This window comes from Lepidochelys olivacea, assembly GCF_965140295.1.
Source record: "Lepidochelys olivacea isolate rLepOli2 genome assembly, chromosome: 1".
NCBI lineage: Eukaryota > Metazoa > Chordata > Testudines > Cheloniidae > Lepidochelys > Lepidochelys olivacea.
This window is the reverse complement of record NC_140411.1, coordinates 60,029,907-60,174,085: the sequence shown is the minus strand read 5'-3', so window position 1 is coordinate 60,174,085 and position 144,179 is coordinate 60,029,907. Positions and strand designations below refer to the sequence as shown.

At 43.0% G+C, this 144,179-nt stretch overlaps 3 protein-coding genes and 1 long non-coding RNA gene across 4 annotated transcripts; 2 read left to right on the top strand and 2 right to left on the bottom strand.

The window, feature by feature from the left end:
- Positions 1–14,918: 14,918 nt before the first annotated feature.
- Positions 14,919–19,749, top strand: LOC311514317. The gene is made up of 2 exons (XR_014709869.1): positions 14,919–15,788; positions 18,269–19,749. It is a non-coding gene; the product is annotated as an uncharacterized lncRNA (long non-coding RNA).
- A 27,379-nt stretch (positions 19,750–47,128) lies between these two features.
- Positions 47,129–88,269, bottom strand: SUCLA2 (succinate-CoA ligase ADP-forming subunit beta). Its single transcript, XM_084617463.1, has 11 exons — positions 88,051–88,269; positions 84,455–84,638; positions 73,832–73,931; positions 73,447–73,609; positions 68,848–68,976; positions 68,227–68,365; positions 57,188–57,349; positions 56,957–57,099; positions 50,269–50,389; positions 49,730–49,818; positions 47,129–47,940 (listed from the first exon to the last, which is right to left on the bottom strand). Exons 1-11 carry the CDS (start codon positions 88,132–88,134, stop codon positions 47,866–47,868), a joined length of 1,389 nt encoding a protein of 462 aa, XP_084473589.1. The 5' UTR covers positions 88,135–88,269; the 3' UTR covers positions 47,129–47,865.
- A 15,517-nt stretch (positions 88,270–103,786) lies between these two features.
- Positions 103,787–105,773, top strand: NUDT15 (nudix hydrolase 15). The gene is made up of 3 exons (XM_084624075.1): positions 103,787–104,193; positions 104,309–104,505; positions 105,396–105,773. The coding sequence occupies exons 1-3, from the start codon at positions 103,802–103,804 to the stop codon at positions 105,533–105,535; spliced, it is 729 nt and encodes a 242-aa protein (XP_084480201.1). The 5' UTR covers positions 103,787–103,801; the 3' UTR covers positions 105,536–105,773.
- Positions 105,774–111,239: 5,466 nt separating this feature from the next.
- Positions 111,240–129,788, bottom strand: MED4 (mediator complex subunit 4). The gene is made up of 7 exons (XM_084624062.1): positions 129,637–129,788; positions 120,717–120,783; positions 117,624–117,794; positions 116,809–116,866; positions 114,578–114,664; positions 113,418–113,549; positions 111,240–111,935 (listed from the first exon to the last, which is right to left on the bottom strand). Exons 1-7 carry the CDS (start codon positions 129,711–129,713, stop codon positions 111,763–111,765), a joined length of 765 nt encoding a protein of 254 aa, XP_084480188.1. The 5' UTR covers positions 129,714–129,788; the 3' UTR covers positions 111,240–111,762.
- Positions 129,789–144,179: the final 14,391 nt, after the last annotated feature.

The window sequence follows — 144,179 nt, the reverse complement described above, 5'->3', positions numbered from 1 at the left end:
TTTTTAAAATTAATTGTTGACTAAATAACTTGCATTTGCTTTAAATTGTATATAATGGTCAGTGGGTCAGAGAAGTGCCCCATGCAGAGAGAGTACCCCGGAGTGGGGACACCCTAGCCCCTGTCCTAGGTGACCACAGCAGGGTTGGGGGTCAAGCCCCCCAGGAATCCTGGGCCCAGCCTTATTGGGGTTACGAGGACTCTGCCAGACAGGAGAGTGGAAGGGGAGTCCTCAAGGGCAGGGAGGCCACTGGATAAAGGAAGTGGGAGCGAGGACTCAGATCCTTTTGCTAGCCCACTTCATCGGGGTAGTACAGAAACCAGGAAAGTTCCCCACAATAGCGGGACTATTCCTCCGTTTACATTTGGTTCCTGGGGGAATTCATTTCACAATCTCAGACTGGCCCCCAGGTAAGCTCTGTCTCCTTTACATTATCAGTCCTGTCCCATTTCAGTTAAATATGAACCAAGAGTAAGAGGGATCATAGCAAGATCATTCTTAATACTCACAGGACAAATGCATGGGACATAAAGGAAATGCAAGGATAAAAAAGAAAAGCAGAGAGAAGATGGAAGTACGAGGGAGAAAAGACAGCCCATGAATTGATTGGAAGAAATGCTTTCAGTCTAGCTTCCTGTATTTAGTGTTGATGTGCTTTCTCAAATGTCCCTCCAATCATCTTGGTTACTTGATTAGAGAACTGAAAACTCTCCTGTCCATAAAATACTTTGACATCTGAGTGAGGCTGGTCTAAAATGTAAATGCAAACCAAAAATGTTGCCCAGAAAAAGATGGTTGTATCTACCTAATGAAACTCTAGAATATTCCCAAACCTCTGAGCTGCCCAGTTTTAGAGAAAAGTAAATATTGTGGAGCAATAGGTTGCCTGTGCAACCTTAAATTTGGCCCCTTGATCATATGTATTATGATAGTCTTAAATTACAGGATTACATACTATTTTTTCCATAGGACCCTATCATCATATTTTTGTGTATAATATTTCTTTCATAACCAAAAGCATGACATTTTCTTTCTCTATTTCTTCATATCTTAACTGGCAACCCCATCAAGTACAAACCCAGGAGGTTACCTCTCTAGCTCCCTTGCTGATTGTAACTACAATAGTATGTGGGGGGGAGGGTAGGCAGCAACCTCTGAAATAACTAGGTTTCAGATGGCCTGCTACTGTCACCCTAACTCACCTAGATTACTATCTTACTTCTCAGGTAGGTCACTTGATTTCAATGGAATTATTCAAGAAATAAGCTCCTACTCAGCTTGAGTAAGGCCCAGACCATTTAGGCTTTCTAAATTAAAACCAACACCTTGAAATCCACCCAGTGCCTTACTTCAAACAGTGTGCTTGACTTCAGGGATCTCTGCGAAGGAACATGAACTGGTGCTTCCTTGTCATTCTGGCAAGGAATGTATTGATGCCACAGCACTCCCAGCCCAAGAAGCAAGAGACTTGTCCAATGACTTAAGCCTTGGCTTCCCTTTAACAATGGCGAGCACAACCATCAGACCAGCCCTCACTGGTAAACACAAACAATACATTAGAGTAAGTATCATGGATTTACCTTCACTTGTGGTCAGTATGTGGGTCACTTATTTGTTCACCATTTTACATGAATAATACATGAGCAAAATGCACTCTAAGTTCTGGGTGCCAGAATGAAAGCCCAGCCATTACAACCCACTGATTGGTTTTTCAGTTTTCAGAGTAACAGCCGTGTTAGTCTGTATTCGCAAAAAGAAAAGGAGTACTTGTGGCACCTTAGAGACTAACCAATTTATTTGAGCATAAGCTTTCGTGAGCTACAGCTCACTTCATCGATGAGCTGTAGCTCACGAAAGCTTATGCTCAAATAAATTGGTTAGTCTCTAAGGTGCCACAAGTACTCCTTTTGGTTTTTCAGTGTCATTCTAGCAGCCCAAACATTATAAAAAATGCTTACAACTTGGAACACCTCTCCTGCTGGTTTCTCAGAAACATTGCTGATATTTATTATTATCATAGTACATCTCTCTGAAAGCCCTTGTCCAGAGCCAGTCTGTAGTCACTTGAATGCTTGTTGTGACCTTTTATGATTCACACAATTCATTAGTAAACAGCATCCTCAGATATAATTGTCCAAACTTTGCCTTTAAAAGCATCTATTTATCCAGCCCACTCGAGTATGGGGCATGTGCTCCACTTTCTGTGCTTGCAATAAAAAAAAGTTACCTGAGAGCTGCTATGAACTGTCAGCCTTGGATTTTCATGCCTTTGAAAAGGCTGCAGTAGAGCTACTGATGTGAAAGGGAAATTGTATTATTCATGGCCAGGAGCTGTTTCTACTTAAAATTCTCTCCAGGGGACATAAGTTATACAATGCTGCCAACTGTAATACTATGATTATTGCAACAGCCACGTCTTATCTTGAGGCTGTACTGGCCAGGTGCTGAGCACCCACACTTTCCACTGAAGTAATGTTTAATAAAGAGTTTGTTTGAAATTGAGAGCACTCTGCTCTTTGCAGGAGACAATCAGCACTTCCCCCGCCAGGCCCTTTGGTTGGATATGTAGTTATTACCAGAAGATAAGCATTTACTTTCAATCTGTACAATTTCTCAGCCTCTTTCTGCTGCACCACACCATCACAATTAGTTATACTTGTAAGCAAGATTGGTAGCAGAGGATGTATGCTGGAAACAGGCTATATTCTACATCCTGGTATTCAAAATACCATCATCCTTAAGTGAGGGTGAGACCCACTGTGATGTTCCCCTGGTGTTATCTGGACCGGTGATCTGCTGGTCACTCCAATTCTTGACTCTGGGAGCCAGCCTTATCCTGCTCTGCTGCGAGAACCCCCACTCTCGGGCTGTTCACGCACAGCCTCTAGCATGTAAGCTGCTCCCAGCTATGTGAGTGAGCACTTTTGGCCAGCTGCTGCTTGGATTGTGCAACCAAATGACACTAGCCAATATCTCCGGTCCCAGACACAACCCTAGGAACCTCCATCTTGCAATGTCCAGTTATGCCCTCTGGATGCTGCAAGCTTATATGAGTTCATCAATTTATCAAAGAAATTGATATGTACCAGGCTTGTTATCCCAAGGGGAGTCTCTGACATACTTCAAACCAAATGCAATGCTTCAGGTAGTATAAACAAACAGATTTATTAACTACAAAAGATAGATTTTAAGTGATTATAAGTCAAAGCACAAGAAGTCAAATGACATAAAAGCAAAATACATTCTGAGTTGATCTTAACACTTTCTGTGCCCTTACAAACTTGATGCGTCTCACCACAGGATGGCTGGTTGCCCTTCAGCCAGGCTCTCCCCTCTGATTAGCGCTTCAGTCGCTTGGTGGTGGTGCATGCTCATGGAGGTGGAAGAGAGAGAGCATGGCAAACTTCTCTTCCTTTTATCATGTTCTTTCTTCCCTCTTGGCTTTGATAATGCCCCTTCAGAATCAGGTGAGCATTACCTCATCATAGTCCCAAACTGACCAAGGGAAGGGGGGTGACTCACTCAAGAGTCCAACAGATCCTTGGTTGCTGCCTAGGCCAGTGTCCTTTGTTCCTGTGAGGCTGGGCTGGGTTTGTCCTATGCATGCCCTGATGAGGTGTGAACTGCCCCTCTGCTCCTGGAGAGTTTTGCCTGGGCTTGTTTTAAGGCATGAGGACACATTTTCAGCCTCATAACTACATACACGAAATTACAACCTATAACATTACTATAACAACAATGCTCGGTGCATCATGAGCCTTCCGAAGACACCCGACATGACAAACTTTGCATTGGATACCACACAATCATATTATAAGGATGAACATGGGGGAGTAGGGTGTTCCCCTGAGGCACAGAGTGTCACATCCACACATCAGGACAGTAATCTAGACCCTACATCACAGTTCAAAATGAAGAAGATCATTTGGTAAAGATCAGATGCTTTCAAATAAAGGCTGCTTAGAAGCCCTTGATTCCAGATCTCTATTCTGTTTCCGAGGCCCATATTACTTTTCACAGCAAATTCCCTGTCTTGTTAAGTATGCAGTACTATAATCCCAGGACTAAATGCTTATGAGACAGGTTTTAGTAGCTACATTATTAGCAGCCAGAAATAGGAGCTGTTTGGACATTTGGGAGAAAAAATATTCATATGGAAAGATAAAATGAGCCAGATTCTGTTCTCATTTACACTGGTGTAATCAGGAGTAACTCTAGTGAAGTGAATAGAGTTACACCAGGCAATATCAAGGTCAGATCTCAATCTGTTTGTTCACAGTTAAGGTTGCCAAACACTTCCCAGTATAAGACCCTTTTTTCAGTTGTTTATAACATTACCCAGGTTTAACCGTTTGGGCTGTCATTTTCCAAACTGGGTGTCTGCCTGAGGTTAAAACATTTTTTGAAACTTTCAGCAAAAATGGTTCCACTTTTTCCAGAAATGAAATGAGGAGGAAATACATTATTTTGCGCATGTTAAAAATATTCTTTCAGACATTTCATTGACAAGCTCTAATGCCTCCTTGCTTTGGAGCAAGGACTTAGTGTTGGCTGAGGGTGTTGCCCTGTAGTCAGCATTTTGCTGTTTCCGTGAAAAAACACCCACATTTTGCTAAGTTCTAAACCTTTGAAAAACTGCAGTTTGCACATGCTCAGTAGAGACTTGTTAGAGTTTGGCAGCTAAATTCTCTGAAGCTTCCATCGGTACTGAGCATAGTCCAGCCCAGGGCTGCAGAGGCTGAGCAGGACCTTCCTTGCAATTGTTCCTCGTGGCTGTCAGGGACCACTGTGGTGCCAGGAATGGGAACTGAGAGCAGGGAGACACTCTCTCCTGTTCTCTCAATGCTCCCTCTTCTGGTACCCAGGCAGTGTGCCGGAGGAGGAAGCTGCCTGACTTGAATGCAGAGAGGAGAAGAGCCAGACTGGGAGATGGAAGACATAGGTTCGGGAAAGGAGCCAAGTTGGGGGAGATTGGCATGGCTGGGCAAGGAGCCTGGGGGAAGGAGCCTGAAGCATTGGCAGCGAGTTATATGGGGCTGTGGTACCCATGCTCCATCAATATTTATGAAGGTGGGCCCAGCTCCACCAGTGTTTGGGCCCCAGGCCCCATGGTTTGGGGGGCCCTGCACCATGGGTGGGCAATGTGGGGCACTCTCACCTCGAGAGCAGCTCCCCTGCCTCCCGACAAGCAGCTCTCCCTGTCCCCGGAGTCGCTGTGTGCTGCGGAGAGTCCCAAGCACTGACCCCGGCTCACAGCCCATTGGCCAGAGCTGCCTGGCCACATCTCCACAGCAGGGATGGGGAGGGAGCCAAGGACAGAGAGCCCCAGGAGTCTGTTGCTGTCAGAGACACACAGACACAGCCAGGAGGTTTTGGGGACAGACAGATAGAGCCGTGGGCGGGGGAAAGGAGCAGCAATGGGCACCCCAGGGCTGGCATAAAATACACAGTACAGAGCAGGCTTCCTGAGGAGGCTATAGCAAACCCCCCAGAGAAGACCCAGGCTGTGACTGGCTCTGTCCATCACTACCCCCCACCCCACAGAGACCCATACAATCCTCTGCCCTCCCCCAAAAGACTCCCAATGGTCCCTGTGCCCCTGTCACCCCTCTCCAGAGAGCCCCCCTTTGTGCCAGACAACTCCCCTCCCCCAGTGCCTCCTCTGCTCCCTACAGTCTCCCCCTTTGCCTCCCCCCCGCCCCAAGCTCATTGGCCAGGAGGCTCCCAGTCTATTGGCCAGTACAGCCAATGGGAGCTACACCTGAGGCAGGGTGCCTGCTTGCACATGCAGACCTGCCTGGCCATGCCTCCACAGCACAGAGAGGGCGAGCCACAGATGAGCAAGCCCCGGTCATCATCATCACAGGCACAGCAATTCTCTGGATATTTAATTTCACTGAGGCAAGTAATTCAATCTACTCTTCCTTTCCAGACAGTATGTGGCTTTTGCTGTAAGAAAACTTACAATTTCTTTACAAAGAAGTCCATTTATAGTTTTTTCAGCTGAGAAGTATATTTTCTGGTTGTTCATAAGCTCATTTATTTTGTTAACTCGGTTTCATAGGCAATTTTAAAAGTCACTTGAATTGTACATGTTTTTTTCCATTGGTCCAAAAACACATGGAAGAGGTGCAGATTTTTATTTCTGTGGGCCAAACCACCCTGGTAGAAATGTAAATGTCGGAGCTAGAAAAGCTCTGCAAGGGTAAGGGTCCCTTCAGGAAATTGTCCTCAAGTCGTTCATTCTTCTGGGCATTCCATTCTATTGTTCCCTCCTATAGTGATAGTGATCAGTGTTTCCACCCACAGGGGAGAGGCAGAAGACTGGGTCAACCCTGCAGTGACTCTGCCTCTACCCTTGTTCTCGGTCTGCTTCCTCTACCAGCCCCTTTGGTCTCCCTAAGATTGCCCCTACCATTACTCCCTCTGGGTCTTCTTTCTCTGGAGCTTCTCATGAAGTAAAGTCTGTCATTACAGGTTCTCATCTCTGTAATGTTTTTAATTTTGATATATTTATTAAGTGTTAATTAAGTTTTGATAATTTATTAAGTGTACTATGGGAGTCCCCTTCAGCCCTCTGTATAAATTGATCCTCTTCTTTCCATATGTTTTGCCCATAGGGTTTTCTGCAGCCCTAGGGCAGCCAGCAATAACCCCTGTGCCTTTGCAGTGGGGTGAGGGAAGGGGACCACGGGTTCCCTATTTATGTGATTTGCAAGAAGTGTTATCATTACTTAAGGTACCAAATGTGTTTAAATAAGTGCTTTGTAAAATCCCAAAGCAAGCTCATTTTCATTTCTCATATAATCTCATATACAGATACACACATTTTTCATTAATTATGAGTTGAATTTATTATTATTGTTATTAGCTAGGTTACTGGGGGGGGTTCAGTGTGGCAAAAATGTGTGCTATTTTATGGGTTGAATGATTGAATGACAGAATAGCCCCCTGCCCCCAATGTCCATCACTAACTCCAGTAATTTTGTCAAGTGTTCGTCGCACAACATGGTGGTGCCTACCTCTGCCTTGTGCTTCAGGGGGTCACAGGGTCCAGGGCGGCCTGGGGAGTTAGTGGGGGGCCTGGGCTCTGGCAGCAGCAAGTGACTTGACCCCAGCCCACTCCGCTTCACCTTGCCAGCTCCTGGCATTGCTCAGGGGCTGGGGCTTCAGGGAAGAGGTGGAGTGGGGGTGGGGTGGGAAGAGGTGGGGCGGAGCAGGGTTGCTTGTTGCTGTCGGCGCCAGGCACCCTGCTAATCCCCTAGGCCACCCTGGACCCCGCGTCCCCCTGAAGCACAGGGCCCCCCAAAGCGTGGGGCCCAGGTGGTTGCCCTGGTCCGTCCTATGGATGGGACGGATCCACTTGGACGCCACCAAAAATTTTACAAACCTGCCACCCATGTCCTTAAGGAGAAACTTGGATGAGGTACTCAGGGAGGAAGAGCAAGAGACAGCGTGGAGAAAGACTGAGACTTGTATGGAGAGGCCCCCTTGTTCATATGATAGTCTGTAGTTACATGGTCATCATATACTATGTTTTCTCTGGGGTGGACCATGCTCTGGGGATAAACCAGGGTTGTGTAGTGGTGGACTATTGTCTGTAGGGTTCCCTCTTTCTTTCTTTTTTTGTTTTTTGTTCTTTTGTTTTTTGCAGAAGTTGGAAGGTGTGTAGTGAGTGGGGCAGGGGAATTACAGGAAGTGAATAAATGGACTAATGGTTAAGGCAGTTCAGTGCTGCCCTGCAGAACTGGATTTATCCCTGCCTCTGCAACAGAGTTCTTATGTGATGCTAGGCAAGTTGCTTGAAGCAGACATTTCCCAGGAGGTCTCTAATCAGGTGTTCCTCATTTTCTGTGTCCCCAGCTTGAGACACTACAGCCTGATTTGCAGAAGTGCTGAGCACTCACAGAGGCAACCAAAGACAAGGGGAGCTGTGCTTTGGACTGTACAACTGTACAAGTGCTGTACAACGCTAAGTACTCAGAAAAAAATCAGATCCCAGGAGTTTCAAATTGAACACCCAAAATTAGTGGATACTTTTGACCCTAATCTCTCTGTGCTTCAGTTCCCTATGTGTACAATGGGGATAATAATAGCCCCTCACCTCACAGGAGTGCTATGAAAATAAATCAGTATTTGGGAAGCTCTCAACTACTCTAGTGATAAGCACCATAGAATAGCCCATGAGGAAATCAATAATTCTATCTTCAGAGCAGGGTTTGAATAACATGCAATAAATATGCCTAGGGCCACACACTGAACAATGAGGAAAAATCAAAATGTTGAATAGCTTCTCATTAAATGAGCACCTTCCATTCTGTGCACTGTAAGGCAGAGGTCAGGTGGAAAAAATAGTACGTGATCATGTAATTAAAGGCTGTATCATAACGCATACACAAAGGGGGCACAGGCAGCCTTAATTCTGACATTTCTTAACTTTTGTAACCTTAACATTCCTTTAACATTGTTTTTAGTATGTAATATTATTACAGAGTCTCAAAACAATTGGTAAATGGATTCTGCGATCTCATTTGGTCTCCTGAAAAACATTAATTGACAACCTTTACATGCACCGTTTAAGTCTGTGGAGGTTTTGCAATTGATTTCAGTGGGAGTAGGAGTGGTGCCATAGTCCCACTGAAATCAATGACACTACCCACATGAATAACAGCTACTCTCAAGAATAAGGATTACAAACTGAGTCCCTACCCTACAAAGTTGATAAATTTGGGAGTCAATAGAAACCTAATCAGATACTTTGGGTATTTTTCCTTACACATATTTTATAAATATTAAGGCCTGGTAGAAGAAGGCACATAAAATTTATGAAATCTAAATTTTCTTTTTTAATTCAGATACTTTACATTTTAAAAATCTGTTAAATTAATTGATGGTTTCACTCTAGTTCCTATGGGGCAAATATTTTTATCACAAAAACCACCACTACAACTGGCACCCTTATTATCAGTCTCAGAGAAGGCTGAGGACTGAATGAACACGGAAAGTGAATCACACTCTCACCCCTAAAGACCCCTGTGGTGTAGATTTGAGGCAGAGGGAGGTAGGGGATAGAGGATGTCAGTGTCCAGGATTGTCAATCCAGATCTTTAAGAAATGCTGAAGTCTCTCAAAATTAAGAGAGAGAACTCCTGAAAGAAAATAAGCAGCCCGGGGCGGGCTCCCCAAAGATAACTGCTGGGTGAATAGGTTCCTACAGTGCAAACACATACATTTCAGCTTTCAGAGTAGCAGCTGTGCTAGTCTGTATTCGCAAAAAGAACAGGAGGACTTGTGGCACCTTAGAGACTAACAAATTTATTTGAGCATAAGCTTTTGTGAGCTACAGGTGAAATGAAGTGAGTTGTAGCTCACAAAAGCTTATGCTCAAATAAATTTGTTAGTCTCTAAGGTGCCACAAGTCCTCCTTTTCTTTTTACATACATTTCAGGCACTTGTTCCCAGCTGTCAGGAAAATCTCATCAATGCAAAGACTTTGCCCTTTAATGCTCCTCAAAATCTCTGAGCTTAAAAAAAGGCAAAGAAGATACCTGAATGTATGGCCTTTCTGTCTGTGGCACAAAAGCAGCACCCCTATTCAGGAGAGCTCTACACAGATGCAAAGTACAAGGGATGGGCTCTAACTGTGCCAAAGGTGAATTTTGGTATAATCGCACCAATAAGTCTCTTCATTGCCCAATTTATTTTAAGTGTATCTGATAACATGTGTGAACCCCTTGTGCTTAACAATATGTCCCACCTTGTATTTAGCTTGGCCACACTGGTTACCTTCTCCAGATCTGAACAAGAGCTCTGTGAAGCTCAAAAGTTTGTCCCCACCACCAACAGAAGTTGATCCAATAAAAGATACTACCGCACGCATGTTAGGATATAGATATTCAGGCCTGTCTGTAAAGGCCTATACTCTAAGAATTTAGGTGTATTCTTATCACTTGGCTAGTTACAGAGGTATAAAAGAAAGAACCAAAATCACTGTCTGCCATGTAAGGTCCTTCTCTTACTGTGACAGTCTGAGGCCCTGTTCTTAGGCTAAGGCCTTTGGCTAAGCAACAGAGGCAGCCATAAGCTGGGAAGCCAACGGTCACATCCTCACATTCCATACTAGTCACAATGAAATAAGGAGCTATTGGGCTGTAAGGAATACACTCCTGTCCTGATAATGCCGATCACCTCCAGAGAAAGGAAAGTGCCTAGAAGATGTAAAAGGAAACTTAGTTTGATAGCATCCTGTCTGGCAAGAACTCACTTATCAATACCTGGGATGTGAAATCCTCATTTCTTTGTTGTTCTATCACTGTAGTCCCCATTTCCCTATTTTTTGTCTGTATAATCACTGTCTGGTTCTGTGATTGTTTCTGTCTGCTGTATAATTAATTTTTCTGGGTGTAAGCTAATTAAGATGGTGGGATATAATTGGTTACATAGTCATGTTACAATATGTTAGGATTGGTTAGTGAAATTTCAGGAAAATGATTGGTTAAAGTATAGCTAAGCAAAACTCAAATTTTACTATATAGTCTGCAGTCAATCAGGAAGTATGGGGGTGGGGAAATTGGAACCGTGTTTGGCTAAGGGCCAAGGGCTAAGGGAGAGTGGGTTTGTGTGGGGGGGAGAAAACCTGGATTTGTGCTGGAAATGGCCCACCTTGATTATCATTCACATTGTACGGAGAGTGATCACTTTAGATAAGCTATTACCAGCAGAAGAGTGGGGTGGGGGGAGAGCAAACCTTTTGTAGTGATAAACACCCATTTTTCATAATTTGTGTGTATAAAAACATCTTCTGTATTTTCCACAGTATGCATCCGATGAAGTGAGCTGTAGCTCATGAAAGCTTATGCTCAAATAAATTGGTTAGTCTCTAATGTGCCACAAGTCCTCTTTTTCTTTTTGGCCAAGGGCAGGAATTGGAACAGGGACACAGGTGTAAGGCTCTGTGGTGTCAGAGCTGGGAAGGGGGACACTAAGGAAGGAAACTGGAATCATGCTTGCTGGAAGTTCACCCCAATAAACATTGAATTGTTTGCACCTTTGGACTTCGGGTATTGTTGCTCTCTGTTCATGCGAGAAGAACCAGAGAAGTAAGTGGGTAAAGGAATAAGCCCCCTAACAACCCACCTTATCAATAAGTCAGTCAGATTCCTCAATCCTAGACTCCAACTTCTTTGGGCTACTCGACAGACACAAAAAGGCCCTAAAACTGGTGGTCTTGGCCCCCAGAGGACCTCTCCAATGTAGAGGGAAGCTCAATTAGATTAAAGTCACTGTAGTGGTTCCTGTGCTATATCTAAATCAAGCAGCCAAGGTCAGACATAGGGCTGGGGCTCCCCAGTGATCGGTGATCCTTGTGATGTTCATGGCATACACACAGAGAAGTTAGATAAGAAACATGAAATGCTCTTACTGAAAGCTTGCGGCATAACACTACTTTATTTCTTAGAATGATAACACATCAGAGCCCAAAACCAGAGAGAGACAAAGCTGGCTGCTCCCTAAAACATAGAGGCATAACTCAACTCAGCTTACTCTAGGCAGGCTGGCTGGCTGCAGAATGGACAGACACTAGAAACCATAACCCACTCCCATCACCCAGGCCCCTAGCCTGAAAACAGGACCAGGAGAAACCCGAGAACTGAAAATGATAGCTTACAATTTTCACACCGTTTTCAACATACCACAATCCTCAGCTGTCATAACAGCCCCTTGAGCCTGTTGGCTGCTGATGTAATTTAAAGAAGTGTTTTGCCTGCTCTAAACTGCCCTAGGGAACTGATTTGGTGGAGAGTAACCCCATGATCAGGGATTGCAACAGGCAACCTCCTCCTTGGCTGCACCAATTGCTCCTTAGCCAGAGTTAAGGATATGGCCCAGAACTGATGCCTCCATGTCATTCTCTAGTAGGTTTTATTACCTGTACAGGGAATCACAAAATTAGTCTTAAAAGATTTGACATGTAGTGTCATTTAAAACTGCTTTTATTTTAATTTTAATATTAAACCTGTTCAACATTCATAAATTATCTGGAAAAAGAGGTAAACCGTGAGGTTATAAAATTTGCAGATGATAAAAAACTACTCAAGATAGTTAAGTTCAAACCAGGCTGCAAAGACTTAGAAAGGGATCTCACAAAACTGAGTGGCTGGACAAAAAAATGGCAGATGAAATTCAATGTTGATAAATGCACAAGGGAAAATATAATCCCCACTATACATATAAAATGATGGGGTTTAAATTAGCTGTTATCACTCAAGAAAGAGATCTTGGATTCACTGTGGATAGTTCTCTGAAAACATCCACACAATTTGCAGCGGTAGTAAAAAAAAAAGCTAACAATGTTGGGACTCATCAGGAAAGGGATAGATAATAAGACAGAAAATATCATATTGCCTCTATATAAAGCCCTGGTATGGCCACATCTTGAATACTGTATGCAGATGTGATCACCCTATCTCAAAAAAGATATATTGGAATTGGAAAAGGTATAGAAAAGGGCAACAAAAATTATTAGGAGTATGGAACAGCTTCCATATGAGGAGAGATTAATAAAACTGGGACTTTTCAGCTTGGAAAAGAGACCAACAAGGGGGGATATGATAGAGGTCTATAAAATCATGAATAGGGTGGAGAAAGTCAATAAGAACATATTATTTACTCCTTCACATAACACAAGAACCAGGGGTCACCCAATGAACTGAATAGGCAGCAGGTTTAAAATGAACAAAAGAAAGTACTTCTTCACACAATGCACACTCAACCTTTGGAACTCTTTGCTAGAGGATGTTGTGAAAGTCAAGACTATAACAGGGTTCAAAAAAGAACTAGATAAATTCATGGAGAATAGGTCCATCAATGGCTATTAGCCAGGATGAGCAGCTTCTGTTTGCCAGAAGCTGGGAATTGGCAACAGGGAATGGATTGCTTCATGATTACCTGTTCTGTTCATTCCCTCCAATCCACTGTTGGAAGACAGGATACTGGGCTAGATGGTCTGACCCAGCAAGGTCTGACCCAGCAAGGTTGTTCTTATTTTCATTTCAATAATCCTAACAACTATTCATTTTATTAATATTATGCTGGTAAAACCTTCGAGATGGTAGCAGCAGTCTGGACCAACCTCATACAAAATGTATGATGGCTCAGAGGCAAGAAACTCTCAGACCCCTTTGGAAAATGTAGCAATTCTGAGTAGCTTTTATTGTTCAAAAAGAAAAGGAGTACTTGTGGCACCTTAGAGACTAACCAATTTATTTGAGCATAAGCTTTCATGAGCTACAGCTGTGAGCTGTAGCTCATGAAAGCTTATGCTCAAATAAATTGGTTAGTCTCTAAGGTGCCACAAGTACTCCTTTTCTTTTTGCGAATACAGACTAACACGGCTGTTACTCTGAAACCTTTCATTGTTCAAACTGTCATCAGTCTGACATCATGGATTCCTCTCCTTCAGAACTCAGAAAGAGAGAGAATATTTTAGTCTGATGGCAGCACTGCAGAAGGCAAAGCAAAGCAGCTAGGGTGAATAACAGTGGAAAACTCAACATTATAATCCACTATTGAGTTTTCTTTGAAATGCTAGCCACCCATGTACCAACAATCAGCTTCAATGAAAATAGCAATTAAAAAATGAAGCTTTTAGCACTTACTATGCTCATTTGATTTCTCTCTCTTTTCAGCATTTTATAGACTTTTTTACAGTAGCTAAAGACTTCCCTACCAAGGTTCCTAATGATCCTTCTTCTGTGTCATGGCTGAAAATTTCACTAATTTTCTTTCCTTCTCCAGTGAAGACCTGATTTTAGCAGACTCATACTGTCTCTTTCTTAAGGTCCAGAAGCTCACACTTAATTGCTGTGCCTAGGATTTCAAACCATATTAGAGGTTTTAGGAATAATCCTTGGACTCAGTGAAATGTAAGACCTGTAGGTCCTTAAACCATCATATTATTCAGCTCTCTTTTGATTTCCTTCAAAGAGACAGTCAGCCTATTTAGGCATTAAAGTTAACATTCCTTAAAGAAAGGTAAATTCCATTCAATATCTTTAGAGGCTAAATATTAATATAAACATTGGTTTGGACTTCAACACAATGTCTTAGGCACTGAGAACTTGTATGGGCAGAACCACATGGCCATATACTAGTGGCCACATAGCATTTCATAACATTAATAGTTACTAATAATTGTCTTCTGAAACGTGTGGGTGGCCCATCTGGCCAGGTCTGAGAGGGCTCCACTAAGATCCTCCTACTTACTGTACAGTGGAGGAACTTCACCATCAGGATCTTCAGAAGAACCAGCTCAAGGAGGAGACACACTGTGGTGAGGCCAGGAAGTAAGGGACGGAGAGAAGAATGCTGAAGGTACAGGAGGAATTCTGATGTCTGAGGTGGAACTGGTAAATGGAGAAGTTTAAATCAATGGACTTGTACCAGGGATGAATTTGGACCGTGGTCTTTGCCTCTTTATTCTTTTTCTGAAGTTGCTTTTTTGCTATTGATTGTAACTTAGACAGTAAGAGAACCTCAATGACCACCATAATATACAAGGCCTCATGAATACTGTGGCAAGGAGCCTGGATTCTGTGAAACTCCAGGAGAGAAGATTGGAAATTCCTCAGCAGCATCAGGTACATTAAAAAATTAAGGTTTTATTGAATTAAACATTAACATGAATAATACAATCAATAGAGTATTACCTGTGTTATTAATTTGATATTATTACATTTAATTGATTTCATGCTGTCCAACATTTCTAATGTTCCATGTGCTGCAGAATTTGGTACTGAAAATGCAAAAGTCCACTCAAAAAGTTCTTAAGGAGGAAGCTGGATGTTTTGGCAAATAAGTAGGGAATAATTGGGGCTTTCATGCTTTGGAAGGTGTGGGAGACAGTTTGGGATTGTTGGGAACACTGGGGCATGGCCCCTAGGTAACTCGAGGGGATGGAAGACCACGAGTGTCGATGAAGCCCCCTCGCACTAGGCCCCTGTGTCCTTGCCCCTCCCCCTCCTGCCTGGAGGCACTCGCAGCAGCTCTGCGTACTAGGCCCAAGTGTCCTTGGCCCCCCCGCCTGGAGGCACACACAGCAGTTTTGCTGAGAATCTGCAACAGTATGTTGCAGAGTCAGACTGCCTGAAACTAAGCAAGGCCAAACAGGGGAGATATGAAAGAACAATGCTGAATAAAGCAGCTTTATGTATAGTTTAACAAATGATACAGAGAATCAGGGAACTAGCTGGGAACTGGATTGGCTGGCTATATGGATACTTGGAGCAGCTTGCTATTGGATAAGTATGCTGGGAAAAAGGATGTATAAAAGCCTGTGTAACTTCCTGCTCTGTGGTGCAGGATTTGAGATTTTATTCTCCCTGTACCTTTTTGCAGCTGCAAATAAACTTTTTTGCTTCTCCACCCCGTTGTGATTATTGGGTGTAGCACACCGGGTAACGAACCACTCCAGCTGTTGTTCAGCCTCTCGGCACTGGGTGCCGGCAACAGCTTTTGGCGTCCCTGGGTGGGCGACGAGGCTGCAATTTAGCCTTGCCCGGACCCCTCCTGGAGGTCGAGGATTGCGACGAGAACCGACGCCCAGCGCGCACCGGTGAGTTCATCGGGGGCCTCGGAGGAGACGCGATTTGATCGACCCCAGAGGGCACAACGGTGCAACGCACTCATATAGTGGAGAAGCTGTTGTGGACCACGGTGAAGAATCGGTCCCTTGGACGTGGGGGAGGAGCAGCTGCAGGCCACGGTGAAGAACCGGTTCCTTGGATAAGGTAGGATCCTTTAAAATCCGGATTATATGCTCTGTTGGAACCTGGGGACGCCCAGAGTTACCCTGTAGGTATGGGACAGGGACAGAGCTCAGAGGTTAGGGCACGGTGTACGCCCCTAGAGTGCATTCTAGCAAACTGGAAGGTATTTGGTGCGGATCCGATGACTAAGAGCCAATTAAAATGATTCTGTACAGTTGACTGGCCTCAATATCAACTAGAGGACCAGGAGTGGTGGCCACCAGGAGGGTCAATTAATTACAACACGATCCTCCAATTAGTTTTGTTTTGTCAGTGAATGGGTAAATGGAATGAACATATGTATGCGCATTTGTTTCTGACTTTATGTACTCGACCAGATATTTTACAGCGCTGTAATCTGACTCCGACTGGTTCGGTAGCAGCTAATGTTAGTCCCCAGACCCCAACCCCCACTGTAATGGCAGAGCCGGTGTCCCCTTCGGCCCCCACACCCCGACCGTATAAGGGTAGGATGCCTCGGGTTACAGAGATTGCCCCCTCAGTGGTACTCTATCCTTTGCTTACCGAGACTGTTGTGGCTTGGCCAGGGGCAGACGGACGTCAGGCTACCACTATGCAAGTTTACACCCATGTGCCATTCAATCCAATAGACTTAGCAGCTTTTAAAACACAGGCTGGGGAATTCTCAATGAACGCAAGCAGGTTTATTTCTGTCTTTAAGGGGTGCCTCAGTAGTCACAAGCCGATTGAGACGACTGTAATATCTTCCTGAGAACCTTGTTGTCTGAGGTGGAGAGGGATCAGGTTACAGCTAAGGCAAGGGGAGCGTCAGTTTTCAAGAAAAAGAAAGGAATCTATCAGTCAAGTTCCTCTCCAAATAATTGTAAGCGGCTCAGGGCATTTCTGGGTATGGCAGGCTTTTGCAGGATATGGATCCCAGAGTTTGGACTGTGGGCTAAACCCCTGTACGACTGTGTAAAAGGAGCAGATCATGACCCCTTCTATTGGACCCCAGAGGCTGACAGGGCATTTAAAATCCTGAAAAGAAAATTGATGGAAGCCCCAGCTCTGGGCCTGCCGGATCTCTCTAAGCCGTTTCAGTTGTATGTACATGAACGAAGGGGGGTGGCGCTAGGAGTGCTTACACAGCTGTTAGGAGCATGGAAGTGTCCTGTGGCTTATTTTTCTAAGCAATTGGATCAGGTTGCAAAGGGTTGGCCGGCATGTTTACGGGCGGTCGCAGCTACTGCCCTATTGCTTGAGGAAGCCGAGAAGCTAACATTGGGAGGGGTTATGCAAATCTATACTCCCCATATGGTCCGAGCCTTATTGGATGCAAAGGGAGGGCTTTGGCTCACCCAGGCTCGGATTGCTCGGTACCAGGCTAAGCTGTTAGAGAACTCTGAAGTCACCCTACAGCCTTGCCCCTCCCTTAACCCAGCCACTCTCTTGCCAGAAACAGAGGAACAGAAACATGACTGTTTAGAGATCATAAATGTCCAGTACTCCAGCCGTCCGGATTTAAAGGATGCACCCCTCCCAAATGCAGATTGAGTCGTACACTGATGGTAGCAGTACTGTAATAGATGGGCAAAGGAGGGCGGGTTATGCTGTTGTGACCCTCCATGACACTGTGGAAGCTGAAGGTTTGCCTGCTGGGACCTCTGGCCGAACTAATAGCCCTGACCCGTGCACTTGAACTGTCAAAAGGAAAGCGGGTCAACATTTTTACTGATTCAAAGTATGCTTTTGGTGTGCTGCATACTCATGCTGGCAGGGAAGCACTTATCCAGCTAATGGGAACATACTTTATCACTTCCGGACTCCGACCCCTGGCTGCCCAGGTACAAGCGGACTGCTTAGTCTGCCAAAAGAATAACCCCCGACCGGAACAACCTGTGCCACCAGCTGCCCTAGAACCCACTCCGGGCCCCGGACAAGTGTGGCAAATAGACTTTACTTAGTTTCCCCGGACCCAAGGGTTCAAATATCTCCTTGTTATAGTGGATCAGTTCAGCGGATGGCCAGAAGCCTTCCCCTGCTGTAACTGTACTGCCAGAACAGTGGCCCTCAAGTTTGTTAAGGAGATCATTCCTCGCTTTGGACTCCCCCTGTGGATGGAATCTGACAATGGGACACACTTCACGTCAAAAATCATTCAAAGCATCTCACATGCCTTACAGATCCCCTGGAAACTCCATACGCCCTGGAGACCGCAAGCCAGTGGTGTAGTGGAGCGTACCAATCAGACCCTTAAACGGCATCTCTCAAAAGTGTGCCAAGAAGCCTCACTGCGATGGCCTGATGCTTTGCCCCTCGTCCTACTCCGTATCCGCGTTCTCCCAAAGGGTAGATTAGGGCTCAGTCCCTTTGAAATTATGTTTGGAAGGGCATGGCCCATGAATGGCACCCCGGTTCTGTCAGGGGAATGGAAGTTGGGTAATGTTTTTTTGTCACAGTATATGTGTTCCCTGTCTGCTGTTCTCCTTGTCTCTTCACAGGTATACCAAGGATTCCCAGCCTCTCCCCTTGGACTCTCCCGTTCACTCCTTACAGCCCAGTGACTCTGTGCTTGTTCGCACCTGGAAAGACGAGCCTCTCCAGAAAAAGTGGAAAGGACCCTATACCGTCCTGCTGATCTCCCATACAGCGGCAAAGATCGAGGGACACAAGAACTGGATCCATCACTCTCGTCTGAAGGCAGTACCTGCCCCCTCGTCAGCAGAACAGTGGACCGTCCAACCTGCTGACTCCTCATCTAGTGACGATCTCGGGCTAAAGCTACTGTTTAAAAGACACAAATAGCGGGCACCTTAATGCTAAAATGGGCCCACCCAGGTACTAAAAACCCTGGGTTGGACAAACTCTGGTAATAATTAATTGGGTAACATTGTTATTCTTTGTATTGGTATTTCCAAATTGTGCATATCGGGAGCATAACTCCTTTGTTTTGCTTGCGCACCATGTTGCTACTTTAACAAACCAGACTGATTGCTGGGTGTGTGCTCCAACTCCACTATCCCCCAAAACGGGAATGCCCCTTAATATGCTGCCCTTGACCCTAGCAGAATTAGCCACCACCAAAGAGCAGGAAAGAACGGACTCACCGTTCTGGAACAAGACCTCTTTACAGCAAGCCACCTATCAGGACCAGGAGTATTCAGTTGCAGTACTCACTAAAGGAGTGTTATGTTTTACCCGAAACCAATCAGATCCCTATGGGCATCCTGTGGGAAAGAGCTCCTGTGTTATTACACAGTGGGTTGATGGGTATTGGATAAAGACCAACAGGGGAGGCCAACGGTGTGGGTGTAATGGTTCCTCCCCTTTTAGGGAAACACTTACAAATAATCTTACCACAAAAAAGAGGTTTGGAAATGTAACTTGCCGTCCAGTTAATATCTCCAATGTAGCAAGCCCAAGTGAGAAAACTCAGAGCCAAGGCTGTTGAGTGTTCTCAAAGGGGGGAGTTGTTGGGAACACTGGGGCATGGCCCCTAGGTAACTCGAGGGGATGGAAGACCACGAGTGTCGATGAAGCCCCCTCGCACTAGGCCCCTGTGTCCTTGCCCCTCCCCCTCCTGCCTGGAGGCACTCGCAGCAGCTCTGCGTACTAGGCCCAAGTGTCCTTGGCCCCCCCGCCTGGAGGCACACACAGCAGTTATGCTGAGAATCTGCAACAGTATGTTGCAGAGTCAGACTGCCTGAAACTAAGCAAGGCCAAACAGGGGAGATATGAAAGAACAATGCTGAATAAAGCAGCTTTATGTATAGTTTAACAAATGATACAGAGAATCAGGGAACTAGCTGGGAACTGGATTGGCTGGCTATATGGATACTTGGAGCAGCTTGCTATTGGATAAGTATGCTGGGAAAAAGGATGTATAAAAGCCTGTGTAACTTCCTGCTCTGTGGTGCAGGATTTGAGATTTTATTCTCCCTGTACCTTTTTGCAGCTGCAAATAAACTTTTTTGCTTCTCCACCCCGTTGTGATTATTGGGTGTAGCACACCGGGTAACGAACCACTCCAGCTGTTGTTCAGCCTCTCGGCACTGGGTGCCGGCAACAGGATTGTAGAGTACATACATTAGCTGGCTGTTTCTGCTAAAATGATCAGCAGTGAAACAGCTAACGATGATGACATCAAATTGTCATCATTATTTTTCAAAGCGGACCCCACACACTGAGATGAATGAGGCAGTGCACATCTTTCTGGGAGCACTCACTTCAGGCATGTTGCAGACTCGGGCAGACATCAATTCATCCAATGGCATTTGGTTCATAGAATTTTTTTTAATGAAATGTTAGACTCTTGAGCACAGTTCTGTTGCAAGAGCTGGACTCTGTACCTAAATCCAGGGCCAAGAAATGAGTGAACACAGAGCCCTGGCTCCATAGCGACCCCATTACAATTGTTGTTGGAGAAGATTTTTGTATTTTTATACGAGAAGAATCTATACAAGAAACCTCTCATCCAGTGCCGAACAAGACAGTGTCCTGCCAGGTGCCGTTAATGTATGCATGTGTGCCTGGAGATTTCCAGAGTTTATAACAATGCAGTGACTTTACTGGAGTTACCTCAAGGATGAATCTGGACCCATATTACTGCACATGGCTTTGGCTACTTCACATACCTATGTCCAGATCATCAAGATCTGCTGTAGGCAGGGGTAAAAGTAAGTTAGAGGACTTACCGGTACGCCGGAGTCCTGAGCAGGGGTGTGGCCTCAACTGGGAGAGGCAGGGCCTTAAATGCCCGAGCCCTTTAAATCTTGATTTAAAGGGCCAGGGCTCCAGCTGCGGTAGTGGCAGCTGGGAGCCCAGGGCCCTTTAAATCACCCCCAAGCTACCAGCTGCAGAGGCAGCTGGGAGCCCCAGGGCTCGAGGGTGATTTAAAGGGCCCAGGGCTCCAGCTGCCGCTACCGCAGCGGAGCCCCAGGCCCTTTAAATCACTGAGGAGCCCTGGGGGCTCCCGGCTGCCACCATTACCCCAGGGGCTCTGGGCTCTGGCTGAGCTTTAAAGGGCCTGGGGCTCCACTGTGGTAACAGCTGCCGGAGCCCCGAGCCCTTTAAAACCCCACCTGAGCCCTGCTGCCCAAGCCCTGGGGTAGCAGTGGCTGGGCTCCATCGGGGATTTAAAGAGCCCCGGGGCTCCAGCCGCCACTACCGCCCTGGCCCTTTAAATGCCCGCCGGAGCCCCACCACTGCTACCCCAGGGTTTCGGCAGCAGGGCTCAGGCCGGGATTTAAAGGGCCCGGGGGGGTAGCAGTGGCTGGAGCTCCAGGGCCCTTTAAATCCCCGCCAGAGCCCCGCCGCCGCTACCCCAGGGCTTTAAATTGCCCTCTTGGAAAGCCAGTTCTGGTACGGCGCACCGGCTCTTACCGGTACACCGTACCGGGGCATGCCAGCTTACTTTCACCTCTGGTTGTAGGTCAGATTTTCCCTGTTTCCCTCAACTTGCTTGTCCAGAGAGATGCACCCCAGGCAGATACAGCTAGGAAATTAATTACTATTTACATATTTTACAGTGCTACGTCTGGCTTACAGAGTGAGTAAAAGAGAAAGGGTGAAATGATGACCCTAATGAAAGCAATGGGAATTTTGCCATTGCTTTCACTGGGGCCACGATTTCACTCAAAGTCAAAGAGTTTTAAGCTAAATGGAGAAGTGACTGAAAGGGTGAGGGTAACAAACAAACTAAAAGGCAGTGGGGTGAGGAAAGACAAGAGTCCCAGTAAAATTTCATTCAGTTAGTCCATTTCGTCACAGGCACATCTTGAAGACCTGTGTCTCTCTATATATAATATATATACTCTACATAGTCCTAATTCTACCCAGTTATTTCACATCATCTATTTTTACTCAGATATTCCAAGATATGTAGGGAAAAAAACGGGGTGGTCTGGTTACAAAACAGACTTGCTTTCTAGCAAACTTTCCACATTCCTGAAAGTTTTCATTGATAAATTAGGTAGTTAGGTTGCTGGCCTGCTGCCAAGCAGCTCCTTTAGTTTGCATCTACAAAATGGCAGCTTTCCAAATATGAGCCATCAAAGACAGCAGAGCAAAAACAGCTCAGAAAACGGTGCAGTTTGTACTTCAGAGAACCATCACACTGGTTCCACTAGAGGGGGCTACAATTCCCCAACCTGGGCAGGACTCTGGCTCTGTGGATTTTGACTGCCAGTGCTCACTCTTTGTCACACACAACAAAACAAAGGCTCTAGTCCCGTTCTGAACTCAGATCACAGAGGGTGGTTCCCACAAGGACTAGCTCCTTCAGAAAATGAAATTCCGCAGTAGGATAGCGACTTTAGACATCTCTGGGCCTCTCACAGAAGCCATTGCACACACTCTCCTGTGCTGTAGTGCTCTTTCTGCTTATTTTCTTCCTGCACCAGAATCAGAGGTACTAACTGGGCTGGAAATGCGAGGGTGAGACAAATTCCTTCCAAAGGGCTTGTCAGTAAAGACAGTGTTCTGAGCAGCCTACATTCATTACCTTGGGTGCTGCTGATTTCACTGGCTCAGCGCCACTAAACAATAAATTAGGAAAAATTGCAGTTGAGTGCTTCTTTTTTTCCCAGTAATAAATTTCCAAAGGAACATAGGGCCTGATGCTGCTCCTAATAGAGTCCCTGAGAGTTTGCTGTTGAGTTCACTGGATGCAGGAGCAGGCCCCCAATGTTTACCAATTATTTCTTTAGTGAATAGATAGTATTTTTTTAAACTGAACCAAGAAGGAACAGAGGGACAGCGTTTAAAGGTGCCTACAGATGCAGATGGGTGCTTTTAAAAATTCCACTAGGCATTTAAGTACCTAACTTCCATTTGAAATCACTGGGAGTTAGGCACCTATGGGATTTTTAAAAGCATCAGGTGCCTAACTCCCACTGATTTCAAATGAAAGTTGGGCATCTCTAGGTGCCTACTGCAAAAAGAAAAGGAGGACTTGTGGCACATTAGAGACTAACAAATTTATTTGAGCATAAGCTTTCGTGAGCTACAGCTCACTTCATTGGATGCATCTTTAGGCACCTAAGTACCTTTAAAAATCTGGGTCAAAGCCACCACCAAATAGTGCTTCCAAATCTACATGGAGCACATTTTAACAGAGCATTACTCAGGCTTTCTCTAACGTTTACTCTTTCCTGTGCAGAGTAAAATTCCCTTACAGCAACTTGTATTTTATGTGCTTCAAAAAGTTCTCTTGTAGCTTTACACCACCACCAGTTTTTCTCTGTTTCTAATTAGCTTTCTTTCTTCATTTGTTTCCTTATTCAGAATGCTGTCCGATATTTCTCCTCCTCCTCCTCTCTGGGAAGGTGAACAGCTCCCTCATGTGCACCATTCAATTGCTTATCTGGCACAGAAGGTTAGCAGACACCACTGTAGAGCAGTGTTTTCAACCTGTGGTCAGTGGACCCTGGAGGTCTGCAGATTATGTCTAAGATTTCCAAAGGGGTTCACACCTCCAGCTGAAAATTTTTAGGGGTCCACAAATGAAAAAACAGGTTGAAAACCATTGCTCTAGAGAATCAATTTATCCACTCTGCAGTTCATTTTGCTCCTCCTGATCCAATCACTGGAGTGTAAATCCAGGGCTGAACCCAGGAGTGCAATTATGATCCAAGCAATTGCCTGTCCATCAAACCAACTCCACTTCAGTGTAACAAAGAGGGGGGAAAATTGCTCACTGCAGCAGTATGAAAGGGTACATGGGGAAAGACCCACTTACTAAGCAGAAACTAAGAATTATGTTTGAAAATAAGAGTTATCAGTAAAAGAGACATTTCTGAGTCTCATTTTGGAAGCCTTCAGGTTGCTGAAAAGTGACAGTTGTGACATCAACAGTACAGGGATCCCATGTTCTAAGCCAGTTCCTGTCTTGCTTTAAAATAAATTTAACACTCACAAGAAGAGCTTTAGAGTCAACATGTTATTGGAATGTTTAAGCAATGATCACCTCCAGCTCATTGGTTGGCAATTAATGATCAGCTGGCCATTGACTGCAAAAGAAATGTCTGATCTGGCGGTCATGATTGCTGTTGTAAACTGGAAAACACTGGCTTGTTTATGACTGAAAGTAGCTCTCACTGCTGTGAAAGGGGAGACCAGAGTACATTTCCAGTTCCAGTCTTTCGCTCCAGCAGGCCTGTAGGCTGGAAAATGGGAGTACCTACAGTTGCTCATCAGTGACTCCACTGGCTGGCTAAGAAACGGTATTACTGACATAGACAGATGAATGAGCTCCATCTATCCAAAACACTTGAGTATGTCTCTGCCCCCAATACCATCTCCCTCTCCACCTAACTTCTTGCTCCGATCCTGCTGTGCTGGAGAAAGAGGGTCTCTGGAGCAGGGCTAGTGAGGTCTGCCTTTGCTGTTCAGCTGCAACAGAACAGGAGGCAGATGTTGCCATTCTCTGTGTAATTGCTGCCTGGTAAATGATGTTCTTTGTACTGGGCAGAAGCAAACAAAATTTGCATTTCAACCAAGTCTGGCTTTAACTTGTCTTCAGCTCAGATAGCCCAGTTCGTTGTGTTTGTCAGGACATCCATAGTGAACTTCTAATTTGTGAAAGTTTACATTGGAGAATGATGGCTGGTCAGTGTGCTGCTTATTCATTTTATATTTACACAATGGCTGCCTTCCACATATGTAAATGCAGCTAAGGGAATGAGTAGATTAAGTGGAAATATTAAGGGTGTAGACTGTGATTGTCAAAGTCTTGCTCTGCCATTTGAATTGCATCGGCTTCAGCTATAGTTTGGATTTATACACATCTTCTGTGAACTTTAATTTCCCAAATTGAACCCAACTAGGAAAAAAGGCAGGAAATTGTTCATTAATGAGCTAAAATATACTTCCCCAGGGAGTTCTATACCCACTCATACGTAGAACATAGGGAGGAAGGGACCCTTTGGAAAAACTCCTGGATTCAATGGACTACTTAATTAGCTGTTGTCCTCAAGTGTTGTACACCCCCTCTTGAAGGGATCAGACGAGTCCTTTACAAATGGGCAAAATACCTTTGAAATAAACAGATATGCACCCATACACGTTAAGAGAAGGAAGTGAACAGATCATGGAGCTGGAGAAAAGGAATAGTGAAGGTAAACAGGTATGTTGTATCTTTGAAATAGAACAGTATTTATGTATTATATGGACTAAAGGTTCAGGTGATTTCAATGTGCTTGAAGGCTTTTTAACATAAAGGCACAGGACTATAAGAGACGAGAGAAGGGACAGAGCTTTACAGGGCGAGGGGAGGATACTCTCCTTTCAGGGAGATATCACAATACTAGCTGTTCACTGTACTAAAACAATGAAGAGAGATTTCAGTAATACATAAAATCTCCAGGTAATGTAACCAAAATGCTCCATAACAAAACTTAGAGGCTCACTAGCTGTGTGTTTCATAGTGCTCTGGTCTGTGTTTATGTTCTGCTTAACATTTGTTTTGCATATTTTTTCTTTAAAAAAGGCTCCAGAGAAGATCCTGGCAATTACAGGCCGGTAAGCCTAACTTCGGTACCAGGCAAACTGGGTGAAACTATAGTAAAGAACAGAATTATCAGACACATAGATGAACGTGATTTGTTAGGGAAGAGTCAACATGGTTTTTGTAAAGGGAAAGCATGCCTCACTAACTACTAGAATTCTTTGAGGGGAGTCAACGAGCATGTGGACAAGGGGAATCCGGTGGATATAGTGTACTTAGATTTCCAGAAAGCCTTTGACAAGGTCCCTCACTAAAGGCTGTGAAGCAAAGTAAGCTGTCATGGGATAAGGAAGGTAGGTCCTCTCATGGATCAGTAACTGGTTAAAAGACAGAAAACAAAGGGTAGGAATAAATGGTCAGTTTTCCAAATGGAGAGAGATAAATAGTGTTGTCCCCCGCTACTGTTCAACATATTTATAAACGATCTGGAAAAGGGGGTAAACAGTGAGGTTTGCAGGTGACAGCAAAATTTGCAGGTGACACAAAACTACTCAAGATAGTTAAGTCCAAAGAGATTGCAAAGAGTTACAAAGGGATCTCACAAAACTGTGGGAGTGGGCAACAAAATGGCAGCTGAAATTCAATGTTCATAAATGCAAAGTAATGCACATTAGAAAACATAATCCCAACTATACACATAAAACGATGGGGTCTAAATTAGTTGTTACCACTCAAGAAAGAAATCTTGGAGTCATTGTGGATACAGCAGACCCTCGCTACAGCACATGTCGCTATAGCATGGATTCGCATATAGCACAGTTGCAGCAATGGATCCCAAATTTAAATATTTAAATTGGGATCCATGGTGTAACAGCGCCCGGTATTACGTGGTCCCCGCGTTAATGCGGTCCCACGCATGAATCCCGAACCCCGCGTTCTAGCGAGGGTCCGGTGTAGTTCTCTGAAAACAGCCACTCAATGTGCAGAGGCAGTCAAAAAACAAACAATGTTGAGAATCATTAGGAAAGGGATAGAAATATCAAATTGTCTCTATATAAATCCATGATACCACCCACATCTTGAATACTGTGTGCAGATGTGGTTATCCCATCTCAAAAAAGATATATTGGAATTGCCAAAAGGTACAGGAAAGGGCAACAAAAATTATTAGGGATGTGGAACAGCTTCCATATGAGGAGAAAGAACAGGAGTACTTGTGGCACATTAGAGACTGACCAATTTATTTGAGCATAAGCTTTCGTGAGCTACAGCTCACTTCATTGGATGCATCAAGACTGGGACTTTTCATCTTGGAAAAGAGAGGACTCAGGAGGGATACGATAGTGGTCTATAAAATCATGACTGGTGTGGAGAAAGTAAATAAGGAAGTGTTATTTACTGCTTCTCATAACACAAGAACTAGGGGTCACCAAATGAAATTAATAGGCAGCAGCTATAAAAACAAACAAAAGGAAGTATTTTTCACACAATGCATGGTCAACCTGTGGAACTCTTTGCCAAAGGATGTTGTGAAGGCCACGACTACAATGTTGACTGGATTTAGAATGGCCGGAGACCAGTCGAGAAATTCATCTCCCTATCTGCCTCTATTATCGGGGTTTAAATTGCCCAAAATAAAAACTAACAAGGAACTATAGGAGCAAAACTCAGGTACATTTAAACTAACAAGAGTTCAACAAGGTAGGTAAACTGGGTATACTATAAAGGACTCCCAACACAGGTAAGTAAAGAAAACAGGTAAAGGTGACATTATAACTATACTGACTGTGACCAAAAGGGTTTACTCCCTCCCCAAGACGAGTCCTAGGGAAGGGGTATGGAGTACGGAGACTTAAAAGGTCTCTACCATTTCTTGCAGCCTGTCTAGAGCCTCCTGACTTCACGGCACGAATTGGGTCCGGAACCTACCAGGTGACTCGGCAGGGTGAGAAGTGGACCTCAGGCGAAAGTAGGTGGTAACTCTGTGTTTTTTCTTCCTTTTTCCCTGTGGCATCGTGGATGCAAGTAAGATCCGGATGAGAGGGAGGCAGCTAGCAGCTCACCTTTACATGCAAGTATGTTAAACCCTCCCACAACCCTAAGGCTTGGTGCTCTGGCATACACACCTGAGTACAGCACTCTGCCACTCAGATGGGTAGCACCCTCCCTCCGACATGCTAGCCCTTGTATGCCCTGCTGTTACTGGGCAGATTGTATGTCACATGGTTGCTCGGTTTCCTGCCTTTTGGCAAAAATGGTGGGAAACTGTCCCTAATGAGGGGGAAGAAAGGCAGCCAAGATGGATTCCTAGTTGTTGTTGTTAGGAATTCAAGATGGCATGTGGGTATTAACAACCAGAACAGAAATACAGAAATTCTCTCCCTACAATAACAGGGTTAAAAAAACAGAACTAGATAAGTTCATAGAGGATAGGTCCATCAATGGCTATTAGCCAGGATGTGCAGGGAGGCAAAACCATTTTCTATTCTATACCAAATGACTTTTCTTCTGTTTAAGGCCATCGTTTTGTTTGTAAAGCCTGTTAGTTTGAGGGCAGTCACTGCTAGGTGCCCTGAAAGGAAGAAACTTATTTCTGTCCTAAGGGAGCCAGAGCAGTAGCAAAGTAATGGGCTTCCGCAGCCAACCACAAGTGAAGAAGTTCTGTGTCCCCTCCCCAAAGTGTGCTGTGAGGGACATGGCTGAGGTTAAGGGCATACAGAGAGCCAAATGACTTGAGCAATGCCAGTCCAGTTACAGAGACTAGAACTAGTCAAAGATTTTTTTTGACAGAACACTTTACATCACCAAATGCAGTTTAGTCAAAATGGGAGGATATCAATTTTGACAAATTTGACACGGAAAAGTCTACATGAATCATTTCAATTTTCTTGTTTCAGTAATATTGAAAATGTTCTGTTCCAGTAAGGTACAGATGGTGTTTTGTCTTTCGTTTACTCTCATTTTGATTTTATATTTATTTTACATACTCTATATTTTTATTCTATTTAATATTTTTTATTATGTTTTGACATCCATTTGTAGAACATTCCATTGATGAAATGCACATCTGGGAAGTGTGTCTGTCAGACATATGCTACAAGGTCAGGGTGAAAGTAACTTAACGGACTTACCGGTACACAGGACGGCCAGGGTCCTGGGAAATGTGGGAGGGGGGCATGGCCTTAAGCAGAAGGGACTAGGGCCAGATTCCCCCAGCCAGCCCTTCAGCGCTGCCTGGCCCGCACCTCACAAGGCTCTGCAGTGATTTAAAGGGCCAGGGACTCCAGCCACTGCTGGGAGCCCCAGGCCCTTTTAAATCACAGGGCCCTGGGGCAGCTGCCCCTTTTGCCCCCTCACTCCCACCCATCAGCAGCCCTGCCGGTACAGTCAGCTTTTCTTACCGGTACGCCATACCGAACCATACCGGCTTACTTTCACTCCTGTACAAGGTGCAAATCCTGGGGATGGATCATTTGATGATTACCTGTTCTGTTCATTCCTTCTGGGGCACCTGGCATTGGCCACTGTTGGAAGACAGGATACTGGGCTAGATGGACCTTTGGTCTGACCCAGTATGGCTGTTCTTATGTTCAAAAGCAGGACATTGTCTATAAAAAAAAAAAAAAACCAAGCTGCTGGCCTCTCATTGCTACTTCTTGTTAATTTTAAACCCTCAGAGAAATTAAGATGTTCATTTGAACTTGAAACTTTCAGCCCACATCTTCAAGACCAACAGGTAGCACTCTCAGTCCTGGGAGCCAGACATTTAAAATCCAATTTTTCTGTTGGTCTGAGTCAGCATTTTGGACATGAGATGGCAGAGAGAGAGAGAAAGAGGAGAGAACTATTGGCTGCAAAAGGTGGAGTTCAGCTGCTGTGTTACAAACACATTTGATTTCAAAGCCCAGACAATTTAAACAGAGCTATATCCTGCTTCAACTGAAATTAACCGAATTGCTAAAAAAAAAAATTGAATAAACTAATAGGAAATAGGCCTTTCGCTGTCAGCCTGAGGGTCACTGCAGGACTTCCAATAACACAATCTAAAGATCAATTAGAAATTTACTTCAAGAAATGGATGGAATCAAATAAATGGGGACATCCATTTCCTAGAAACAGGGATAAAAATAACAGAAGGAATTGAAATTACATACAGTTAAAGGCATACTATTAATTGGATGGCTCAGCCAATTTCTGACTGTAAAACAAAAGAAAAGAAGAAAAATAGTACTAGAACATTTGTAATGATAGGCTTTGATTAAAAGATATCCAGATTCTTGTTTTTATTGTGAGGGCTAGATATGAGAGTCCACTCTCCATCACTACTTCAGGTATTTATACAAGTAATTCTTGCTGGTGGAAGTGGGTGTACTGGACTCAATTCTCTTCTTACACCGGTGTAAATGAGGAGCAGCACTATTGAATTCAATACAGTTACAATGCTGTTAAACCGATGTAGTGAGAAGAGTCTGGCTTGACATTCCAGACACGGTGATGGAAGAATAAACCCCAGGAAGTTCCTCCACTTATACAATAGAAAATTAAAAGTAATACAATAAAATACTTAGCCCTTCCATCCACAGATGTCAGAGTATTATACAAATGTTAATTTAAGAAGAGATTGTGATCTCCTGGCTCCCACTGGTGAGCTGTTACGGACACAAGTGGTCCCATTGACTTCAGAAAGATTGCTAGTGGAGTAGTTACTCATCAATGTGGGGATGGGGATTACCATGCGGACCTAATCCTTAAATCACCATTATGAAGCAAGCAAAATTATCCCTCTCTCACAGCTGGGGAAACTGTAACAGTGATTTTAAGTGAATTGCCCAAGGTCATACAGTAAAAGTTGGGATCAAAATCTCAGTCTTCTGCCTCCTGCCCCTGAGTTCTATTCACCAGACCACACTTCATCCATGGTACATACAGTATACTTCATCTCTCCCAGACAGAATAATATGTACCTCAGAGGTGGCTGTTGATCCTGAAAACATTCACTGTATGTATTTGGAAATGTGCGTGAAGATCTCATATGGGGATAGGAGTTTCCTCCTTGTGGAAATTAATGCAATCTAGTGCAAACCGAAGGTAAAACATTTGCTCTTCAGAAGTGTTTTGTGATACTCCAAGATTAGCCATCTCAGATGGGGGTTGTATAGCAATACCCACAACAGGTTCTGGCAAGCCCCCTCCAGCCGTAACTCACATTAGAAAATATTTGAATTCCAATGACTGCATGTGTGGTTTGTCAGCTATGAGCAGCCAATCTCCAGCTCTCATTAATCTCTCAGAAGCAGACATAGTGGCTGCTCTCATTTTTATTAATATTAATGGTCCATTACAATGTTCAAGAGGAAACCTCTGACACTATGGGAATTAAAAAGAGCTGACATTCAGTCCTAGACAAGTCTACTGGGGAAAAGATCAAAAGAAAGGTGTGATGAGATCTAGGATTTTCTTAAATGTGCGCTAGGCTGTAAGCAGAGGAGAGGAACAAATGCCCATGGAACAAGGGCAAATCAAGGGGGGGAAAAGAGGCAGATAGAGATTTGGGTCATGCTGTTCTAGCTTTCTTCTTCAATAACTTAAGTTTATGCAAGTTAAGCATCATAGGTGTGTACACAGTACTATGTAATTAATAACCTGTGCCAAACAGCTAACAGGATCCCTACACCAGTTTACAATTCAAGGGTCTGTGCCAATACCCACTGAAATAAAAAAAGACCCCCCTCTGGCTTCAGTGGTTAGATCAAGCCCTAGTTTTAGGCACAAGTATGTATAATATGTTATATTATGATGCAACAGAAAGAGAGAGTAGCTTCCGGAGCCAACTAACTGAACTTGGGATGACCCTTGTATTAACAACCTCCAGATCCTGAGCTGACTGGCCTTGTCGAATATGTATGAGTGTGCATACATGGGGCTATGAACTTACAACCATTGGTTCTGAATTAGCTTCACAAATTTCCATTCCCCGTGCCCTCCCCAGCCCCCAAGCCAATAGTCTTAGTTGGACTGAAAAATATTAATTGTGGTTGATATGACTTATGCTCTCCTAAGATGTTATGTACTTCAACTGACTTCCCTCTGAAGATTTATCCACTGTGCTGTGTAGATTTGAAAGGTAGCGGTTGTCTTGTAGTTCAGATTTATCCCATATCTACTCCCTCTTTATACTATACCTCTCCCGAGGTCTTTGAAAAGTATTGTTGAAATGCGTAAGCAAAGTGTGCCAAGTGGAGTTTTACACTGCAACTGCACAATGTCAGCCTGTGATGGGGTTCTGGCAGCCAGTGGCCTTTTCAAATCCTTTATTTTGTGCAAATGTTTTTTTCAACTATAGTTGCACCCAGGTGCTTTTAAAAGTCTTCATACAGTTCAATTCAGTACCAGGCCTTTTTTTAAAAAAGGTGACCAGGTTACGTATTTCATGTTGGCATTGGCCAATTCATCTCAAGTGCAATCCTTTAGTCTGTTTTCTAAACACCAGGGCCCTTTCCCAGGAACTGTACATCCTGTTCTTTGCTTTACAACACCTTGTATGCAAGCAGTGGCAGAAGTTTGAACACACGGCAACAGGACTTTAAATTTTCCAACAAAAAGCTGACATCAGACTTCACTAGGTTCACAGTATGCAGTTTAGTTGTAGCTGTGTTAGTCCCAGGATACTAGAAAGAGAGAAGGTGGGTGAAGTAATATATCTTTTATTGGACCGACTTCCGTTGGTGAAAGAAACAAGCTTTCAAGCTACACAGAGCTCTTCCTTGGTCTGGGAAGTGTACTCCCAGTGTCACAGCAAAATGCAAGGCGAAAAGAAGAGGAGAAAGTCCGGGATATACACCTTAACATAGTCAAACCCGCCTTCACCAAACACAGACACTCCCCCATAGAAACAGATCACATTATGGAACGGGCCAACCAAATACTCTGAGAGAATCTGCTTCAATACAGAAATAAAACCTGCTCTGACTGCACACCCTTAGTTGTAACTTATCACCCCACACTGGAACACATATGGGTCATCAGACAACTACAACCCATTCCCAATGGGGACCCCATCCTGAAAAAAAATCTTTCCTGAACCCCTAGCCTTCAAACAACACCCCAACTCATGAACAGCGGGTGGAGCCCCACTTCAGGGAGGCTAGCCCCCTGCTCCACTCTTTCCACCCAACCCCTCCATAGCCAGAGCCTCGAACCCCCCTGCCTCCCCATCCTATGGCCAGAGGAGTGCTAGGCCAGCCACAGCCCTGAGACACCCCCCCGCACCCAACCTGCTCAGAGAAGCCGCGGGCTTGCCAGAGCCTCCGCAGACCCATCTTTAAAAAAGAGAAGGAGGAGGATCCAAGGAACTACAGGCCAGTCAGCCTCACCTCAGTCCCTGGAAAAATCATGGAGCAGGACCTCAAGGAATCAATTCTGAAGCATTTAGAGGAGAGGAAAGTGATCAGGAACAGTTAACATGGATTCACCAAAGGCAAGTCATGCCTGACTAACTTAATTGCCTTCTATGATGACATAATCTGTGGATGAAGGGAAAGCAGTGGATGTGTTATTCATTGACTTTAGCAAAGCTTTTAATATGGTCTCCCACAGTATTCTTGCCTGCAAGTTAAAGGGTATGTCTACACCATGAAATTAAGTTGATTTTATAGAAGTCGATTTTTAGAAATCGATTTTATACAGTCGATTGCGTATGTCCACACTAAGCGCATTAAGTCAGCGGAGTGCGTCCTCACTACCATGGCTAGCATCGACTTACGGAGCAGTGCACTGTGGGTAGCTATTCCACAGTTCCCGCAGTCTCCATTGGAATTCTGGGTTAAGCTCGCAATGCCTGATGCGACAAAAACATTGTCACAGGTGGTTTTGGCTACATGTCGTCAGTTGCCCCTCCCTCTGTGAAAGCAACATCAGACAATCGTTTCGTGCCTTTTTCCTGTGCAGACGCCATACCACGGCAAGCATGGAGCCTGCTCAGCTCACCGTTGCTGTTGATCCCTGGGTGATGCTGTCAGCAGAAGGTGCAGTAGGACTGCTAACTGTTGTCATAAACTGCTTCCACTGTAATTCTGCTGTCCTGCTCCCCAGCGACGAGCTCAGGGGATTCGTTCTGGTCCTCTTGGGTGCTGTACAACTGCTAACAGTCATCATCCACCACTTCTGCTGCAACCCTGCTCTCCTGTAGATACCATACCACGGCAAGCATGGAGCCTGCTCAGCTCACCATCACCCCTGCTGTTGTGAGCACTGTAAACACCTCGGGCATTATCCTGGAATATATGCAGAACCGGGCTAAGAGACGCCAGCATGAGGAGGATTTTTATGAGGCCATGGACACAGACATTCCTGAAAGCACAGGCTGTGGCAATTGGGACATCATGGCGGCAGTGGGGCTGGTTGATACAGTGGAACGCCGATTCTGGGCCCGGAAAACAAGCATAGACTGGTGGGACCACATAATGTTGCGGGTATGGGATGATTCGCAGTGGCTGCAAAACTTTCACATGTGTAAGGCCACTTTCCTGAAACTCAGAGTTGCTTTCCCCTGCCCTGAAGCACAGGAATACCAAGATGAGAGCTGCCCTGACAGTTGAGAAGCGAGTAGCAATAGCCCTGTGGAAGCTTGCAACGCCTGACTGCTACTGGTCAGTTGGGAATCAATTTGGAGTGGGCAAGTCTACTGTGAGGGCTGCTGTGATCCAAGTAGCCAATGCAATCACTGACGTTCTGTTATCAAGGGTAGCGAAATGTGCAGGTCATACTGGATGGCTTTGCTGCAATGGGGTTCCCTAACTGTGGTGGGGCGATAGATGGAACGCATATCCACATCTTGGCACCGGACCACCTTGCCAACCAGTACATAAACCGCAAGGGGTACTTCTCAATGGTGCTGCAAGCAATGGTGGATCACAAGGGATGTTTCACCGACATCAGCGTGGGATGGCCGGGAAAGGTGCATGACGCTCGCATATTTAGGAACTCCAGGCTGTTCGAGCAGCTGCAAGAAGGGACTTACTTCCCAGACCAAAAAATTACCATTGGGGATGTTGAAATGCCAATAGTTATCCTTGGGGACCCAGCCTACCCCTTGCTCCCATGGCTCATGAAGCCTTACATAGGTAGCCTGGACAGTAGTAAGGAGCAGTTCAACAATAGGCTGAGCAAGTGCAGAATGGTGGTAGAATGTGCCTTTGCATGTTTAAAAGCTCGCTGGCGCTGTTTGCTGACTAGGTCAGACCTCATCATAACCAACATTCCCATTGTTATTGCTGCTTGCTGTGTGCTCTATAATATCTGTGAGAGTAAGGGGGTGGGTGGGCTGGTTGAGGCAAATCGCCTGGCATCCGATTTTGAGCAGCCAGATACCAGGGCGATTAGAAGAGCACAGCAAGGCGCGCTGCGCATCAGAGAGGCTTTGAAAACCAGTTTCATGACTCGCCAGGCTTCAGTGTGACAGCTGTGTGTGTTTCTCCTTGATGCAAACCCGCCCCCTTCGTTGATTTTAATTCCCTGTAAGCCAACCACCCTCCCCCCTTCGAAATAAAGTAACTATTGTTTTGAACCCATCACTCTCACAGATATTGGGAGACAGGCCAGTCCTTGCTTACAGACAGCCCCCCAACCTGAAGCAAATATTCGCCAGCAACCACACAACAGAACCACTAACCCAGGAACCTATCCTTGCAACAAAGCCTGTGGCCAACTGTGTCCACATATCTATTCAGGGGACACCATCATAGGTCCTAATCACATCAGCCACACCATCAGAGGCTCGTTTACCTGCACATCTACCAATGTGATATATGCCATCATGTGCCAGCAGCGCCCCTCTGCCATGTACATTGGTCAAACTGGACAGTCTCTACATCAAAGAATAAATGGACACAAATCAGACGTCAAGAATTATAACATTCAAAATCCAGTTGGAGAACACTTCAATCTCTCTGGTCACTCGATTACAGACCTAAAAGTGGCAATACTTCAACAAAAAAACTTCAAAAACAGACTCCAATGAGAGACTGCTGAATTGGAATTAATTTGCAAACTGGATACAATTAACTTAGGCTTGAATAGAGACTGGGAGTGGATGGGTCATTACACAAAGTAAAACTATTTCCCCATATTTATCCCCCCTCTCCACCCCCCACTGTTCCTCAGACGTTCTGGTCAACTGCTGGAAATGGCCCACCTTGATTATCACTACAAAAGGTCCCCCCCCCCACTCTCCTGCTGGTAATAGCTCACCTTAAGTGATCACTCTGGTTACAGTGTGTATGGTAACACCCATTGTTTCATGTTCTCTATGTATATAAATCTCCCCACTGTATTTTCCACTGCATGCATCCAATGAAGCGAGCTGTAGCTCACGAAAGCTTATGCTCAAATGAATTTGTTAGTCTCTAAGGTGCCACAAGTACTCCCTTTCTTTTTGCGAATACAGACTAACATGGCTGCTACTCTGAAACATATCCTTATGTTCTCAGTGGCAGCCTCCACACTTTAGCTTCTTTCCTTATTAAAAAGCATATTGCGGTAATGGTCCTAAATGCTGCAGGAATAGCTTTGCAAACTGTACTCTTCGGAATTATTAATGGAAATGCTGTACTTTGGGGTTATTTTAATTAGGGTTATCTCTGGGATCACCGAGAAAGTAAATGTTTGACAGAGACATGCCATTTGCCTGTACATTTTAAATGTTATACAGCTACCCGAGGCTAGACAGAGAGAGAAGAGAAAAGTAAGCTGGTGCACTCTGGGAGCAGAGTGCCAATCACAAACGAGGCTGCCAGAAAGCCTGTTGTGGTTTTTTCCCAGGCAGCCCAATTCCTGGCATGATTACAGATGCCACTCCCTGCTCCGTGCTCTCTGGACCTTGTATTACACCGTATGGCCATATTTTCCTGTGAACTAGAACTCATTAGAATGAGTTGTGTCCAGGTCACATATACTACATTGTATGCCACTGATGAATTTCGTATTGCCTGATCCAAATGCTCTAGATCGGGGGTTCTTAACCTTTTTCTTTCCGGGGCCCCCACAACATGCTATAAAAACTCCACGGCCCACCTGTGTCACAATAATGGGTTTTCTGCATATAAAAGTCAGGGTCGGCGTTAGGGGGTAACAAGCAGGGCAATTGCGTGGGGTCCCATGTCACAGGAGTCTCCACAAATCTACATTGCTCAGGCTTCAGCCTTGGCTGGCAGGGCTCAGGGCCCGGGCTCCAACCCCACATGGCAGGGCTTCAGCTTTCTGCCCTGGGCCCCAGTGAGTTTAATGCTGGCCCTGCTTAGCAGCCCCCCTGAAACCTGCTCACGGCCCACCTGGACCACTGGTTGAGAATCACTGCTCTAGATTAGCAGTTCTCAAAAACTTTATTGCCATTCATTGGGCCACGAGCAGGTTTCAGAAGGGCCGCCAAGCAGGGCCCTTAGAAAAGAGTAGTTTTGGCTTCTGCTACATATGGTGGTGGTAGACTATGCCACCCAATACCCAGAGGCTGTCCCCTTGCATTCAACAATGGCAGCCGCCATAGCAAAGGAACTCTTAGAAATGTTTGCTTAAGTCAGGAAATCAAAAGAGATTCTGACAGACCAGGGGTGCCAACTATTCATCCCGACTAACAGGACCTTGAAATCGATGCTCCATAAATTCGTAGATGATGATCCACGGCATTGAGATAAATTGTTACCTGCCTTGCTGTTTGCGATACGGGAGATACCCCAAGCATCCACACAGTTCTCCCTGTTTGAACTGTTGTATGAAAGGCAATCCTGGACCTCCTTCATGAGTCCTGGGAGGAACAAGAGTCCCGGGTTACCAGGTCCATTCCACATATATTACAGCTGCAAGCACGCCTTAAGAGGCTTGGAGGGTTTATCAGCAAGAACTTAACAAAAGCATAACAGACCCAGGAGCGGAAGTACAACCAAGGTGCCCATCTGTGGAACTTTGAACCTGGTGATCATGTCTTGTTGCTACTCCCATCAGCTGAGTCCAAACTGTAAGCCAAATAGCAGGAACTATTTGAAGTAGTCTGAAGAGAGGTCCAGTTGCCCGGATGGCAGCATGAGACCTGGGTATACTATGTCAATTTCCTAAAGGCCTGGAAAGCCCTGGAGGGCATGCTAATTGCCCCTTACCCTTACCTGAAATAGGGCCAGACACCTTGAGCCACCTCGACACAACAATTGACATTGGGCAGGAGCTCAATGAGGAACGACGACAACTGACCCAGTCTATCACCCCACCCCAGGCACACAAAGATGGTGTACCATCACATAGCCACCAGTCCAGGACAGGTGCGGGATCATCACCGATCATTGTCCCGTAAGATGTGGGGGATCATAAAGGAAGAACTTAAAGTGATGCTAGCCTTGGGGGTTGTGGAGAAATTCCGTAGTGAGTGGAGGAGTCCTATCATTCTTGGTCCCAAGCCAGACAGGTCCACGAAGTTCTGCACAAATTTTCTGAAAGCAAAAGCGATCTCCAGGTTTGATGCATACCCTATGCCAAGGGTAGATGAGTTACTGGAACAGTTGGGGAATGCCGAGTTCATATCTACTCTTGATCTCACAAAAGGATATTGTCAAATCCCCCTAACTCAGATATCCCGGGAGAAGACAGCCTTTGTCACCCCATTTGGCATCTTCCAATTTACGACCATGCCATTCGGGCTATATGGGGCTGCTGCAACCTTTCAGAGGCTTATGGACCAGTTACTGCAGCCACATGAGCAATACATGGCCATCTACATCGATGATATAGTGATATACAGTACCAACTGGGAGAACCATCTTAGACACCTCACTGCTGTGCTGCAAGCCCTTGGAGAAGCTGGGTTGAAGGCCAAGTGCTACAAGTGTCACCTAGGGCAAAAGGAGGTAACAGATCTGGGGTACACGGTGGGCCGTGGGCAGCTGCGCCCACTCATGGATAAGGTCCAAGCCCTGAAGGTCTGTCCAACCCCATGACCAAGAGGTAGGTGAGAGTTTCTAGGTCTGGCCGGCTACTACAGATGCTTTGTTCCAGAATTTGCCATATTAGCAGCGCCAACAGACCTGATGAAAAATTCCCAATTCAGAGGGTACAGTGCTCCCAGGACTGCGAGTATGTTTTCCAGGCCTTGGAGGCGTGGTTAAGTCAGGGGCCAGTCATTTTTCACCCAAATTTTGCAAAAAGGTTTATACTCCAGACCAACGCTTCAGAGGTAGTCCTGGGAGCTGTCCTATTGCAAGAGCATGACAAAGAGGAACACCCAGTGTTTTACCTGCGTAGGAAGTCGTTTCCTCGTGAGACCAAGTACTCAACGATTGAGAAAGGCACTGGCTGTGAAATGGGCTGTTGAAGCACTACGATACTACCTGCTTGGGAACCACTTCCAGCTCATCATAGATCTCACAGCCCTCTGATGGCTTCATTCCATGAAAGACACTAATGCCAGGATTACAAGATGGTACCTTGCCCTCCAACCCTATGATTTTGGGGTACTTCACCGCCTAAGCCAAGCCCATGCAAATGAGGTCTTCTTTTCCCAAGTAGGAGGGGAAGGGGATGAGGAAGGACTACCATCTGGTCCAGACTTGAGGGGGAGGGTGTGTGACAGGGTGTACCAGCCCCACACTAGGCCACCAGGGGCGGACCAATTATTGTGGGCCCAGGAGACCATGCCCGCTATTCCCTGCTGCACATGCTCCAAGTGGAGAACACAGATAAAAAGGAGGCAGCCCAGGTCAGTTGGGAAGGAAAGGAGGGGGTACAGGGGGAACAAAGGAGGAAGGGAGTACACTCCTGGCTCCTGCAGAGGTACCTGTAGCACCCCGGGGGTAAAGCCCAGGGACAAGGACTACTTGCTGGCTGCAGAGACCACCGTGGAAGCCAGGCCCCCACTCACTGAGGAAGCTGCCTAAACTACACCCCAGCCCTGAGAGATGTGAGGCCTATAGACTGAACCTCAGAAAAGCCCCCTTTCCCCTAGCAACCTGGATGGTGCTTGAGGACAGGCACCAGCGTAAAGCCCCACAAATTGTTTGTTTGTTTACAAAAGCAGCACCAGGTCAGGGTGGAACGGAGACAAACGGGAAGGCCCCCCCCTTTTTTTTTAAATGCTGGTTGCAATACGCAGTGATTCCTTCCAACCACAACCAGGGCATGCTCAGAAAAGTGTGGTTGTGTGATCCAGAATTCATCAAAACAGGCAGTTTACTAGTTGAATTGCTTGCGGTTTAAGGGCTAGCATTTAAAACATTGCCCGTTTCCCATAGGAGACCGTATGCAATATCACTCTTCTGAGGGTAACAGAGGCGGAAAGGGAGCAGATGCTCCAAGCATCTGCATACAGACCTGGTCCTCATGCTGCAATGCTCTGTGTCGCAATGATGCCAGAAGAGTTAATACTGGAGTGGCACGGGAAAGTGTCCTACCGTGGGGGCCATCCCCATGCACATAAACAGTCTCCAGAATTTTAAAAATTCTGGGCTCCAGAATTTTAAAAAAAGTTCTTAGCTGTCGGGGAGAATGGCTTGCCTGCCTCGCATTCTCTTTCTCCTCCTCCTCCTCAACAAATGCCCTCCTTATTGTTGCTCGAGGTCATTGGGGGCTCCTAGGAGGTATCCACAAAGTATTTTGGGGTAGGGGTGGGGTCGCTGCCAAAAATCACATGCAGCTCTTCATAGAAGCGGCATGTCTGTGGCTCAGAACCAGAGTGACTGTTTGCCTCCTTTTTTCTGGCATGCTTGCCAAAGCTCCTTTATTTTCATGCGGCACTATGTGTCCCTGGTGTACCCTTCTCCCCCATGCCCTGTGTGATCTGGAGTGCGTTTGTGGCCTTAAGCTCTCCACGCTGATCAAACAGGAAATGAAAATTCAAAAGTTCCCAGGGCTTTAACAGGGGAGCGGCTGTTTCCTGTGTACCTGGTTGACATGCAGTGGAGTTGAAAGTGCTCTCCAGAGCAGTCACAGCAGAGCACTGCGGGACACCTCCTGGAGGCTAATTCACTCAAATTACACAAAACAGCGTCTACACTATCCGCATGTTGACCCGTGGATGTCGAATCAAGCACTACGCCTCTCATGGAGGAGGAGTACAGAAGTCAACTTTACAGGCCACTTAGGTTGGTGGAAGGGACTCGGTAGTGTAGACACATACATTATTAACTCAACCTAATGCGGCTTATGTCGACCTAACTTTGTAGTGTAGACCAGGCCTAAATCTTGAGGAAAATAAACCCTTTATCTTTAGTGGCCTCCACCTAACAAGCAATCCTTACCACTGCAGCAACATTCCCTAGTACCGCAAATATCAATCTGCACTGATCATAAATAGAGCAGATGAAAAAATATTCAAACCAATTTGTTAATGAAAAATGTATGATGTACAAACTGGTCTGTTCTCTCTTGCTTTCATAGACTCCTCCAGAGACACTTAATGTTGGGGAAAATGCACCACCCGATTCTAATTTTATATATCGATTTATAAAGTAAAATTAAAGAAATCTATGCAATTAAAGAAAACTATGAAACATTTCAATTGACCCGAAACAAGTTTTTCAGAATTTTGTTTTGCAGAAAACCGATTTTTTATTCCAAATCCGAAAACACAATTTCAAGCTGTCAGACTACTACACACTATTCATCTGCCTGCAGCACTGATCAAAACTCAGAAATTGAGTCAGCCATATTTGCCTGTTAAATAATAATATCACATTGATTCTAACATTTCTGATTAAGTAGTTTTACCTTAAACTACTGGATATCAAAATGTGGCTGCCTCTCCAAATTATGTGAAACAGTAAAGCTTCCCATCAGAGGTAGTCATTGTACAGTCCCTCTCCTGCTGCCCTTCCTCCAGCTCCTTGCTTTGTCATTGTTTGTATTACCTGCCATCCAACTTGCCTTATTGGGGGAGGAAGTGGACCATTTGATTCCCTTTCCACACTCCCCCATTTGCCCAATCAATTCAGGTCTCCTCAGCTTGAAGAGGCTCACATCTTACCCCCTTCCCCTCCCCCAAGATTGAAGAGCAGTTAGGCACAGATCTTTTGCTCCTTTTTCATCAGAAGGTGGGACCCTGCCACACATCTTCACATGTTGGCAGATATGTAGGGTGTACTATCTTAAGCTCTCATGCCCTTTCCTCCAAAAAAGGACATGTAGTAAAGATAGTCTGCCACTCAAGCAGGAGTAGTGGAGGAGGTTGGATTTTCCTCTCATTAGTGGGGCCTGGACGGTTCATATGATCATGTACCCACCCCATCCCCCAAATACTTCTTGGAGAAACATGACCAAGTGTCTTCTTTCTTTTGATCCCTACTTTGATCAGGCAACAGAGTAAAAAATGTTCCAGAATAAAAGGTTTGGGGATGGCTGAACCCCTGCTCTCCCAGTCCTACGTGTACCTTTCTTTACACAGAACAGCTTGCTATTTTGACTGATGGGACTTAAAATTCTCCACTCAGTACCTTGAACTTAACTCCCACTACATACAAGACTGATCTTTCATCTACTAAACTACACTCAAACATCTTGCTAATACACTTCTGAAAGAGGAATTTTTAATCACTCTCTAACTCCAGGGAGCATAGCACCTGCTCCCCAAACAGTGCTTAAAGGAAAGTCTATATAGCATCTCCCCACATAAAAGTAATAAGCCTATTTATAATCTGACATTTAGCAAATGCTTCTGCTCCAGCTTTTTACACAGCTTCCTCAGCATCTCATTTCAGCCGCCTTTTCATGAGCAGTTCCAGGGATTTCCATAACATGAAAACTAGTTTCGCCAAAGATTTAATGATCTGTCTTCATCTGTATTTAAGTAATGCTCTTTGTACGAATTCCTCTTATATAAAAGCACACTGGTCTGGCTGGTACTATTAAAAAAATTAATGTATCCTGTATGAAGACATTTTTGTACTGCTTGTAGGAAGTCAACAGCAGGCTTCTATCAACATAGATACACCAGAGTCAGAACGGAAGGGTAAAACATATTTCAGACAATGCCACTATTGGTATGGTAGATGCCAGATATTTTGGGTGGTCTTCATAAAACATCTGATTTTACTTAAAATCTACAGTGCACAAAATTCACCCTTTTAAGTCATTGGCTTTCCAGTAGTACTACTTGCTAATAATAAATTAGCAGTATACTTAAATAGGAGTTCTTTAGTCAGTGGTAGATGCTTTGTGGGATGTAACACAGCTGAGATGTTTTCATTTGATTAATATTTTTTCTAAGTTCCTAGCGTACAATGCTTACATAGCTCTTACAAAAGCCATTTGCCTTTAAGATGCATTTCGACAGCTGCAAACTCAGCACATTGTGCAGATTTCATGAGAAGACAACCTATGCATTCTAGTATAAGCTTCTTTTACTTCCACATAAGGAGCTTCTAATATGTAATCATGTTTATATGTTTCATATTCCTCTGTACTACATTTATAGATGGGACTACACAAACTCCATCTGAAGTTTTTTGAAGTCAAGGGTTTATTCATCTTTACATTTAAAGTTACAACTCCTTCTTATCCTCTTCTTTACTGCAATATTGACCTCTGCCAGCCTCCCAGACAGACTCACATAGGCTATGTAACCTAGGAAACTGCATATAAAACTACCAATTCCATGTTTAGCATGGAGTAGAGAGGAAATATTTCTCTTACAGCAAAATTTAGACTCTCTGCAAAATAAACTAAAGGATCACAACTCAATACACCAAACTGAAGTATACCATGAAGTCCTAGTACCTTGTTAAATGAACCAAATACCACGTTCCTACGTTTTCCACGTACTTTACATGCCATCGCATGCTGCTGGTGCTATTTGAATAGCAATTAGTATGCATCCAAAAAAATCTAAAAGTTCACAATTTTTTACAATAGTAAATTACGACATATGATTATAAAGCTGCAAGCCTGACAATACTGAAGTGACTTAAAAGAATTGTCTGACATTCTCAGTATATATCACTATTTAAAAAAACAAAAAACCCACCACTGACATGGCTCTCACCTCTGTTTTTCAAATGTGTGGTCAAATATTTGTATGCAGCTCTCCTCTTATAGCTTTGTCACTTCCACATCGCCACTGCAGTTTTCATGCAGATATTCCTGATTCAAGACTTCCACATTCTTTTAATGGTAAAAGGACCTTTATACTCCATCTGAAGTCAATCTACTTGTGAATCAAGATTACCAACTAAAAATGTGTAATAAGTCACCTGGGTTTGCTAATATTTTAATGGTTACATAAATATCTTTTGACAAAGTGCTGACATATATTACTCCCCTCATAGATTTTAACTATGTTTAAATATTTATAATTGCCACGAATAACTGAAATTAAGCTCTGGTTGTCTGGTAGCCAGATTCATGCAGTGTTATAGCCATGTTGGACCCAGGATATTAAAGAGACAAGATGGGTGAGGTCATACCTTTTATCGGCCCAACTTCTGTTAGTCAGAGAGAGAAGCTTTCAAGCTGAAGAGCTCTGTGTAAGCTCAAAAGTTTGTGTCTCTCACCAACAGAAGTCGGTCCAATAAAAAAAAAAAACACATACCTCACCCACCTTGAGACTAAGATCCATGACCGTTGTATTCCAAAGCATTTGCATGGTTTCCCAATTTTAGCATATCACATTTGACCACGTCAAAGTATTTCTGCCCTCCACTTCCACCTCTTCATTTTAAAGTGCAGTTTTACTTTAAAAAACTTACCAAAAAAAGTGACACCTTAAACATGTGGAACAGTTTTATCATGTATTTAGTTGTATCTGATTTTAGTGGCAGATATTTTTGTTGGTTTTTAGTTCTGTTAGCTCTACTAGCTAATAGTGAGCTGGATTCTGTCACTTCTTGTGCATCAACAGAAATGTAATAAAGTCAAACCAGTTAGCTGTGTAAATCCTTTGATGGCAGTTGGGCTACACAGGTTTTACCAAGGATCTAATTTGCCCTGAAGAACCTTTGTTGTTGCAATTTTGAGAAAAAGCACACAAACTAAACCTGAGTGTGCAAGGCTGACCAGAAACACTTATAAATTGAAGACATTCGATATAGAAGTCTATTGAGACCTCCCTAACATATTTTTAATCACTTTTCAAATTATAAGCACACTAATTCAAGTTTAGAGTAGGGCTGTTGGTTAATCACAGTTAACACAAGCGATTAGCTCAATAAAATTAATTGTGATAACAAAATTAATTGTGATTAATTGCAGCTTTAATTGCACTGTTAAACAATAGAATACAAATTGAAATTTTTTGGATGTTTCTCTACATTTTCGAATATATTGATTTCAATTACAACAGAATACAAAATATACAGTGCTCACTTTTTATTACAAATATTTGCACTGTAAAAATAAGAAATAGTATTTTTCAGTTCACCTCAGGCAAGTACTGTAATGCATTCACTACCATAAAAGTGCAACTTACAAATGTAGATTTTTTTTTTTGTTACATAACTGCACTCAAACAAAACAATGTAAAACTTCAGATCCTACAAGTCCACCCAGTCCTGCTTTTTCTTCAGCCAATCACTAAGACAAGTTTGTTTACATTTATGGGATATAATACTGCCCGCTTATTTACAATGTCACCTGAAAATGAGAACAGGTGTTTGCATGACACTTTTGTAGCCAGCATTGCAAGGGATTTACGTGTGACATATGCTCAACATTTGTATACCCCTTCATGATTTGGCCACCATTCAGAGGACATGCTTCCATGCTGATGACACTCGTTAAAAAAAATAATGTATTCATTAAATTTGTGACTCAACTCTTTTGGGGGAGAATTGTATGTCTCCTGCTCTGTTTTACCTGCATTCTGCCATATATTTAATGTTCTATCCCATCATCTTGTATGATGACCCAGCACACGTTGTTCATTTTAAGAACACTTTCACTGCAGATTTGACAAAATGCAAAGATGCCGCCAATGTGAGATTTCTAAAGATAGCTACAACACTCAACCCAAGGTTTAAGAATCTGAAATGTCTTCCAAAATCTGAGAGGGACGAGGTGTGGGGCATGCTTTCAGAAGTCTTAAAAGAGCAACGCTCTGATGCGGAAACTATAGAACCCGAACCACCAAAAAAGAAAATCAACCATCTGCTGGTGGCATCTGACTCAGATAATGAAAATGAACATGCATTGGTCTACACTACTCTGGATCATTATTGATCAGAACCAGTCATCAGCATGGACACGTCCTCTGGAATGGGAGTTGAAACATGAAGGGACATATGAATCTTTAGAGCATTTCACACGTAAATATCTTGTGACGCCCGATATAACAGTGCCATGCGAATGCCTGTTTTGACTTTCAGGTGACATTGTAAACAAGAAGCGAGCATCATTATCTCCTGCAAATGTGAACACACTTGTTCGTCTGAGTGATTGGCTGAACAAGAAGTAGGACTGAGTGGACTTGTAGGCTCTACAGTTTTACACTGTTTTGTTTTTGAATGCCGTTATTTTTGTACATAATTCTACATTTATAAGTTCAACTTTCATAATAAAGAGATTGCACTACAGTACTTGCAATGCGGGAATTGAAAAATAGTATAGTTTTTTACAGTGCAAATATTTGTAATAAAAAATAAATATAAACTGAGCATTGTATACTTTGTATTCTGTATTGGAATTTAAATCAATATATTTGAAAATGTAGAAAGCATCCAAAAATATTTAAATAAAAGGTATTCTCTTATTGTGTAACAGCACAATTAATCACAATTAATTTTTTTAAACTCTGGCTGTCAAGCAATTAAAATCAAATCTTTCACATTTTAATTCAAACCTATTAAAAAACAACCTATTTTAACCACTTTTTCCAGTGGATTTCACTGCAGAGTTTTTAACCCTCAGGTGTTCATTTGACATGTCAAATCCCATCCCTGCCCCCAAAGATACAATTTTCTGTAAATTTTGCTACACCTCATTTACTCCCTTCCCCTTCTGACCTCTCACCCTCCCCCACCAGTTTCTTAGCTCCGAGATTATGGAAGTTCCTTTTGTGAAATCCACTACCACCACCCCCAAGCACACATATGTATCAGGAGCAAAGTTAATGATGTAACATCCAACCCACACCACGCAAATGTAATTCATTTTAAGGGCTTTTTTTTAAGTGTTTATATGCACCATAAAGTGGAGTGTATTTAAAATGCAGTGACATATCTAACAGTAGCACAAGTGAATTTGTGCATCACCGAGCACAAAGGGGACACAATCCCAATGGGGGCTTCTGGACTCTATTGTAATAAAAACTAATAAAAAGCTTCCACACAGACGGTGAACCCAACACCACTGTCAATGTACTAAAGAACCAGCAAGTGAAGGTACCTAGATACTAACTTAACTTGTCATTATACCAGATATGACAAGTTAAAACAAACAAACAAACTGGTTAAAAGTAAATTAGATTTTTTTTAAATGTCAATTTAATGTGTGTTAGCACCAGAGGCAAAAGAATTATTAGATTTGACTGAATTCCTTTAGCTTTTTTAGTCACTTAAAACTGAAAAATGCTGCAAGGTAAGCAAAATGGCATACAAGAAGATATCCCATTGGTTGGTTGGTGTTGCATTTCTCATAACACAGATGCTTTCCAGTGTCTTCCTGTTGTAGTGCCTTTCCTTACAGAGAAGCCAGACTGGAAAGATTTGTATCCTCGCTTTTGGTATAATACAGTACACAAGACAATATGAAAGCATCGTTGTATCACATATCAAGTTCCCATAAATTTATATGCTGCAATGCAATTCATGAAGTGCCAGAACAGACATGCTGTTTTACAGATTTACTTACAAAACCTCTTCACCTGTTGGTTTAAATCCTACCAATTCTTTCATAGGCTCACTTAACTATGCGACTTATTAATCAAAGTGGACAAAGGAAAAATGTAATACTGATCTCTTAGGAAAGATTTTATTAACTTATAATTGACATTCTAGTTCTCTGTATGACAAGTCTGCCACACTTTAGGAAATATGCTTTATTGTTCATATACAAAACTACACGATGCTTTTTAATAAGCACCAGAAACCATGAAGACTTAAGTGCTACAGTATATTTTGTAGTGATTGTTACCTTGTCCCGATATTTAACAGGTCAAATCAGCAAAGCACTTCTAGAAAGTTGCTGGGTTTGTTTAAACGCACTATTTATGCATTATGATTGGTATGCTCAAATCCATTCATTATATTGCAGATTAAAGGTCTCCAATAAAAAAAAGACCATTTCAATACATTCCTCCACATTATCAGTGCTAGAAAGTCTAGTCACCATATTTATCTTTACTGAAGCTAATATGAATATATAACTAAAGTAACTTCAGATTTTATTCAGAAGAATCTATTTTCCAACAAAAAAAACTTTGTTTTTGACAATAATGAATGAGTATATTGCAAGTGACATTCTGCACCAAAAGCTGGAGGGCTGGGACTGCAACTAAAAGTCTACATGTCAGCAATACAGACACTTTTACATGAACTCTGACCATTTTTAATATTAACATTAAAGACCAGGTGCTTTAAAGTTTGTGCGCCTGTCAAGCAATTAAAACCTCCACACAAAAAAAAGAGGAAAAAACCCACAGAACACAGTATTTCAGAGAATATAACACATTAGACACTTCCATGACATCTCAGATCAGATTGGCAACTGAAACTTAACATCCACCTGAGCTTGCTTTGCTAAGGTCACTATTTCTGAAAGTTTCACAACCTGGGAGGGAAAAAGGAAATAAAGTTAAAGATAATTAAAGAAATATTAACAATTTAACAAATGACATTATTAAATTTTAGGAGTTCGACTAGACAGTCTATGTTACGAAGTGATGTCAGAAAGAGCTTGCCATAAGAAAAAAACAGATTCATAGATTTAAAGGCCAGAAGAGACCACTGTGATCATGTAGTATGCATGACACATGCTACAGGACTTACCTGAATTTAATTTCTGCTTCAAGTCCAATACCTTTGGTTGAACTAGAGCATCTCTTTTAGAAAAAAAGAGTTAAGATTCTGGATTTAAGAAGTTTCCAGTGATGGAGAATTCACCACAACTCTTAAGTTGTTCCAATTGTTAATCACCCTCATTGTTAAATATGCACCTTATTTCTAGTTCACATTTGTCTAGCTTAGATGCCAGGTGGCCAGCATGGATTACTAACAGATGTTAATGATGTTGTTTGTTCATAACTTTATAAAACCAGAAAATTGTGCATAAGTAATCTACATAAACATGTGATCCTATTACTGTCATCCTCAGTTTCCCTCTTCCATTTGTTTTTACACCTACTTGCTGCATCATGTCTTAAAACAAAGCTCTACAGGGAGTTAGGACTTGTCTATGAAGAGTTGTACCTGAAAGTTGTATGTGTGGACATTCTTATTCAGGAACAAGCCACTCCCTGTTTAGTTTAAGTCATGTTGAAAGTGGGTTAAACTAAACAGGAACAAGCCACTCCCATTCCAGAACAAGAGTGCTCACACATTGCACTTTAAAATTAATGCCCTACCTGAATCCATGTGAACTTTCAAGTGTAGCCAAACCCTTATTTTTTTATATACATTTATACAGTGCTCAGAACAATAAGCCTCAATCAAACTGGGGCCTCAGGGTATTTTTTTTTTTTTAAACACGAGTAAATATTCTCTGGAGAAATGTATGTTATTTTTAAACTACTAGTACTTTTTAAAGTGATTTTGGTATATAGAATATAATTTTAAATGAACAAAAATTAATTTGGGTCATGTTAACATTGACAGACTTACCTCTTCATTTATAAAACGGTACCAGTAATTTTAGATGGTGGGCACCTTATACAAATGCAATATAGGTCTAAAACCCAAATTCTCTGCTGCAAAAGCATTCTAATGATCAACCAAGGGCTCAATCAGCTTAATAAGATTTTCACTGTGCCCTTAAACTCAGAGTGTTGCAGATCAGGGTGAGCAGGTTCTTTCACTGAACGCAGCTTGTTCTAGAGAGTTCAACCCCAGGAGCAAACACTACAAATGATTCAGATTATACACTGATAGCACCCTTGCTTATTAGGGAGTTCAAATACTTATCTTGGCCTTGAACTACTACAAGTGTTGACCTAAAAGTATACTACCAACAAGGGGTGCACCATTAGAAGTGCAGCCTTTCAGATGAGATTTTAACTTGAGGTCCCTTCTGCCCATCTACAAAGTTAAAGATCTCTTGGCTCTTTTATTAAAAAAAAATAAAATAAAGTAATAATCTAGTCAATATTTCTCTCTAGCAATATAGAGCCGGTTCCTAGTTTGGGGTAAAATAGATTCTGCCTACAAAGTCACCACCCTACCAGTTACTTACAGCTTTGTGAAATACTTTGGATACATAGTGTCAGTCATCTTCAAGGCTTCAAATATTTTATCCTAGACTACAGTTTTAAGTTGACTGGGGGAAGATACAACTTTACTAAGACTTCATGTTAAAGCATAGCATCTGTTATGAAGAGTTATGCAAAAAGTTCTTTCTTGCTCACCATTTTAGCAGCTTCATCCAAGTCATCACAGGCAAGGATTTTGAGGCCACTAGCTGTTATTAAAGCTTTGGCATCATCAACTCGTGTACCTGAAGAAAGAGAAGTAGTGTTAAACAGAATTCAGTACTGAATGAAATAATGACCTACTAACTACCAGCTTCGATCAGAGACAGTGAGAGCTGGTGATGATCAAGTTTTCCACAACAGATCTACCAAGACATCTCAAAATTGAGATAAGTACAGTATACACTAGAAGGCTTTTATAGTAGCAGCAAGTTAAATTTGCTGTTCTAAAATATCAACTAAACAGTTACCAAAAAAAAACAATATGGTAAGAAGTAAATATTGAATAGTGTTATCAAGAAAAACACTGGATTTTAGATGTTAATATATATATTTCTCTTTACAAAATATTCTTGTTTACAAGCAATTTTGCTATACATTAAGTGAACTGCTAAACACGGTGATCGCTATTATTATTATACATAAGTATACATAAATCCAAATACTTGATTTACACAGTAGTGAAGAGTGCTCACCTTGTAACCGTACAACAATAGGTATTTTTAGGTCCAAATCCTTTACTGCCATAATGATTCCTTGTGCAATAACATCACACCTCATAATGCCTCCAAAAATATTCACCAGAATAGCCAGTACCTACATACAGAAAGCAGCATGTAGGGTTATACATTTAATGATAGAACACACATCAAGTCCACCATCCTATTAGATTATGAAGAATTTTAACATGCAGCAAAATAGACCATCACATCAGATAAAGGGATTCATCCAATTCAGATGGGCAACAAATCAGTTCTAAAAATTCAAGCTCTAGAAATTCAATGCTAACCAGATAGTTTAAGAAAGCCTTCATTCATATTCTATATGAATTCAGCAGACAAGTTACTAATCTCTAAAATAAAGTACATCAGAATCCTTTTTATCGGATTTCATTGGGACTGGGTCCAGAACAGATAATAAAAAATTCAGCTAATCTGGAGTATGGGACAGTGTGAGACTGCAGCGCCATCTAGTGGCCAACATAAGAGATTGCCCACTTCTTGACCAGTGCGCACTGTTAAGTTTATACGGTGACTCGGATAAACACGGTTCTACTGTACAGCAAGACAATTATTGCAGGGTATAGAATCCTAGGACTGGAAAGGACCTTGAGAGGTCATATACTCCAGTCCCCCGCACTCATTGCAGGACTAAGTATTATCTAGATCATCCCTGACACGTGTCTGTCTAACCTGTTCTTAAAAGTCTCCATTGATGGAGACTCTACAATCTCCCTGGGCAATTTATTCCAATGCTTAACCACCCAAACAGGCAGATTATCCTAAAGTCCAACCTAAACTGCCCTTGCTGCAATTTAAACCCATTACTTCTTGTCCTGTCCTCAGAGGTTAAGGAGAGCAATTTTTCTCCCTCCTCCTCGTAACCTTTTATGTACTTGAAAACTGTTATGATATCCCCTCTCAGGGTAGGTCTACACTATCTGCCAAATCGGCAGGTAGCGATCGATCCCGAGTGCTCTCCCATCGACTCCGGAACTCCAGCACCGTGAGAGGAGCAAGCGGAGTTGACAGGGGAGCGGCGGCAGTCGACTCACCACCGTGAAGACGCCGTGGTAAGTCAGTCTAGGTACGTCAACTTCAGCTACACTATTCCCGTAGCTGAAATTGCATACCTTACATTGACTCCCCCGCCTAGTGTAGACCAGGGCTAAGTCTTCTCTTTTCCAGACTAAATAAACCCAATTTTTCCAATCTTCCCTCATAAGTCATGGTTTTCCTGACCTTTAATCATTTTTGTTTCTGTCCTCTGGACTTTCTCCAATTTGTCCACATCTTTCCTTAAATGTACCACCCAGAACTGGACACAATACTCCAGCTGAGGCCTAATCAGCATGGAGTAGAGTGGAAGAATTACTTTGTGTCTTGCTTACAACACTCCTGCTAATACATCCCAGAATGATGTTTGCCACTTAAGCTTCAAAAATGTTCCGGGATTTATTTTTGGTTTTGGAAAGGTTTTATATTTGCCATTTAAGACACCAAGACTAGCAGGCACGAATAACCATTCCCTTTATAAAGAAAAAGCATCCTGATTTGTAAGAAGTTAACTGAAATAAGATGGCAACCGAAAAGAAACATTTTGATCTCTAACAAGAATGTAAAAATGACTGCACCATAACTTTTCCTGATAGTCTTGCTCAACCAATTTTCTGGGGAAAGCACATACTTTTATTCAAAGAGATTAAACCTCAGCTACTAAAATTTATGTCATAACTGTTCCATTTGCCAACAGTTTGGCCTTCCAGTTTAAGACAATCCTGCTAGAAGTATTCCCCAAACTAATACTTCGGTGTGTCACCTGTAAGATGAACTCTGTTGAAGGACCTACATTAGAAGAGAGAATGAGCATGCTTTTTTAGACTGAAGGTCATTAGCTTTACCATCATGTCTTTGCAGACTACATTTAATGTTAGAAGTTAAATTATGAGTAAAAGGGGTAGGGCACAGGAAAATGACACATTCTTCTTGAGCTCTATTATACAGTCTGTATGAAGCTACTGCAAATGACCAATACACCAGGACAAAATGCCCACTCAGTAGAAAGAGAGGGTTAAAATAAGTTCTCTAACATAAGCAATAGTCATTTTCAAATACTTCAGCATATTGCAATGTTCATTCTTTTACTTTCCTAGATAAGGGATACAGCAGCTACCATACTGAAGTCTTCAGCACTGGAAAGTATGCTTTAACACAATATACAGGTGGCAGGGAAAGCAACCAAACAGGCAAACAAACTGACTTTAGAACAAAGAGAAGAACTACATTTTAAAAAGTAGTTCTTCAGCATTTTACCTCCCTTTAAACAAAGTCAAGTTTATGGAACCCGTTTTAAATTATTTTAGTCAAAAGGAAAAAGTTATGATCTTCTCCCCTCAAACAAGCCTAGATGGCAAAGAGCCCAAGGCTAAAGGACTGTGAGGTTAAAAAGTACTTTCAGAACTTGACTGCATGTCTCCGAGGAAGACAAGGGGGGTGAGGTAACGTCTGTTATTGGACCAACTTCTGTTAGGGAGAGAGACCAAGAGAAGCTTTTGAGCCACACAGAGCTCTTCTGACGAGATCTTGAAGAAGAGCCCTCTGTGGCTTGAAAGCTTCTCTCTCTAACAGAAGTTTGTCCAAAAACAGATATTACCTGACCCACCTTGTCTCTCTAATATCCTGGGAACAACACAGCTATAACATGTTTGAAGGAGTGATTTGATCATTTCTGTAGCTACCAGGTAGGCCATGACTTTGTGTTGGTACACTGTGGAATAAAAAAAGGATTAAGGAGGGGGGTGGTGAAAAATCAGAAGGTTGAGGTTCTACAGAAGGGTGTAGGAAGTCTGGCTGGAAAGCAAGCAGATAGGAAGCATGGTTGTTTGGTTAGAGCATGCGGGCCGGGATTCAGGACTCCTGGGTTCTATATCTGACTCAGTCTCCACAAAATTTCAGTGTGAATAAAAAGAGATTTTTAAAATCAGATTTTTAATAAAGATTTACTTAAAACTTAAGTTTCCAACCATCTGTCTCAAGGCTTAAACTTACAATAAAACCTACTAATTTAAATATGTTTTAGAAGTCAGGTTATTTTATTGGAATAGACTGAAGTGTTTGCCAAAGCAGCTGAGCTCAGCTGAGATGCTCATGCCAGCTGGGCCTAGATATAAACACACAAACTGGTGACAAGTTGATAGGCACCCTCAACTAGTCCAATAGAGCCAGAATTCAATGGCCTTCAGGCTACGGTACAAGGCCCATCTGCAGAAATTTGATAAGGATGGACAGGGAAGGGATTAACTGGATCACTGTCCTGCTCTCACCGCAGGCAACCAATACTAAGCGATGGGAAAGACCAGAGCATCAACAGTGCTTCACAAGATTTCAACAATTGCTGTGGTAAGACCTTCAGTGCATAAGGTAGCAGGGAAATCAGTGTGAATGCCAATACCTCAAGAACCAAATGAGTCAAGTCAGTACACATGAGAGCATGATGCACAAGGAGTGCTTTGATTGCAATAAGAGCTCTGACATTTCTCAAAGCAAGGTCTGCAGCAAGAATCAAAGGAAATACTATGGTCTTCAAGATTAAAAGGATCAATCTGCATATGTCCTCAAACACGACATGAGTTCAGTCTCCCAGTCTTGAATCTATAGGGAGAGGACACTAGAGGCTTTGAGGTGGAGCAACGTGGAGTTCAGGCTTCAGAACAGCAGAATGCCAGGCAAGCAAATGGCTCTCTGTACTTCCTGCTGATCCTTCTTCTGGAGAGGTAAAATGTCATCCAGTGAGCTGGAGCTCAGTACCACTGATATCAGGCACACTGCCTGCAGTGAAGCCCAAGGCTTTATAGAATGACAATGTCTCAACACTGGGCCCAGAGGGAAGCAGTGTCTTTCTATTCAGTAGCTGAAGGCAACTCAGGCTACTTCCAGAAGCTCTTCTTCACAGCATTTTGGGCTAGCCTTGTGCTGATCTTAAGGAAGTTTTCTACCTACAGAAAAGACTGAAGGCATTCCCCAAATGCTTGAATGAGACAAATGCAACAATCCTTTCACAGATGCTGGATCCCAGGCAAATGACACAGCAAGCATGCTCATCTGTGTACATGATTCATCAGGTCACGTTTTCTGTACTTTTTCTCAATGCATTCAATCATTTTAAGATTTTAAATGCTGCTTTACACTGGACAGTGGTGTTCACTAAGCTCTCATCTCTCCACAGCTAGCTCAGCATCTCCTCCCCTAGTAACTCACAGCCAACTCAAGCAGCACATAGCACTGTATTAGTCGTCTCTCTGTTTCCTACCATCAGCCTCTGCCCCTCTACTTCCTATCCATCTCCTCTATTGCCCAAGGACACATCTCCTACCTTTTTCCCAGCTCCCATGAACCTCCATCCCTCTGGAATCACTCACTTCTCATCACTCACAACCCTCCAGCTGCACAACTGTCACTACCTATCTGATTTCTTCTTCACTCAGCATTCCACAAAAGATAATGGGTTAAATATGGTATTGTCCGTAACTGTACTAATCTCTCCCTTCACCTGCTAAGTACCCCACTGTTCTATAGAACCACAACTTACATCCATTGTATCTGCCAGCCTGCCCTTTTTGCTGCAGACTTAACCATCAATGGAGGTGGAATACAAGCAAGCAGTGATACCATGGATACCAAGTTCTATTTGTCAGCGTGACTGATAAATACAAAGTCAAAGGGGTACACTTCATAGGCAAAACCAGAATTGCACTAGTGACTCACTTCAAGTTCTTCTCCATTCTGCAGGAAGAGATGAAATACTCCAAAAAGATACTGATGAGTACTCATGGGCAATATTGCTTTGTGATGTGCTTTGAAATGGAGTACACTAAGGGAATGATTTAATTCAGGAGGAAAAAACAGGATTGGGGGTTCAGGGAAAGAAGTTTGGGAGGAGAGGGATGGGAAGAGGAAAAAAAAAGTGTGACCTTTTTAAAATCTTCGCTGGATGATTGGGGAGAAAATGTGAGCAGAAGCGGGTGGGTGAAGGCCTCAAACTTAAAGTGAAGCGTTGTTAGTGCAGAGTGCCACATAAACTCAGCTTTCCTTCGTGGTATTACTCCTATCCATCAGCAAATGTATGTCATTAGGGCAGCCCTAGAGTTCTTCCTCCTGTTGCCCAAAATTATACTCAGTTAATTTTTAATGAAATGTTCAAATAAAATGTATATATTATTCCAACACAGGTACAAAGATCCTGGAGCTCTTCAAAATAGTACTGGGACATTCATATCCTTCCAGGCAAGTTATCAAAATAATTTTATCTTACAATGTTACTATGTTACCAAATAGCACCTTAGAATCTTAAAGTTTATGTACAAGTCAGACAATACCTGTTACAATCCAAGTCTGGAATCCTGTAACTGGATCTGCATGCACATACACGTGCACCCGCACGAATCTAGTTGCAGGTTTGGTACCTAAGTCAGGGATGGACAAGAGTCTAACCCCTGATACCAACATTTCAGTTTCAAATTCGTTTTCAAACAAGGAAAGCACATGCTTCGGATATTCTAGGAAACCTCTTATTAGCCTAGCTGGCCACTGATCTAAGTACAAATAAAGCAGAATTTCTTTAGCAATACCAAAATTATCTAGTGTAAAATAAGATAGCCTGGTTTGAAATCACTTAGTTTATTCAGCAAGGACAGTTAAACAGCTTCAAGGATTTTTAAAAGGGTAATAATGGCACCTCTGTACTTGCTTACAGTACTACAGACGTGATTTTTAAAACTGTGGATCAAGTTACTGTGTTGTTCATTTGAGTCTGCTAAGTGTATTAGTGCTTAAAAAAAGTACACCAGAACTGAAGGTGCAAAGATAATTAAAAGGTAAGTTGTTTACTATTTATTCTGAATACATGTAAAAGTGCATCTTCTCTATGTTTATATTGCATCTAAATTACTTTGGTCAGTTCCTCGAGAATAACTGTTTCCATTTAATTTGCTACTATCTTTAACCTAACTTCAAATTACACAGGAAAGTGTTACTTTATTTATTCCCTTTTTTCATACTAATTCTATCAGAAAATTCTAGTTTTATTTTTAAAAGGAGTATTTTTAATTCCAACTAAAAAAGTGACCTGCAAAGAAGGGTGTTTGGTAGCCTCCTCCTTGTAATAAATATAAAAAAATTGAATATTTTCTTCAGAACAGGGTTTGCTTCTTCTGGTTCCTCCCCTCCTCTCAGATACATTACAAGTGCTAGGTATCCTCTACTAATTTTGCCAGTTAACTGCTTAGGAAAAAGTAGAGAACTACTGGGAATTACATCACAACTATGCAATTGACAGACATTTTGAGTATTTGAATCTCCCACAGAGCCTTTTCTCATGCTTGTCCCTTCAACTGAGGGCTGAGAGACTTCCTACTTCAGTTCTCCTTTCCTGAAGGACTGAAGACTGATATCCTGACAAGTAAGAAACATGTAGAAAAAACTTTAACATGTTTTTCAGGCACATCATAAAGTAGCAAAGACAGCACAGTTCTCCCCTCTTCGTAGCTCACCTTTAAAAACCACGTCTACTAGTGAAAATATACAATACATACTATGCCTTGTCATATGATGTTTTGAAGTAATTATTCAACAGTGCAGAACTTTGAAATACTAATCCTTGTTTTACCTTTTTATCTGAAGTAATAAGTTTAAAGGCTTCAGTTACTTGATGTACTGTAGCACCACCTCCAACATCAAGGAAATTTGCTGGAGTGCCTCCGTGAAGTTTAATTATATCCATTGTGGCCATAGCTAAACCAGCACCATTCACTATAAGAAAAATAGTTACATTTAAGAACTCCATTAGCAGTAAGTACATCAAAGGCATCTAAACATCTATTACGTAGAACATACGTACCTAGACAGCCTATGTTTCCATCTAGTCCTATGTAGTTGAGGTCTGCTTTAGCTGCATCCTTGTCTCTCTCATCCTCCTGTGTCCAGTCCTGCATATCAAAGATTTTCTGCTGACGATAGTATGCATTGCTATCAAAGTTTATCTTTGCGTCCATACACATCACTTGGGAAACAAACAAAAAAATTGTTTAATGCCTTTATCTTTGAAAAAGTCAAATACTCATTCTATTGTATATCAGAGCACCAAATAATTTGTTTTGGGCTTACATGCTAACTCATGAAGCCTTCATTCCATAAATTCCAAGGCCAGAAAGGAACATTGTGATCATCTAGTCTGGCCTTCTGTATAATACAGGCCACAAAACTTCCCTAAAATAATTTCTAGAGCACATATTATAGAAAATATCCTATCTGGATTTTAAAATTGCCAGTAGTAGAGAATCCAACATGACCCTTGGTAAATTGATCCAATCATGCCTTACCATTAATAATATGTGCTTCATTTCCAGTCTGAATTTGTCTATTTTCAACTTCCAGCCATTGGATCTTATTACACCTTTGTCTGCTAGACTACAGAGAAGTTTATCATCAAATTTCTGTTCCCCACTTAGTTATTTATAGACTAATCAAGTCACTCCTTAACCTTCTCTTTGTTAAGCTAAACTGACTGAGTGCCTTCAGTCTACTCACTATTAAGGCATATTTTCTAATGCTTTAATCGTTCTCATGGTGCATCTCCGAACCCTCTCCAATTTATCAACATCCTTCTTGAACTGTAGGCACCGGAACTGGACACAGTATTCCAGGAATGGTTGCACCAGTGCCAAATACAGAGGTAAAATTTCTCTCTGCTCCTCCGATATTCCCTTATTTATGCAACCTAGGATCACAGTAGCCCATTAGGCCACAGCATCGCACTGGAAGCTCATGTTCAATTCAATACTCATCACGAGCCCCAAATCTTTTCCAGAGGCCATGCTTCGCAGCACAGAGTCCCCCATCTTGTAAGAGTGGCTTATACTCTTTTCTCCTAGATGTATACATTTATCCATATTAAAATGCATGCTGTTTGCTTTTGCCCAATTTACCAAGTGATCCAGATCACTAGCAGTGACCTGTCCTCTTCTTTATTTATCACTCCAATTTGTGTGTCATCTGCGAACTTTATCAGTGATGGTTTTATGTTTTCGTCCAGATCACTGATTAAAGTGTTAAAAAGCATCAGGCCAAGAATCAATCTCTGCAGGACCTTACTAGAAACACACTTGCTTGATGATGACTCCCCATATACAATTGTATTTTGAGACCGATCAGTTAGTTAGTTTTTAAACTATTAGATGTGACATTAATTTTGTAACATTCTAGTTTTTCAGTCAAAATGTCTTGTGGTATCAAGTCAAATGCCTTACAGAAGAGTTAAGTATATTACATCAATACTATTACCTTTAGCAAACTTAAAATCTCATCCAAAAAATCGTTAAGTTAATTTGACAGGATCTATTTTTCATAAACCTATATTGATTGCTAATCAACCAATTACTTTCCTTCAATTCTTGATCAATCAAGTCCTCTATCAGTTGCTCAATTATCTTGCCAGGATCAATGTTATAGGCTTGTCAGTCTAACTACCCAGGTCATCCTGTTTACCCTTTTAAATATTGGCAGAATACTAGTTTTCTTCCAGTCTTCTGGAATTTCCCAAGTCTTACTGCAAATCAACATTAATGGTTCAGCAAACTCCTCAGCAAGCTATTGAAGAGTGATTTTTACAAAATTTGTTGCATTTCTAGTAGTAACGTGTCTAGAACAGTTAACACAAATTCACCTAAATAAGAAACTGTGCACCAAAATAATCCTTCCACCACGCTCTTTGTATATCTTTAAAAAAGCCACCCACTTAGGCTTCTGCTTTTAAATTAAATCTATGTGTTTCATAAGAAGAGCATATAACAAAGTCAAAAGAAATGCAGAAAAAGTCCCAGAAGAATACCAAAAAAGTTTCTCCCACAGATAGTGGAGGGACATTGGGGAGGGTGATACTAAAAGTCTAAGCAGACTCCTTGCACTGATGAAATACTATGTAAAAGGTTAAGATTTTGTCAGTTATTTTTAGTAAAAGTCACAGACAGCTTGAGGGCAAGAAACAAAAATTCATGGAAGCCCACAGAATTATTGGGTGGGGGGCTGGCTGAGGGGGGACAACTAAAGCCCAGGCCCTGTGGGGGAGAGAAGAGATCCCAAACTCCAGTCCGTGAGGGAGGAGGGGGTGAGGAGTCCAGCTGGAAGCTCCGCCCTCCTTTCCTAGGGCCCCCCCACCTTGCAAAACAGCTGGGAGCTCCCGGTCCCCTTTCTTCCCTCCTGCAGCAGCTGGGACCTCCAGGCACCCTTTACTCTCCCTCCCACAGCAGGGGGGGGAAGCAGAAAATGTCACGGAGGTCTCTGAAAGTCACAGAATCCATTGCTTCTTTGACCTCTGTGACTAAATCTTATCCTTAACCACATACTAAGGAAACTAACACAAAAGAGACCCAACTAAGCTAGGTCTAAGTTCAGAATATCAAGTACAGTTTCACTAAAAAAAGTGACATACAATATAGTCTTTATTCTAACACTCTTGTATAAAAAGTGCACTGAACTGCCTGCACAAAACTAGATGTGCAAATCTGAACAGCAGGGCTCAAGCTGAGACTTAGGCCTGGTCTACAGTACACGGTTATTTCGGAATTAGCCGAGTTACTTCAAAATAAATCTGATTCCGTCCACACGACCAAACCAGTTTTTTCAATTTAAAGGGCTCTTAAATCCGATTGCTGTACTCCACTTCGGCAAGTGAAGCAGCGCTAAAATAGAGATCGCAGTTCTGGGTTACAGGTACTGTGGACGCAATTCAACGTTATTAGCCTCTGGGAGAAATCCCAGAATGCTCCCTTGTGACCGCTCTGGACAACACTCTAAACTCCGATGCACTAGCCAGGAAGGCAGGAAAAAGCCTCTGGAACTTTTGAATTTCCTATTTGGTCACCACCAGCACAGACGACCATCAGCACAGTCCACCAGCACAGGCGACCACGCAGTCCTGGATTCTCAGGAAAGCTCCAACATGGTCCAAACGGGAGGTACTGGATCTCATCACATGTTGGGGAGACGAATCTGTTATGGCAGACCGATGTTCCAAAAAAAGAAATGCAAATACGTATGCTAAAGTCTCCAGGGCCATGACGGAAAGAGGCTACTCCAGGGACCTAGAGCAGTGTCATACAAAAGTCAAGGAGCTCAGGCAAGCGTGTACCAAAAAGCCAGGGAGGCAAACGAGCGCTCTGGGTCACAGCCCCATACATGCCACTTCTACCATGAGCTGCATGCTATTATGGGGGGTGACGCCACCACTACCCCACCACTGTCCGTGGACACCTGCAAGGGGGGAGTAGCACGGAGCGAGGAGGATGAATTTTTGGAGGAGGACGACGACGACAGTGCACAGGCGGCAAGTGGGGAATCCGTTTTCCCCCCTAGCCAGGAACTATTCTTGACACTGGAGCCAATAGCCTCCCCCCACTCCCAAGGCATGCTCCCAGACCATGACCCTGGAGAAGGCACTTCTGGTGAGCGAGAGCTTGATCGGAGCCACGCGGTGGGGGGAAACCCAGCTGCGCTGGGCTGTTCACCTTTAGTTTAAAGGGCTCATCCCTGCTCAGAATCTCATCGGAGCCACGCGGTGGGTGTGGGAAGAGGGTGCTGTGTGAAGCAATCATCCCAGAGAGCCCGCAGGCCCTCCTTTTGCATGGCAAACCCACCAGGCATTGCTTGCTATGGGAAAGGGGGCCTGGCAGTTTGAAAGCATTGAAATGAATGTGGAAGCAGCAGAACCCCACATGCCCCTAGGGCTTACCATAGCTGCCTGCAAGCTGAATTCTGTTGCCTGGCCACATGTGATGGCTTACTCACACCAAAGTGGCAGGCACTTCAGTATAAGAGGCAAAGTGTAACCTTGTACAGAAAGAACATGTGCTGTGTACTATGAATTGCCTGTTTCACTGAGAAAGAGTATCCCCTTTGTTCTCTAAAATGTATCTTTTAAAATACTACCCTCCCTTTTTCTCCTCCCGCAGGTGCAAGTGTTTCAACACGGCCTCTATCTACTCCGTCCCAGAGGCTGGTCCAGATTAGAAGGCAGGAAAAACTAACTCTGGACAACACATTCGTCTAGCTTATGCAGTCCTCCCGCACTGATAGGGCCCAGCTGAATGTGTGGAGGTAAAAAATTGCGGAGTCACGTAAAGCGTTACATGAATACAAAGAGAAGAGAGAAGTGCTCAATGAGAGCAGGCAGGATGCTATGGTCAAGCTCATGAGGGAGCAAACTGACATGCTCCGCTGTATGCTGGATCTAATGCGGGAAAGGCAGCAAGACCACAGACTGCTGCTGCAGCCCCTGTATAACCGCCCTCCTTCCTCCCCAAGTTCCATAGCCTCCTCACCCAGATGCCCAAGAACACGATGGGGGAGGCTATGGGGACCCACACAGTCAACCCCAGAGGATTGTACAAGCAGCAGAAAGCTGGCATATCCAAAATTTTGATTTGGTTTCTGGACTTGTCCTTCCCTTCTCCTCCACCCCCCTCCCCCGTCTAGTTTTTGATTTCTCAACGTTTTGTGCAAGAAATAATAAAGAACAGTTTTTAAACAATTGTGACTTTATTTCCTTTCATATATATAGGGGGCAGGTAACTTTAAGAGAAACAAACAATTGTCACACAGTACCCTGGCCAGTCATGAAACTGGCTTTCAAAGCTTCTCTGATGTGCAGTGCGCCCTGCTGCGCTCTTCTAATCACCCTGTTGTCTGGCTGTGCGAAACTGGCTGCCAGGCGAGTTGCCTCAACCTCCTACCCCACCATAAATGTCTCCCCCTTACTCTCACAGATATTGTGGAGCACACAACAAGCAGCAATTACAATTAGAATATTGCTTGTGGTGAGATCTAACCGAGTCAGTAAACTGCGCCAGTGCACTTTCAAACGTCCAAAAGCACATTCTACCACCATTCTGCACTTGCTCAGCCTATAGTTGAACTGCTCCTTACTACTGTCCAGGGTGCCTGTGTACGGCTTCATGAGCCAGGGCATTAAGGGGTAGGCTGGGTCCCCGAGGATAACTATAGGCATTTCAACATTCCCAACAGTAATTTTCTGGTCTGGGAAGTAAGTCCCTTCCTGCAGCTGTGCAAACAGACCAGAGTTCCTGAAGATGTGAGCATCATGCACCTTTCCTGGCCATCCCACACTGATGTTGGTGAAACGTCCCTTGTGATCCACCAGTGCTTGGAGCACCATGGAAAAGTACCCCTTGCGGTTTATGTACTGGCCGCACTCGGTGTTCCGGGGTCAAGATAGGGATATGCGTTCCATCTATCGCCTCGCCGCAGTTAGGGAACTTCAGTGCATTAAAGCCATCCACAATGGTCTGCACATTTCCCAAAGTCACTACCCTTGATAGCAGCTGGTCAATGATTGCGTTGGCTACTTGCAACACAGCAGCCCCCACAGTAGATTTGCCCACTCCAAACTGATTCCCAACTGACCGGTAGCTGTCGGGCGTTGTAAGCTTCCATAGGGCTATGGCCACTCACTTCTCAACTGTGAGGGCTACTCTCATTTTGGTGTCTTTGTGCTTCAGGGCAAGGGACAGCAAGTCACAAAGTTCCATGGAAGTGGCCCTGTGCATATGAAAGTTTCGCAGCCACTGGGAATCATCCCATACCTGCAACACTATGCGGTCCCACCAGTCTGCGCTTGTTTCCCGGGCCCAGAATTGGCGTTCCACAGCATGAACCTGGCCCAACACCACCATGATCTCCCAATCGCCACATGCCGTGCTTCTAGGAATGTCTGTGTCCATGTCCTCATCAGTATAGTAATCACGCTGTCGTTGCTTCCTTGCCCGGTTTTGCAGGTACTGCACATACTGCTGGATAATGCGCGAGGTATTTACAATGGTCAAAACTGCAGCGGAGATCTGAGTGGGCTCCATGGCTGTGGCGCTTGCATGGGTAATCCTGGAAAAAGGGCGCAAAACATAGGAGAGCAGAGTGGCAGCGGAAGAGGTGCTGTTCAGTTCACGATAGCTGAAAAAAGGCGGGAAATGGTTGTCTTCTGTAGCTTTCATGGAGGCGGAAGCCCAGGACAGACAACATGGAGAAGCTTGGTAGCGCGGCAAGAGTGGTAGAGCAGAGTTGGTGGTGGAAGCTGTGCTGCTCGGTTCACAATGGCCAAGCAGAGTTGGCAGTGGAAGCGTTCGATGAGGAAGAGAAAGAGTAGATACTAGAGATTACATAGGAAGACGAGAGAAAATGCGAGGTGGATTCATAGTAGCAGGAGAGCAGCGGTGCACCATCAGCTGAAAGCGGTATGGCGTCTACACGCCAAAAAGGTGCAAAACGATCGTCTGCCATAGCTTTCGCGAAGGGAGGAGCGACAGACAACACACACCCAGAAACACCCGCGAGAATGTTTTTGCCCGATCATGCACTGGGAGCTTAACCCAGAATTCCAATGGGCAGCAGGAACTGTGGGATAGCTACCCAAAGTGCACCACTCCAACATTCGATGCGAGCCTTGGTGCTATGGACACACTCCGCCGAATTCACTCGCTTTAGTGGGGACATAGGAGACCGAACACATAAAATCGCTTCCGAAAATTCAAATAGAATAAATTTGAAATAATTTCGTACTGTAGATGTACCCTAATACTGAAAATGTTTAAAGGAGGAACAGTAGAGATGTGCCGATACCTACAACATTCCACCAGATTTCAAAAGACAATACTTACTAACAACAAAACAAACCTGTAGTGTCTGAAAGACACTTCAAGTGTGTAGCTGTACTTTCACACCACCATCACAGACACTGGGAAAAGTTAAGACAAATGAGAAACAGAAAGAAGGTGCAAGTACTCAATCTAACTGTAGAACTCTACTGAAAAGACTATAATTAGTTGTTATTTAAACTACGTTTCCAAATTAAGACAGTGTTTTCATTATAACTTAACTACACACCAAGAAACTGCATGAAATGCTGTAAGAAGCTTTGGGTGAAGGAAATATAGCTATAATTTAACCTTTGTTGTATCTGAATTTAGGCTGTCTGAACAAGTCCAAAATGCTAAGACCATCAGTTGCCTTTAAGGCAGCTATTCTTAATCGCTACAAAGTCAAAACTGAAGAAATATCCTCTAAAAAAGCAATACTTTTATACACTGATTTTTGAGATACAGTTTTATTTCAAAGAGGAGAGTTTAAATTAATCTACATCTGATTAAAAACTTCATTTCCTGGGTATCCTGTAGTCATAGGCGTAGCTTGACTTCTATATGGGGGGGAGAGGGGGACAGCTCCAGTCAGGCCAATGGGGCTGCGCATTGGGGGGGACAAATTATACACCTACCCAAGGCTTGCAGTTTGGGAGGGAACACCCCGTTCCCCCAAACTACACCCATGTCTGTAGTGTCTTCAGAGTAGGATTTCTAAATTAAGGAACAAGCCAAACTCAGAAAAGAAAATCTTTTGGATTTAGTTATCTGTGTTTGGGCATCGAGAGAGTATCTACTGCTGGCAAAATAAGAGGTTGGCAGCTAACTCTAAAGAGCATAATGTCTGTCAAGCACTTACAGTAGGTTTGGCAAGGAAGTGGGGTTAAGACATTACACTTCCTTCAGTGTCTAGGATGAAGAGTCAGAAGTCACTAGTATTTTGGGTTGCTCAGTATTTTGAAAAAAATCTTCGACTGTCCGATTTTCAAAAAGGGCCTAATGTCTGAAAATTGCCCTTTCAATGTACTTCAAGTTGGGCACACAAAAGTGCAGTCGCTTCTTAAAATCTTGGTCTAAAGAGTTAAACCAAAGGGAAATAAGATAAATTTGTAGTTAAGGAATTACAAAAGCTTGGATTCTTTCCAAGAGGAAAAGCTATTATTGTACACAATTGAATGCAACTTCATTCTTGTTCCTCTCTCAGAAAAAAAATGCGGATTCTTATAGCTTATAGCTACCAAAGCTTGTTATATCACCAGTGTCAATCTCCATCTGAATGTTAAGCCTTAGCTGCCTTTATGGATTACCATGCAAGCACAATTAGGATGCATTCAGTAGTAGCAGAATGGTCAACTAGTTTTGTATGCTCTGAGAATGTGTGTTTACAGCACAAATATTTCACATAAACTACTTTAAATCCCACCTTAACTACTATTCAAAAACTGATTTGAACATCTAAATATATAGGGCATTAGCATGAATATTGCAGTCCATGTTTATGATGAAAGAAAATTCCAAAAAGCATTAGAGAAATTTGAAGCCAGCCCCCGTAATTTGCATAGAATTCACTCCAGGTAGTGGGCTCCCAGATCCAGTGCTGAATATTAGGGCTGTCGATTAATCACAGTTTTAATCACACTGTTGAACAATAGACCATCAATTGAAATTTAATAAATATTTTTGGATATTTCTCTACATTTTCATATATATTTTCTGTGTTGTAACTGAAATTAAAACGTATATTATAAATATTTGCACTATAAAAATGATAAAATAGTATTTCAATTCACCTCATAAAAGTACTGTAATGCAATCTTTGTCATGAAAGTTCAACTTACAAATATAAATTTTTTTTTGTCAAGTAACTGCACTCAAAAACAAAACAATGTAAAACTTTAGCGCCTGTAAGTCCACTTTAGCGCCTGTAAGTCCACTTTAGCGCCTGTAAGTCCACTTTAGCGCCTGTAAGTCCACTTTAGCGCCTGTAAGTCCACTTCTTTGTTCAGCCAACTGCTCAGACAAAATTTTTTTTTTTTTTTTACATTTACTGGAGATAATGTTACCTCCTTCTTTACAATGTCAACAGAGTGTAAGAACAGGCATTTGCATGGCATGTTTGTAGACAGCATTGCAAGGTTATTTACGTGGCAGATATGCTAAACATTCACGTACCCCTTTCATGTTTTGGTCACCATTCCAGAGGACATGCTTCCATGCTGATGACACTCATTAAAAAAAATAATGCATAATTAAATTTGTAACTGAACTCCTTGGGGGAGAATTGTATGTCCCCTGCTCTGTTTTATCTGAATTCTGCCATATATTTCATGTTAGAGCGGTTTCAGATGACAACCCAGCACGTTGTTCATTTTAAGAACACTTTCACTGCAGATTTGACAAAACACGCAGAAGGTACCTGTCAAGGTTCCTTCCCCACTCTGAACTCTAGGGTACAGATGTGGGGACCTGCATGAAAACCTCCTAATCTTACTTTTAACAACTTAGGTTAAAACTTCCCCAAGGTACAAAATTCTTTTACCCTTGGATTTCCACTGCCACCACCAAACTTTATCTGGGTTTACTGGGAAACGTAGTTTGGATACGTCTTTCCCCCCAAAATCCTCCCAACCCTTGCACTCCACTTCCTGGGGAAGGTTTGGTAAAAATCCTCACCAATTTGCATAGGTGACCACAGACCCAAACCCTTGGATCTTAGAACAATGGAAAAGCATTCAGTTTTCTTACAAGAAATATAATAGAAGTAAAGGAATCACCTCTGTAAAATCAGGATGGTAGATACCTTACAGGGTAATTAGATTCAAAACACAGAGAATCCCTCTACGCAAAACCTTAAGTTACAAAAAAGGCACAGACAGGGATAGTCATTCTATTCAGCACAACTATTTTCTCAGCCATTTCACGAAATCATAATCTAACACATACCTAGCTAGATTACTTACTAAGTTCTAAGACTCCATTCCTGTTCTGTCCCCGGCCAAAGCATCATACAGACACAGACTCTTTGTTTTTCTCCCTCCTCCCAGCTTTTGAAAGTATCTTGTCTCCTCATTGGTCATTTTGGTCAGGTGCCAGCGAGGTTACCTTTAGCTTCTTAACCCTTTACAGATAAGAGGATTTTTCCTCTGGCCAGGAGGGATTTTAAAGGGGTTTACCCTTCCCTTTATATTTATGACAGTACCAATGTGAGATTTCTTAAGATAGCTACAGCACTCAACCCAAGGTTTAAGAACCTGATGTGCCTTTCAAAATCTGAGAGGGACCGGGTGTGGTGCACACTTTCAGAAGTCTTAAAAGTGCAACACTCCGATGCAGAAACAGAACCCGAACCACCAGAAAAGAAAATCAGCCTTCTGCTGGTGGCATCTGACTCAGATAATGAAAATGAACATGCACTGGTCTGCACTGCTTTGGATTATCATCGAGCAGAACCAGTCATCAGCATGGACCATGTCCCCTGAATGGTGGTTGAAGCATGAAGGGACATATGAATCTTTATCTCATCTGGTACATAAATATCTTGCAACACCGGCTACAACAGTGCCATGCAAATGCCTGTTCTCACTTTCAGGTGACATTGTAAACAAGAAGCAGGCAGCATTATGTCCTGCAAATGTGAGCACACTTGTTTGTCTAAGTAATTGGCTGAACAAGAAGTTGGACTGAGTGGACTTACAGTCTCTAAAATTTTACATTGTTTTGTTTTTGAATGCAGTTGGGTTTTTTTACATAATTCTACATTTGTAAGTTCAACTTTCATGATAAAGAGAATGCACTACAATACTTCTATCAGGTGAACTGAAAAATACTATTTATTTTGGTTTGTTTGTTTTTTTTTTTTTTACAGTCCAAATACTTGTAATCAAAATAATAGTATGAAGTGAGCACTGTACACTTTGTATTCTGTGTTGTAACTTAAATCAATATATTTGAAAATGTAGAAAACATCCCAAAACATTTAAATAAATAGTATTCTATTATTGTTTAATCGCACGATTAATCTTTTTAATCCCTCCACAGCCCTGCTGAATATGCTTGCAGATGTTTAGGTGCCACCATCAGTTTTAATACACTTTCCAAAGTACCGTGTTAAAGTCCTAAATCCTCTTACTGTATATAGTTGGAGAAACTTTAGCAGAACCCCTATATCAGACAACAGGCTTTGTACAGATTCAAACTGCCCATTTAAAAAAATTCTATAAAGAAGGTACTTTACCAACTCCTGATGCATCTTCTACCATAGGGTTTATTTCTACCATGGTGGCATCGTATTTCATAAAGAGATTATATATCTTGATCATATTATCTGCTGCTTCATCCAGCAGGTTAGGGGGAAATCCCATTTTCTGGGCCAACTGAAAGTAAAAAACAAAGTTTTCTGGTCATCAGTTTATAACATTAGACATTAAAATCTTGAATTATGGTTAAAATTTAGGAACCTCACAACTTATATATATATATATTAAAAAAAACCTGTATATATATTATTATAACACAACTATACAAATCTAGCCTGTAGCTACAGAACTTCACCTACCCTGCAGGGAATGTCTCCTTGCTTCTGTTTTTTAAAAACAGTCAATTGCATTGATCCTACAAGGGACAGTGAAATTAAGGCTGCCAGGCTATACACCAGCCTAATTTAAGTACCCACATCTGGAGCTAGATTTACATTCTTTATTGTAATCTAAACAGTACATTAAAATATCTAGTAATAATTGTTTGGAAGGGTCAGTTTTCTTTAATCAGCCAAAAGACTGTATAAAATTTATTAAGTATATTTTCAAAAGCAAAACTCCCTCTAACTATGATTGTGTGGAAATGTACTCTCTAGTACCCTGACAGCTTGTTCCTTTTTGATGCCTTCCACAATATCAATGGGTTCCTTAATTATCGCATCAGGACTCTCTGCAGCAATATCTTCAATGTTAACACCACCATGAGAACTGCCTATAAGTACAGGACCCTAAAGAAAGAGAAAAAGTAAATGTAAGACTTTTGTATAATTCACTATCTTAATTCTTTCCACAAATATTTCAAAGAGCCTCTTGTGCTCAGTATTAGATTCTTGGCTTTTGGCAATCCACTAAAGTTGTCTTTTATTCTCTTACTGTTGCTATCTTTTCATTCAAGATACTTATACAAGACTTATGTTATACGATGACCAAAGAAATTTTCCAACTCTAAACCCTTATATCAAAAGGAAACTTTTCGTATGTTAATATCACTATTTATACTGTGGGAAGAACATACCATACTGGCTTAAAGTTAGGACAGAAAAAGGCAGTAATGCAATGGTACATCATATCCTGTGTATCCCTTCTTTGGGTTATGCTGTCAGTGAACAGAGAACAACCTTCATTTTCTTCATAGTTTACCACACTCCAGCCTCTGAAGATAAATCTAGGTCTGCACAGCCATTTGCAATAGTTGTTGCACTTTATTCCTATTCACAGTGGTTCATAAGCCTTGATAACTATAACCACTCTGAAAACTTGTCACACAGTGTTTCACTGTTCAGTGACATGAGTTTAGTGGCGTCAATACCATTTCACAGTGCATAAAATGTGTCAAAAAGGCACTTTCACAATTAATCCCAACAGAGGCACCAAAAACTCAATGGGCATGGAGACTGAACAATCGTAGGACCCTGGAAACGGTCCATCAAGTTCAGGGTTGAGGCATGTTTGAGTCAACCATCATTCACTGTCACTACACATACAGTACTTGTTGCATGCATAATGAGAGACTTCCACTTGCTAGACTATTAAGTCAGTACTTCCAATGAGCACATAAGTAGGGTTTAAAAAAAACCATACTTCAGAAGTGTAAGTGCAATTACAGTTGTAGAAAGCATGGTTGTTGCTGTAGTGGACAGGCTTTTTTTTTTTTTTTTAATAAAAAGAAAATCATATTGGATGCCCTTCTTCCAAAAGAAAGGTTCTAGAACCATTTCTTAATATTTTGAAAACTATATACTGAATGCAGCTGCAAGGAGAGCTGCAAGTGCTTTTGAAAACTTTCAGGCATAATTGCAACTCAGTATCGTTAGAGCCTAAAAGTTAGTATTGGTTCTGCTTAAGACATGACAAGTACATTTCACTCCTTCAGCTGCTTCTGCCTGGTAGGGTTTTATTTTTTGAAGCAAAGTTTGACACTATCAGAATGCATGATATACACCACAGAATCGTCACATTTGGGGTTTTTTATTTTAAATTCTTACACGTCTAGGAAAACATGTATGGTGTTAATTAGGTGCCGAGACTCAATCACTAGGAGAATTCTTGTCCAAAAAACAAGAGTCCACAAATTTATAAGCAATAAAATAATTAGCAACAGTTGACAGTAACCCTGTCAACATAAAAAGAACAGGAGTACTTGTGGCACCTTAGAGACTAACAAATTTATTAGAGCATAAGCTTTCATGGGCTACAGCCCACTTCATTGGATGAATAGAATGGAACATATAGTAAGAAGATATATATATACACACACACACACAGAAGGTGGAAGTTGCCATATAAACTGTGAGATGTGAATTACTCAATTAATTAATTAAGACTGAAATATTGGACAGTTTCCTATGAAAAGGAAGAGGCCCCTGAACCTAAGAGGAAGAGCAGGGGGAAAAAGGAGTAGATAGAATACAAGTTAGACATTTACCAGTTCACCCACTATGCCTGATTTGCATACAAATTCTAAATCAGAGAGCAGAATTGTTTCCAAAAAAGTTCTTATAACATTGTAAGTGAGAGAGTGATCTACGGAATTTACTGAACCATCCTCTCTGCGGGCTTTCTAGCATTATTGCACCAACCAAGGAAGCTGGCAGAGGCCATCTGCTCCAGCTCTGAGCTTTAATGATGTAGTTGTACTTTGTACTCCCAACAGAAATAAGCCTAGCAGAACGTCGTAACCTGGGGAGAAGATAGCTCTGGTGCACACATCACCAACTGGACAGTTCTACAGTTTGTGCAGGACTCAGCTGCAACTCTACACACACACACACACACACACACACACCCCGATGTCTCCAGGAGCATCAGTATCCTTAAGATAAAAAATAAGGAGCTTTGCTAGAGTAAACGCTGCAATGGATCACCACCACAGAATTACACGTCACCCTCATTGGGCTAGTGTAATTTTAAGTTTAATGCTCATCCCATATCTATACTGCTTCTAAATTTGATTCAGTCCTCTAGAGACCAGAAGCTATCTTCTTTCCTGGAGTGAAGCCATGATGATTCATTAATTTCATTCATATCTCAGATAAGTTACGAGATTTATTTCACAAAATGTGAAATACTTACTAGACAAATCAGCTAACTCAAAGAAAATTTGCTGCACACATTTCCTCTATAAAATTAAGAACTGGGCACCTACAGAACCAGAGTTACACAGATTCCTTCAAGGAATGCTTCTAAGTGTTCAGAAATTAAATAGGAAGAGCCTAAACAGCAGAGGCTGCAGACACATGCCAGCCACTTCAGGGAGCGGCATGGGGCCAGGGCAGGCAGGGAGCCTGCCTTAGCCCCTGTCATAAATATAGAGACGGGTAGCATAAAATCCCTCCGTGGCAGCTGTACTAAATCACCTTACCTGTAAGGGGTTAAGTAGGTAAAATAACCAAGTTGGCACCTGACCAGAAGGACCAATGAGGAAAGAAGATAGTTTGAAATCTGGGGGCGGGGAAGGTTTTGTTTGTGCTCTCTCTTTGTTGTTCCCTCTCCAAGCGGAGAGAGAAGCCAAGCAGGTACAACATCTCCTGAAAACATACTTGGAATAATAGATCTAAAACCACAGAAACTGTAAGTAGGCAAGGAAATGCTTTAGGTTACCTTTTGTTTTAGCTTGTAAACTTTCCTATGCTACATAGGTAGTTTTATTCCTGTTTTTGTAACTGTGAAGCTGAGCCAAAGGGGAATCCTCTGTGTTTTAAATCTTTTTATTTACCCTGTAAAGTTACTTTCCATCCTGATTCTGCAGGCATGATTCTTTTACTTTTTCTTTATAAATAAAGTTCTTCTTTTAAGAACCTGATTGATTTTCAGTGTCCTGAAGACAAAGGGTCGGGTCTGTGCTCACATTGCTAACCAATTGGTTGATGTATTATTCTCAAGCCTCCCCAGGAAAGGGGGTGAAGGGGCTTGGGGGGGAATAGGGATTCCAAGTGATCCTTCCCTGAAATTTGTGTAAATCACTTGGTGGTGGCAGCAGCAATACCGTCTAAGGGCAAGGAAAGGAATTTGTGCCTTTGGGAAGTTTTTAACCTAAGCTGGTAGAATATAAGCTTAGGACAGGGGTGTCCAACCTGTGCCTGCAAAGGAGCCAGAATTTGCCAATGTACATTGCCAAAGAGCCACAATATTATGTCAGCAGTCTCCATCAGCTCCCCAACCCCGCCTGCCAGCCGCCCTGCCCATCAGTGCCTGCCCTCCCATCACGCAGGATGCAGGAGGCTCTAGAGGTGAGGAGAAGAGAGAGAGAGCGCAGCAGGCTCAGGGAATTGGGTGGGAAGGGGTGAAGTGGGGGAGTGCCTGTGGCAGAAGCAGGGGTTGAACAGTGAGCTTTGGAAAGTTGGCACCTGTAGCTCCAGCCCCGGAGTCGGTGTCTATGCAAGGAGATGCATATTAACCTCTGAAGATCTGCATGTGGCTCCGGAGCCACAGGTTTGTCACCCCTGGCTTAGGGGGTCTTTTATGCAGGTCCCCAGATCTGTAACCCAGAGTTCAGAGTGTGGCAGGACCTTGACATGGATGGAGGGAGGAGGGAATGGAGTGAGCGGGTCAGAGGCTCAGGGAAGGGGCAGGGTAGATCCTGGGTTGATCTTAAATACAAAAGGTGATCTTGTGCGTAAAAAGGTTGGAGACCACTGGTTTATATACTATTTTTGAATTGTTTGTTTGTTTGTTTGTTCTCTCGGAGGAGGAGGAGATGCTAATATAATTCCTCCAGTTATCAGCGGTTTAAAAGTCAGGTCACTTACATGTCTGAACAGACACAGAAACTTGATTCTGGACACCCATTTTTTAAAATCTTGGTCACCTTGCTCTGCAATTCTTTAGACAGCTGTGGCTGCATGTTTAAAATTAATCCCCAACCACTTAAAATTAAGTGTGGTCAAGGAGACAGAAATTAGATCATTTCTCTATCCCACTGCAATTATCAACTCTGCAGTTCAGAAATGTCAGTACTACAGATATCCAGTTATGTAGCATTCATTTAATTGCATTGTGCCACAGCAAATTGCTTTGGTATTTGAAGTGTTTAAAAAGCATGCAATCCAAGGTCATGCTACCAAACAGAAGGTTATGTTCATGTACAACTCTATAAATCAGTTTCAAATTCAAATGTGACCCAAGTGAAGAACAGCAGTAATATTTTTTCGATTCCCAATATACCAAATTCAGTTTAAGAGCACTATATCTATACTCACTTGAAATGACCTTTCCATAGTTATTGCAAAATAGTATTCTCTCCTGGGATATCTGCGCTCACAGATAAATACTTGATTGCATATCCTGCCCTTTTCTCCTGTCTGCTTGGTAAACAACTTCTTTCCAATCATTTTGGAGGAAATCTCTTTTGCTTCTTCTGGACTAGAATAAGAGAAGCTCAGAATGTGACAAGAGAAATGCTTGAGTAAAGAGAGGAGAACGAATTAATTTAAGTTCTGTATATTAGTCTACAGTAAAAATATGTTCTTACCTAGTTTACGTCTTCATAGTTTACAAGGCATTTTAATCAAATTCAAATTCCAAGCCATATAAATGGATTGAAGATATTTTCAATTTACCTGATAATTTAAAAATACAACTTACGAAAAAACTATTTTCACTCCGCCTTTGAGGCCACCTTCAAAGGTTCCTTTTCCTCTACCACCAGCTAAAACCTGAGCTTTTACCACAAGGTCCTTTGAACCTAGAATTTAAAAAAAAAAAAAAAAAAAAAGCCAGAATTTGTCAATTATGATTCCTAAATTAGTCAGTAGCATACCCAAGGATATTTTCAGTTTATTTCCCTCCCACAAGATAGAGCACAGATTATTCAGACTAAGATGGCAGAACTCTCACTTACAGTACTCAATGTTTTCTCTTGACAAAAAAATAAATCAGGCTGACGTACAAACAAATCTAGGAGCTCCAGCTCAAGAAAGATTCCAAATTCCAGCATTCTAAGTCTGTATTTATAAAATGACTGACCTGACTTTTGGTTTAATTAGTCATTATTCAATTATTTGTTGACATAATCTAACGGATTAACATTCTCTCAGATCTCAGTACTATTTACATCATTAAATGTCAACACAACTTTTCAAGCCATCATCAGCCAGTATTTTCTTGTGTGTGAAAGAATGAATAGCAGCATGCATCCACCCTATGCACTATCTTGCCCGTTAGTATACAACTGATATACTTTCTCAAGTTAGCTTCCAAATGAGTAGCGCTCATGCAATCAACTAAGGCCCCAATCCAGCAGACCACTTAAGCACGTGCTGGAATGCTTGGCAGAAGTCAGGGCCTCAATGAATCTACCAGATTTTGTGAGAAGAACATGAGAATGAGTAGTATAACTTTTAGGCTGTCAAGCTTCTTAATTCAGCCTAAATCAATTTTATGTCTACATGACAGACTTCTGTAGGCCATGATATAGCAGTCGGGGTGCAAAGAGAGGTGACCCCTGACTGACATGCTTCTGCGAGAAGAAACCATTGGCATAGATGCAATTACACTGGCAAAACTGTACTGGCAGATCCATACTTTTACAATTCTAGCTTGTTCTGTTCAGAGGGTGGACACACTAGAAAAAGCTATACAAGTACAGCTTTGCCAGTATAAGTTGCATCCATACTTGGAGCATTTTGCTGGTATAGTATACAAAGCATAGTGTAGACTCAGCCATAACCTTTGGGCAAATACTTCAAGCAGGTTCCACCCTCCTCCCAGAGATGACAAAGAAGGCCTTATCTACACTATAAATGCTTTGCTGGTATAGTTACACTGGTAGACACCCCCAGCATAGATGGAATGTATACAGACAGAACAAGTTTTTCTGCTGGCATAGTAACACCATCTCCCAAATGACATAAGCGATGCTAACAAAAGAGGGTCTCCACTGGGGCTTTTGCTGGCTTAACTATGTCAGCTAGGGTTGTGGTCCTCCCCCTTCCCCAACACACACACACGCACCCCTCGCCAAACACAGATAAGCCAACAGAACTTTGTAACATAAATCTGGCCTTCTGGGGACATGTCCCAGGGTTCTTTGTGCTGCCATAAGCTAAGCTCATCTATGAATTCTTTCCCCAGTGAATTGTGGGAGAACTTGTCTATGCTTTCTGGGCACACCGGGTGGTGATGGGAGAAATTTTGGAAAGGCAGTGGAAGACTACCTGCACTCAAATTGAACTATCCTGCTATCATACAACAAACTGGCCATGACAGCCATTGAGTTGTGCTAACCTGAGCTTTAGCCTATATCCAACAGGCCAGCCAACTCGAGTTAAAAGTCATAATCAAGTTGAGTTTGTGCACGGTATTGGACAGGACTCAAGTTAGGGGCAATACTCTAGTTATAATCTGAGGTAACTATGCAGTGAAAAGTACTAGTAGCCAATCCAGCACTTTAAAAAAAAACAAAACACTAAGGAGCTCTCTCTAAATTTTCTCTGTCACTATCAATCTCTTTGGTATAAAATATTTGAAGAGTTTGCGAGTTAAGATGTGAGCACATGTAGACTTACTATGACCTTTACATCCAAGATAATTATCTTCACAATCCTATTCCATTTTATATATCTACTGAATACTGGTTGTCATGCAGATTAGACCAGGGGTTCTCAAACTTATTGCTCTGTGATCCCCTTTTGACAACAAAAATTACTACAAGACCTTAGGAGGGGGACCAAAGGCTAAGCCTGTCTGAGCCCCACCACCCCAGGCGGGGGAGCCAAAGCCCAAGGGCTTCAGCCTCAGGTGGGGGGCCTGTAACTTGAGCCCCGCCACCCAGGGCTGATGCCTGAGCCCCACCGTGGGGCTCGGCTTCGGCTTCAGCCCCGAGTATAGGGCTCAGGCTTCAGCCCCAGGCCCCAACAAACCCTGGTGATCCCATTAAAACGGGGTCACAACCCACTTTGGGGTCCTGACCCACAGTTTGAGAACCAGTGGATTAGACTAATATTTTCATAGAAGTCATGCAAGAAATACTTGAGACTCTTATTATTCATGTTACCCTTCCATGAGACTATTCTGTCTTCGTGCAGTTGTACAAGCCTTATGTTTAGCGTCAAGCATAAGGTAACCAACCACCAGATAGAAATATTAATGTTCATTGGCCAATGATATTGCTACACACTGATCTGCAAACAAAACAGACCTACCCAGTAATCGATTAGCTACTGGGCCAATGGGGCCCATGTCCAGGGGGCCCACAGAAAAATGGGCACCCTGCCTGGCGCTTGTGCCAGGGAGCAGGGTCAGGGGCTTGCCCCACCTGGCACTCCTGCCATGGGACTGCAGTCAGAAGGGGGAGGAGGGGCCCCCCCACTTGCTCTGGCCCAGGGCCCCACAAACTCTTAATCTGCCTCTGGACCTACTACTCAAACGCTACAACATACAAACAATCTATTACAAAGAATACATTAACGGAGAACTGACCCAAAAAGTTCATATGTAACATGGGTAAAAGAAAAGTAGAAACAGGTACAAAGGCAGGACAAAAAAAAAAAAAAAAAGACATCCTTCCATGACAGATAAAATCCACTTGGATGGCTTTTTGAAGATCAGAAGTTATACTCATTTCATTATGAAGATTTTCAGAAAGATGTATATTTGCTATTTTGATAACTGTAGAAAAATACTGCTATACATCAAAGCTCTTCAGCTACTCAGTAACCAGGAGAGAGGACAATTTGTCAAACATCACAGAGCAACGCAGTGGCAATGTTGGGAAGAGAATCAGTTTTCTGGACTCCCAGTCCTGAGCCAAATCTGCAAAGCAATAGGTGCCTCTCTATAAATCAGAGATAGCTAAACTTACTGACCCCACAAGCCACATACGACAATCTTCAGAAGTTTGAGCGCCGAGGTGCACCTGCCGGGGCTCGGGGCTTCAGCCCAGATCCTGCTGAAGCCCCAAGCCCCAGCAGGTGAGCCAGGTGGGGCTGAAGCCCCGAGACACCTCCCTCTCTGCGGGGCAGAAGCCCCTGCCCCACCACCCTGCTGCAAGGCAGAGGTCCTGAGCTCCCACCAGCAGTCTGGTAGGTGAAGAATGGCAGGGAAGAGGGTGGGCTCCGCGAGCCGCACTTTAATGGTAAAGCCACATGAGCCACAGTTTTGCCACCCCTGCTATAGATGTTTTCAGGCATTGTTTTTGATTGACACCAATATTTATTAGCCTAATTTTCTCTAAGCCACTAAGTTTACTCAAAGATTTTCTGCATATAACCAGACAAATCCTGGATATCTAGAATTCTATTTTAACCCCTCTTTCTAGCCTACTAGAACAAAAGTCAATATCCTACCTCAGCATAGCCTGGTGCCAGCCAGAAAAAGTACAGGGAGCAGCTCCAAATAGAAACACTCAAACAACCTTTTTTGTCCTCTCTTAAGAGGTTGGAAGGGACACGTTTGCAGATCACGAAATGAACAGAGAAGTTTTGTATGTTCCACTTTACAGGTATAAGCAGAAAGTAAACTGTTCAAACTTAAGCAACAATGTTGGGGCAGCGGTGGAGAGAACCAGCAGTATTTGCCCTTCTGAAATGTTTGCTAAAGAGAGGAATTCTTTACTAAAGCAGGTTTTGGATTTTTGTTACAGTTGTTGGGTTTTATTTAAGTCTCTCTCCCCTTGAGTAGGATTAGACTCTGGAAAGTTATCAGCCTTGGATTCAATAAATTTCCAGCAAATGAGCAGTGAATAAGTAGTGAGGAATATGAGTTTATTTTTCATTAAAGTTAAAAGAAAACCGTAGACAGTGCAGTTATAATACATACATAAATTGAGACATTTGTTATTGGTACATATAACCTCACTGTCCACTCCTTAAGAATAACAAGCTGTTTCAAAATTTGACAGACCACAGAGGAGATTTTCAAAGCAATTCAAGGGATTCAGTAGTGATGTTTCAAAGTAGCAGCCATGTTAGTCTGTATTTGCAAAAAAGAAAAGGAGTACTTGTGGCACCTTAGAGACTAACAAATTTATTTGAGCAGAAGCTTTCATGAGCTACAGCTCACTCCATCCGATAAAGTGAGCTGTAGCTCACGAAAGCTTGTGGCACCTTAGAGACTAACAAATTTATTTGAGCATAAGCTTTCGTGAGCTACAGCTCATTTTATCGGATGGAGTGAGCTGTAGCTCACGAAAGCTTCTGCTCAAATAAATTTGTTAGTCTCTAACAAATAAAAAGAAGAAACAGTGACCTCCACATCACCCCTTTCCTCCTCCCATCTCTGCTTATGGCATCAACAAATACTTAAAGCACATTGAACAGAGGGACCGGTCACCGGCTGAAAGAAAATCCAGCCTGTGAACTATTACAGCTCATGGTGAGAGATATTTGGCTTTTAAGTTCATTTAGGTAGTAGCTTGTGTTTCTCTTTTCATTTCTTTTGTAACCAATTCTGACTTTTATACTTTATCCCTTGTAATCCTTAAAATCTATTTCTCTCTACATAAAAAAAACTTTATTTAAATTATTGTGTTTGGGAACCTCTACTTCAGATAAGGCTGGTACAGAATGTGTTGGAATGACAGACTTACTATGAGCTTACACTGTCCAGAAGAATACAGAGCAGAGCAAGACGCACATTTCTGGGGAATAAGGCTGGGACTGGGTATACGTGGGTGTTGCCGTGTAAGTAATGTATGTTTGGCTAGGCTAGTAGCACTCAATGCTGTGTAGCTGGGAGCAAGTTACATGCTGGAGGCTGTCTATTAGCAGGCCAGGTGTCCTGTTCTGGCAGCAAGCCAGTGTACGAGGCATCCCAGGCTAGAGACTTAAGGGGGCACTGATGTTCAATAGTCCAGATTGTACCCTGGGGAATGTCAGTGTTTTAATACTTTACAGCCCCAGTAACTTGACTTTCTGGCTCCATTTCTTTTCATTTCTATTTCTGTACTTAATGTACTTGCAAATTCTCTTTAGGGGAAGAGACTATCTTTTTAAGAGAAGACATTACATTTGATTCCGTAATGAACTTAGAATAGGCAGACCTTCTGAACAGCATGAAAGCTTTGGTATAACCTCCAAATAATTCAAGAATTGAGCCTGTATTTTAATTGCAAGGCAATAAGTTAGTGTGGAAGATTGCATCTTGGTGGTCCAGTCAATGGGTTAACACACCACAGCTTCTTCAAGACTAAATTTTTTTGGCTAATTATCACTGAGCTAGATTTGTAAAATGTTTTATGGACAGGACCTTATACACTGATTTGTCAGATAAAAAAACCTAATGCATAGTGCATTTTTAATAGTAATTCTTTAAGAAGTACTGTGCATGAGTTTACATGCTTGATTAAAGGTGTTGCACAAGTTATTGTGTAAAAATGTCTTGATTTGTTTGAAAATTTTATGTGTGTACCTGCTATTAAATGGAACATATGTAGCGATATCACAAATTTTAAGAGATTCTGCAAAACTGCATATCATCAATTCAGTTAGATAACCAGTGCTATTAGAACAGGGTTTTTGGTCATCTCCTCCTCACACTCCCACCCAAATGGGCAAAAAACAGTAATGAAGAATTGAATAAAATAAAAACAAAGACAGGTTCACTTAACCTTTGGCTCAGTTTAAGAAAGCAAGAGCATTACTGCTGCCTTTTTAATTGGGGTGGAATAAGATGCCGCAACAAAAGTCCTGCTGAAGAGTACTACAAAGCAAATGGCAAGGGAACATGATTTACATGCTCTGTAGCTATCTAGCTCAACACACAAGACTAGGAAACAGGGAGCTGGAAGCCTCAATGCCGGAAGTCCATATCATAGTTCCATAACATTTTTGGGCTCTACAGCAGGTAAACTCTATAACACCAAACTTTTTAAGAAACAATGTCAGAACACCACTCAAGCCTACTAGTTTCAGTGTTCTAAGTGATTTTCAAGTTTGTGGTAAACTGTATTTCAGCCAGAAGGGCCACAAGCAAGCCAGACGCAGGCTGTTAGTTCAGGCACAGGAATGGTGTGAGGTGTTTCAGGGAGCATAGTCCCAGGGATAAGTGCTCTGCAAGACTTGGATATATGATAATGTGACCAGTAAAGAGTAACAACAGTTAGCATCTACACAGTAAGGAGTGCAACTGTACATCTGCTAAAGGAGTGCACTTCTACCCATGGAAATTATTGTGAACTTGTAGCTCAGATTACAGTGAACAGGAAATGTCAGTGCAATATCAAGAAGTCATTTGATACAGCCACTGCTTATACTAAATTCTAATTGTATTACTACTTCGTCCTATTCCACTCTCCACATATTTGCTGTATCCATCTGTTGTCTCCCATCAGATGCTAAGATTCTGAATTTTCTGGGGCAGTTCTGGGCCTGTTTATTATGGGTGTATAAACACCTAGAACAACAAGGCCTTGATGGGGCCTCCAAACACTAAAATATAAAATAAAGTGATACTTTCCCCTTTAAATATAAAGTGAGCATCTACTTTTACTACTCAAATTTTATGGCTCTAGTAGTAGTTCTCTTAGTGCTTGTCTACATGGGAAATTTTTTCTAGTTATACAGCTATAGTTAAACCATTGCAGTTATAGCAGTGAAACTGCCCATGTGGACACACTTACAAAACAAAAACACACTTACTCTGGGGTCCTACCCACTCCATTTATGCCACATTTCCAAAGTGACATAAGTTAATATGGAAAAAAGATACTCATACTGGAATAATATCTGTAAAACTACAGTGATTTAAATTTACACCCTACCTCATACTGGTATACCTTTCCATTAAAACAAGTACTCAAGCACAGGAAAGCTATCCATGCAACCTACAAATTTCAAAGCAAACAGACACTTTCATTAGTAGTTATAACATTTCTGTCCACGAATCTCTCTAGGATTTTATCAACATTAAAAAGGTACTTAAATACAGTGGACTTAAGATCAGAAATTGTTCAGACAGTTGGTACAATGAATACTGACGAAAAGAGTGGCTGCCTGAAAGTTAAATGTCCTGAACAGATGCTGCATCTAAGTAGATCAAAATCTATGGGGTGCCAGTACTGTTATATATGAATATCCAGAGTTTATTAATTGGGGGAGGGGGGGACTTCAGAGAGGGGCAAGCCCTGTCTTTATGTCTTGGCATATTAATTTATTTGCTTATTTAGGAGGAATGAGGGAATTTCTAGAAAGACAAAAACACAATAAATCACTGGAGAATGTTTTTTAGTGGAGATGTTTCACATAGTGCCTCAATGATTCTGTATCAGGTTAGCTTAGTTTGAAAGTGAAGAGATTTTTTTTTCTGTTTGAAATAATGCTAGTAACAGACTCTGCAGGCCAAGTTCTGCCCTAAAATAAGCCTGGCAACCCCATTGTCTTTACTGGGATTGCACTGGCTTAAGGGGGTGAGGGGAGGATGGGAGGAGATTGGTCCTGCAAATTAAACTTAACAATTTTGTACATATATGAAACAAAACAGAATTCAGCTTGTACTTTGTACATCAGTTGGTTCTGCATTGTTAACAGAAGTAAAGTCTTACTGCTATCTCTAGTAAAGAGTAAGAAAATCTGACTCCAAATACACAAGGAAATCTTAAAAGTTACTTTAAATGAGAACTAATTTTTTAAATTAAATTTTCTCTAACACATCACATGATTTGGAAAATGTGTTTATACATCCTTCCTAACCTTCAGTTCAGAAATTTGCCCTGTTTGCAACATACCATATGCATAGGCCTGAGCACTAGGATATCCTGGTTCATGACTAACGCTTTTAGGTGCTACAATACTATAAATAATTATTCTTCATCCTTCCTTTGAAAAATTACACTGGATACAAAACAAGGCTATGCAGCATCATGCTCAATGTACATGAAGCTGGAAAACAGTTTATATTACATAGCTGTTGCTAATTACATTATTGGATCAGGTTACCTGTCAACTGACAATACACCATGTTTGTTTGGGCAGTAGTTGTAAGTGGGAAAGTGAAATACTGTATAACATTTAAAAAGTCTGAACATAGTAAAACTGCTGGTAACAGAATAAATAAAATATTTTCCCAACTCTTAACTAAACTATTTCCTCTTCCATAACACTCCTTTTTAATTTTATTACACAAGTGAGCAAAAGACTCATTGAATTCTGTGAAGTGGCAAAAGATCTTATTGTAATGATCACATTTATCAGATTTACTAAACAGTTCCTCAAGTAATGTCCATTTAAAAGGGCTAAACTCCCACAAAATACTACTACTGTACTGCCACCACCACTCTCGTGGTAAGCTGATGTTTGTCGGCTTGATTCCCATAGAGACTACTTTTGGGTTTAAAGATTACGTCCTATCTGTAGCTCCTTCACAGAATTCAGTGAGCCTTTCTGTCAGTTTAAGGCAGGGGTGGCCAACCTGAGCCTGAGAAAGAGCCAGAATTTACCAACGTACATTGCCAAAGAGCCACAGTAATACGTCAGCAGCCCCCACCGACCACCCAATCAGCTCCACCCCTCCCCCCGCTCCCAGCAACTCTGGGGGGGTAGGGGGAGGAGCGAGGGCATGGCAGGCTCAGGGGCGGGAAGGGAAGGAGTGGGGGCAGGGCCTGTGGCAGAGCCAGGGGTTGAGCAGTGAGCACCCTCCAGCACATTGGAAAGTTGGCGCCTGTAGCTCCGGCCCCAGAGTCGGTGCCACATATTAACTTCCGAAGAGACAAATGCGGCTCAGAAAAAAACAGGATAGACAAGACCTGAATTTCTAGTATATCAGACCTACGGCGGGGGGGGGGGGGGAGAGGGAAGGGAGTCTTTCAAAAGCTTCATACATCTTAACACAGCACCACTTGCTCTGAAAAAAAAAAAAAGTTATTTGTAGATCTTATTACTTGCAATAAACCTAAGCACCACAGAGTTCAGTGTCCAGACACAAGCAGTTATCTTTGTCTAAGAAATAAAGATTGAGGAACCATCTCTGCTGCAGCAAGTTGAAGATATATCTAGACCTCCTACATATGGTAGTGGAATCAGCAAATCCTTTTCTGCATTAAACCCTGACTGATGCAAGTCTACAACATGATCTTTCAAATTAGAGAGCTTATTTCATGCAAATTAATAAAGAATCATTGCTGAAACAATGCAGAAGGGAGATCAAAATCAAATCAGAAATACATATATATATATACACACACACACACATATTTAACAAGAGACATGGGTAGATTAAAGTAGCAAGTCAGTGTGACACAAAAGTCAAGTCAACTCAGAAAGAGCAAGCCTACAGAAAGTTACCTTTAGAACAATGTATTGGCATAGTTTTTTTTGACAACTAGTAACCTAGAAAGAGCTTAACAATTGACCATTCTCAGATAATGAATGACCATAATGTACTATGAGAAAGGTTGCAAACAAAAAAGTAACTAAGTTGCAGAGTTCAAACAAATTGGTTCTCTTCAAACCCTGGGAATTCAGCGCACCTTCCACAACAACACTACATACAGTGGCCCCCTCTGGAACAAAAGCAGTTGAAGGGGACTTTTGCAAGGAAAACTGAGAAGAACTCAAGGAACACATTGTCCTGTTGGAAGGACAGATTTTTGCCCTTACTCCCATTGCAAAAATGTTGCATGCAAACCTGGCAATGCCCTCATGATCAATGAGGCCTGGACCACCCATGCAAAGAACATTTTCACCTGCAGTGGCTCCCCCTGCCCCCCACCACAAGCCCTCCAGCCATGTCTTTCCCTGGATCTATCTGGGGGGATGGGAGAGGTGTAAAAGTTATGATGCATTAGCTCTCTCAGAGAAATTATGAAGGGCCCAGGGGAAAATGACGGAAAAACATATTCCCTTGTTACCCACCCCACCCTAACCCATTCCAGCCACAGATGTTAAACTGTGTGAAGACCCTTCCCACAGAGTCGGGGGCAAGAAATAGGAGTGCCACTGAGCCCTGCTTTCCATACATAAGGACTAAGATCCTCCCCATGTGAGTCTCAGGCACATAATTTGATCCAGCAATGCATCTCTATCACTAGCCACCTGGCTGATGTCACTGTTTCCATTGTAGAATCTCAGGCTTTAGAAAGTTTCGATGAATAAAACAAGATTTCAGCTACAAAATAATATTCAAGCAAGTTTTTTCCGTGGGGAGGAAGCTCTCCTTAAGAGAGGATATGTAGAACTAAGACGTGTCTTACTAGGAAAGTACGAAACAAAAGTAATTACACCTTGTATCAGAAATTCCATGTCTAAACTACATATGTTCTCTTTAATATTATACCTATTTCTTTTGCAATTGTGTAAGCTTCTTCTGGTGTCTTTGCAACCAGTCCCTGTGGAACAGAAATACCAGCCTCTTGCAACAGTTCCATGCTCAGGTATTCATGCAGTGACAGGCTCCTTTGTTGTTGCTGTTGCACCTGAAACCCATGGCTATTGAATAGTCCTGGACCTCCAGCAAGTACCTAGGAAAATTAAAGAGAGTAATTTTCTTTCAAACAGGGTGTCCTCTATTTAACCACAAATTTTATGTTAAATGCATAAGAACTATGGAATTTGAAGAATGGATTTATGTGAGATGGTACATTCTGGTACAATAAGAAGGTTGCGCAATGCTAGATGCCATACCACTAGTAAATTTAACATGAAAGTAAGAGTCACTTCCAGTTTTCTTAAAGCAAAATCCTATGTGCTCAGTTTAACACTTGGCATTTTACATAAAAAGTGCAAAGATTGACAGAATTAGATACAGACAGCAAAATGTATGGTAAAAGCTAACTATTTATCTTTAAAACACTTCTGCATAACAGATATATAAATTAAGAGGCATAACCTGTGGTTAAAAAGCGGCATTGTACACCAGTTTCAGTAATTAAACGAATGGGTTGTACGGAGTTTGACCAATCTAGCAAAATGACTGTTGACAGGACTTAGCATTGCTGTCTTGGTCTCCAGACCGTCGTAAAAGCAGAAAAATCCAGATTTAACTTTCTCTATTAGACATTATCAGTACTTGATGTCAAGCGCCAACAATTAATCAGAGGGTTGCATAGAAGGCAAGCCAATATAAAAAATATTTAAGTCAAATAGAGAGAAAATATGCTCAAGACCGAAACCAGGACATTCCATTCAATGCAGTCACTTCTTCATGGAAACTGACACAGAATGAGTGCGCCAGGAGTTTCTGGATAGACACTAGCCAGAAACAAGAGGGCGAACGGAGCAAATGAGGGTGGAATTCTGACCTTACTACACAACCCTGACAACAGTGCAATGTGAACAAGACTATGAAAAGCTATTACTCGACACAATGCAGAGTAGTTTTTCCAAATTTTAAAGGTGGCATAAACCAAGAATGTGTGTTTATAACACAAAAGAGAATGATTTCCAACAATACCAGAAAAAGGCATTTTTGTTTTCTAAATTAAAGTGTAGAAGAGCACAGTGCTTAACTTTTTGCACATTATTTGTCCTATTGAAGTCAATGGGTTTAATTTATATACACATTTGCAAACCTGGAGCCAAAGGTATTTCACTGTTCAAGCTGACTGAAGTACAAGAAATGTTTAATTTTTAAGATTCTCTTAGTTTAGGCTAAGGTGTTAATAGCAACAGTGACATTTAAATACATTGATTTTTAACTGGACACTTATCTTTAAATATCCTGGAATTTGAGGAAATTCTTTTTATATTTCTGTGACGCATGGCTAGAAAGGGTTAAACATCCTGCAAAATAAATAACTGACAGAAGACATGTGGGGAGATAAGTTTGTGTTTTTGTGTATTTACGTATGTATGAAGTAGGGTAGACAATGTAATCAACAGTCCCTGTCTATGCTGTATTCTGATAATTCAGATGTCCAAAGAACATCCTATCATGTAAATGAATTGTAAACACGGGATATCTCCATATTCATCCTTCAAATTCATCCTAATTACCTTTTGTTCCCTGAGGAATTCCAACTTGTCAAAAGAGATGAAATTGTATAAAAGACCTTTGGGTCCTGATTCTGTCATCTCAGATCTGCTTACACTTCAACAGGGGAAGTTTGAGTCGCAAGACTGAGGTCCCAGTTATGCTGGTACTCCCTAAATATGGTATTTGGACATTGGGCTATGACCTATGAACTAAATTCTAAAGGAACTCTTTGCAACTACAAAGCTCACCATCTCTGCTATGAATCTGAGCCTCAATGGATTGAACTCATGTCTGTATGTATACCGATCTTTTAACCATACTCTCTCTTGTTTTTTAATAAATTTTAGTTTAGTTAATAAGAATTGGCTGTAGTATGTATTTGGGTAAGATCTGAAACATTCATTAACCTGGGAGATAATATGTCCAATCCTTTGGGATTGGTAGAACCTTTTCTATGATGAAATAAGATTTACAAAAATATTCATCATATTTGACATGGGTACCTGGATGGAGGCCTGAGCTCGATCACTTTAAGGGAACTGTGTTGTTTGGACTTCTGAGTAACCAGTAAGGTAATAAAGAAGCTGTTTTATGCTGGGTTCATGAATCTAAGTATTGGAATATCTACCAGTTTTGGAGGGTTTGGCTGCCCCATTCTTTGCAGTTCACCCTAATTGAGTGACCATAGCTGGTGCCCACTGGGACCCTGGTCGCAATTTCAAACAGCCTAAAATAAGCAAACGAGAATTTGCCTGGGAAATTCGAACTTGACAAAGGAGAGCAAAGCCTATTTAAATCTCAGGAGGATCACTACTGCAAACCATACACGGATCAAACTGTGCACTCTTTACTTTGCTTCCTGTTCAAATGAAAGGTTTCAGAGTAGCAGCCGTGTTAGTCTGTATTCACAAAAAGAAAAGGATGTTAGTCTCTAAGGTACCACAAGTACTCCTTTTCTTTTTGTTCAAATGAAAGGTACTTGTTGCAGCAGCTGCTGTTTCTCAAACCGACCAGCAGTGCCCCTCAAAGACTCTGCAGTGTAATATGAGATAAGGAGTAACACCAGCCTTCCTCCATTTATGGCAGGGGGAAGCGCAGACACATCGAATCTGTTTGCCTCACAGAACCATAGAATATTAGGGTTGGAAGGGACCTCGGGAGGTCATCTAGTCCAAACCCCTGCTCAAAGCAGGACCAATCCCCAATTTTTGTCCCAAATCCCTAAATGGCCCCCTCAAGGTTTGAGCTCAGTACCCTGGGTTTAGCAGGCCAATGCTCAAACCACTGAGCTATGCCGCCCGCCCCCAGCCCGTGTTTTGGTTTGCATTAAATTCCCTGTAGTTATGCGAACGGAAGCAAGGAGAACAGGCTGAAAACAAACGTTCATGTGAGCCATCACCCGGGCACGAGCACAGCCCCCCACCCGGGGGGGGGGGGGGTTGGCACCTACTGAAGCAACCAGCCCGCAGGACCTCAAGTGGCCAGTGTTACTACAGAGCTGGGGGCGGGGGGGGGACACTGCCACAGCGATGGGGGCAGGCAGAAGCCAACCGTCACGGCGGGAACGGCCAAGGGCCAGATGTCAACATCCCCCTCCCCCACCGCCGCCGCCCAGCCCGACACACGCACTCGGGTGCTCCCCGGGCAACCGAAGGGCCAGTCTCGGCCGCCTGCTCCCGGCCGCCCTGGGACACGCCGCCGCCCAGCTGCTCCCGCGTCCTGCTGACCCGAACCAGACACTGAGAAGCCCCGTCACGTTAACAGCCCCCCAGCCCCACCCCAAGCGCTGCCCCCGGCCTCCCCCACCAGGCACCTCTGCCCCCCACCCCCGGGGCTGGCGGCCCGGACGCAGGCGGGGGCGGAATGTCACAGCCAGTGACCCCCCTGCCCCTGCCCCTGCCCCGCCCCGCCCGGCTCGGCCCCGCCCGGCCTCGCGCGCCCAGGCCGCGGGGGGTCACCTTGGCGACGGCACCGAACGACGCCCGGCAGCCGTTGTTCCTCAGCCCGGCCGACACCCGGCTGCAAATCATGGACGCCGCCATGACCAAACCTTGGCAGCTTCCCAGTCACCACGCACGCGCGCCGCCACCACTGCTGCTACCATAGAGCGTGGGAGGGTTAGAAAGGGCCTCGGCTCCGCCTCTCCTGAAAACAGCGGTCCCCGAGGGCAGCGCCCAGATGGGGAACTCTATGGTCTCTGGACTCTCGGGGGGCCTCCGAGCCCAGCGCTGCCCTGCCCTGCCCTCTAGCGAGGGGAACCAGCAACTTCAGGAGCCCGCCCTGCTGGGATTGACTGGCCTGCAGGGGCCTCTTGTGAAGGGCCTCCTAGCCCCAGGCACGGTGGCTTCACCGGGGCCTGACCTGTGGCTCATTGAAGCCAATGAAAAGCGCCCCCGTGACTGCGGAGAGCAGCGGCTGTTGACACCCTCGAGGGCTGTGGGGGTGGGTGCAGACCCGCAAGTGACTCAGCGCTGCCTCCAGCCCCAGGGGCTGTGAAACAGCTCAGGCTCCAGGCGCAGTCCCTGCCCCAGTCAGGCTGCCCTCCCACTGGTAACCTGCCCGCCAGGATCCCCAGGGCTCAAACTGCTCAGGCCACCCATGCTGAGTGTGCCCAAAACCCCTGTTGTCCCTGGCTGATCGCAGGGCAAACAAGATGAGCCGAGGAGCTTGTGTTAACCAACCCCAGGGTTACAGCAAGAAACCTGTGGCTCGGTGTAGGGGGCCTGTAGTTCTGAAACTGGACACCCCCCTCCCCTTGGCCTGTTACACTACAGATTTCTGCAGCCATCACTACATCAATCAAGGGCTAGACAAAGTGTCCTCTCTGCCCAACATAGCTCTGCTGGCTAAAGTCCCTTGTGTAGATGTAGTTATACCTGAAAAACTGCTTTGACCAGTACAGCTTGTTTCTCTCGGGTAGGGTGGAATAACCAACAGCAGTAAAAACATAGTTTTGCTAGTATAAACTGCATCCACACTAGGAGTGCTTCGCCAGTGTAGTATACCAGTATTGCTATACCGATAAAGCTCTCCTAGTGTAGACATGGCCTATTATCATTATTATGATTCATTATTTATAAGATAACCTTAAGTGTGTGAGGATCTTTATTGAGGACTGCCTAACACACAAATTATACTGCTTTAACTACAGTGGAATAGTTAAAGCAGTGCAACACACACACAGGGCTTGTCTGCACTTACAGTGCTGCAGCGGTACAGCTGCAGCGCTTAGTGAAACCACTGCCCACACCAACAGGAGAGCTTCGCCCATCAGGATAGGTACTCCACCTCCTCAAGAGGCAGTAGCTATGTCAACAGGAGAAGGCTTCCTGTCGCTATCACACAGTCTACACCTGCGTGGGTTAGATCAGCATACCTACGTCGCTCAGGAATGTGGAAAATAAGTTGGTAGTGTATGCCAAGCCGCAGTGTGGATGCAGTTATACCAGTAAAGAGTTACTTTATAACAGTATAGCTATTCCTGTAAGAGAAGGAGAAAAAGCAGTAACAGTGTTCTTTTATACCAATATAATTGCATTCATACTAGGCATTGTACCAGTATAACTAATTTGGTAAAACATCACACCTCTTAATCTAAATATTATTATTATTTATTATTTGTATTACCGTAGTGCCTAGGAGTTCTGGTCATGGACTAGGCGGCCATAATGCTACATACCGTACAAACACAGAACAAAAAAATAGATGGTGCATTGTTACACCGACACAGAAACAATGGGTAGACCAGGCCTAAATGACACCATATGTTCAGTGTTCCAAGGAAATTACAGTCCCAATTTTTTTTTTTGTCCTCTGTGCAAGCTGTAAGGCCCATGTGTTTAAGCAGGCTTTAGCCTGAAACGTTATTACAAAAAACAACAGAGATCCCTTTGTTTATATATTTTTCTTGGAGGGGAGTTGAAATGCTTTATGAACACTGAGCGAAAATGTAAAATTGGTGGAGTTTGTTTTTTAAATATTATGCATATGCTAAAAGACTGCTCTGATTAATGCATGTTACAAATATTTCATTAATTCTGACTGACATCAAATGAAATAGGGGCAGTCACTATTGTGTTTAATTACAGAGAAAACAGCCTGATGTGGCACTAGGTCTCCACTAGCACTCAGATCAAGTTGTAACATCAATAATTATTTTTAGTCCCAGCATAATTTTTCCATTATTTCTATATAGTCTGAATTCAGTATATCACGTCAATAGCTAAATCGATACTGAAAGTCCCTTATTTCTATTTTTTTAAAATGATTTGTTTAACAACACCAGATTGCTCAACCCTGAACTTTGTACAATACACAAAAATAAAGTAAACCTCTGATTCGAGTTTACAATCTAGGCACTTGATCCTGCAAACACTTGTGTGTTTAACTTTATGCCTATGAGTAGTTCCATTGACATAGCTATGTAAAAGACAGAATGCACTGGGAAATTCAGAACTGAAAATAGTGTGCAAGTCAGTTGGAAGAAGCATTTTTCTTTTAAAAATGCACGGGGATCAGCTTGCTTCCATAAATTATGTATGTCAATGCTAGATCTAAACTGAAGGAAAACAGTATTGGAGCTGTAACTAACTGATGTGGTTAACAACTGAAAGTGCACAATAGTAAAACAACAGTATGAATTGTATTTTTTGCCAAAAACAAGTCTAGTGTGGATTAAAGCAGCTTTTGCTACAGCAACTACTTTAGGGGACACTGTGACTGTTGCTTAATTGTTTTGCTGCTGGCCCTTGACTGTACCTGATGTGCTGTCATTATCCATTAACATTTTGTTGAACTCAGTGGAATGCTAGGATGCACCTGGTACTTTCAGAAGCTCAAAGAATGGTTCTATAAGGATGTACTTGTTCCCGTGACACTAATGTGTTGCCAAAATTTTAGCAAGGGACCGTCAAAAATTTTCCACCTCAGTAATATATATGATATTTCTTTGGTAAAATACTCTTCTTCCGGGCAAAAACCTATTCGTTCCAGACTTTTTCCCCGACCAAAATCCATCAGTCCTTCCAAAGCTGCTCCTCCCATAATTATCAACCCTTCCACTATCACCCCTCTCTATGCACCATGCTTCCACATCACCAATCTCTTGTAAGTCACTCCCGATCTGGCATCTGTTCCTTAAAGCTTCAAGAAGTCTTATCTCAGAAGTGAAAGAGCAACTTATATAGGGAGGCTGTTGGATATGGCACCCCCTTATGGGGAGAGGTAAGGAATAAAATAAGGCTGTCAAGCGATTAATCACATGATTAATCACAAAGTTAAACAATAATAGAATAACATTTATTTAAATATTTTTGGATGTTTTCCACATTTTTAAATATATTGATTTCAATTATAACACAGAATGCAAAGTGTACAGTGCTTACTTTATATTTATTTTTATTACAAATATTTGCACTGGAAAAAACAAAAGAAATAGTATTTTTCAATTCACCTAATACAAGTACTGTAGTGCAATCTCTTTATCATGAAAGTTGAACTTACAAATGTAGAATTATGTACAAAAAATAATTGCAGTCAAAAATAAAACAATGTAAAACTTTAGAGCCTACAAGTCCACACAGTCCTATTTCTTGTTCAGCCAATTGCTCAGACAAACAGGTTTGTTTACATTTGCAGGAGATAATGCTGTCCGCTTTTTGTTCACAATGTCACCTGAAACTGAGAACAGATGTTCACATGGCACTAATGTAGCCAGCGTCGCAAGATATTTACATGCCAAATGTACTAAAGATACGTATGTCCCTTCATGCTTCAACCACCATTATATAAAAGTCATATAAAAGTGGTGAACACGGGGTACAGGATGTTAGATGGGGTACAGTGTGTCACATGGGGGCAGTACATGGAGAAAAGCAAAGAAGGAGTGAAAAGGTAGCCCTAAAACTAAGGATGAGGAGGAAAAAGCCAAGCCACAAGTCAAACAGAAGGAAAAAAAAGAAAAGAAAATGGAAATACAGAGAAGACAGAAGTACTGCACATTAACAGAGAGCCAGCTGAATATGAGATGGAATAAACCTCTTAACAGGCTCAGAGGTTCACATTTGCAAGAGAGAATAGCAGTACCTGAAGCATTATGTGCAGCATTATAGGACAGTGAAGTTCTGAAAATCCCAGTGGCCTGGCACCCAGCTGAACTCAGATATTCAGGTATCTTGGGAAAGCAGTACTAAAAACATATTTTCAAAGACCAAGCACCGCCCATATTCTGCTTCAATAATTCCCCTTTACTGAGCACACAAAAGTGGCTGGCCAAATCCTCTGTCAAGCACGCAGGGAAAGTCTTTGAAAATTCAATTACACGTGACTTGCCCAAGTTCATGTAGTAAGATAGCAGCAGAGCAGAAAATAAAACTCAGCAGTTCTATTTCCCAGCCCAAGCTCATTCTGACTATACAATTACAGCAAAGCATTCCTCTTTAACACTGTACAGCTGCAGTGGTAGTATCAGTCAACCTCTGCGAGCTCTCACCTGCATGTGCACATCATTATACTCTAGGAACAATCATCAAGTTTGACCACTTTGGGGGTCTGAGGACATCTTGATGCAAGGCAGTCCTGACAGTGTAACCAGAGGCAGAAATTCAAACTCCATCAGTAATACGAATGGATTATTCTGGTCCTTAGAAGAGGATAGGAGTTTGTGAGAGTCAATGAAGGTCATAGAAGTCAGTCTTTTTGCTTAACTGGGCCCTTTGTAAATTACGATATTAAAAGGAAGGAAAGGATTTTCTATAATAAGAAAGTATATGATGTAGGAATTCTCACATCTTTCTGATATGAAAAGGATTTGAAGAACTATTGTCTGAACTCTTAATATAAAACTAGGATTGTAGAGAATTACATAGAACATAAAATTGTAATAAAGCTAAAGGCAGGGCATAAGCAAAGGTAAAATAACTAGGCTAACTTTTGAAAAATTTCTTTTGCACTATTTGGAGACTCTTCAGCGTAAGTGATTCATACATTATTGGAATTCCCTCCAAGACCTTTTCCATTCACCTTATCCAGAACACCTTGTCCAGTTCTGGGAGAACACTTCATCAAGTTCTCTGGGATCCAAAACATTCAGTTTGACTCTGGATTTCATCATTCAGGTTCCTTTATTTGGCATACAGCAAAGCTACACTGAGTTGATCAGACTCAAGCATAGGGGGTGGTTACCGGGCATACCACACATCCAAAGTTAAACAAATCTCTTACTTTATATACATTTACATATTACATTGCATTTGTTATAGATTACACCACACATTTTTGGATTGGATTGGTTATTTGGCAGGAACCAATCCCTGTACAGCATGCTCTGTCCATGTGCTGTTCACATGGAGCCTGATCTTTACATGCCAGGATTTTTCTTGTCCATAGTCTCTAGCATCAAGGTGTTGCTGCTTATCTTAGCTAGCACAGACATCCTGACTCCAGCATAGTTTATCAAGCCCCTGTTTACAACTTAACCTTCCATCCCCCTTCCCAATTATGCCCACTAAGAAATGAGGCAAGTTGCTTATGTCAAGCCATACCTATATAACTTCCACTATATCAGTAGAAGATGGACAGTCTTTTTCCTTATATTTTCTTGGTGCCCCCCATAATCTGAGCATTGGTTTCTCCATCAACACAAACTTCCAAAACATGGACAATTTTCAGACAGAAAGCTGCTTTACTATATACAGTACCCAGATGTACAGAAACCCTTGTCTCAACCTATGTATTATATAATTTTTTAACATTAGCTTTAATAATTTTTTTAAATCCATTTACCCTACAGACCAGCAATTTTACATGACCTGTCTCCTTGCTTTTCATCCATGAATCTCAAAAGCACTTTACAAAGGACAGCACTCTGATTATCCCCATTTTACAGATGGGGAAACTAAGGCACGGAACAGGGAAATGACTAAAACCTCTATCCACTACTACCAAGCGACAGACACAGCAATATAATAAAGACTGATTTATTTAATTTTACTTTTGTGGTTTTTGAAAGAGTTAGGGCAAAATGCGTTTTCCCATTGTTTTTTCCTTTATTATTGCAAAAAAATATAAATTTCATAAACTCTAAAGAATTATAGCAGGTAGCACAAATAGCTAATATTTCCTTCTCACCTTTTGTCATCCCACTCTGTCCCAGCCCCCACCAGGTTGTGATAATTGATGTATTCACTGTCTAAATTAGGGCCCACTCCTTTAAGGCCTGGCATAAGCACAAGGGGACCAAACTAATGGGGCATAAGCAACCTTAATATTGGAATTTTGTAAATACTGAGTTATGACTGTGTAAACAATGTTCTTTTCGCCTATATTTTTAATGTAATTCTGTAGTTTTTTTTAAAAAAAGCAAACTGAAAAAACAGAGATTCTATAATGTGGAATCATATTGACCTTCTTTAACAGAAGGGGAAACTGCACCTTCCCAGCTTCCCCTTACTTTAAACCTTGTCTTACCCTAAGCCAAAGGAGTAGCAGAGGCTACTTTGCTGCTACTTTGTCTCCTCCATCTGGAACTCTAGCTCTGTGCCTGGGTGCAGGCTATGACTGGTGTATTACAGAGCTCCATGCTATTGGAGCAGCCTTTGCTGGGGATGGAATGCTCAGACATTTTAGCAGACAGCTTCTCAAAACCTCTAATGAACATATGCATATGGTGAGTTTCAGAGATTTATACAGCAAATCTGGGTGGATTTTCATTCTTTGACTCCAGGACCACCTCCTTGCCCAATTTAGAGATCCTGCTCCAAACCCTGGAGTCATTAAAGCAAAATTATCTACATTTCCCGAATTTTATTTCTGAAAACAGCTGAATTGTTTCACCTGAAACTTTCCAAAACAATTCAGCCTGAGGCAGAGAGCAAACATGGAAAAAAATTGTGCAAATGGTTATAGTGTGGTAAAGTTATAAGCAACTGAAAACAGGGACTTACAATAGAAAGTAGTAGGCAGCCTTAATTATATGGAACACAGGATACTGAGTTAGATGGACCACTGGTCTGACCCACTATGGCCAGTCTTATGTTTTTATGTTCTTACTTGTCACAAAGCTCTGTGCAAAACCCATAAAATAACTACACAAAAAAACTGAAGAGAGCAGATTCAACCAATAAAATAATTTGTATTTTCATGTGGTATCCTTCACACACACAATCGCAAGACATTTTACAGTCACTCATAAATTAAAGAGAAAAGGAAGGTTTTATAATAGATATATTTAATGTCTTGGAGGAGAAAAAGAGTTCTATATACCTGTGTGCAATAGGAAATGGAGTTTTTCCTCTTGGTTGACATGTATGACTCATATGGACATCTCTTTTAAATATTAATAAATATTCCTACTCTGCAGAAGAGAAGGTCTGAAGCACTGTCTTTGTTGTGGTTTGCCTGGACTCTATATTTACCCTCTACTAGTTTATCCAATGTCACTTTCACAGCTGTATTGCTTGCAACCATGGAACCAGTAACATTCAGGGCTTCTATACCATCAAAGTCCATAGGGCTTCAAAAATCTCCCAAAAGCTCGAGGTTAGGGAAGGAGGAGTTTTAAACAGAGAGAGCTACAGAAGCGAACAGGTAAAAAAGAGAGGGCCAAGAGCAGGTCTAAATTAGTAATGAAGAGAAGGAGTAGATGGATATATCACATGGATGAAATGAGCCTACAGAAAGTTTTGCAAAATAAAGAAAGAAAATGTTAATTGAATTCTGAGCAGCTCAGAAGCCAGTAAAAAAAGAACAGATGATGGAGATTACATGATCCAACTTCCCAGAGCAAGAGATCAGTGCTGAGACAGCATTCTGGATCCTTGTTGGTTGAGAAAATAGAGATTTATGAAGTCTATTAAAAGGTACTGCAACAGCAAAGACGGGAAATGATTAATGCACGGATAAAGATTTTAGCAGAGACTGGGTCAAGGTAAGGACAAATTTGGGGAATATTCTCAAGAGGGTTACAGACAGACTTAAAAAACAAAGAATATGAAAGATAAAAATAAATGAGGCATATTTCTAAGAACTTCTACATAATCTACTTTAAAGGAAACAATTGGATACATTGTTAAACGAAATCTGTGTAAAAGTACATTTCAGAATCATCCTATCAAGATATTTTCTTAGTATATCTCCTCCAAAAGAGTAACATATCCTGTCCTCATTATGCTCTACAGCTTGGTGTGGCAAAAAATCTGAATCCACTTGCAATCATAGGTTTCCTGAAGAATAAGAAACAGTACCCTGTTACCATCCCAACTAACAGCCATTCTTTAACTCTAAAGAACAGTGGATTGAGAGTTGGGAATCCTCCTGCCAGGAACTCACAGTATTACCTTGAACATGTCATCGTATGCCTGATTATTTTCTCTAGTGGCCTCTAACACTGGGTGCATTCACAGCTCCTGTTGACGTCAGTTACATAAAAGTGACCACCCAAAAATCTAAGTATCCAGGGCTAGCACCACAAAGAAATTTAGACTCTTAACAACTGCCACTTAAAAAGCCTGAGTCCAAAATTTACTCTCTCAGAACCCTTGCTCAGCTGCTGCCTCAACCTGTAGGTGCCTAAATTTATGCCTGTGGGCATGTGCAAAGCTACTTAAGTCCTGATGCTGCCAAGCAGCTCGGAATGTAAAGCTCCCTTGGAATTCTCCAAATAGGCATTCCCCTACCTATCTTGTCCATGGGGCCTGATCTCACAGGCATTCTCAGAAGCCACCTAAGTGCATCCCTACCAAGTTAGTCCCCCCTACAGAACACAGCTGAGGAGCAGGTGGTGATGGGTATTTTATACCAAGTGGAACAATCTCAACAGGAGAGACTTTGAAAGACTTACCCCAAAATACTGAATGGGATTGGAGTCAGCGACACCAGCAGTAGGAGGGGAGCTGCTGTTGTCTCCTCTTCCAATACATAGATACATATTCAGGGGCACCGGAACAATTTTTATACTGGGGCTGCTGAAACCCTGTATATGACAGAAGCCAGCTACTATTATTACTTCAAGCCACAGGGTGCTATTGCACGCCCAGCACTTCTAGTTCCAGTGACCTTACAAGTTCTGCAGTTTACTGAGCTTGTGTCTGTGTCATCATTGCAAGAACTTTGCCTGCTTGTGTGCTAACCAACAAGAAGGAGACCAGGAGGTCACACAACATTGGTAGCAGCTAGTGGAATCAGCAAGTAGCAGACAAAAGAAGGAAAATGGCAGATGACAGCAGTGAAGTGAGTGACATGCAGCAGAGCCTTAGGAATGGGAAGACAGAGACCAAAATGCTTGTTTTTATGCCTGAACCACTTATAGGAGCTGAGGATAATTAGAGCTCCTGGACAGGACACTCTGAACAGGTTGCCAGGGTGAATCAGTGATCTGAGGCTGAGAAGGCAGATATTTTGGTGTTGCTGTTGAAAGACAAGGCTCAGCAGGCTTGCATATACATTCTTCAGAAATATCTTTTATTCATATAGCACATTTTATCAGACTCTACTGTAGCTACTACTTTATCATTCCCTGAACAAAAAGTTACCTAGTAGATGCAATTTTTCAAATTAAATAAAGTTGTTAAATAAGGACTTGTTAAACTGAGATTAGTTTTTATAATTTTCAGCAAAATGGCCTTTTTCTGCTTTAAATTAGATGCTCACATCTTTTCAAAGTCCAGTGCAAAACAAAAAACAATTAACGAATGTTTTGGGTTCATGCTGTATCTCAAGTACTGCGCAATGTAACATAATTATTATGGGTTCTTTCTCATACTGCTTATCAAAATACTAGCACAGGAAGTAAAAAAAAAAAAAAAGCATCAATAAGACTAAACCAATGGATTTTTTGTTAACATAAAGTCTTTCTAAATTCCAAGATTGAAATAGAGGAACGCCAGCTTTTTCAGTTTGTGTTCCACAAGAGAACGCCTCCAACTATAGAGGACAAGATTATACAGCAAGTTGCTGCACTCAGCATCAGCTATGTTTGTTACAGCATTTATGCTAATGTTCTCAAATTTGAAAGATGGTCAGCTGTGGATAACCAAAACATGGCAGTGTCAATTTCCCCTGATTGTAGAGTGCTCTGGATCACGTCGGATGCCACCTTCCCGGTATACAAAGCTGAAACGTCACTGAAGCCAAGAATGGAAGCATAATCCTCCTTGTGACTGGTGTCTAGAATGGACCACACTGAGAATGCCACACTCAGGGCAGACTGCAAGAAACATGGCACGCACACCCCAAAAACTGGTGGTTTGTTCTATAAATAGATACACCAAACCAGTAACAAAAGAGCTTCTGTAGCACTACACTGGTTAACAAGAAGCCAAACACATCCCCTTTAGGCATTCCAACCTTTGGTTCGCATCCAGACAAACTGATCTTATATGATGAGAGGTTACTGAAAACCCAATTCACCATATATGAGGTTCTACCAATCCCAAAGGATCAAACACTTAATCCTATAGGAAATCAATATATATTTCAGATCTTGCCCAAATATCATGCTGTCAGCCAATCCTTAGTAACTAACTAAAGATTTGTTAATAAAAGATAGTTATTGCGTGGTTAAGAGATCATATACTTTATAAATAATTGCACAGTCCTCAGATCAGATTTGTAGCAGTGATGGTGACTTTGCTAGTTTGCACAAAAGTCTCTCTGGAATCATTCCAAAGGGTATAATCCAAATGGCATCTTAGATGTAGGGTCTTTCCAATTCCATGCATTTTCCAGGGTATTCCAAGTAACAGTCCCATTGTTTAAACTTTCCCTGTTTAAAGTTCAGCAGACTAGAAGATGGCAGGATCAGGCATGAGGTTTCTCTTATAGCTGAAACAGGCTGTCAGATGTTTTGAGCACAGCATGTGACTGCATACGTTTCTTTGTTGAGTACACACTGACCCATCCTTTGAAGTTAACATTCCATTTCCTATGCATACACAGGTAATCCAGTTATACTGATTTACATAAGGGAACTGCTGATCATCCATTATAACAGGGATAGATAAACTAAAGACAATATAGGTAATAGTACCAGTTTTCTGGAATGTCTCATACCTTTGATCTTCAGGTTAACTTAAGACAGTCACGTACATAATGTAAAGGCAATTAAGACATGAACAGGACTTAGAATCTACAAACCAATTTGGATAGATTGTTAAACAGGATATAGGTACACAGACAAACACATTTAGCATCTCTCTTGATTCCTATTACTACTAATGAACGGGTTAGTGATTGCTGGTCTACATCTCTCCTATAATCACACACACGTGAATTGTCCTGACTACAAATGCAATGCCTTTTGTTAAGTTATGGGTCATACATAGGTTAGCTGGTTTGCCAGTGTAACACTCCTTGACATGAGACATTAAGGAACTCTTGTAGGATTGAAAATCCTTATGCATTTCAGGAAATTAATTGCCGGCTGTGCACCCTTAGTGAAGTGAGCTGTAGCTCACAAAAGCTTATGCTCAAATAAATTGGTTAGTCTCTAAGGTGCCACAAGTGCTCCTTTTATTTTTGCGAATACAGACTAACACGGCTGCTACTCTGAGACCTAGTGTTACTGATGTGCTTCTTCAGCTTTTCCACTGAATTGTCAACAGCCTAACAAAACAGGTACACCAACTTGCTACTTTGATCAGTATTACATTGTTGACATCTTCAGCCCTGAGAAACCTTCGAGTGGTTTCCTTTGAAAACTGAGTATGCATCTCAAGGAAAAACAGCAGTTCTTCCATTTTCTTAAAAGCAAAGAGACTGCATGGTTTCTGGCTTTCAAATGTAGCCATTAGGTCAACGATTGGCTAGCACATTTCATTGACAAAACGCAACACAATCTTCAGCATTAAACATTGCATTTCATCTGACAGCTCTCTTTCAAGTTCCCACAATGAAACTGGTGCCAAGTGGTCACACACACACACACACACACACTTTTCTTCTTCAGCAAAGCTGTGATAATATTGAAAGTGCTTTTCATGGTACTGAACATAGCAAACCAGCTGTTCCCTCTAGATGCTACTGGGTCTGGTGCCACTGTTGCACTGGGAACTTCTTGCCTGATGTAATTTAAGTGCTTCATCTTCCTGCCCCTTGCCATATAGAACACTTGTGAGAAAGCTTTTACCAGTGCATTGACATCCTTGAATGGCTTATGAAAATTTCCACCCACCAGACTGATTATATGAGCAAGGCATGTTACATGGATGCTATCAGGAAACAGTCCAGACAGTACAGTTTTGCAAACTTTTTTCATGTACGCGGCATTACCCACATCAAAAACAACCACATTGTTCTAAGCAATTTCATAACTTTGCATAGTCTGAATGACTGCTCGAGACACAGATTTGTTTTCTGCATGAAGTGTATATCAGCAAGATAGGAGGAATCTTCCGATTCTATCTTTTACCAGTGGTGTGAGTGAAATGTTAAGTACATAGTGCAGCCCTTGTCATCAGTCATTTAATCAACTATAACTACATGTAGTTATCATTCACTTTGTACTTAAGTTTTTCTCTCTCAGTGTTGTAGACATCTTTAAGATTTGGAATTGCACCACCATTCTTGACTCAACTGTTTAGAAACTGACATATCAAATAATGGTCTGTTTTAGATAATAGTATGTTTACAGCAGCACAAATTAACACCAAATCACAGACAACATCCAAGCATTCACGATATGCTATTGTGGTTGTGTTGAAACACGTTGAAAGTGTACACTGCATTTTTTGTGACTCTCCCTGCAATGCAGCTTTTCTCTTTAAATACTTCTGTGCTTTGGTGAGGTGGTTTGCAATTGTCAATTTCCTCTGATGGTCCAGAACAACACTGCACATTTTGCAAGAGTTTTCCACCATCTTCAAACACCTGTTCAGGAAAATCTTTTACTCTCTCTTTTGCTGGTGTATTTGCAATGTGGGACCTTTGTCTTGGCATTTTCTGGCAAAATTGATCAATGCTTCCTTGAGCATTGATCCAACATTTTTCACAGTCTTTCTCTGTTAAGAGATATTATGCAATATTATGTGACAACGCATGCTATATTTAAAATTACAGGGTGTACCAGATGTTGAAAATGCTGCATATGACCAGATGGGAGACATCTTGGAATCAAGAAGCTCACACCTAGGATGGACAGCAACTGTGGAGGCAATGGTGCCCAACCTGCACTGACTATAGTGCCTGAAAACTGATTGATCCCACCCTTGATTATGACAAGTGACCTGTTCTTTCAAAGCCTAGCAATGGGGACACCAGTTTGGTATAAGGATTGCATATTTTCATAGTTTGTTCTTTTGATTATTTTGTTTGATATGTAGACCAAGCAATGTGTCTTTTTCAAAAAGGGGAGAAATGTAACCAAGTTACTGTGCTGACTGGGTCTATATGACTGATTGTGGCAAACATCCACAGACAGACAGCAACCCCTTAAAAGACGCAGTTCTTCCCAGAAGGGAAGAAGGACCCCTGACCCAGGAAGTAACGTGAAGAGGAAGGTCAGGGGTCAGCAGAGAGGCACTTGGTTCCCGCCCAGGGTGAGCAAAAGCACTTGGGGTCTGTGGTTACTATACTCATGTCTGTGTCATCAGTCCATGGACTCTGTCTGCTTGGGCCAACCTACCAAAAGGAGATTGTGAGGTCATGAAACAAGGACATGCAGCTGAGAGGTGGGAGATCTGAGTTCAAGGGTCAGCTGAGAGGTAGGAGACTTGGGTTCAAGTTAGGGTGGCCACTGACATGTTCCTGCAGTATCAGACAGTCCAACACTTCCAAGAATGGCGTGGGCTTGCCCCTGCCAGCATGACTTCCTATGCATGGCACATGCAAGATCATGCCACTTGGGGGATGCTATTTTCATAAGTGCACTGTTCCCCCAACCACCAGCCTGACCTTGCACACACTGTGTGTATGAAGTCATGCTGGTGGGAGCAGAGCGCCCTGTTGTTCAAAATGGCATCTGCCCTGCACCCCCGATACCTGACAAAAGGCCCTGTCCAGTTTTGTCCCAGTACCGGCTGGGGGACAAATCAGCCAAAAAGAAGCATGTTTGCTATCAGACTGGACAAGCAGCTTCCCTAGTTGGAGTCCCTGCTCTGGGCCAGGCAGGGAAGACACACCCCACCATTTAGTGTGTTAACAATAGCTCATGGTTTGAAGCCAATCTCATGATGTGGGGAGTCTGGTTCCCCGCCCTTGGGGTTGGCAGCCCTGCAGCAGGGGCCGCCCCAGCACTCCCTTCTCCAGTTTGTACCAGGAGACATCTGGTCACTGAGCAAGTAGGGTTGCCACCTTTCCAATTGCTGGTAACTAGACCCCAGAGGCCCTGCTCCTTTCTCCACTTCTTTCCCCACCCTTAACCTGTTCTCTATCTTTTTCCCCAAAGGCCCCTGCTCCTGCGCTGCCTGTTCCCACCAAGGCCCCATCCCTGTCGCTTGCTCCTCTCCCTGTCACTCGCTGGATTGCCTCCACCTTCTTCCCCCCTCCACCATCCCAGCTGGGCTCCCTCTGCTCCAGGGCTGGGACGGGAGCTACTATAGGCTGACAAGGAGCCTCCTGCAGGTAGGAGGTGGCCCCAGGTGAGCAGGGGCTAATGTGAGTTAATGACCTAGGGCCTTCCGCCACCCTGCAGTAAATAGACTATTGGTGTCTGGTGAGTACATCTGACCGGACACTGCCAGGTCCCCTTTTTGACTGGACTTTCCAGTCGAAAACTGGGCACCTGGCAATCCTATGAGCATGGGGCCGGCACCCGTATTTGCTCAATGGCAGAGGCGGGCTGCACTGGGAGTGGCTGAGAGGAAAATTCTGGCCTGGATGCTAGTTGGGTCCCAGCCCACTGACCTCAGTAATAGCAGGCCTTGCACCACCTCCTACAGTTACCAATTTTCTAATCACACAAACCCAAACACACTTGCCCTGCTCCTTCCCCCATGCCACACCCCTGCCTTGCCTCTTCTCTGAGCCCCCCCACCCCGCTCACTTCATCCCCCTCCCTCCATCACTGGCTCTCCCCCACCCTCACTCACTTTCACTTGGCTGGAGAAGGGGGTTGGGGTGTGGGAGGGGGCGAGTGCTCCAGCAGGGAGTGCAGGCTCCAGAGTGGGGCCAGAAATGAGGTGTTCAGAGTGTGAGAGGGAGCTCTGGGCTGGGGTGTGGGAGGGAGGGCTCCATCTGGGGTATGGGGGGTGGGGCTGGGGATGAGAAGTTTGGGGTGCAGGAGGGGGGTCAGGGCTGCGGACTCAGGACAAGGTTCGGGCTCCTGCCAGGCAGCACTTACTTTGGATGGCTCCCAGAAGCGGCCAGCATGTCCGGCTCCTAGATGGAGGCACGACCAGAGGGCTCCGCACGCTGCCCCTGCCCACGGGCACCACCCCCGCAGCTCCCACTGGCTGTGGTTCTTGGCCAAAAGGCGCTGCAGAATCAGCACTCAGGGCAGGGGCAGCGCATGGAGATCCCCTGGCTATGCCTCCACCTGGGAGCCAGACCTGCCGGTTGCTTCCAGGAGCTGCATGAAGCCAAGCCTGCCTTATCCCCACTGGGCAGCCCACCGGACTTTTATCGGACTATTAAAATCTCCCTGACTGACTTCAGTAGTCACCAGGAGATCGATGCCGACACTGGGAGACTCCCGGCCAATCCTGGAGGGTTGGCAAGTCCTCCCTCTCCCCGTCCCCACAGAGCCCTCGCCCCGGCTTCACGCTGCCACTCCCGCGCATGCACCTGGGCACAGCCGCCAGGAGCGCGCCAATAATTGACGTCCAAACTCGTTCTCCGCGCATGCGCAGCTTCGAAACTGCCGGCAAATTCCAACGGCGTCCACTAGGGCATGGGGGCCTTCTGGATTGGAGGAGTTTCGCTGTAGGTCACTTCCTGACGGCTCGCCATAGGCTCCGCGCGGGGGACCGGCAAGGGGGAGACGTGTCCCTCCGGTCAGGTGGTTGTGCCAGCGGCAGCATGGAGGGTGGACTGGTGCAGGTGCGTCCCGGGGTCGGCGTGGGGGTGGTGATTACCAGCCCCGCCCACCCTGACTGCGTCCTGCTGGGCAAGAGGAAAGGCCCTGTCGGGGCCGGCGCCTACCAGCTCCCCGGAGGACACCTGGAATTCGGGTAGGAGCCGCGCGCGCGCGCGCTGTCCCGCCCCTCCGGCGTCCCGCAGCGTCAGCGGCCGCGCGGAGCTCTCACTGCCCTCCTCCTCCCCCCCCCCCCCCCCCCCCCGCCGCAGGGAGAGCCTGGCGCAGTGCGCCCAGCGGGAGACCCTGGAGGAGGCTGCGCTGCGGCTGAGGAACGTGCGCTTCGCCTCGGCGGTGAACGCGGTCAGCGCCCCGGACCGGTACCACTACGTCACCATCCTCATGAAGGGGGAGGTGGATACGGAGCGCGAGCCCGAGCCCAGGAACCGCGAACCCGAGAAAAACGAGAGTAAGAGGGGCCCGGCCGCTGCAGGACCGCGGCAACCCTGCCCCTCCTCCCCCCGCCCCAGGGGTAGGGGAAGGCCGGGACCCCACGAGCTCCGCGCAGCCACTGTTGAAACCAAGTGTTCGGAGCCCGGCCCGGTGTTATTCGCCCTTAGCGTCCCCGGGGAGACCCTTACACCGGAGCCTTCCCGCACCGCCGGCAGAGGGGGAGTCCCTTTGTTCCACGAAAGGGGGAGCGCCTCTGCTCCATTTCCACTGCAAACACCAGATCCTAAGTGCAGGCACGTACATAAATAGACCCAGAAACGGATACTCCCAGGGTATCTGAGATCCTGAGCACGAGGGAGCTCATCGGCTGAAAGGAAAATCAAGTCACCTGGCATGATCCATCTCAGTAGCTTCGGTGCCCCTGGAGAATGGAATGCTGTCAGCTGACGTAGGGAGCACTGTAGTCTTGGTGGGCAGTCTGCCCACTGACATAGTCCCCATCATCATCCCAAGATTTGTGTACAAATCGCAGCTCTAGTTTTAGGGGATCTGCATTTAAGATCCTATCCAAAGCAAGGCTACCTTCCCCCCATCTCACTTTGTGCTCAACTGTAAGCGCTAACAGAGAACTGTGCCAACATGGGACCCACAGCAGGGAAGGGGTGGAGGTAAATTATGTCCCTCCTGAATCGCTTCCTTTGAGTAAAGGGCAAGATACACATATCTCAGAAAATTCTGTGGATTTCTTGTGCCATTTTTTTCTGATTGTTATAGTGCAGGATATTACATTTATGTTGCAGATGTAATTTCTGCACTAGCACTGTCCTTCTAAATGTATAGGGATGGTATTGCCCCTTTCTAGTTGTTTTACAGGCTGTGACACTTTTTCCTCTTTCTTTTGTACAGGTTGGGAATGGGTTAAATGGGAAGAATTTCCTCCACTAGATCAACTATTCTGGCCTTTACGCTGTTTAAAGGAACAAGGTTACAGTCCTTTTACAGAAGACTTTAATCATCTCAGGGGATACACAGGAAATCACCACTAGATGGCATAAAAAAGTCATTTTTTTTGTGTGTAAAAGACAGGGATATCTTGTGCCCTCCACCAGTATTCTGTCCCTGCCAAAGGCAGAAAAATGTTACAGTAGTTTACCATCTTTAACATCTAGAGTCTTTGTCACAATCACCATCCTTGTACCCAGGAATAGATGGGACTCCTTTTGGAGCCATTCAAAGATAGACATGTTCTCGAAGTAAAAAGATTAAATGTGCTATCTTATTTTACAGGATCCTATGTATTTGTTAGAACTGTAGTGTCTTATCCCATAAACTTTTATATATGTCCCATTGATGTCTGTGGAACTACTCATATAAAACTATTCATGAGGGACGTGTTTGCAGGAGCAAGCCCAGGAGAAACTGAGTTCCCCTTCTTTCATTCAGCTTCTTGTTTTTCATTTTAAAGTAAAGAAGGCTCGTTTGCTGCCACCCTGCAGTCAGAGTTGTGAGTACAAATTCTAGACCTTAACTGTAGCCTCACATCAGCCTGTATTATTTTAGTTGATGCCACCAGCCTCCACATGGAAAGATTTTATTTTTTTGGTCATACTGAATGTGTCTTGTATTGGCTGCAGAAGCATGCTAAGTGCTGAAGAGAAAAGCAGGAATATAATGGGTGGGGAAAAGAGATCCTAGTTTACAGGAATGGGTGAAAGAACGCACTAATGGTGACATTGATGTATAAATATTTTCAGTTCTACATGTCAAGGCTAGCTTCCCTAGCATTACTAAAGCTCATGGTCTTTTATGTAAGCAATTCATGTGTTAAATTATAAGAAGTTAATGTAAACATTTTATCACATTTATATGTACATAACTGTTCTAGGTTTGTAAAGTTTGGTACCGTTGCAGTCATGGGAGAAAGTGGCTTTCGAATGATACATAACTTGACCCATTTCTGATGCCACTGCATTATCAAAAGACTGAGCTGGGAGCCAGCAAGCCCCCGCCCTGCCCCCACTGCAGAGGCAACGCCACTGAAATTACAATTCTCTAGATTTTTATCAAATGACACCTCCTTTACCTTTCTATCACTAATTTGCTCAGATAATGAGATTTTTGTGTACCATGCTCCCAGACTACCTCCTTTGTTCTAGACTGATTATTTTTTAGATGTACAGTTTTCAGTGATGTAATCTAATCCCTTGACAGAGTAGCCAACAAATCAGAAAAGGAAATGCTCAATTTATGGTGGGGATCTTACTTTCTCAGTGTTCAGAGCCTTGTTTGTCAGCAGTAAGCACCCAGCTTACGAGATAGTTCAGCTGGTCTTAGTCATGCTAGTAGCCCACACAGAAACCAGCCCCTCAAATAGTCAGCTCTTCTATATTTTCCCTACCTGTTTTTACCCAAGATAGTCAGATTTTGGAAGACACAGTATATGCAGTAATTGTCCCTGGATGAATAAGGGAAGCTTTTGGTAACTGAATAAGTGATTGCCTACTTAGGTTCTTTACCCCGCATTCCATGGCCACATTTTCTATTCCAACCTTCAAATTCTGGCCCAGACAGCCTACTACAGGTGAAGTTAGATGTCTGGGAAGAAGTCTGAAAAAGTCAGCAATATTATTTCCAGAGACCTGGTGTCAAGGTTCCTTCCCCACTCTGAACTCTAGGGTACAGATGTGGGGACCTGCATGAAAACCTCTTAAACTTACTTTTACCAGCTTAGGTTAAAACTTCCCCAAGGTACAAACTATTTTACCTTTTGCCCTTGGACTTTTGCTGCCACCACCAAACGTCTCACCGGGTTTCTGGGAAAGAGTTGTTTGGAAACTTCTTTCCCCCCAAAATCCTCCCAACCCTTGCACCTCACTTCCTGGGGAAGGTTTGGTAAAAATCCTTACCAATTTGCATAGGTGACCACAGACCCAAATGCCTGGATCTTAAGAAACAATGAAAAAGCATTCAGTTTCTGAAAGGAAGAATTTTAATAGAAATAAAAAGAATCACCTCTGTAAAATCAGGATGGTAAATACCCTACAGGGTAATTAGATTAAAAACATGGAGAATCCCTCTAGGCAAAACCTTAAGGTACAAAAAGACACAAAGACAGGAATATCCATTCCTTTCAGCACAGCTTATTTCCTCAGCCATTTAAAGAAATCACCATCTAACACATATCTAGCTACATTACTTACTAAGTTCTAAGACTCCATTCCTGTTCTGTCCCCCCAAAAGCATCACCCAGACAGACACAGACCCTTTGTCGTCCCCCCCCCCAGCTTTGAAAGTATCTTGTCTCCTCATTGGTCATTGTGGTCAAGTGCCAGCGAGGTTATCCTAGCTTCTTAACCCTTTACAGGTGGAAGGGTTTTTCCTCTGCCCAGGAGGGATTTTAAAGGTGTTTACCCTTCCCTTTATATTTATGACACCTAGTATAGCCATTATGTACTAAATGATTTGAAAGTAGGGTGTAGTATAATTTCTGGACATGTTCCCATCAATAAATTCTTAGGATTTTCTGCTCAAGGCTTTAATGTGATACACGATCTAGGTTACACACTGTATGACAAGTTTATGCTCCTGTCCTCACCTAGAAGGCCTTTATTTAATAGTCCCCTGCTTATGTCTCTACTCTCATTTCCCAGTCCTATATGCCACCAAAGGGTATGTCTTCACTGCCAAGTTAACTCAGGTGATCAGCACCCAAGTTAGCCTACCTCTACTGTGAGCATTCCCCACTGCAAAACCATACCTGGATAATGCACTCACTGTTTCTGCATTCACTCATATGTGTCTGGGGGCATATTCCCTGGTTCTTTCTGCTGAGGTGCTCTAGGATTCTTTCCCGAAGAGTGGGAGAATTTGTTTGAGAGACAAGGTGGGTAAGGTAATCTCTTTTATTGGATCAACTTTTGTTGGTGCTTGAGACAAGCTTTCAAGCTACACAGAGCTCTTCTTTAGGTCTGGGAAAAGTACTCTGTCTCACAGCTAAATACAAGATCAAACAGATAGTTTAGCATAGTTAGCACATTCAAGGTAAATGGTCCCTTCTAACTCCTTATGCTAAACTATCTGTTTGATCTTGTATTTAGCTGTGAGACTCTGAGGCTATGCCTACACTAGTACTTTTGTTGGTATAACTTACGTCACTCAGGGGTGTGAAAAAAACCAAACCCCCAAGCAACGTAAGTTACACTGACAGAAGAACCAGTGTGGACCGCACTGTCGGTGGGAGATGCTCTCTCACTGACATAGCTACTGCCACTTGTTGGAAATGGTTTAATTATGTCAACAGGACAGCTCTCTCCCATCAGCATAGAGCGGCTACACAAGAGATCTTAACAGCAGTGCAGCTGAATCTGTACAGTGGTGCCACTGTAAACTCTCTAGTGTAGACATGGCCTGAGACCTTTCCCAGACCTGAAGAAGAGCTCTGTGTAGCCCAAAAGCTTCTCTCTCACCAACAGAAGTTGGTTCAATAAAAGATACTATCTCACCCAACTTGTCTAATATCCTGGGACTGACACAGCTACAACAACATTGCAAACGGAGAACTTGTTTGTCCTTCAGGGAGAATTACAGGAAGGGCATTAGAGGACTGTCAGCACTCGAGTGATTTAGCCTGCATCTTCACTGAGAAGTGGGCAGATTCAGCCTGAGTTAAAGCAGAGCTCAGGCTCTAATCTACACCCCCAGCTGAGTCAGCTATCATAGGCTGAAATCACCTTTAAATCCAGATAGCCTATGTGGATGGGGGGAGTTTGGACTAAAACTCATGTAAGAGCTCAGCCTAACTGTACAGTGAAGACATATCCTAAGTGTGTTTGTCCTTGTTGCTCCCTGTCTCTTTTTCCCATTCTCAGCTTCACACCTCTTCAAGCAATCCCTTTAAAGTCTTGTCTGTGCTGTTTCCCCTGGAGAATGTTATGGAAAACTAGTAGGGACTGACATAAGCATCAAGAACATTAAACCTGGGCAGCTGAGGGCAGGGACATTTTAGTCAGGATGCTGAAATAGAGAAATAGGTACCTCCTTCTGGGAAGAGAGTTGTTTGGGCTTCAAAGTCATTTCTACTTCCCTCCCACAATCCATCAGCTGCTGAGAGCATTCTAAAAGTAAGATGTTCAGTCTCTGGAATTTAAGCAGCAAATAACTTAGTAATCTAGATGTTAGAGCACCCTGCAGGCTCAGGTGGGAGAAAAGTGAAAACCTCTATTGAGGCTGGCTTTCCTCATGAAATTAGTGGTTTGAGTCTGAGAATCAGATGATGAAGTTATATTCATGACAGAGAATGAATAAGAGGAAACTTTTTTAAAATTGTACCTAAATCCTTTCATTAAGAATGACTTTCACTTCATAGAATATCAGAGTTGGAAGGGACCTCTGGAGGTCATCTAGTCCAACCTCCTGCCCAGAGCAGCACCAATCCCAACTAAACCATCCCAGCCAGGGCTTTGTCAAGCCTGACCTTAAAAACTTTTAAGGACGGAGATTCCACCACCTCCCAAGGTAACGCATTCCAGTGTTTCACCACCCTCCTAGTGAAAAAGGTTTTCCTAATATCCAACCTAAATCTCCCCCACTGCAACTTGAGACTATTACTCCTTGTCCTGTCATCTGCTATCACTGAGAATAGTCTAGATCCATCCTCTTTGGATCCACCTTTCAGGTAGTTAAAAGCAGCTATCAAATTCCCCCTCATTCTTCTCTTCCGTAGACTAAACAATCCCAGTTCCCTCAGCCTCTCCTCATAAGTCATGTGTTCCAGACCCTTAATCATTTTTGTTGCCCTTCGCTGGACTCTCTCCAGTTTCTCCACATCCTTCTTGTAGTGTGGGGCCCAAAACTGGACACAGTATTCCAGATGAGGCCTCACCAATGTCGAATAGAGGGGAACGATCACGTCCCTCAATCTGCTGGTAGTGCCCCGACTTATACACCCCAAAATGCCATTGGCCTTCTTGGCAACAAGGGCACACTGTTGACTCATATCCAGCTTCTCGTCCGCTGTAACCTCTAGGTCCTTTTCTGCAGAACTGCTGCCTAGCCATTCGGTCCCTAGTCTGTAGCAGTGCATTGGATTCTTCCGTCCTAAGTGCAGGACTCTACACTTGTCCTTGTTAAACCTCATCAGATTTCTTTTGGCTCAATCCTCCAATTTGTCTAGGTCCCTCTGTATCCTATCACTCATACTAGTGAAAGTAAATTTTGTATTACTTTGCTTATTTTTTGCACCTCTGCCATTGCTTTACTTTACCTTCCTATTTCCCTAGTGCCTGTTGTAAAATTGAATTAGGGAAGAGGAAAGTGGATTACCAATATGCTTAGAATGATCATTGTCAAAATTACATCGTATTTCATAGCGAGTAGTCTAAGTCACTCAAACTAGGGTCTGGGAGTATCAATTTTCAGCCTTGAAATGTTTTGAGATACCTAAATGTTGGGGAGGAGTGACTGAGCAAAGGGGAATTCTAACAGGAATACACAGAATGAAAAAGCTTGGGCAGATTTAGTCAAAACTTTAGGAAACCATGAGTGAGGGTGAACGGAAACTGCAGAAACTACTTGTTCTTTCGTAACAACTGCATGGTGGTTTCCGACTATGGAGACATGGTAGGCAGAGAAGTTAGTCAGTCCAAGATTAAATTCTGCAAGTTGAAATGTAAAAGTACATCAAAGTTGAGTTTATTTATAACAACAAATTCACTATATATTACAATAATTACAAAAATATGTTTGTATTACAGCTTATGGTCACATCACATTTTTGTTCTCAAAACACACAAGATGATTAAACACTGGAGTTCTGGCAGTAGCTAATAAAGCAGCCAACTTTTAAAATCTACACAGCTGTACACATTTTTTGTGCCTTAACAGAAAGGCTATTATCAAAAGAGTGAAGTTATTAAACATCCAAGGGGATTCCCCTTATAGCTTCTTTTCCAGAAGCTTATTTTGTCTAATGCATAGTAAAAAAATACAGTTTACAAAAAACAATCACTGGAAAGCAGGCAAAGCTCTCTCCGGCAAAAAGTTACCACCAATTTTTGTTTGTTTTAATTGAGCACCTGGTGGATAATATCTAGAGCAACAAAGAGTTCACCATTTTAAAATCACCATCCTAGATCTAAACAGACTGTGTCTTCTCACTGCACAGTGAAGCCAACGTATCAGGCTGGTATTGCAGCTTTTGATGAACAGTGTCCAACATGCCTTCACCAGAGGAAATAAAAGTCTATTTGGTTGGGATATTGTCCCTTTTCGATACTTAATCTGAGTCACTGCTGCTGCTTGAGGAGTCTGTTGACATAACTTCTACATCATCTTCATTTTCTTTATTGTGCCCTGGAGGCTCCAACATAAAGTCATTGCTATGATTAGGAGGTAGCATGTTCATTGAGATATCACTCGACTGCCAGGGATATTGAGGGGCAAGCACATCTGAAAAATAAATACAATGCTTCGGTAGCATAATCATCGGAATATCAGCCTTTTAAATGGAGACGCCCATGCATCTGAAAACAGGCACAGCTGCATGTACTGTTAAAAATATTTTCAAAAGTTTTGTTTTCAATGCCAAACTATTCTCCCAATCCTCATTCTTGAATTTTTAAACAAGTTAGTTGAAACAGTTCACTTGGCAACTGAAGTCTCTTGTAAATGAGCAATTCTAACACTGTAAGGTCTGTTCCATCAGAGGTACTACTTTGATAGAGAAAACAGAATCCACCTTTCTCTATGGTGATCACACTAATTTAAAAATATCAAAATGTTTGTACAGTGCTTTATATCTTCACAGCCTGTTCAAACATTAACTAACCTTCACAAGACCGCTGAGAAATGAGTGAATGTAATCACCTGCATTTCACCTTTCAGGATAGAGGCTAAGTGACTCACCCAAGACTTCACAGCAAGAAGTAGAAATGAATTTCTGGTTTCCAGCCCAGTATTTATACAAACATAATTTCTCTAGAACAGCTATAACAACACTTCTGATTTTAGATGTACCCCACCGTAAAAATCTTAACTTTTGAAAGCAAACTTTTCATACAAGAACCAAAAAATCTTTTAAAATCCAATATAGATGTTTTGTTCTTTAGTCAACTCCTGGAAAGGTAAAACCACGCATCACCTAACATAACTACTCCACTGTATTCTTAGTTCACTAGTAGTATTTTTAAATGAGAATATAGTTAAGCAATCATGACTGAATCCAAGTAAGATCACTGTTATTGGCCATTTCAATAATCAAGTATTAAGGAATGAATCCTTAATTTATACACTTAAAACACCACAGTATTTAAATTGGTTTTGTCAATAAGAATTTATCTTAAGTGGTAAATACTAGTTCACCAGTTCTAGATCTGGAACTTCTAAATACATTTGTTATTTTATTAATATAGATTACAAATTAAAGAAGGGAAAAAAGTCTTCTGACCTCATATATATCTGAACTTTCATGATTCAAGACAATACATTTGTTTTCATTGCTAAGAAAGTAGTAATTTGGTCTGAAAGTTTTCCATATATTAGTGTGTGATTTTAAAATAATCAGTTTACTAGAAATTACACAGAAATGGATTGGAAGCTGAAAGCCTACCTATTTTTCCTTTCATGAGCGAAATTTTTTTCCACTGGTTTGCCAATGTGATCCAGTTATCTCAATTTGATTTAGCAGTGGGACAAATAAAACAGAATACATTTTCTCTTGCTTTTCTATAGCACCGTGTCAGCCTTTCAAACTGCTTACTTTGTTTAATAATCCCTTAATGCCAGGGAACTAATCCACTGCAGCGTCAGCCAGAATTTTTAGTTCTGTCTTGCTATCACTGAGGGACACTTTGGAGGTGAACAAAATGCATAATTGCTATGGTTATGGCATTTTTTTTATTCATTGCATAAACATCTGAATACTTCCATTACCTGGCAATCTGCCTGCTGCAAGTGCATCCCCTGGCAAGTGTCCATTAACTCCATTAGTAGATGGGTTGTTCATCTGACCCAAAAGGCCACTCCTCATCTCTAAATCTGTAGGATATGGCCTGCGTGGGTCCCCTTAAAAACAAATAATTTTTTATATGATTAAAACAAAGCTAACATCTGCAAGATAACTATCAGCTGTTTCGTGCTAGTCTTTTTCTTCAATGCTTTTCAAACAGAAAACTGTGCTGATTGGTCATATCAGCAATGGGAAGCACACCTGTTCTGTGAGAAATTAAACCCAAATATATTCTCCATTTACATTCTGTGTTTAGTCAAGCTTGGCAAAAAGAAGTACACAACAAACTCACTGTAGTAGAAGATATATCTCTGTTCTCACTGCTACTATTAGCAAGACTTCATTTCAGTACACATTCTGATCTGCTGCAGGACGGCTAGGACCCATCACTGAACATTCCTTGCCTCTGACTCCCAATAATGTCTATATAGTTTCCACATCCCTGATGAATGCAGTGGTCTCAGAGGAAAGTGAATGAAGAGACAGTCCTTAATATAACCTGGTTCTGACCCATTAATGACTTTAATTAGGACCAAGACCGTGAATTGGACCCCATAGAAAACAAGGATTCAATAGGTTTCAGAGTAACAGCCATGTTAGTCTGTATTTGCAAAAAGAAAAGGAGTACTTGTGGCACCTTAGAGACTAACCAATTTATTTGAGCATAAGCTTTCATGAGCTACAGCTCACTTCATCGGATACATACTGTGGAAAGGTGTAAATAAAATTGGTTAGTCTCTAAGGAGTCAATAGAGGACATACAGTACCAACTTATTAATGGAGTCCAAGAGCTGTGAGTTTTGTAGCTATTTAAAGCCACATATAAAATTTCCCCAGTTTTACTCCAACGTATTCAACAAGGAAAAAAATAAGGTAAGTATTTAAGTATCTCAAGGGGAAAAAATATTTTTAATATCGGAAAGCTTTATAAAATCCAAGCAAAATACCATTTGTCATGAAACAAATACTAAATGGTGGTGATTAATTATTGCTCCTATATTATAATGAAAGGACATTTCCATGTCATGCCATCAATGGAAGTACAACAAACTCATACAGCTTATTTGTCAAACATGAAATTTACCTGGTACCCATGTCAGAGGAGCACAAACAGCGTTGCTGGCACTAATCCTGTGGGCATATTTAATTATTTCTTCAGATGAAACGGCACCTGTGAAAGGGGAAAAGAAGTTTACAAGGGAAATGCACCCTGATTAGCATACTCTCAAGAGATTGCCTGATTGGATAGTTTTCGATAAACACTTTGATATTCCAAATAGAGATCAAAGATGTAACATTTTAACAGAACCTCAAGAGTATCCCCAATATGCAGGCATTGCAGAGGATAGTGTCACAGTTCAGGGCAACTGCACCTATATTTCCCCTCCATGGCCCAGAAAGGGACAACCCACTCAAGGCTTCATGCTCCTCTGGCCATCACTTCTTGAGTGGAGATACCCCAGTCAGAAGGGAAAGAGATGAGTATCTCCAGGCTGAACAGTTCCCTGCCTTTACTGTATTATTCCCAACAGAGACAGGTTGCCTAAACTGGCCTGCTGGCTTCCTTTTCAGATACCAACAACAGAGTAATTGCCCACAGTTTTAAGGTATCACAGAGTTCTTCCTATGCAGTCCTATTTCTTGTTAAAAGTACTACAGAGAAAACATTAACAATAAAAGAACCTACAGACATGCTAATAAGCTTACCAGAGATCACCCCAACCCAAACAAGGGCTCTGGCAGGAGCAGTCCTTCAGTACCCAACCCAAGTGGTTTCCTTGTGGTTTCAAGTTCATCAGGGCTTCAGCTCAGAACAAGCACACAGCCCTATGGGGCCTCAGTAGGCCAAGTCTTTCAAATCCTTCCCTAAGGATTGGGGCCCTCCATACATCAGAGGTCCTGTCCATCTGCTGGATCAGGAAGAAGGCTATAAGCCTGTTTTAAACCAGGCTATTTATTCAAAAATCCTTTCTCTGTCTGCTGGTCTCTAGAGAATCCAGTTTGAACTAGTATATGTGCACCTCTCCAGGGGGGTGGCTTTATAGGGCTGATAACCAGAAGAATTGCATTAGCATTAGCATCCCCATCCTTCTCCTGGAGGAGCTACATACAATTCCACAGTAACACATACATAGTTGCATTTTTAATACAGTGGACCCCCAAAGGTATTAAACCTAATTCAGTAAGGTTTAACCTAAATTCAGTAAAGTTTATCTTAATTCCAGGAAGTTTGTCCAGGACATTGCAGGATACTGTCAGTCTGTCACAAATAGTTTAACAGAAGGACCTGGTTTGCAATATATTGACTCTAAAACTATAGATTCAAATATCACAAAAAAAAGTTTTTCAACCTTGTGAGGTTGACTGATTTCCATGCAGTCTACTTTGTAAAGTACACTGATATCTACTGATAAAAAAAGGCTATATAAGAGCTGGGTGGATCCTTCATAGGAGACTTTTAGTACCTGACTTTTAGACAGAAGCTGCTTGTAAGATGCTATGGCATTTTTTGTAATAGTAGGGACTTACCCTGGTGTACTTAATAAACTTCTCTCCCTTTTTCTCCTATCATGCAGTGTACACATGCCAGATGGCAGTCACTCTCCACTCCATAAATGACTACACTTCAAGCAATGTATAATTTTTGTGAAATGCCCTGAGATCATTTTGTATGAAAGTCACAAATAACTATAAAATACCTTCCTACCTATTTAGTAAAAATGACTAGCTTAGCTATGCAAGTACTATAGCTGGTTTTACGAGATACGCAGTATATTGCCGGCAAGTCTGAGGGCAAGACACAGATTTTAGTAAGTAATATTGTTGACATTCATTTAAAAAAACAACCACCATGCTCTCCCCACCCCCTCCAAAAAAAAAAATAAAAGATTAGATACAAACTGTAGACCAGCATATTAGGGTAAGTGCCTTGTGTGACAAACTAAGGTAATCATATGCATTACTACTAAAGCAAAACCAGCACAGAAATTAATACTACGGGGAAAAGTATTTGGAGCTAGACCTTAAAATTATGATATAATGTTTCCACCACACACACACACACACAACACCCTTCCAAAATAAAACCCCACACAACTCCAGCCTTTCAAAGTCCTTTATAAGATTTAGAGGTTCCAAAGTGAATGGAAAACTCTTAAACGCATGCAACGTTTTACACTGATTTTAAGTCTTAAACTGTTACATCATACAATTAAAAGAAATCAGCCTACATGATTACATAGAACTCTAGATAAATTACTTAAAGCTATATAGTTTTCAAAGCCTCAGATAGTGTAATAAACTATTGATACTCACCCTTTCTTGCTTTTTCTATTGATTTTAGTTTTTCCTTTGCTTGATAAACAGCTGTTGCCTAGTTATTAAAGAAAAATTATTCTTCAATGCTTCATTAATTTGTAACCTTAGGCTCAGTTAAAGAGGCCCTGTGAATTTGTCCACTTATCCTATTAAAAACTGCCTCTAAAATAAAGATCAGATCAACATCTTATTATACACAGTGAATGTTTTCAAAGTATACCAGTATTTTAAATAACTCACTATGTGAGCACATAGCACAGTAATGCCTCTAGGATGTCAGATAAATTAAATAGCTACCATCCTCTCTCAGTTGTGATGCCCACAGATATCCGGGAAGGGCTCCTATTGCTTTCACTAGTCCAAGTTGCTCAAAGGGTTGCCTATTTTCTCAAGGGATTAGGCCAAAATGCGAAGTCCAACATTCATCTGTTCCGTCTATTCTTTCCTCATTTAACCAGCACCCGTCTTCAGTGGTTTGATTTTCCACACTTAACCTATTATTTACAATAGGTGTTATTTTCACTACAAATCTTTCAAATAGTAAAAACAGACTGGGTGGGGTGTAAAATTATTATGAAGGAAGAGTAATATAGGTTGGATGAAAATTACCATTACAGCCTTTCCAAAAAGCAAGTAACTTTAACTCTGGCTACTGAAAGCGTAATTTCCAAGCTTTCAAGAAGAATTAATTTCATTTAACCTTCTTAAACTAAAAATTTTGTTTTTTCCGGAACTCAGTGTTATGCACAACCACCCTTATTTCCCCCTCAACCAGCAACTCTCAAAAGCCAACACTTCACCTATAGACTTACCAGTATATGCTCTGCTTCTTTCAGTTGTTTTTGTAGCTGCTGAATATCACTGTCCCTCTTTTCGACTACTTTTTCTAATAGCTGCATTTCATGATGAATTTTCCCCTGATCAAGTGCCAGTTTCATTAATTCCTGAAACTCTCCATCTCTCTGAATCAGCAACTCCAGAATCTGTCAGATAACATATTTATATAACTTATTTAGCTTGATTAATTACAAAATCCACCAACTGCACTATGAAGAGGAATCCAACTGTAGGAGGGACAGCAGAAGTCAGATTTGGGGTATTCACACTGATGTTGTTGTAGTCTCCAAAACAAAACATATTTAAAATAAAATGAAGTTTCCAGTTCTTCTACTTGGGAAGATAACCTACAATTCAGATAGTCCAAATTGCAACTTGAGGGAAAGTCAAGTATGACATGTGCTAACAAGTACATAAGGTACTTAGGTAATAGTAATAAGGTATTTATTTGTACCAAAGCGGGTGTGCTGGAGGATTTTATTGATGAATGCAAACAAGAACTTTCCATTCATCTGTCAAGGAAAATACAAGTTTCAATATTAAATTTGAACATGCAGATATGAAAAGTAAGTGTGTTTCTTGGATTCCAGAGAAGTTTGGCTCTCAATTTAGCAAAATTAGGGCACCCCAACCCACGCAACTGAGGGACTTATCTTGTTAGGACTGTTGCCAAACACATGGAAGCAAGAGTACCAAGAAAGATGCCAATTCTCCTCATTCATCTAATAAATTATTAATTCTTAATACTAGTTATGAACATTTCAGCCCCAGCACTGTTAATTATGCCACTGCTGAATATATGAAACACAGCCCTGTACGTACAAGCCCATAACCCCATAGTATTAACTAGAACATCCTAAATGTACTATATTCCTTAGAAAAAATATTTTACCTCTAGCAAACTGACATAGCAGGTACACTCCAGTCACAGTGAAGCTGCCAAATCTAGACATTTAGATTTTAAAAAGGCGTATTAAGTAGAAGTGCAGTCTGAAACAGTTTGTACCAAGCGAATCACTTTTAAAAGCGGCAGAATCTGTGTTTTATGCAGTAAAATCTCTGCTGATCTGGAATGTTCTCACTTCATCACTACTAGCACAACTCTTAGTAGGTTTCACACATATGTAGATTAGTGCTTCCTAAACCAAAACTAGCAAAGGTAATACACTTATTTTTGTCCAAAACCGTAAGGTTGATTTTAGAAGTACAAGGAAGTGCCACATGAAAATAATGGTTCTTTTGGGTGGACTACAGAAGTCCTTGACTTATGCTACATCAAGCCCACATTTCTTCCAAAGCCTATCAACAGTGTTCCTTCAGTTAGCATGAGTACTGTGCCTATTCCCAAGGACAGCTTCCAGTGCTACCTCCGTGGCACTCCAAATTTTGCTGATTCAGAAGCTGAGATTTAGACCTCTGATTCCTTGTGCCACTCTAGACTGACTAAGTACTTCTGTTGCCAACAAAGAAAATAGGAAGTTTCTGGTGAACAGTAAGAATGACCCACTGTGCTGTGTGATTATGAGAGGGAACCAAGCTCCCTTATACTATGGGCACTGACTGGCTAAAGCTAGATGCCCATTAGTAGACTGTTTTAACACAAGCAGCCCAAGCTTGCACCAACTCCCAGCAGTGCACAGCCATAGACTCATTACTAAAAAAGGTTTACAACCAAACTAGAAGTTACTATGCCCTCAAACGTAACATGGTACGACTAGCCATCTCACTAAATATGCTGGAACTCAGAGCCATCTTCCTCTGTTTTCAGAAGGGTTACTTTGCGAGACATGGTAGTGAGGGCATTTCACAGTGGGGCCAATGGTCTCATCTAAAGCATAGCTGTAATCCACAAACTACACAGAAGTATCCCCTTAGTCAAGGTATGTTCTTTGTGAATCCTCTAGCTGTGTCTGTTTACTCTTTTGATAAAGTCTTTACTTCTGTTCAGCACCACAGAGCCAATGCAATGGAGTCTATTCTCCTTCATGCATCTACACAATTTTCAGTTAAACTCAGCTTACAAAATCTTTGTTACAGACAAGGATGTACAATGCTTAGAGAACCAGCTTGATTTTTCAGAGCACAAATTGGATTAACAGCATCTCCCATTACAAATTAATCTTTGGATTTGTAAGAGTAAAAGTTTGATGTGGAGGCTATTGTGAAAGAGTAAGTTACAGTAGATAATAAGGGAAAGATTAACTGTACGTAAAGTACTGAAACTAGTACTACATGTATTCATGTATTTAATCTTTGCCGTTTTCAATCTCGATGCCCCCTTGGAGAAAAATCTTCTGATACTGTCAGCTATCTTAGGTGGCCTGTTTTAAGTGGCCAGGAAAGGAAAGGTATAATTAATTAAGTCTCCTTCCTCTAGGTACCAGGGGTTTAATTCCATAAAGATATCAAATAATTGGACAGTCCATCACACACAAAAATCCACCCTCAAACCGCAGAGGGAGAGAACTGGCTGAAATTTTGACAAAGTGCCAGACCAAGAGTGCATTAAGATCATCAGGACTAAGGATCACAAAAGGAAATAGTCTGTCTACAATTTTCTTCAGAACTCTACAGACCAGCACTTGACAAACCATCTAGTAAACTGCTTTGTCAGAATATTTATGCTGCTTGCCACCAGTGCTCAAGGCACATGCAGGGTTTAAGGAGTGTACATGGACTGGGACAGGGGTTAGCAAGAAGCTGTGCTTCAGCCCTTGAAGTACTTACAAGCACAGCAGAAGACTGAAACAAACCCTGGAAAAGCAAAATACTGAAGAGTTTATTAAACCACTGCTCTCACATGTCATAGGATTTCAGTCCTATTGAGAACAACTAGCATTTACAAACTCAGGGCAAAGTCCTTGGCTTTCTGGGTGTGGGAGGGAAGGGGCATTGTCACTAACTTCCCTGGAAGCAGGATTGGGCCCTCACCACTAAACTTTTCAAATATTAGTGTTGCTAAAAATTTCATACCACACAGTTAGCCTGAATGCTAGGCTAGGTAAGGAGAAAAAGGCTGAATACGGAGGTTAACTACCTAAGACAAATATTTAAGAAAATTTGTTTACCTGGCTCTCCTCTCCTGGTTGTGGGAGTTTCTGGTTTCTTGAAATTGCCAAAATTTCAATCAGTTCCCTGAAATGAAATTTGCATTTTTAAACAATATTCTAAACTACTGTTTAGAAATTAGGTCAGATTGTCCCCAATGAGTTTCAAAAGTATACTAGTGACACTGTATTTTTATTAGGATTGTTGATTAATTGCAGTTAACTCAGGCAATTAACTCAAAAAAATGAATCACGATTAAAAAAATGAAGCGCGATTAATCGTACTTTTAATCTCACTGTTAATACCAATTGAAATGTATTAAATATTTGTGGATGAAACATTTTCAAATATATTGATCTGAATTACAACACAGAATTCAAAGTGTACAGTGCTCACTTTATATTATTATTTTAATACAAATATTTGCATTGTAAAAATGATAAATAGTATTTTTCAGTTCACCTCATACAAGTACTGAAGTGCAATCTCTTTATCGTGAAAGTGGAGCAGTTTAACAACAGGCTGAGCAAGTGCAGAATGACTGTTGAGTGTGCTTTTGGGCATTTAAAGGCCCACTGGTGCTGCCTATATGGGAGGCTGGACCTGGCTGATGAAAATATTCCTATGCTTATAGCCGCGTGCTATATGCTGGACTGCTGAGGCTCAGTGCCTGGAGGCTGAATTTGAACAGCCAGAGACCAGGGCTATTAAAGGGGCACAGTGCAGGGCCATAAGGATCAGGGATGCCTTGAGGCAGCAGTTTGAAGCTGAAAGCCACTAATATTTGTTGCTATGCTCGGGAGTGCAGTGCTTGTAATGCTATGCGGTGATGGTGATTGGTGCAGACGATACACAGTGAAGGTTTAAGAAAATTACCTATTGCTTTGCAGGGTTCTGTTTGCTTTCAATTAATGGAACAAACATTGCTTTCAAACCAAAACAATTATTTTATTAAAGAACAACAACAGGAGGAGAGAGACAAACAAAAAAAAACACATCAGCACAGGGGTGTGTGTGGGAGGAGGTGGAGTCCCAGGACAGTTAAAGATTTGTGTATGTACAGGTATCATATGCAACCTTGTCCTCTGGAATACAGTGCAGCAGCTACTGTACTTCAGCAGGGCTAAACTGCAGAGCGACGGGTGTTGAGTGCTGTGGGTACTGGGAGTCCGCAGGGCTGGACTGTGACGGGGCAGGAGTGGAATGCAGTGGGTACAGACTGAAGCCAGGAGGTTGATAAGAGTGTGTTGGCGGTGTCTGGGGGGTGCATGGGAGAGTTTTGCGACAGCGGCTGCAGGGGAGGGCGGGCGCAGAGCTGCTCAGTTCGAAGAGCTAATATCTCCTGGAGCGTGTTTGCTTGGTGCTCCATAACCTTTAAGAGCTGCCTTGTGGCTTCGTTCTGGCACGCCGCATTCTCCTTTCGGTCCCTCTTCTCGCTGCCCCACCACTCCTTCAATTCTTGTTTTTCGGCTGCGGAGTGCATCATGACATCACGCAGAAAGTCCTCTTTAGTTCTTCATGGCCGCTTTCTAATTCTGCGCAGCCATTCAGCCGGCAACAACAAAGAGGGAGGCTGGGCTCCCAAGGTCATATCTGTGAAGCCAAAATGCAACATTTTACAGACGCAGAACTGTCTGCAACACACAGACCACCGATTCAGTGATTTAAAACACAGCCACTATTCACATAAATGTCACTAACTGGCAAGTAAACATGAGCCACAAGATCCCCAAAATGGTAAGTAACCGCAGGGGGGAGGGGAAATCAGTGTTCCAGGACCGTACTGTACACTGGACACATGGCTCTTGGGGAGAGCCAGAACTGTATGGGGGGGCCTTATAATCATTACTGTCCCCATATTTTCACTGGCTTTGTTCATTATGGAATATATCTTGCTGCTGAGGGTGAGCAGGGAATCAAGGGAGAGTCTTCTCCAAGACTGTGGCTTCTGCCCTGGCCCTTATGCAGCTCGCCTGTGTGCAGCAATGGTCCCCCTCCCCCACACCCAGTGATGGCACAGTGGCGCAGGAAAGTTACCTTTAATGGGTCAAGAAACAAAGCAGCTCTGCCAAAGAACCTGCAACAGCAGATTGCCTAGTATCTCCATGAGATTGTCGTGGAGATCTCTGAGGCAGATTCCTGTGAAGTGAGGGAGTCAATCGACACCCTGTTCCACCACCCTCACTAGGCATGTGGTGCTATGTGCATCATACAGACACAAGCCTGCTTTCTGCAACCCTCCTGCCCCCAACAACTCACTTCAGCAATTCCCAAAATCAAAGCCACTTATCAGGGGCCTCCTCTCCTGTTGCACTTTGCCAAGCTCCAACAGCTGTGACTAGCCTCCTCCGGGGTAGAGAAGAGCTCCTGGCTGCATGCATTTCTGACCTCCAAGTCATCCTCTGCCTCTGGGTCCCCCTCCCCCTCCTCATCCAAGATTTCCTCCTCCTGGCTCTGTCCATTCTTGACCGGCACGCAAGCCACAGAAGCATCCACAGTGGCCTTCACAGTGGAGGTAGGGTTGCCACTGAGTATCACGTCCAGCTCTTTGTAGAACCGGCAGCTCGTGGGAACAGCCCCAGAGCGATGGTTTGTCTCCCATGCCTTGTGGTAGGTGTTCCGCAGCTCCTTCACTTTGATTCTGCACTGCAGTGTGTCCCGGTCATGGCCCCTTTCTGTCATGCATTGTGAATCTGTCTGTAGGTATCATAATTTCTATGGCTGGAGCACAGCTGGAACTGGACAGCTTCCTCTCCACAAATGCTGATGAGGTCCAGCAGTTCGGCATTGCTCCAAATGGGGGATCGCCTGGTCCGTGGAGCAGGCATGGTCACCTGGTAAGATGCGCTGAGACCACTGCACGCATCACTGAGCATACAGGAAGGTGACCTTCAAAATTCCCAAGGAATTTAAGGGGTGGGGCTCACAGTTGGTCACCTGAGGGCAGGACAGTAGAGTTCAAACCGATGACCAGAGAGGCGAAAACAGGCATTGTGAGACACCTCCCGGAGGCCAACTGCAGCACTATAATTGACCAGGGTGTATACAATGGAACTGCGGCGCTGTAGCCCCAGCACAGAAAGCTCTACGCCTCTCATTGGGGTGGTTTTTTATAGTGCTACAACTGCGCAGTTTCTGCGCAGTAAGTGGCTTGGCAGTGTGTACATCTCAGGAATTACAGCGCAGAAAGCTGCTTTACTGCGCAGAAACTTGCCAGCGTAGACAAGGCCTAAGTCTCCCAATCCAGACAGACCCCTTTCCAACCAAATCAGCTCTTCCATTACTGAGTATTAAACATTGACAGTGGAATTCTATAGGAAAATGTTGCAAGATCTGTGACGTTGTCACGTGGAGGGATTTTTTTTTGTTTTTGGTTTATTTTGGCTCTCATCTTATATTTCAATACGAGACTTCACTGCAAGACAAAGATGACCATTTAACTTCTCTTCCTTCACTGCTCCTGTTCCAAGTTTCATAGAAACCCAACACAAATCGTGCAAGTCATAGGAGTTCGGCTCTTTTAACCAGGCAGCCACATGAATAATTTTATAAAGAATAGCTCTGTGTGTGTGTGTGTGTGTGTGTGTATCTACATCTATATATAAATAAAATACTATCTCATATTCAAAATTTGTACTCATTCCTATGGTACATCTTTTCAAAGAGAAAAATCAGAAAAGACCAACATATTGAGCAACTTTGAAGTTGGATGGTAGCTAGATGTTTCTGGTAAAATAATCAGCAGCATGTTTAACAATGTTTGTATTTAAGGTGAAGTCCATGTTTACTGGCTCTCTATTTTCATATTAAAGGTGCTCAGTCTGTGACTACCACTTCTACACACTCAACCTAAATTCAGGGTCAAACTGAGTGCGAGAAGAAAGGAACCCAGGTTCTGTCAGTCAAATCTGTGCAATCCCATTTTCTTCAATGAATTTACACAAGTGTGTTGATGGAACCTTTTAAGAGCTTTCTGGGTAACCCTGAAAGGAGGCCAACTTCTATATTATTTATACATCCTACCTCCAAAGGATTTGCATAAGGTAAGTCAACACAGAACTTGGCAATAAAGTTTTTCTTATACAAACTGTACCAAAACCAAAAGGTTCAATCAACTGAACAAAAAATTGACGCTCATCTTCTTCAGATCCATGTAGAAAGTCTGTCAGTCTATTCTGTGAATAAATCCCTGGAATGAATGTTGTCACCTTTACTTAACAAAAAGAAATGTGCAAGATGAACTGGTAACATTACATTTCCAGTAAAAAAAAAAAAAAGACTCTAGAGACCGACTCTCCTGATTATTTGAATTGAATTAAAAAAATCAGAAATCAGCTTATTTATAAAAATAAAGGATACATTCAAAGAACTAGTAGCTCTGAATTGCTGAAAGAACAAACATATTTTATGCTTCAGCCCCTCACACTGCAGCAGATCAATGGTCGTATATAAAAGGCAGGTAGGACAGACTCAGAAAGGCTGAGTAACTAGTTGGATGGCATACTAGCAGGAGATGTTATAGGTCCATGTCTCACTAAATGGAAGATGAATCCTTATTTGCAAGTGTTTTTTAACTCCAAGCCACGTTACAAGGTGTAACAACTCCATCTGTTACAAGGTGGCAGAGAAGTGTCCTAATCTGATTTACTATGCTACTTGGAGAGATGGAAGCCTTTCAAAAAATACATTAAGAGGCACATATGAATTCACTAAAATTAAATTAAATTAAATTTTTAAAAAAAAAGGTTAATAGAAGGAAAATAAAGAACACCACGGTACCCAAAATCATGGCACAAGAGAGAAGAATCCTATTACCAATTTGTTAAAAAGCTCAGTGATGATGACAACATATTAAGGAGAAACAAACATTCTTGGTGTTCCTGGAAAAAGGACAGAGGAACAGTTTCTAAATGTCACTAACAAAACCTGCTGAACAGAGATAATGGGAGAGATATTTTAAAGATTCCGAACTTCTAGAGGAAAGCTTAAGTGACTTCTCTATTTGCATGGATAAATACTTGTCATCACATGTGAAATGCTACCTTCATTGGGCCAAGCAAGAACTATATATAAAATGATGAGTCAGATAAATCCAGATGCTAAAAATTTGACATTTAGATTTGAAATTAACACAATACACAACATCTGAAGCTCCTTATGAAGCATATGCAGACATATCAAATTTGGGTACTAACAGAAATCCTGCAGGACACAGACATAGGCCAGAGACAGTCCAATGTCCAGACAAACCAGAAGCAGGTCCTCAAGAGATGTGAGCAATAAAGTGGTAGGCTCAAAAACAGAGAAGCAAGGGGAGTAATAAGACCAGAAAAAGTACCATATGCAATGATTCTCGCACTAGCGCTACCCTTAATTTTACACCAAATAGGGAACTGCAAGAAAGAATTACAGCTGTACAATCCTATAGGAACAGAACTATAAATGACCAACTGAGGAGAGTAAGCAAGAGAGTACTTTAAGATTAAAATCCATTCAAAACTATTCACCATTACAGAGGCAGGACAGTACCATTTCTGAAGGCGCTGGGGGGGGGGGGGGCGGCTGCATGTGGAGTCCCTTGGCCCTGGCTGCCCTATGCATAGGAGCTGGGGGGACGGACAGACATGCCACTACTTCCGGGAGCCACGCAGAAAGCCCCCGACCCTGCTCCCTGGCAGGAGCTCGAGGGATGGATTAAATGATCCGACAGGCCGGATATGGCCTGTGGGCCGTAGTTTGCCCACCCCTGTTCTAGCACCTGGTGAGAAAGTATAAATGAGGGTCAATGACATCACCATTTGGCCTTTCTCCACCCCCATCTCAACACCTGGAAGATCATTTAGAAGACAAAAACTTTGAACTGAGGAGATTGGTCCCAGGCTGAGAAGCAAATTCAGGCTGTGTATTAAGAACTGTAACTGCCTGGAACATCCAGTGGGATGAGAAAAGCTGTTTAATTCAAATCTCGCTTAGTCTGTTAAAAGTCAGAATTTAGATTGTGATTCTATTTTTATTTCTTATGTAACCAACATTGACCTCTGTGCCTAACACTGAAAATCTATCTTTCTGTAGGTAATAAACATATTTTAATGTTTTATCCTTATCAGTGACTTGTCTAAAGTGCTTGGGGGAATCTGCTCAGATTACAAAGGCTGGTGCATGTCCACTATTCTTTGACGAAGAGGCTAATTAATTAATCAGAAGGTCTTGAGCAGTGTAAAATGGAACATCACTGCGGGTTGGGGAGATTTGCTGATGTCTCTCTCTGTATAATTCATGAGTGGCTTATAAGACCATTCATGCAATTTAGCTGGGTGTGTTCCTGCATGTTGTTGGCTCAGTGATCACAGCTTGTCACTAGCACGCTATTGTAAGAGACAGTCCAGGGAGGAGAATTAAGAGGGCACAGCAGTCCCAGACTGTATCCCGGGGGTATGTCTCAGTCAGTTTTAAGATATACAAATTTTGACTAGAAATGTAATGTTGCCAGTTCTCCACCTTGCATGTTTCTTTTTGTTAAACAAAACTGACAACATTCATTCAGAGAATTTAACCACAGAACTGACAATCTTTCTACATGGATCTACGGGAAAACAGAAGTCAAGAAAGCAGTAATGTGTAGTATTTGCATCAATGCATATGAACCAGGGCTCAGACTAAAGCAGTTACCTTGCACATGAGCATTTCACATTCATTGTATCAATCACTGGCTGATTTAAAACGCCATTTTGCCTATTTGTCATTAACCTGAATTTGAATTTCCACACAGTTTCCAACAGATAAATATTAGCTCTATTCAGATTCTGTCTTTGTATTGTTTTAAAGAATCATTGTGCCCTAGTGATAAACAAACAAGATGAATCATAATTTGGATAGTATTTTTTTAAAAAGCAACTTAAATTTAGTTTACATTTTTAAAAGAGTGTGAATAATTACTCTGTAATTACATCTTTACAGAACCTAATCATTATCTGATCTTGGTAGGAATAATTTTTAAACATTTCGTATAACTTTTTCATAAAAGTAATGAGGGAATAGTTAAAGTTAAGCAGACTGGCAATTTCTGTATAATAATTTCATGTAGACTCTGATCCTACAATCTGATCCATCTTGGCAGACCCTTATTCCCATAAAGTGTGCAACTGTCGGCATGGGTTTCACATGGCTGCTAGGATGTGCCCAGAGTAATCACAGATTGCAGCATGGAGGCCTTATTACTTCAAATAAATGTATGCAGGAAGTGAAAAAGTTCAGAACTGTTTGTCTTGATTAAAAAAAAAAGTGTCTCCCACTTGAGATGTTTGCTAAATTATTTTGAGACAATTATCTCAGGTCAAATTTTGCCCAAAATTTAGGTTTTGTAAAAGCAAGCATTTATAGAACCAGAGGCCAAATTAAATGATTAAATACAAAATGGAAAGCATAATTTTATACAAGGACATTCTCTGTAACACTTGCAACCCAAATATTGTGGCAGAACATGATAATCTGAAAAAGAAACTGAAACTGACTAAAAACAAAAGTGAAACTGACTAAAAACAGTGTATTTTCATACCCCTAGCAACTGAGAAAAATACAAAGGTTAAACCATCCACCTAAATAGGAAAATATATTAGGTTACCAACTTACTTTGAGGCGGCAATCTATAGAAAGCCCCTGCTTCTCTGGAAGGAAAGAGACTAAATCAAAGGACACTACTTGCAACCCTTTAGCAACAGCAAACTTTCAATTAATAATTAATGTCTCAAGAAGTGGGGAAAATTTCTGTGGCATGGAAGAGGGATGTGGACAGAACAAAAATAAAGAACACCAAGAGTATGTGGGCTTGTTAATGGAGGAAAGAGCTGCTGAGGGTTTGTTTCAAATTGTACTTCATTAGGTACATTAGGGAGACAGCAGGGTCTACACAGACCAATTAATGTGCACACTACCCCAACGAATAGACAAGTCACAGAAAGGCAATACAGAAAATAAGGTGCAGTTGTATTGTGAACACTAAAACAAAACAAAAAAAGGCTTTGGACAAGGATCAATAAAACAGACAAGATATTTTAAAAAAATGTTTGTTCTATCCCTTCCTCTCAGTCTTTAGCGGTCTACATATTGTCTGAAAGAATGAGGAGTACTTGTGGCACCTTAGAGACTAACAAATTTATTAGAGCATAAGCTTTCGTCGGCTAAAACCCACTTCATAAGATGCATGCAGACTGATAAAGTGAGCTTTAGCCCACGAAAGCTTATGCTCAAATAAATTCGTTAGTCTCTAAGGCGCCACAAGTACTCCTCATTCTTTCTGCTGATAGGGACTAACACGGTTACCACTCTGAAACCTGTCTACATGTTGTCTATATATTGTAAGTGCTACAGACCAAAGAAATGTCTTATATGTCTGTAAAGTGTCTAACATACTTTGGAGTATTATATGAGCAACACACGTTTAAAAAATTCATTTTAAATTATCTATCTTACTAGTCATTCGGGTAATAACACGTCTTTATTACAATTTTTTTCCCCCACGAGTCCTGCTTTATCGTTTGTTTTCATACAGACGGTCACGGGACACTGACCTGATTCGATGTAGACCTGACAGCGAATTCTGCACCTTAGTTTTACACGGAGGAAAGAGATTTGAAAAAACCCAACATTTCAAGACCATGCCGGGGAAAGGGATTTCAGTTACTCGCACCCTTTCTCTGGCTAGCTCTGTGGGGCAGGGCCCCCCGCCCTCGGGACAGAGCCCCCCATCCCTGGGGCACGTCCGGCCCGGCGGACAGGGGCTCCCCCCACCCTGTCCCCGGGGCGACCTCCACCTGCACAGGGGCCTCTCGGCGTTGCCCCGCCATACAGGAACCGCCGGCTCCTCCACGCGGCGGCGGCGCGACTCAGGCCGTAACGAGCCCGGCCGGGCTGGGGCTCCCGGGGGCTGGCGCACGCGGGTACCTGGCCAGCAGCTCCAGATCCTCCAGCGCCGCCAGCAGCCTGTCCCGCGTGCTGCTGCGCTCCCCGCCCGCCGCCATCGCCGCGCCCGAGCAGCCCCCGCCGCGGCCGGCAGCAGCGAGAGGGCAGCAGGCCCCCGCACCGAACGGCAGAGGCCGCCGACAGCGCCACCTGGCGGCGGAGGTCTGAACCGCAGCGCCTGCGCTGGGGCTTCTGCGCCTCTTGCGGTGGCCCCCGTGTCCGGGCCACTCGCTCCCCTCCCAGCCTCGGGGCGGGAGCCGCCCAGTGGGCGAGGGCGCTGGGTCCGTCTGACAGGAGCGGGAGAGAGCAGAGCAGGCGGGAAGAAGCCCTGAGCGGCTCAGCGTGAGGCGAGGTGGCAGGGCCCCCCCCCCCGGCTTGTGGGGCTGGTCCCCTGGGCTTTGCCGCTTTCACCCAGCGGCTGGAGAGATAAAGGCAATTTAAATAAAAAAAATACAAAAATGTGGCCTTGCAGATTCCTGCCGTTGGCTTCGTGTCAGCCGCTGCGTTCGCAGGGCCCAGCGCTTGGAGCCTGCTGAGGAGACGCTCGGCTTCTATCTTTTCAAAAAGTGCATTTTTAACCCTGGCAGGCGCACAGAAAAGCCTGAGAACATGGCTCGGCTGGCCCGTGAAGACTCGTGCCAGGCCTGGGCTATGCCACCGAGTTGGGGTGATGGAAGCTGCCTTGCATCCAGCTGGGTGTGCACGTGTCTGTGCTCAAATTTGTCTCCGGCGGTGTAGGCGCCCAGCTAGGACACTGCAGTAAAAAACCTCCTTGGACCGCATAGAAGAACCATGATCAACCGATTGAGGTCGCTGCTGAACGAGTATAGACGGCATGATCTGTGTCAGCTTATCTGACATCCAGTAGCTGGTCCACTATGTCCCATTCCCTGCAATAGTGTCCGCTCATGTCCAGGAAAACCCGAATGTATGGTAACCCTATTTATAGACTGTCTAGAAACTCTGAATTTTCTCTTTCCATATAGTAGTTTAGAGAAAACTTGTATCTTGGAAAGCTTTTTTCTTAACAAAGATATTCTAAAGTCTCTCAGTGCAAAGTCCATCCTGCAGTCCTGACACCCTGCAGTCCTGACACATTCCCAGCATCTGATTTCTTCTTCTCCTAAGACATCAGATGCCTGTTGAGGAAGTCCCATATAGACATCCTTCCATACAAGTTTGTTCTCTCCAACTTTGGTTCTGTCATCTTCATAGTGAGCGGCACCCCTCCTTCTCCCTCACTGACACCCATAAGCCCAATTGCCTTGCACTTGTAGACTCTCTCCATGCAGGACCTTGCCAGCTGCTGTAAAGACAAAGTTGACAAGATCTGCTTTGACTTCTCTTGTCCTCCTTCCCCACGCTCTTCTGGCTCAACACTGGTGTAAGTGAAGGCATGAAGTGGCCCAGAGTTATGGTGCAAAAGTGCCAAATTAAATGGTAGTGTAATGCATTAAAATAAATATGTTTTCTAAAAATATGAGGGCTAAGAAGGAAACCAGGAAAGGAGTTAAGCCTACTACAAAATAGGCAGAGTAGCTAAGTAGTCTAATTGACATATTTAACCACCATTTTGCCTCAATGACAACAAATTGAAGTTCACATACCAAGCTGACAATAGGATTGCACTTATCAGCTTTGCCTGTGCATCTCTAAAATATAAACAACTATTCTATACTGTGGGCTGTAACACTGAACTGATTATTCTTCCATATTCCCAAACATGAGACTGGGGAGGCATGGGGGTAACTGAAAGCAGACTTTGGGGCTTATTGGCCCTAAATCTTGCTGATTCCCTGTTTTTTCTAAATATCACTCCCTATTAGTCTTTAGTACTTAGTGTACCTTTTTATATGGCTATGCTTGCTTCTTATTCCTCTTTGGCCATAGAAGAGCTTTCCTTTGTGCATCAGTTATGTCCTACAGTATCCTTCTGTGATGAATTAGGGCTAGATCTATACAACTTATGAATTCTGACTGATATTGTGAAGCTGATTATGCAAACCTGCTGTATTATGAATGCCTCTCTGTAAGTGGAGCCAGTACTGCTGACAGGCCCTAAAGCACATATGCACCCAACAGATGCATTAAAAAGGTGCTTAGGACTTAACAATCCTAATCAGGTGTAAACATCTGGGATAATGAGTGAGCTGCATCCTTAGGGTATGTCTACACTACGAAATTAGGTCGAATTTATAGAAGTCGGTTTTTTAGAAATCGGTTTTATATATTTGAGTGTGTGTGTCCCCACAGAAAATGCTCTAAGTGCATTAAGTGCATTAACTCGGCGGAGCGCTTCCACAGTACCGAGGCAAGCGTCGACTTCCGGAGCGTTGCACTGTGGGTAGCTATCCCACAGTTCCCGCAGTCTCCGCTGCCCATTGGAATTCTGGGTTGAGATCCCAATGCCTGATGGGGCTAAAACATTGTCGCGGGTGGTTCTGGATACATATCGTCAGGCCCCTGTTCCCTCCCTCCCCCCGTGAAAGCAAGGGCAGACAATCATTTCGCGCCTTTTTTCCTGAGTTACCTGTGCAGACGCCATACCACGGCAAGCATGGAGCCCGCTCAGGTAACCGTCACCCTATGTCTCCTGGGTGTTGGCAGACGTGGTACGGCATTGCTACACAGTAGCAGCAACCCCTTGCCTTGTGGCAGCAGACGGTACAGTACGACTGGTAGCCGTCATCGTCATGTCTGAGGTGCTCCTGGTCGCCTCTGTGAGGTCGATCAGGAGCGCCTGGGCAGACATGGGCGCAGGGACTAAATTTGGAGTGACTTGAGCAGGTCATTCTCTTTAGTCCTGCAGTCAGTCCTATTGAACCGTCTTATGGTGAGCGGGCAGGCGATACGGACTGCTAGCAGTCGTACTGTACCATCTTCTGCCGAGCAGCCATGAGATGTGGATGGCATGCAGTCCTTCTGCACCGTCTGCTGCCAGCCAAAGATGTAAAAGATAGATGGAGTGGGTCAGAACAAGAAATAGACCAGATTTGTTTTGTACTCATTTGCCTCCTCCCCTGCCTAGATCACACTGCAGTCACTCACAGAGAAGGTGCAGCGAGGTAAATCTAGCCATGTATCAATCAGAGGCCAGGCTAACCTCCTTGTTCCAATAACAACGATAACTTAGGTGCACCATTTCTTATTGGAACCCTCCGTGCAGTCCTGCCTGAAATACTCCTTGATGTACAGGCACACCCTTTGTTGATTTTAGCTCCCTAAAGCCAACCCTGTAAGCCGTGTCGTCAGTCGCCCCTCCCTCCATCAGAGCAACGGCAGACAATCGTTCCGCGCCTTTTTTCTGTGCGGACGCCATACCAAGGCAAGCATGGAGGCCGCTCAGCTCACTTTGGCAATTAGGAGCACATTAACCACGACACGCATTATCCAGCAGTATATGCAGCACCAGAACATGGCAACGCGATACCGGGCGAGGAGGCGACGTCAGCGCGGTCCCGTGAGTGATCAGGACATGGACACAGATTTCTCTGAAAGCATGGGCCCTGACAATGCATGCATCATGGTGCTAATGGGGCAGGTTCATGCTGTGGAACGCCGATTCTGGGCTCGGGAAACAAGCACAGACTGGTGGGACCGCATAGTGTTGCAGGTCTGGGACGATTCCCAGTGGCTGCGAAACTTTCGCATGCGTAGGGGCACTTTCATGGAACTTTGTGACTTGCTTTCCCCTGCCCTGAGGCGCATGAATACCAAGATGAGAGCAGCCCTCACAGTTGAGAAGCGAGTGGCGATAGCCCTGTGGAAGCTTGCAACGCCAGACAGCTACCGGTCAGTTGGGAATCAATTTGGAGTGGGCAAATCTACTGTGGGGGCTGCTGTGATGCAAGTAGCCCACGCAATCAAAGATCTGCTGATATCAAGGGTAGTGACCCTGGGAAATGTGCAGGTCATAGTGGATGGCTTTGCTGCAATGGGATTCCCTAACTGTGGTGGGGCTATAGACGGAACCCATATCCCTATCTTGGCACCGGAGCACCAAGCCGCCAAGTACATAAACCGCAAGGGGTACTTTTCGATAGTGCTGCAAGCTCTGGTGGATCACAAGGGACGTTTCACCAACATCAACGTGGGATGGCCGGGAAAGGTGCATGACGCTCGCATCTTCAGGAACTCTGGTCTGTTTCAAAAGCTGCAGGAAGGGACTTTATTCCCAGACCAGAAAATAACTGTTGGGGATGTTGAAATGCCTATATGTATCCTTGGGGACCCAGCCTACCCCTTAATGCCATGGCTCATGAAGCCGTACACAGGCAGCCTGGACAGTAGTCAGGAGCTGTTCAACTACAGGCTGAGCAAGTGCAGAATGGTGGTAGAATGTGCATTTGGACGTTTAAAGGCGCGCTGGCGCAGTTTACTGACTCGCTTAGACCTCAGCGAAACCAATATTCCCACTGTTATTACTGCTTGCTGTGTGCTCCACAATATCTGTGAGAGTAAGGGGGAGACGTTTATGGCGGGGTGGGAGGTTGAGGCAAATCGCCTAGCTGCTGGTTACGCGCAGCCAGACACCAGGGCGGTTAGAAGAGCACAGGAGGGCGCGGTACGCATCAGAGAAGCTTTGAAAACCAGTTTCATGACTGGCCAGGCTACGGTGTGAAAGTTCTGTTTGTTTCTCCTTGATGAAACCCCCCGCCCCTTGGTTCACTCTACTTCCCTGTAAGCTAACCACCCTCCCCTCCTCCCTTTAATCATTGCTTGCAGAGGCAATAAAGTCATTGCTGCTTCACAGTCATGCATTCATTATTCATTCATCACACAAATAGGGGAATGACTACCAAGGTATCCCAGGAGGGGTGGTGGAGGAGGGAAGGAAAATGCCACACAGCACTTTAAGCACAGCACTTTAAAAGTTTACAACTTTAAAATTTATTGAATGACAGCCTTCTTTTCTTTGGGCAATCCTCTGTGGTGGAGTGGCTGGTTGGCCGGAGGCCCCCCCACCGCGTTCTTGGGCGTCTGGGTGTGGAGGCTATGGAACTTGGGGAGGAGGGCGGTTGGTTACAGAGGGGCAGCAGTGGCAGTCTGTGCTCCAGCTGCCTTTGCTGCAGCTCAACCATACACTGGAGCATACTGGTTTGGTCCTGCAGCAGCCTCAGCATTGAATCCTGCCTCCTCTCATCACGCTGCCGCCACATTTGAGCTTCAGCCCTGTCTTCAGCCCGCCACTTACTCTCTTCAGCCCGCCACTTACTCTCTTCAGCCCGCCACCTCTCCTCCCGGTCATTTTGTGCTTTCCTGCACTCTGACATTATTTGCCTCCACGCATTCGTCTGTGCTCTGTCAGTGTGGGAGGACAGCATGAGCTCGGAGAACATTTCATCGCGAGTGCGTTTTTTTTTCTTTCTAAGCTTCACTAGCCTCTGGGAAGGAGAAGATCCTGTGATCATTGAAACACATGCAGCTGGTGGAGAAAAAAAAAGGGACAGCGGTATTTAAAAAGACACATTTTATAAAACAGTGGCTACACTCTTTCAGGGCAAACCTTGCTGTTAACATTACATACATAGCACATGTGCTTTCGTTACAAGGTCGCATTTTGCCTCCTCCCACCGCGTGACTACCCCCTCAACCTTCCCCCCTCCCTGTGGCTAACAGCGGGGAACATTTCTGTTTAGCCACAGGCAAACAGCCCAGCAGGAATGGGCTCCTCTGACTGTCCCCCGAAGAAAAGCACTCTATTTCAGCCAGGTGACCATGAATTATATCTCACTCTCCTGAGGATAACACAGAGAGATAAAGAACTGATTTTGGTTGAATGCCAGCAAACATACACTGCAATGCTTTGTTCTACAGTGATTCCCGAGTACGTGTTACTGGCCTGGAGTGGTAAAGTGTCCTACCATGAAGGACGAAATAAGGCTGCCCTCCCCAGAAACCTTTTGCAAAGGCTTTAGGACTACATCTAGGAGAACCGCAAATGCCAGGGCAAAGTAATCCTTTCACATGCTTGCTTTTAAACCATGTATAGCATTTTAAAAGGTACACTCACCAGAGGTCCCTTCTCCGTCTGCTGGGTCCAGGAGGCAGCCTTGGGTGGGTTCGGGGGGACTGGCTCCAGGTCTAGGGTGAGAAACAGTTCCTGGCTGTCGGGAAAACCGGTTTCTCCGCTTGCTTGCTGTGAGCTATCTACAACCTCCTCCTCCTCCTCATCTTCTTCGTCCCCAAAACCTACTTCCGTATTGCCTCCATCTCCATTGAAGGAGTCAAACAACACGGCTGGGGTAGTGGTGGCTGAACCCCCTAAAATGGCATGCAGCTCATCATAGAAGCGGCATGTTTGGGGCTCTGACCCAGAGCGGCTGTTCGCCTCGCTGGTTTTCTGGTAGGCTTGCCTCAGCTCCTTCAGTTTCACGCGGCACTGCTTCGGGTCCCTGTTATGGCCTCTGTCCTTCATGCCCTGGGAGATTTTCACAAAGGTTTTGGCATTTCGAAAACTGGAACGGAGTTCTGATAGCACGGATTCCTCTCCCCATACAGCGATCAGATCCCGTACCTCCCGTTCGGTCCGTGCTGGAGCTCTTTTGCGATTCTGGGACTCCATCATGGTCACCTGTGCTGATGAGCTCTGCATGGTCACCTGCAGCTTGCCACGCTGGCCAAACAGGAAATGAGATTCAAAAGTTCGCGGTTCTTTTCCTGTCTACCTGGCCAGTGCATCTGAGTTGAGAGTGCTGTCCAGAGCGGTCAGAATGGAGCACTCTGGGATAGCTCCCGGAGGCCAATACCATCGAATTGTGTCCACAGTACCCCAAATTCGAGCCGGCAACGTCGATTTAAGCGCTAATCCACTTGTCAGGGGTGGAGTAAGGAAATCGATTTTAAGAGCCCTTTAAGTCGAAATAAAGGGCTTCATTGTGTGGACGGGTGCAGGTTTACATCGATTTAACGCTGCTAAATTCGACCTAAAGTCCTAGTGTAGACCAGGGCCTAGAAAACCAGTTTAGCTGACTCTAGGAGGGAAGGGGAAGGGCAGGGAAGGTAGGAGCATTGGAAAACTGTACCAGGAGGAGAACAATTAGGAGTCATACAGGAAGAGAAAGCACAGGGCAGCAGAGAGCAAGGTTACAGAAGCTAGGTAAGGGGACTTCAGCAAGACAGGTCACTCAGCACCAGGGCTTGAATTGAGCCTGAACGCTCCAGAATGCCATTCTAGCACATTTTTGAGGAGCTGGAATAGCATTTGGGTACAGCCAGTAGTACTATCACTTAATGGAGGAATTGGAAGCATGTTCCAGTACTTTTTTTTTTTTCTTTTTAGGACAGAAATGCATTCTATTTTTTTTTCTTTCCTTAGGACTGGAGCACTCCTCGGTATGTAGCAGCCTCATGAGGCAGAGATCTCTGCCCACTTTCCTGAGCCCATATGGCCCAAGGACTGTGGACAACCAAATGGACTGGACCCCAGCCCAGAGAATGCCCTGGAGCAGTGAGGGACATGGGTTTAGTATTTATTGTTTTGTATGATCTGCACTCTCCTGTGCTCTATATGATTAAATATTAATGTGTTAGACTCTGAGGAAAGTGACTCGCTCTTCACAACTGCTGCATGCCCCTGAGGGCTTAAATGCTAAAACTGAAGCATCACACCTTTTGGGGCAGTTCTGGGAGAGAGGTGTGTTTAAATCCCAGGAAGTCAGAGGGATCAGGGATGCAACCAGAGGGACTAGCTGGATAGCAGCTTCCAACACGCACCAAGGTCTGTGCCCTAAAAGTGGGCCTAGTGACCCCGAGATTGGGACAGTGGCTGGATTCTGTTCAGGTACCAGAAGCTTAACACATCCCAGGGATAAAGAGTTCATAGGCTTGAATGCCTCTCACAGCAATCTTAGTGGGTGGCTGTCAGGGGGCACTCACAAAGCTATGACACAGGTCCTTCATCATAGTACTTTGTACTTACGCTTCTCTCTGAGCATCTTGAAGCAGTTCAGAAATATTACTGAAGTAAGCGTCACAATACCGCTGTGAGATGGGTATTAATTCTCCCTGCCTGCTAATTCACTTGCCGTGTTTCAAAACAGAATATATTTCCACAGCTGCTAATAATAATGTGGTATAACTGAACAGTGCTATTGAGCAGGAGATGGGATGAAACCCCTGTAATTCTTAGAAAATACATGTGTAATCATAATAAAGAAGGCTGCAAACATTTATGTCTAAGTGTCAGTTACTTCAATTTCACCAGCACAAGTATTCATATTGGTGCAGATGCAGACTGAAACACTCCTCTGTTTAAAATTGGCTTATTCAGATGACTTTATCGTTAAAGTTGCATTCACAAGCTTTGTTTGACTAGAACCTGGGAAATCACTTTGATGAAAGTGGTAATTCATATAAATATGTGAAATTTCAGACGGGAAGGGACTTGTCCAAACCCTCCTCCAGTTAATAAATGTTTGTCATCCATCCGGGTAAAAGAAGCAATAGGACGTGACTAAGGTAACCAGGCATACAGGATGAATAGCAAATATTTGAATGAATAGTTTCAGCAAAAATCCATGAATCAAGTCAGTCTTAGAAGATCTCTTACTTGTGGGGAAAAGAAACTAAAAAAGAACCTTGGTTTTCACTTTTGAAAAAGGACAGAATTTAGCTTTGACTTACACCTTGTATTACCCACATAAGTCAAATCATAATTTCTAGGCCTTTTCCTTTCAACAATAGCACTGAGAACATAAACCTACGCAAACTAATTACTAGGGCTGAACAAAACGTGCTGCTGTGCTCTCCCTTTGTTGCCAGCTTTTGCAGTTTTCTCATGAGTCTAGCAATTAGTGGTCTTTTTCTTTAAGTCTCTTGGAGCCAAGTGATTGGGTAAGAATCTTGGCTTTAATCTCTCAGAAAATATTTAGGCACAGCAACAGGTACACAGGAAACAGCTCCTCCCCTCTTAAAGCCCCAGGAAGTTTTGAATTCCCATTTCCTGTAGGATCATCGTGGAGAGTTTGCCAGCCCAGCTGATTATGGCAATTCAATGCCCCAAACACATTCCTGCCTGGAGTACATGGGAGGTGGTGGACCTTATTGGTCTGTGGGGAGAAGAGTCTGTCCAGGCCAGGGCTGGCCTTACCAGGAGGTGAACTGAGGTGGACGCCTCAGGTGCCAGACTGTAGGACTCAGAATGTAGAAAATCGTGTCTGCTGATGATGCATATTTATTCTCTCTGCTCTAGATGCACAATTATGGTGGAGTGCTGTGCTGGGAGAAGGAGGGCACAAGAGACATAACAGACAGGCAGGAGAAAAGGTGAGAGGGAATAACAGAAATCAGCAGGAGCTGCAGGGAGAGAGAGGAGGAGGAGCCTGTTATGTACCTCTCTAGCACCCCCAGGAGCCTGGGCTGATTAACATCAGCTTCTCAGAGAGCTTCCTGTTTCCTGCTGCTTCCCTGAACCCACTTGAGGAGAACAGGCAGTCAACTGAAGTAGCAGGAGCCAGTTAGTCCCTTAAGACACTGATATGTTCCCTCACTCAGGCCCTGCTACCAGCCTGCTTATTTGTCCCCTTCAATTCAGTGTTGAGAGCCACTATAGCTGGCACAGAACAGCAGTCATGAGTGAAGGAAGAAAACGCCCCTCTGGGGCAGCATTCAGAAAAAGAAAGAAAGCAAAGGAAGCTTTTCTATATAAGCAGGAAGGAGCTCTCCTGAGATACATAGACACAAATGTTCATGGTGAGCCTTGACCATGAGTGGTAAGGACGTGAGTGGTGAGGAGATGCCTGATATTCCAGTCAGAGTGCAGGTGACCTGGCAGCTACTGCAGCATCCATATCTCCATCTCAAATGGATGTAGCCATGCACATTCCTGAAGAAAAGCGTAGATCAGAGAAGAGTGTGATGGAGGCGCAAGAAACAACTGCTGCTGAGTTTAGTTCCTTAAGTCTAGGTGATCCAGGACTGTGGACCCATTTGAGCAGTAGCCTGAAGGACTTCCTTTTACTGCATGGGCCACAGAAAATGAAAACTTCATGTTCCCCAAAGAAAATGAAAATAGAAGTTTCCATCCAACACATTACTGATGTGAAATCCCCAATGGTGACAAAGTGGAGAGGCCATGGCTTATGTACTCAAAAACTCGGAATGCTGCATACTGTTTTTGTTGCAAACTCTTCCAGTCTAATGTTCCAGCCACATTGGGTTCTACAGGAACAAAGGACTGGGAAAATCTGGCATGCCATGAGAAAGCAGCAAATCACTAGAGAGCATTCCATCGGTGGAAAGAGCTTGAGATGAGACAAAGGTTAAAGGCCATCATAGATGATCAGCATCAAGAGAAGATTGCATCAGAATCTCTTTACTGGCAAAATGTTCTGAAAAGGCTCATTGCCATTGTGAGAATGCTTGCTACCCAAACCCTAGTACTTCGTGGCACTTCAGATCAGCTGTATGTGCCAAACAATGGAAACTTCCTTAAAACTGTGGAGCTGATGGCTGAGTTTGATGCTGTACTCCAGGAGCATCTAAGAAGAGGCACCACCCAAGAAAGGTACACACACCACTACCTTGGAAAAACAATTCAAAATGAGATCATACAGTTACTGGTAACAAAAGTCAAACAGGAGATTGTGACAGATCTGAAGTCAGCAAGATATTACTCTGTTATTTTGGACTGCACACCTAACATCAGCCATACGGAACAAATGACTTTCATGGTGCATTTTGTAACAACAACAGAACCAGTGAAAATGTCCCGGCAATGGTGACTGTCAGAGAGCATTTTCTAGAATTTATTGACATTGATGATACTACAGGAGCTGGTATGACAAATGTGCTTCTTAAAAAGCCAGAAGATACAGGAATTGCGATAGCTGACATGAGAGGTCAGGGCTACGATAATGGTGCCAACATGAGAGGGAAGAATAGAGACGTGCAGACACGGATCCGAGAGTTAAACCCTCGAGCTTTTTTTGTCCCAGGCAGTTCTCACTCATTGAACTTGGTGGTCAGTAATGCAGCATCAGCTTCTAGTGAGGCTGCTGAATTTTTTAATGTAATTCAAAACATCTATGTATTTTTCTCTGCATCAACTCATCGATGGCAAATTTTGAAGCAACATCTGGGAACATCCTTTCTGATACTGAAACCACTGAGTGCCACACAATGGGAAAGTCGAGTGAAGGCGATAAAGCCTATCAAACACCAAATTGGGAAGATAGATGATGCCGTAGTTGCCATTATGGAGGATAATTCTATGACAGTAACTGTTCATGGGAGAACAGTGGCAGAGGGAAATGGAATCACCAGAAACATACATAACTTCAAATTTCTGTGTGGCTTAGTGTTGTGGCATGACATACTGTTTGAAATAAATGTTGTAAGCAAGAGACTCCAAGGAGTTGACCCTGATATATCTGGAGCAATGGAACAACTGGACAAAGCAAAGTCATACCTACAGTCTTACCGGTCAGATGAGGGATTTCAAAACGTTCTGAAGAGTGCACAGAAGTTGGCAGAGGAACTTCACACTGAAGCTATTTTCCCACCCATTCAAGAACACAAGTCACCGAAGAAGATGACATTTTGATTAGGAGGCACAGGATAATCCCATAAGAGACCCCAAACAACAATTCAAAGTTGAATTCTTTAACCAGGTGCTAGATTGTGCAATACAGTCAGTTGAAGAATGTTTCATGCAGCTCAAGGAACACAGCAGTATATTTGGGATGTTGCATGATATTCCCAAACTCCTCACTATACCTGAAGAAGTCCTACACCAGCAATGCAGGGCACTAGAGACAGTGTTGACACATGATGACATGCGCGATATTGATGCAAGTGATTTAGGTGATGAACAGAAAGCCCTTTCAAGATACATTTTGGCAGGATCAACTCCAGAGGCTGTTCTGGAATATATGTGCACAAATTAGATGACCACCCTCTTTCCAAATGCTTTTGTTGCTCTGCGCATATTTCTAACACTTCCTGTAACAGCTGCCAGTGGAGAACGCAGCTTCTCCAAGCTGAAGTTAATAAAAACACAACTACGCTCCACAATGACACAGGAGAGGCTGGTCGACCTTGCAACCATCTCAATAGAGCATGAGCTGGCCCAGACTGTGGATCTTCAGGAAGCAGTTCAAATCTTTGCAACCAAGAAGGCGCAGAAAGCACCACTTTGATTATTCAAACAGATAAAAATGCCAGTGTTTACTATGCAGACAAGAAAAGTTACATTTGCTGTTCAGGTGTTTGAAAGTTAAGTGTTACTTCAAAATTTTGAACAAGGCATTCTAAGTTGTTAGTTCTCCTTTATTGGGGTAGGTAGCAGAGCAGTATCATGAGAGGAGTAGAACAGGAAGAAGGCAGAATTGAGACCTTTCAAAGTTTAACCCCGAGCGAGGAGGCATGGGGGCGTCATTTGAGCTCCCCACCTCAGGTGCCAAAATATTGTGAGCCGGCCCTGGCATAAGTACATGAGATAAAGAAATTGGTGTTAGTAGGAGAGGAGGTAGGCAAACTATCAATTAATCTTGTCTTTGCACATCATTTTGGATGATATTTTGTGCTGTTAGATAAACAGATGTCCAGCTAATTGCTCTTTTGGTAAATTCCTCTTATTTTCTGTTAATTCAAGCCCTTTTTTGTAACCACAACTCTCTTCCTGTTATTGTCTCTATAGATCTTAGCTTGTTCAGTGTTTTTTCAAATGAAGTATTTGCATGTTGTATAATTTACATGAGTGAACTCACAGAAGCAAAGTCATGGATATTACAACAAAATTCATACATTCAGTGTGTGCTACATATATTTCCTTGTGTAATTGCATTTGCAGATTGATCACCACCACTCTTTTGTTTACCTATATCGCCTGCTATTTGTGTCCTCATTTGTACAAGTGGCCTACTACATATGGCATTTATGCAATGGGGAATTACATCAGGGGATGTAATAAACATGTGCATTGCTTTCCTAACATCCCAAGAAAAGGGAGGTTCCTCCCTGAGTGATGAGCAGTTACTGATGGAGAGAGTAAGATAGTTTTCCACCCAATGTATTTAGGAGGGGAACCTCCAGTACCCACTTCCCAAACAAGGTAAAAAACTGTGTTTTAGACGAAGAACATAAGACCGACCATACCGGGTCAGACCAAAGGTCCATCTAGCCCAGCATCCTGTCTTCCGACAGTGGCCAATGCCAGGTGCCCCAGAGGGAATGAACAGAACAAGTAATCATCAAGCGATCCATCCCGTTGCCCATTCCTGCTTCTGATAAACAGAGGCTAGGGACACCATCCCTGCCTATCCTGGCTCATAGGAATGTTGGCCATGTGTATCTCTGCCTCCACTCCCATCTGGAACAGCACAGAGGTTCAGCTACCACAGAGCCATTCAATACCATGCTGGTGGGTGCAGTATGAGAACCTGAATAGAATAATATGTCCTCAGCAGGGGAAGCTGGTTGTGATATGTAGGGCTGCTTTGGAATGGGGAGTGGAGAGCTCAGTTACATATGTTTTTCTGCCCAAAATCAGCTCCACACGTCTGAATTACAACGTGCAGCTTCTCTTCTTTCCTCTTTCCCCCATTGTGGGTAACAGATGGACCTCCTCCAGGATTGGAAGGCCCAGTGTGGAGCAGTTCAATATAGACTTCCGGAGCTAACACAGCTGAGATCAATGTATAGGTTGAGGGGGGACTGGGACTTATACTTGTGTCATAAATATAAAGGGAAGGGTAACCACCTTTCTGTATACAGTGCTATAAAATCCCTCCTGGCCAGAGGCAACATCCTGTTACCTGTAAAGGGTTAAGAAGCTCAGCTAACCTGGCTGGCACCTGACCCAAAGGACCAATAAGGGGACAAGATACTTTCAAATCTTGGGGAGGGGAAGGCTTTTGTTTGTGCTCTTTGTTTACGTGGTTGTTCTCTCTTGGGACTGAGAGAGGCCAAAAAAGATGGCAGAAATCCATCTTCTCCAACCCATCCTAATCCAAGTCTCCAATATTGCAACCAGCATAGGTAAGCCAGGCAAGGCGGATTAGTTTATCTTTTGTTTTATGTGAATTTCCCCTGTGTTAAGAGGGAGGTTTATTCCTGTTTTCTGTAACTTTAAGGTTTTGACCAGAGGGGGATCCTCTGTGTTTTGAATCTGAATACCCTGTAAAGTATTTTCCATCCTGATTTTACAGAGATGAGTTTTATGTTTTTTTTTTTTAAATAAAATCCTTCTTGTAAAGAACCTGACTGATTTTTCCATTGTTCCAAGATCTAAGGGGTTGGGTCTTGGATGATTTTGTAACCAATTTGTTAGGATATTATTCTCAGGCTTCCCCAGGAAATGGGGTGTGTAGGGCTTGGGGGGATATTTTGGGGGAAGATATCTCCAAGTGGTCTCTTTCCCTGTTCTTTGTTTAAAACGCTTGGTGGTGGCAGCATACTGTTCAAGGACAAGGCAAAGTTTGTACCTTGGGGACGTTTTTAACTTAAACTCGTAAGAATAAGCTTAGGAGGTCTTTCATGCGGGTCCCCACATCTTACCCTAGAGTTCAGTGTGGGGAAGGAAC

Excerpts from the sequence above, each read along its gene's own strand:
- SUCLA2 (XM_084617463.1), bottom strand. The coding sequence starts at position 88,134 with ATGGCGGCGTCCATGATTTGCAGCCGGGTGTCGGCCGGGCTGAGGAAC. Across the intron at positions 50,390-56,956 it reads TTATTACTTCAGATAAAAAG|GTACTGGCTATTCTGGTGAA; the intron begins GTAAAACAAGGA and ends TTCTGTATGTAG. Across the intron at positions 49,819-50,268 it reads TATTGTTGTACGGTTACAAG|GTACACGAGTTGATGATGCC; the intron begins GTGAGCACTCTT and ends CTCTTTCTTCAG.
- NUDT15 (XM_084624075.1), top strand. The coding sequence starts at position 103,802 with ATGCACCTGGGCACAGCCGCCAGGAGCGCGCCAATAATTGACGTCCAA. Across the intron at positions 104,194-104,308 it reads GGAGGACACCTGGAATTCGG|GGAGAGCCTGGCGCAGTGCG; the intron begins GTAGGAGCCGCG and ends CCCCCGCCGCAG. Across the intron at positions 104,506-105,395 it reads CGAACCCGAGAAAAACGAGA|GTTGGGAATGGGTTAAATGG; the intron begins GTAAGAGGGGCC and ends TCTTTTGTACAG.
- MED4 (XM_084624062.1), bottom strand. The coding sequence starts at position 129,713 with ATGGCGGCGGGCGGGGAGCGCAGCAGCACGCGGGACAGGCTGCTGGCG. Across the intron at positions 114,665-116,808 it reads AATAGAAAAAGCAAGAAAGG|GTGCCGTTTCATCTGAAGAA; the intron begins GTGAGTATCAAT and ends CCCCTTTCACAG. Across the intron at positions 111,936-113,417 it reads TGCAGCAGGCAGATTGCCAG|ATGTGCTTGCCCCTCAATAT; the intron begins GTAATGGAAGTA and ends TTTATTTTTCAG.